At 31.3% G+C, this 102,893-nt stretch overlaps 9 protein-coding genes and 1 long non-coding RNA gene across 11 annotated transcripts; 5 read left to right on the forward strand and 5 right to left on the reverse strand.

The window, feature by feature from the left end:
• Positions 1-6,432: 6,432 nt before the first annotated feature.
• On the forward strand, positions 6,433-10,956 carry LOC126674607 (protein trichome birefringence-like 38). The gene is made up of 5 exons (XM_050369084.2): positions 6,433-6,918; positions 7,095-7,266; positions 9,598-9,773; positions 9,868-10,026; positions 10,318-10,956. The coding sequence occupies exons 1-5, from the start codon at positions 6,617-6,619 to the stop codon at positions 10,604-10,606; spliced, it is 1,098 nt and encodes a 365-aa protein (XP_050225041.1). The 5' UTR covers positions 6,433-6,616; the 3' UTR covers positions 10,607-10,956.
• A 233-nt stretch (positions 10,957-11,189) lies between these two features.
• LOC126674608 (uncharacterized) lies at positions 11,190-13,600 on the reverse strand. 2 transcript variants are annotated; one of them, XR_007639576.2, is made up of 6 exons: positions 13,268-13,600; positions 13,113-13,189; positions 12,509-12,620; positions 12,233-12,409; positions 11,407-11,529; positions 11,190-11,307 (listed from the first exon to the last, which is right to left on the reverse strand). XR_007639576.2 is itself a non-coding variant. In XM_050369085.2 (5 exons), the coding sequence occupies exons 1-4, from the start codon at positions 13,534-13,536 to the stop codon at positions 12,280-12,282; spliced, it is 588 nt and encodes a 195-aa protein (XP_050225042.1). In that variant the 5' UTR covers positions 13,537-13,600; the 3' UTR covers positions 11,190-11,529; positions 12,233-12,279. The 2 variants fall into 2 exon arrangements, 1 of the variants encoding a protein (XP_050225042.1); XM_050369085.2 differs by having other exon boundaries at positions 11,190-11,529.
• A 579-nt stretch (positions 13,601-14,179) lies between these two features.
• On the reverse strand, positions 14,180-18,751 carry LOC126674606 (protein CHUP1, chloroplastic). Its single transcript, XM_050369083.2, has 6 exons — positions 17,340-18,751; positions 16,763-16,894; positions 16,317-16,498; positions 16,106-16,217; positions 14,524-14,658; positions 14,180-14,435 (listed from the first exon to the last, which is right to left on the reverse strand). The coding sequence occupies exons 1-6, from the start codon at positions 18,438-18,440 to the stop codon at positions 14,304-14,306; spliced, it is 1,794 nt and encodes a 597-aa protein (XP_050225040.1). The 5' UTR covers positions 18,441-18,751; the 3' UTR covers positions 14,180-14,303.
• Positions 18,752-32,421: 13,670 nt separating this feature from the next.
• On the forward strand, positions 32,422-35,564 carry LOC126673891 (phospholipase A1-IIgamma-like). Its single transcript, XM_050368203.2, has 2 exons — positions 32,422-33,227; positions 34,759-35,564. The coding sequence occupies exons 1-2, from the start codon at positions 32,577-32,579 to the stop codon at positions 35,371-35,373; spliced, it is 1,266 nt and encodes a 421-aa protein (XP_050224160.1). The 5' UTR covers positions 32,422-32,576; the 3' UTR covers positions 35,374-35,564.
• Positions 35,565-36,863: 1,299 nt separating this feature from the next.
• Positions 36,864-39,358, forward strand: LOC126673893 (uncharacterized). The gene is made up of 3 exons (XM_050368205.2): positions 36,864-38,298; positions 38,387-38,456; positions 38,671-39,358. The coding sequence occupies exons 2-3, from the start codon at positions 38,399-38,401 to the stop codon at positions 39,270-39,272; spliced, it is 660 nt and encodes a 219-aa protein (XP_050224162.1). The 5' UTR covers positions 36,864-38,298; positions 38,387-38,398; the 3' UTR covers positions 39,273-39,358.
• A 506-nt stretch (positions 39,359-39,864) lies between these two features.
• Positions 39,865-40,440, reverse strand: LOC126672193 (E3 ubiquitin-protein ligase SINA-like 10). The gene has a single exon (XM_050366139.1). It carries the CDS (start codon positions 40,438-40,440, stop codon positions 39,865-39,867), a length of 576 nt encoding a protein of 191 aa, XP_050222096.1.
• A 4,772-nt stretch (positions 40,441-45,212) lies between these two features.
• Positions 45,213-46,189, reverse strand: LOC126672194 (uncharacterized). Its single transcript, XM_050366140.2, has 2 exons — positions 45,588-46,189; positions 45,213-45,500 (listed from the first exon to the last, which is right to left on the reverse strand). Exons 1-2 carry the CDS (start codon positions 45,993-45,995, stop codon positions 45,213-45,215), a joined length of 696 nt encoding a protein of 231 aa, XP_050222097.2. The 5' UTR covers positions 45,996-46,189.
• Positions 46,190-49,102: 2,913 nt separating this feature from the next.
• On the reverse strand, positions 49,103-49,834 carry LOC126672195 (uncharacterized). Its single transcript, XR_008790290.1, has 3 exons — positions 49,659-49,834; positions 49,429-49,563; positions 49,103-49,174 (listed from the first exon to the last, which is right to left on the reverse strand). It is a non-coding gene; the product is annotated as an uncharacterized LOC126672195 (long non-coding RNA).
• A 4,296-nt stretch (positions 49,835-54,130) lies between these two features.
• On the forward strand, positions 54,131-56,073 carry LOC126673892 (phospholipase A1-IIgamma-like). The gene is made up of 2 exons (XM_050368204.1): positions 54,131-54,760; positions 55,095-56,073. Exons 1-2 carry the CDS (start codon positions 54,152-54,154, stop codon positions 55,713-55,715), a joined length of 1,230 nt encoding a protein of 409 aa, XP_050224161.1. The 5' UTR covers positions 54,131-54,151; the 3' UTR covers positions 55,716-56,073.
• Positions 56,074-73,651: 17,578 nt separating this feature from the next.
• LOC126672196 (phospholipase A1-IIgamma-like) lies at positions 73,652-75,200 on the forward strand. Its single transcript, XM_050366143.1, has 3 exons — positions 73,652-73,891; positions 74,083-74,394; positions 74,523-75,200. The coding sequence occupies exons 1-3, from the start codon at positions 73,652-73,654 to the stop codon at positions 75,198-75,200; spliced, it is 1,230 nt and encodes a 409-aa protein (XP_050222100.1).
• The last annotated feature ends 27,693 nt before the right edge of the window (positions 75,201-102,893 follow it).

A 102,893-nucleotide genomic window follows, 5' to 3' on the forward strand; every position in this document is an offset into this window, starting at 1 on the left:
AGGAGGAGCAGCGGGCTCTTCCTCCATGGAGGAGGAGCAGATCGCTGCTCCTCCTTCTGCTCCTCCTCTACATGGAGGAGAAGCAGATCGTGGGCTCCTCTTTCGGACGAAGAGTCGGAATTATTTTTATTATAAATTATTTATTTTTATGGTTTTATATTTAAAGAATTATTAATAATTAATATAAATTTAATAATTAATATAAATTTAATAATTAATATAAATTTAATTTTGTAAAAGAAGGTATTTTTGTACTATTAAAAATATTATAGTCTAATTAGAATATAAGTTAAAAAATAAAGGACTATTTTAAACTTTATTTTAAATGAAAAAAGTTCGATTTAGTGCTTTAGGGTAGAGATGAAAATGAAAAATTAAAAAAAAGGTACAAATGAACTTTTTATTAGGTCGGGGTATAAACGAAATAATGTTATAAGGTGGGAGTTTTTTTTAAGTAGTTAGGCCTTTTTTCATTTAAATCACGCAGTTTAAATTTTGTCATTTTCATACACGAACTAACACTTTTTTTTAAATTCATACACGTAGCTGAGTGTCACGGCTTTATTAGTATAGTTTATTTAGGTGGTGGTCATTTTACACCAATAAATGATTGTCACCTCCGTGCCGTGTATAAATTTGAAAAATAAATGATAGTTCGTGTATAAAAATGACAAAATTTAAATTATGTTAATTAAAATGAAAAAATATGTAAAGTTTATAATTTTTTTTAACATTAACCCGATAAGATAACTATCATTTTACATTTTAAAATCATTGTTTCAACTAATTTAAATTGATCACTCGTTAGGACTACAAAAACTCTCTTATAAATCATTTAAAGCTATTCTATTTAATTTTTTTTATTAAAAAATAATCATTTAAAAATTATCTTTTGATTTTTTAAATAATTTATTAATACTTAAATTTGAAAATTATCCGAAAATAGGATAAGAAAGTCGCATTTCGTAACTGCTGAAAATCTTGAAGGAACCCATATTTTTGTAACGTTTTCATCTGTTTTGTTCTGCTTACTTCTCAATCACTTCTTCTTCTTCCATCTTCCAATACCTTTCTGTTTTCGGTAAATAATAACGTGCCACAAAAACCACTACTCATACAAAAATTATAATTAATAGAATATTGTAAAATTAACTTGTACAGTTGTATGCACATATTATAAAATATTATCAATTGTATATTTCAATTTATGCATATAGTGAAGGGTGGAACGGGGATAGGTTTTACAGCCGTTTTGTTTACTCACGTTCTCTTTATTTTTTAATAAATTAACTTTATAAAATTAAATTAACTTTATAAAATTAAGTTAATTTTTTTTAATTTTTTTTTTGATGACGAGGACTCACTCTACTGAGCCGAAACTCAATATTATTGTCAAATCCAGGGATATGGACCGCCCGCAAGCCCACATACCTGGTAAATCCGGGCTATAATGGCTAGCAACCCAGCCTCCACCACTTCATATTAATAAAGGGCGTAGCAGGGGTTCGAACCCACGAGCTTTGACGGCCAGATGGCAAATCCCGGAATATGGACCGCCCGCAAGCCCACATACCTGATAAATCCGGGCTATAATGGCCAGCAATCCAGCCTCAACCATTCCATATTAAGAAAGGGCGTAGCCGGGGTTCGAAACCACGACCTTTGGCGCCCAGATGGCTGAGGTTTAGACCACTAGATCAAACCCGTGCGGGCAATTTATTTTAAAATTATTATAACTTGGAATATATATATTTTTGAAATAATTATAACTTGGAATTTAAACCTATGTACATTACTTTGCTAAAGGATAGTAATTACTTACAACGAGTGAAATATTTGGTTCATGGTTTACTACATTGAAAAGTATACTATTAATTTTCAGGTCTAATAGTGAAAAGAATTAAACCTTTACGATTTTTATAATTTAAAGCAAATTTTTTAATTTTTATAATAATAGTCAAATTGCATTTTTTTGAATTAATAGTCAAATTGGCAACCAAACTTGCAAAAAAAATTTAAATTTGGCTATTATTGGAAAAAAAAAATGCAATTTGGTTATTATTTAAAAAATCAAAAGATTTGATTTAAATTTCACCGAGTTGAAAGGGTTTAATTTTTTTCGCCATTTAACCTAATTTTCATGTATATATATATATATTTAATTCTTATGAAATAAAATTACTCTGAAGAGTTTTTTACTGTTAATTTTATATACTCGTGTCGTGGTCCTTTTTTTATATGAAATATCGTTGTTTTAACTTGCATGAGACAATGATGTTTTATATATAATTCCGTTCAAAAAGAATTACAAATATACAAAATTAACACGACGAAGACTCTTTAAAATCGAAAAATTTAATAAGGATTAAATAAATTAAAAACTACTAATATAATACATGACCTTTGGATTGATTTAACCTTAATAAAAGTATACGTAGACAAGTTGGTTAGGGGTACTTCTTTTTTTCTTTCTCAAAGGCTAAAATGGGTTACTTCTTTTTGAATACACCTATTTCATATCTAGATTATATTTTAATGACAACGATTGGTGTTTTAAACTTTTAATGCATGCAAACTTACAAAAATTCGTGGGTCTTGACTTTGAGTTTTGCAATATTTTTTTAGACTCTAATATTCTAAACCTTAGGTTTATGATCAATTTAGCTTCTACACTTATCATCTTTTTCATGGCACGATATAATTAGTTTAATTATTTGATTGATTACCAGCTTCTTCTTCTTGGCTGATCTATAGTACCTAACGATGACTTGTCATTGAATTTGAATTATATAACGACCTTTTAACCACCTTCTGTTTTGTTAATTTGTTTAAATTATGCTTAATGCCAAACTTAGTAGGATCATTTAATTTGTTGTCGTAACATGTATATTAATTGCTGCCTTTTTAGATTCTTTTAATGTCAATTTTATATTATTCTGCCAAAATATGATTGCCTTTAATTTTATTTTTGACTATGCTTGCATATTATGAACTGCATTCTTCTATTTCCTATTATTGTCACATTTTATATTAGCTTAATGGTGCAAAACATATTTTTTTCGATTTTGTTTTTAAAATTGTCTAAACCTTTTAAAGTTATAATTCCATTTTAATGACCAATTTACTAAAATTCTATTCAAATTTTTAAAATTAAATTAATTGTGTATACGTAGTAATTGAATATGTAATTTAAAAAAATAAAAAGAAGAACTTTAAAAATATTACATCGTCGATTTTAAAAAAATGAACGGATTTACAATAAATTGATTAAATTATGACGAATCTACAATTTTTAAAAGATTCAGATATATTTTTAATAATTTAATGGTTTTGCTTTTCAGCACAGACCATTAAGGTTTTTTCATTTCATATGTTCTATTTTAAAAATGTTGCTATATTTTATAGTCACATTTAGAAGAAAAAAATACACATTTATACTTATTTATTTATTATATAAGAAATGATCGTGTTATTGCCTTGTTCAAAACAGTAATAATTAATTTGAACAAATAATAAAGAGTCACTTTTAAGTTAAAATTAATACTATAAAAATAAAAGCAAAATATTTAAAATGAGATATTTAGAAGAGAAAAGGACTCTTTTAGATGAAGAAAGCATAATATAATGGTTCTACCACAACAAATTATTGCTGTTTCTTATTTTATTATTGCTCATAAGTTTTCTATATTTGATATGAATCGAACGATCGATCAATGAAGTCAAAGTAGTTTGTCTTGATGTTATGCATGTGATTTTGTAATTGTCTTCATTGTAAATTTGTAATATGTGACGTGTAAATTAATCAGGACAAATGATTACTGATTAGCAGTATCAATGTGATTACAGTTGTAGGGTAAATATATATAAATTTCATCCGATTAAAAATATTACTTCTCTTTCGATCTAGTAATTGAATCTACTTTTCTTTTTAAACGTCATGTTTTCGTTAATACTACTTAATTAATAATTAATAATTTTATTTTTATATCCTATCCTTTACAATCAACAGTTTTATTAGAACAAATGTAAAAAATGTGGTACATTAAATATAATTTGAGAATATATATAAAAAAAAGTACTTTATTAGATATAAACAATGTGCACCGGGAGTATCCATAAAACATTGACTGTAAGATATATTTCATTGTAGAAAAGTAAAGAAAATAATCCCCACTGCTTAATTTCAAAAGGTAGCAATCATAGACAATTTTCTTAATTCCTGGCCAGAATATGAACTTTGAATTATTTTAAATTAATCAATTATATATTTCATCTACAGTCGACCCTCTAATAGTTAATATTCTATAAATTAATAATTCTAATAATTAATAGAAAATTGAGAGAACCAACTTCGTTCCACGTCGGATAATTAATAATTCTATTATTTAATAATTAATAAAATTTAAAATATATTCTACATGAATATTAATTATTAGAGAGATTTTTTTAAAGAAATATATAGCAATTGATGATTTATTTGAGGCAATACTAATCTTAATTCATAAAATGTAAATTAAAATACCATCAAATTATGATTTTTTTATTCTTTTGAGAAATTTTAAAAGAAGTTATTAGATAAACAAATTAAAGTAAGTAAAGTATCTCTAGTATTAAAAATATTAAAAATTATTTTACTTTATAAATATAACTTCTTAATAATTATTTTTTAGTTTGATATCAATTGATATTTCTTAAATTGAATATAAAATTATTTCTTTTAAATTGAGTGATTGTAAAGTGTATTTAGTTAGTTTTTTTATAATATAATATTAATATTAGGCCTATTAATGTACATGCTTTAAAATATATTTTATAATTTTTTTTTTCTATAAATTCAATAAATTAATACTTCTAATAATTAATAAATTTTTGATCCACCATGTGTATTAATTATCAGAGAGTCGACTGTATATCATTTTAATGTACTCAGTCTAAAGTTCAAAATTAGCCAGTGAACTACATATCAATTTAGCAGCACAAATTATACTACATCTTATAAAAATAAATAAAATTTAATTTACATTAAAATTAAAAAATAATGTTTAAAATAATTATTTTCAGGTAATTGTTTATTCTACTTTGACTTTAAATATTTAGATATAATCAACATCGTTAATTGTATATTAAAATAATAATTATTCTTAAAATTAACAATTTTTAAAAAAAATTAATGATTATTAATAATAATTAACAAAAATAATTGAAACAGTTGAGACTAATAAAAGATAAAAATTAATATTTCAATTTAGTTATTTATATTAAGTAAGAAATTTATTTATATATATAGAAAAATAAAATATTGTATTTGAAGAGCATGTGAAATTACAGAAAACATGATTGATAATGCCCGTGACATGGAAGACCAATAGAATGTAAAGAGCTTTTCAAGAAATCTCCCTTTCTTCTCTTCTCTGAGATAGAATTTCAACTCCCACCACGCTCCTCCATATCTCAATTATCCATCCAACATTTCCCAACTCATGTAACATAGTCTCGTTTTCTTCAATATTTTATCATGGTTTATGTTTAATTTTATATTTATTGATGATTTTCTAATTATTTGATTTATTATGAAGGATATGTTTAAATAGTTTAAAATTTTGAAAGACCAAAGAGTTTATCGGTATAGTCGGATGAGATTCAAATTAAGACACCCGTACCAACAAACTTCGTCCTTTGTTGTGCGCTAAGATGAGTTGTTAACGGAATTTCAGCTTAATTTTTTTTTTTCGATTATTATCTTTGATTTGTATTTTTTTTATTGTTTTTTATTTTATTAAAGTATGTGAAAGGCCATAATCTTCTTCATTAATGAGTTAATCTATGGTTAAAAAAAGAGAAGTATATCATAATGAACAGTTTTGGTATCTCTTAATTTAAGAGTCTATTCAATGGCCTCTCAATTTCAATTCCGTTAAATATTAGCCCCCTCTGTTAATTTTAACATTTACGTTCAAACAATTTGATACCCCACCTTTAATTTTTTGAATGGTTTGATTCCTCAATTTTAATTTTATTAAACAATTTGGTACCTTATTTTTAAACAATTTGGTATCAGTTTTACTTCAGTTGAATGATTTATCCTCAAATAAACGGAAGAGTCTCTCAGTTAACGAAATTAAAACCGAGAAACCATTAAATAGACTTTTGAAATAAGAGGTATTAAACTGTTAATTAATTGTGGTACACCTCATGAATTTCAATGTAATTTGCTCAATGATAAACAAATTTTTATTTATAAATAATCTAATTTAAATGGTTAAATAATACATTTATTTCCATTAATTATAATAAAATATATTAAAGAAAGAAAATAAATTGAATTATTATCTAATTATTAACAACTATGATACCAACAAATAATTTATTTTAATGTTTATATCTATCCTAAACAATGTAGAGTATTATATAAAAGGATACAAATTCTAAAAATAAGCAGTCTTCTTGCTCTTGTTATAGTTTCACAAAACCATGTGAACCCACCTAGCTAGCTCCTGCCCCCACCACCACCACTATTTCACCACCACCACCACCACCACCTCTCCTTCACTATATATAAACATAATTTTCAACAACTCTGCTCATTCACCTCACTTCAATTCAATTCCATTCCCAAATGGCTTTTAAATTCCATCTTCTTCTTCTTCTTCCCATCATCTTCCAACTTCTGTTAACCCTGCAACTAACCAAAGCTCAACACCACTACAACAATGTCACCAGATTATTAAGAGGCAGAAAACAAGTGAGCAGCACTTGTAATTTATTCCAAGGCAAATGGGTCACTGATTCTTCTTATCCATTCTATGATTACTCAGTCTGCCCCTTCATTGACCCGGAATTTAACTGCCTTAAATATGGTCGACCCGATACTCAGTTTCTCAAATACTCCTGGCAACCCGATTCCTGCAACATTCCCAGGTATAATATTATTAATGAGTCGAAAACTAAGCGCTTCTGCAGGAAATTTGAACTTACGACCTAGCAGAATACTGTCCAGCGTTTATACCAGTTGAGCTGTAAGCTCGTTGGTAAAAGTAATGTTGTTTGTTTAAGTTTAATGGTTTTTTGCTTTGTTTTGTTTGGATGTTGTGAAGGTTTAATGGAGTGGATTTTTTGAGGAGATGGAGAGGGAAGAAGATAATGTTTGTGGGTGACTCACTGAGTTTGAACATGTGGGAATCGTTGTCCTGCATGATACATGCGTCGGTGCCAAATCCTAAGATCAGTTTTGTGAATAAAGATTCTGTGCATTCTGTGACATTTGAGGTCAGTTTTTTTTAATTATTTTAATGTTTTTTTTTCCTTTTTAGTGATCTTTGAGTTGCAAAATTGGAATTGGAAATTGAGTTCTTAATCAGTGCTATTTCTCTGTCTGTTTGCATTTTGTTTTTATTTGAATATTTTGATATGCATGGTTCAATTATTCGGTTGTTCTGCTTTTTAGAAAGGGTATTATTGCCTTTTTTTCAAATTTGTATTTTTTTTTCTGCTTTTGCCTGTTTTATTAACCACCCTTGTTTTGGCAAAATTGTTGCTTAGACAGCACTTCAGAAAAAATCTGTATCTTTTTAGTTTAGGGTATGTAAACAGGGTTTTTTAAGAACCGGACCTGATGGTTGAACCGGTCCGACCATAAATCGAAAGCTAATCCGTTGTGGTTCCTCTTTAAAGGTAGAAATGTGGCTCAAGTCAACTACTTAGAACAAACAAATAAACCTAATGAACCGATGAGCCGTTGAGCTTATGAACCTTATTGAACCATAAAAATCGATATATATATATATATATATATATATATATATATATATATATATATATATATATATATATATATATATATATATATATATATATATTTCATAACTTTTATTATAATTCATTTATTTTTTCTATAAATGAGGTCTAGTTTATATATATATATATATATTCAGAGTTTAGATATAATACATATAAGCTATGATTAAAAAAAATCAAACATTTGCGGGTGCAGTTTATTTTAAGTTTCTAATCAAACTTTTCAGAAACGGCAAGTTTAGCACATATTTCATTTTTAATTATTAGAAATTGAATTTTTTTACTTAAGATAATTCAAGTAAAAGAATTTTCCTCAGCTACTGTAATAGATAGACCCACAATCTTGAGACAATCTAGTGGCAGAGACGTTTCCTTTTTGCAGCTTGCCAATCAGAAAATCTTAAATAAATAAATAACAACTTTAAAAGCAGTGAAAGCAGGCAGCCAATTTAATAGTGTCGTTCCCTTCTTTTAATTCTATTCTATCAACACAACTAAATAATTCTTAAATTGCAAAAATAAATTTTACTTTCCATTCAAATCTAATCTTCTTTTGCTGCTTTTTAGCTGAAACTGTAATCATTTATTGGACCTCCCAATAATAAATTATTAGAATGAAGTTAATAATAACTCTATCAAAATTTAACTTCCATATCAACAACTACCCGTAGGAGTGGTTATTCGGTCAGTTAAATAAAACTAATCGATTTAATTGATTTATTTTGATTAAATTCGGCTAATTTAATTGGGTTACAATTAAAAGGTGTAAAATTTTGATTACTACTTTTTATTCATATTTAATTATTACTCTTTGTTTTTTATCGCATTAATAAGTATTAGTTAAAATTGACAATTAGATCAATTTCGTTAAATTATCGGGTTTTCTACCGAGCCGACTGTTTGATCACTCCTAACTCTTCAACATGAACATGTATGCTAAAGTCTTTATCACTGTCTCAAATAAGCTAACATGCAGATTACAACTACAGTTTATTTTTTAAACAGAGATTAGAAGAATGTACTATTAGTAGTAGGTGATGCATAGTTAAGGGAAAAAGTGTGAGTTATAGACAGTTTTATTGGACAACTGTGCCAGCCTGTGGTGTTGGATGTGCGGCTACGAGAGCCTATGAAATAAAATTTCATGCATGTTTCATAAGTATTATTAGTAGGGCTAAATGCAAATAAAATCATAAGCTTTTCGTTTTTGCGATTTCACGTATAAGTTTCATTTATTTTTTGCAATTTAAATCGCCGATTGAACATACTATCAATCAATGCTGAGGTGAACGACGTACCCATCCGACCATGCCGTTTATTTAGATTCCGGCGTTCCCCGATTGATCGGATTTTCAATCGGTGATTTGAATTATAAATAATAAAAATTATACTTTAGATTTCAAAAAAGTTCATATTGCAATTACAAGTTTAGATAACAACTTTATAATTTTAGTTGTATTTAAGCTGTATTAATATATTCTATAGCATATTAAACCATATGACTGATTATTGGAATTAATGAGTTTTATTCTTCACGTGAGTACTTAATGCAACAAGCCCCCACTTCAACAGAAACTGATCCAATTTGTGGCTCATGTCCTGTGATGCCTTTTCTGAACTGTCCTGTGATGCTTGTGAACCCTCAGATCAGACATCATAAACCAACAAGCTTGATCCTCAGTTTAAATTTAATTGTGATTAACAAGCTATAACAGCATTTCTGATTTCAGAATTTTTCGTTTTTATATTTCTATTTCCGTGTTACGTAGTTAACAAGTGGTGCTAATGGTTATGACGATGCAGGACTATGGAGTAACTGTGTCAATGTATCGGACACCATATTTAGTCGACATAGTTAGAGAAAGCGTTGGAAGAGTGTTGAGGCTGGATTCTATACAGGGAGGTAATGCATGGAAAGGGATGGATATGCTCATCTTCAATTCCTGGCACTGGTGGACTCACACCGGAAAATCTCAACCGTGAGTTTCCTTTTTCTTTCAATGCCTACCAGCTTTATATCTCACTATCGATTAAGTTCGACGAAAATAATCTCTTGTGACGGGTATGATGCAGATGGGACTATATCAGGACCGGAGACGCTTTGTACAAGGATATGAATCGGTTAGAGGCTTTTTACAGAGGGATGTCCACATGGGCTAAATGGGTTGACCTCAATGTTGATCCTACCAAAACTAAAGTTTTTTACCAAGGGATTTCTCCCACCCACTATGAGTAAGTCATATATATACTTGCATTTAAACGTGTGCAAAAATCAAACCAAACCAAATCGTCAAATTCGAAAAAAAAAACTAAGTTTTTTTACTCGGTTCGGTTTTGGATACTTAAAAATTCATTTAAGTTTGAATGCAAACCGAACAGAAATAACCAAACCGAACCAAAATATCAGCTGAACAGACTATTTCAGTTTGGTTTGATTTTTTTTTTTAAATACATTTTGGTTCATTTTGACCCGCATGGTGAATAAATTAAATATAGAACTCACAAATGTACTATGAACAACAGAGGAAGGGAGTGGAATCAACCAGCCAAGAATTGCAACGGAGAAGCAGAGCCACTTTCCGGGTCTACATATCCAGGCGGCACACCTCCAGCGGTTGCTGTGATAAACAAGGTGCTAAGTACAATAAAGAAACCAGTTTATCTACTAGACATAACAACACTCTCACAGTTAAGAAAAGACGCCCATCCGTCTACTTATGGTGACGGTTCAGGCACAGACTGTAGCCACTGGTGCCTTCCTGGATTGCCTGATACTTGGAACCAACTCTTATATGCAGCTCTTGTTATGTGAAGGTCAAGATAAAAGAATTTAGCATAGTTTTGTCATTTCTCACAATTGTATATTTTTGAAAATGCGCAAATTTGTGAATTTAATCCTGTAGGTTGATAATAAGGGAGTAGAATTCAATTGCAAAGCAATTGATCTTCTTGATCATAACTTAGATCGATGAACCATAGGGGGAGGAGCAGATTGATTTGGTGTGATTACGCGAGGAATGTAAACACTTGTTGGGGACTAAACTTAGGCTCGTTCAATTGATCATTGGATTTGTGTTAATATGTGATTGATCTTTACAAATGGTGCATTGTAATACTTTTACATTCAAGTTTAAAGGATATTTCAAAGTTTTTATTCTTAAAGCCATAGTAACATTAATTCAAAGAGCCCTATGATTGATTTATATCGTGAGCCATGAAAAATCTGGATTGCACAAACTAAAGCAAACACAATGCAAACAACTGTTCCGAATCCATTTTAAGTGCAATTTCATTTGCATCAATAGATCCCACATTCCTTAGCAATTTTAAAGAAATCAATGCACAGAAGTGGACAACTATATACACAAGTATCATGAAAGTGCATAGAGAATATGTATAGCAAATCGAAAGAAATGTATATTAGGAAAATAAGAGATAAGTTCACAGAACATACTATAAAGTGCTATTCATTGAAAGTGAAAATTCTCCAAAGTCGCCGACTTTGAAAGTTTTCTGGAAAAAAAAATTAGCCAGCTTAGATGATAATTAAGAACTAAATACTAACCTCAGAAAGCGCTGAAGAGAGAACAAGTTTTAATGAGAAACTAGTACCCAACATAAACGGCAGCATTGACTATGTAACAGTCTTCATTCTTATCTCCCATTTCCTCAACATATACACTGTTTGAGCATATCAATCCACCATCCACAACTTCAACATTTAGAATCTCTCCACTGCAATGTTAAGAGAAGCAGGAGAAAAAAAAAATCAATTGCAAAGCAATTGCTCTTCTTGATCATAATAATGGCTTTAGATTGATGAACGGATAGGGGGCGGTTATGTGAGTAATGTAAACACTCACTGAGGATTAAACTTAGGCTCGTTTGAATGATCATTGAATTTGTGTTGATATGTGATTCTTTTTACAAATGGTGCATTGTAATACTTTTGCATTCAAATTCAAAGGATATTTCAAAGTCTTTATTCTTAAATCCTACTCCATAGTAACATTAATTCAAAGAGCCCTATGATTGATTTATATCGTAAGCCATGAACAATCTCGATCACATAACTCAAGGAAACACAAGCAAAATGTGTTTGATAAAAAAACTTCCAATGCAAACAACTGTCAGAATCCATTTTTAAGTGCAATCTCATTTACATCAATAGATTCCGCATTCCTCTTTAGCAATTTTAAAGAAATCAATGGACAAATATATACACGTAACACAAGTATTTTGAAAGTGCGTAGAAAACATCTGTAGCAAATCGAGAGAAATATATGTTTGGAAAATAAGAGAGATTAATTCACAGAACATACTACAAACCGCTATTCATTGAAAGTGAAAACTCACTTAAGTCATGAGTCTGGAAAGTTTTCAGAAAAAAGAAAAGATAATTTACAGCAAGCTTAGATGAAAAGAACCAAAAACTAACCTCAAAAAGCACAGAAGAGAGAACAAGGATTAATGGGATATGGGAAACTAATAGCCAACGTAAACGGCAGCGTTGACTATGTAACAGTCTTCATTCTTATCTCCCATTTCCTCAACATATACACCGCTTGAGCATATTAATCCACCATCCACAACTTCAACATTTAAAATCTCTCCACTACAATGTTAAGAGAAGCAAGAGAGATTTTAAGTATAAGTTTCGCACATCAAGTCCAAATCAAGAATAATTGAAAGAAACTCCAGTGATAATGCTTACTAAGGAAAGACGGACTTGACCCTTTCAATATCCAAGGATGACTGGAGAGAATGTGGAACTCCTAATTTGATTTGAAGTTTCATTTCGCCAAATGAAACACCTGGTATGGACCCTGTGTCAAGTTCACTTTGTTATAGCGAGTCAAGTAACTGTCAAGACATACGCATGAAATGCAAATGAACCCCCTAATCGAGAATGATATAGTTCCGCTGTGGTTACTTCAGGACTCGGAATTACAACATAAGTCTGGATATCTAAGGAACGTAACAAAGTTAAAACTTATGGCAAGTAAAATATCGAAAAATGAAAAAGCTCTGATGGCAAAAAAAAGAGTATATAACTTCATGCCCTAGAACATTTTCAAAACCATTATGCTTAGCCTAAGTACCATTCATTCAATTAACATTTTCCATTTCGGAAATATGTCAAAAACTAGCGTTTCAGACGCGAAACTTCATTTTTAACATAGAAACCTTAAAATAAAACCGTTTCACCATATGTCCGTATCCCAATGTCCCGTTTTGCCATATCCGTATCCTTACTACATACTAGTACCTAACTAAAATTAACCAGAAACATACAAATGAAAATAAATGATATATACCTCTACGAAATGCAGGGATAGAATTGGAAGAAATGGCATCTTTGCAAGCCCTCATAGCCGCAGCTGTAATATTTTGCCTAAAACAGATAATTTAATTGGCATCAATGAAATTCACCAAAAAGATGATTAAAAAAGAATATGAACTAACAACGTACCCGTGTTGATCATAACCAACACCCATCTCCACAAACAAGAGCTTCATGGGTCCAGAATTATCAGCTGAAGCTTCAACTTTCTCGGGTTCCATGGCGATTGGTTTTGTAATTGCTTTGATTTTTAGGTGGCGTGAAAATCGAGGTGGCTGTTGAGGGGATGAATTTGGGTTTGTTGAAGATGATTGATAAAGTTTAGGAATGCCCAGATTTGGAAAGTGATGCTCAGTAATGGAAGTGTGTAGTGGCAATTTTGTGAAGGACGCAGCCATGTTGTTTGGCAGCTAGAGTAAGCAGATTCTAGTCAGCTCTTTTCCTTTAGAACGGTACTTTTTTTTGGGCGACTAATTAAATTTAAGTATCTTCCTCATTAATTAATTATAATCAAAGTTTTTAATTATTTTCATTAAAAAAATTATCTTTATTAGTATATTTTAATTTCTAATCTTTGGCGTGCTTCTTTGGAATAGCCTAATAAGAACTGTGCTATATTTGGTAAGTGTACTAACCCTGCTGATAAACTGATGGAATCAGCTCTTAAATTTGAACTTTTAAGTATGTGGGGGAGTTTTGTTCTGCCGGCAGCTTCGGGAGATATTCATGTTTGGCGTATGCGCAGCTGAGGAATTAAACCCCGGGCGTCGTTTTCGAGATTATGCCCTCCTTGTTGAGAGGGCTAAAAGGTTGCTGCTGCGACGGATAACATATGGATTCTCCAAGAAGAGTGGTATACGTATACTACATCAATGTGGACGCTATATTTGATAACAGAATAACGGGTTTTAGCACATGCTATTCTGGAATAGGATTGTTCAAGCAGCAGAATAAAGAAAGTATGACAGGATGATGGAGGTTAGTGAGGGGGGAAGCTAGTGCTATCAGGAACGGTATCGTAACTCATTTGAAAGGCAACAGTAAGAGAAAAGAATGGATTAATGAATAAATCCTCATAGGCCGCGGGAATTGTATTAACAAACATAGTATTCTATCTTTACAACAAAAAAAAGGGCATCAGTTCTGAAGCTGAGTTTGCTACAGATTAACAAGGTGTGGTAGACCTGCATACTAATTTCTGTTGCTGCTGGTTTTGGCATTGTATATGGCATGATCGCGCTTTATCTCTTAGCTCTTGGAACGCTCTCATTGTCTCCACGTCAAATCCTCCGGCAAACTGATTACAAAATTGTATTTATAAATTAGCTTCAAAATTATCACAACTTTTTCTACCGTAAATGACCAGAAAACGAGTTGGTTCTCACCTGGTGTACTCGGAAGGCAAATCGAACACCTTGTACTATCAACTCTTCTTCTTCAGGTCCGCCACCGACACTTTCGAGCTCGGCAGATACTCTTTTCATATACTTCATTGCTAGTTTTCCAGAACACAACTTTATCTGCAGCCATAAGCACGTACGACAACAACACTTTAGCTTTCGACACAAACCACCCATCATCCAACAATACGTTCTCACAAAATTTCAACTCTAATACATAAAATGATATCTAAAATATTTTTTAAACCAAACCAAACTAGTTGATCGGTTGATTTTTTGATTCGGTTCGGTTTGTAATGGAGAATCTTCACTTAAAGTTAAAAAAGATGTAGACAAGGCAATACAAAATTATAGATCTGGGAATTCACATGTGAACAAGCAGGCGTGGGCATAGAAATTTAGGCATTACTTAACCTGCCTTTTGTTTTCTAGCAACCACTATTCTTTCTAGAGTAAAATATAGTGGATTGTCTCCAAAGCAAAATTTTAGTTGGCCTACCCATGCAAGATTTACAAGACCCAAAACCAAGAAATGGGACCATTTTTATGTTAATATATCTCTAGGTTATGACAAAGTGGGATTACACTTTACATCAAAATGTCAACACATGAAACAAATATTGTCCATTTTCGTGATTACCCAACAGCTAGTATCTGTTGCCGTGTTTTATAAGAACTGAACCAGACTAACTGGGAACCAAAGGTCAGTCCGGTTGGATTCATACGGTTAAACCACTTTGAATCAGAAGCACTGCAAAAATAAAAATCATTGATTTTGTTTAACTGTAAAAGAATGTATGCTTGTTTCTAACCCAGGTAGCACGGAAACGGAAACGGAAAACGGGAACGATACGAAACGGACACGGGAAAACGAAAGTTTTTCAAAATGAAGGACACGAAACGTGGGGGAAACGTGCAAATAAAAAAAATATAGGGATATATTTTTAAAAATATTATCTAAATATTTATGATAATTAATTCATTTTAATATACTAAATATTTAAAATTTTATAAATATATAAAAAAATATAATATAATTCAACACAAATAAGTATATTTGATGTATTGTGGGTAATGCGAATGTAAAATTATGTGTAACTAGTTAGACTTTTTTATTTGTGGGTAATAATTTTAATATTTTTTATATTTTTTTTAATTTTTATTATTTACAGAAACGGCCCAAAATGGGTGTCCAAGAGTTTCCAGTTTCCGAAACGGGAAACGCAACTTTGTCGAAGTTTCCGTGCTTCTTAGTTCTAACTAAAGTAGAGTGTGATTCATTTGCTAATTTTTAATCCATTTCAATTCTTTTCTAAAATTTTAGAAATACGGTTCAACCTCGTAACTCAAAGAAACTGCAAGAATCGGAAATTATTGAACCGGTTTAAGTTTAAAAACTGCATTTTTAATCTTTTTCGATTCTTCTCTTATTCAAAAAATACGGTTCAACCTCTTGTAACTTTAAAAAAACTTCAAGAATCAAAATTATTGAACCGATTTTGAGTAAAAACTGTTTGCTGCTTGATTAACTAATTAGATTGCAAAAGGTTGGAACAAGTGACATTACCTGGCTTACAATTCCTGTGTCAAGCATCCAATCTATCGGAATTTGAAATCCCCTGTATTTGTTTATAGCGGATTCTCGCATTCTTGATAGATTATAAACACCATGCTCTAATCTGTAATAATCATACAAATCACTAGATTAAGTATCTGTTGCACACGTAGAACACACATTTCAAAATCACAAATTATATAGTACTAATTGAAAATAGTACTTTTCAAGCAGAGTCTGCATTTTCTTGAGAGCAGCACTACATGGCTGTCGGACATTGTCTCGAAATGATGAGGCTTCCGATTCTAACTTCTTGAGATCACAATAGCTAAATGCAGCTTCTCGTAAAGCATCCGCCTTCTGCTCCGGCCAATCGAAGTGCTTAAGCACGGCTCTTTCATCCACCTGAACAAAACCAATTCGTTCAATATTACACGGCTGATCTCATCTCTAAAATGATTAACTATTCGTTGCATAAAATAGAAACATTTAAAATAAAAACGCTGCGAAATGACATTTTCTACAAAATTAGATTAAAACATAGTTTAAGATGTATTTTTGCAAACGAAAAATGAAATACTGAAATGTAATACTCGGATAAGTTTCTAAGCGACATAGCTGATTAAGAATAAATAGTATATAAATTAAGAACAATTCAAGTTGTCATACCAGATAAGATAACTCATCGTCGAGCCATTTAACAAACGGTACCACATCTTCGATATCCGTAAAGACACCATCCTCTATTTCTTTGATCAAATATCTTATAAAATCACCTTGAGTTTCCACATCTGTTTTTATCTGTAAAAACATAAACAATTTAGCACATTTTGATTATTAACTAATTAGAAAATTAAACAAAGAGATTAAAAAATTACTAACAATTAAAACTATTTTACAGCATCAGTTAATTAGATAAATAAACAAAAATTAACCTCGAGCCCTGAAAGAACACTATACACTATCCAATTTGGTTCAAATTGAACACAATTTACGCCTTCTTTAAAGTTTAAAGTAATATTTTAATTTAAAGGGCCAATATCGAATCCAGACACTGTCTTATCTTACAAGAAACAATAAAATCCAAAACTAAAAAGGAGTGTCTGTAGGGGCAGCGTTAAAGCCGCTAGACTTGTCACCTATCAACTCATCACTACAAGAACAAAAAACAACGACAGTGGCAAATTCCGTAAATATAACTAAAAATAAACACTTGAAAAAAAATTAACCGCTGACCGGAACTTACCGCTAACAAATGCGCCGATCTGTTCTCAATTTCTCCTATCATATCACGAGCATTGTTGTTTGCCGGTAAAGCATCCGAGCCTCCGGCACCGGAGTCCCTCCGTGAGTCTCTCCGCATTAACGAGTGGTAAAACTCTACGACCTCCGGCACTCTCCTCACCTTCGTTGCTACTAATCTTGTTCCCTTCAGCGGAGGAGGCGGCGGCGGAGGCACAGGAGCAGTCTTCTTTACCACTGCCGCTGGCCGTGGAGGAGGTGGAGGTGGAGGAGGAGCTGAAACGGATTGATCAGAAGTACAACTAACTGAAGTTGAAGAGGAAACGGAGTTTAACGATGATGACCGTTTAGGAGGTGGTTTAGGAACCCTAGGGACTCGGGATCTTAACAGAGTTGACTCAGTGAGTTCCTCCGAGTTAGACCGTGAATGACTCGGTTTCTCTACAACAATCTCCGCCTCTTTATTTAAACTTACAGAAGAATTTACATTAATGTCTGAATTATTACCACATTTCACCGTTTTTTTCAAATTTTTAATTAAACTAGACTTTGTAGTAACCTCCATTAAACCTTGAAACCTCTGCGAAGACGAAACTAAAAACTCTTCATGTTCTCTATCCGACGCCGTTTTCTTCATCTCCAAAATCTCATCCTCCAATGCCTTAATTTTCCTCTCATTTTCTCGTTTCTCTTCGTCAAATTTCACTCTCAGCCTCTCATTCTCACTCTCTAAACTCTCCACTCGTCTCGCCGCCGCTTCCACCTCCGCATTTTTCGCCAATATCTCGTTCTCCAGTACCGGAACAATGGCGGCGCTTTCTTTCAACAACTTAAACTCAAGCAGCTCAGTTTTTAACCTAGACTCTCTGTCACGAAGCACTTCAACGAGCTTTAAGAGCTCCGTAACATCAGGAGGACGTGGCTGCACTTGAGCGGAGGAGCGTGGGAAGTAAACGCCAAATGACCGTGAAAACACCGCTTTTTGAGAGGACACCTTGCCGCTATTCGGTGACGGAACCGGCGGTTTCGGCGGAGTCGTTATGGTTTTGGTATTTGCCGGCGATTTTTGTAAGCCCATTGCTATTCTTACTTTACCTGCTACCATAGTGATTAATTTTTGTTAGGTTGGGCTTATAATAATTTTTGAAGTGATGATAAGTAGAGATGAAGTGAAGTGAAGCATGTACAAAAATGTCGTTGTCTGTAATGTGGTGTATGAGAGTTGGAGTTAGTGTAAGAATTAAGGGAGATAAAGGGAAAAGGATAAAGAAAAAAGGCAAAGGAAAAATTTGAGTTTGAGAGTGTAAGGGAGGGAACTGAACTGAGTTGAGGAAAAACAGTGAGTCATTGTCTAAATTAAACCAAACTGAACGGAGTAATTAAACGAAAAAATGAACTGAACAGAAAGGGCAGGGCACGAGAATCTATGAACGGTCTTCTTTTCATTGGATCCAGTTTGAAAATTGACAAAGGATTAATAAAGAATAACTAATTACTACTCCCTCCGGTCCCGTAAAGATAGAAAAAACACCCATTTTATAAGAATTAAGAAAATAGTTATTTATAGGTAACTTGTGATAATTTGTCTAAATTATCCTTTGTAATCAATTAGTTATGTACATTTTCCAAATTCACTTTACTAATTATAGCACTTATAACTCATTTATTTATCTTTTCAAAATATGCATTTAATGTTTTATGATAATCATGTAGGGGTATTTTGATAATTTTTGATTTAACTAATTCCACTTTTTCTATTTTTATGGGACAAAAAAAGGTGGTACTTTTTCTATCTTTACAGGACGGAGGGAGTAGTATTTAAGAGTATAAATTATTTTAATCTTCTTACAATTTTTTTTTTGATAATTGGGGAAGGAAAACGCTTATGGGAAGATTTGAACCCACGACTTTGGTATTTACTGCTCAAAACTTATACCATTTGAGCTCGTTGGTTTAATCTTCTTACAATGGCTTAATTACTTAAAAACCATCCATCTTGAACTTTTTTTTTCGTTTATACCATGATCTAGGAAAAAATTCATTTATACCCTGACGTATGTGTTTATGTTTCATCTCTACCCCGAGACACTAAATTAACCTCTTTTCATTTAAAAAAAAGTTTAAAATGATCCTTCATTTAGAGAAAAATTCATTTATAATTAAATTTTAATTAGCTTAGGTTAAAAATGAAGAACTATTTTAAATTTTTTTCTTAATAAAAAGAGATTAATTTAGTGTCTCGGGGTAGAGGTGAAACATAAATACATATGTCAGGATATAAATGAATTTTTTCCTAGGTCATGGTATAAACGAAAAAGAAGTTCAAAGTGGGTGGTTTTTAAGTAATTAAACTCTTACAATAGTTGAATCTTAAAAAAGTAAATATGTTGAATGTTTTGAATTAATATTTTATGATTCCCAACAATTATTACATTGTATTATTACACTATAGGTATTTTGTATGTCTGATTCTAATTAAAATGATTGTCTTTGCATATAGTATCATTTAACAAAAAATTAAAAAATATTTTATATTCTCATATTATATTAAAAGAATTTTATATTTTTAATTTTTCAAAAGCCTTAACTACACTTAGAAAGTAAAACTTTCCAAAAATTAGTACTCTTTTTATTTTTTTTTACTGTCCATTTAACTAAAATTATAAATTATTAAAAAATATTTTATATGTTTTAAATTATAAATATAAAAATTAATATAGGCCTGCTATATAATCCATTAGTTAATAAATCTTTGATTCATTATATGAATAAATTTAGCTTTGTAAATTGAATCATACATTTAGAATAGTGATTTAATAGGAAAACAATATAGAAGACACTTTCTCATGTCCGTAATATTTGTTGCTTTTGAAAAAAAAAATAGTTAATAATATTTGTCATTTAAATTATAAGCGAGCATTTATTATTATTTTTCAAATTTATCTTTATTAATATATAATTTAGTGAGATTAAGAAGAGTAATCAAACATAATATAGTAATAATTAATATGGACAAATTTGTAAAAATGTATCTAAATTTAGACGCATTTATTATCATTAGTTTAAAGTGATAATGTAGACCAAATTGATAAATTAAATATTTAAAAATGCTAAAGTATAAATATTATGGACAAACATATTTGTCTATATGAACAATTAAAAAAAATTGTTTATTTAGTTTATTTTTTATATTTACAAATATACGATAATAGTTTAGTCTTATAAAATAACATAAGAATCGTATATATTCATTTTTCTTCCTCAATTTGGCATACTATATTATTAATTAAGAATAAATTTATAATTATGGATAATAACACTCACAAGCTGGTTAATTTGACTCATTCTTTTTGTCAAGATTACAATTATAACAGGAGCAATCAGGGGCTGAGGTATCAATAAATCAACGTATCATTTGTAACTCTAGAGGTAAAATGAGGCAAACGCTTATTTTGTAGATACTTTTGTTTAATATATCAAGGCCAAATGTCGTAAAAAAACTAAACCTTTCATAAATATTTCACAAAAGTCCTGACTTTTTAATTTTGTCGATTTTGGCCAAAAACAAATTATTTGGTTTCAATTGTAGCCAACTCTCAATTTGATTTCAATTTGCCTATGTGACGCCTATGTGGCATGTCAAATATTGAAAGGTCAGGAATTTTGTGAAACCAAATAATTCATTTTTGGCCAAAATCGATAAAATTGAAAGGTCAGGACTTTTGTGAAACCAAATAATCAGTTTTTGGCCAAAATCGACAAAATTAAAAGGTCAGGACTTTTGTGAAATTTTTGTGAAAGGTTTGGCCTTTTTATAACATTTGGCCATATATCAATGATGGGGGTGTTCTTAAAGAAAACTATAACTTGAGCTTTTATTTTTTTATGTTAAGTTGAAGAGGTAAAATAAATTTTTTATTGATTGTTGTCATAATATATACAAAAATTTATTCTTTTATTTGGTTCATTTTGTATATCCTACAAAATGGAGTCTAGTTTGTAGTGATTAAGAATAGAAAAACTAGAAAGCGGGAACAATTAATAGTCGCACAAATTCAACATTCAAAAATAAAAATTATTAATAATGATTAAATTAAACATAAATCAAGTCGTGGTTTCAAATCATATTCAATGTAGCCGTTTTAAATTTGTGGCTAAAATTTTACCTCTTATAAAACGAAAAATTCCTAAGTAAACTTAGTTTACCACGTTATCTGTGGCTAACCTATCATATTATGAAATGTCATTACAATAGTGGTACTATCGTAATATTACAATTCAAATGTGTAAAAAATAAAAAATAAAGATTGATCTATTTAAAAATTTCTCCTCACAAAAGACTTATATAACTCGATTGAGAATTATATAAAAAGCTTAAAAGTGTCATCACACAATTAGAATCAGTTTAAAACATCTTACAATTAAACTAAACAAAAAAATTTAATTTATCTTCAAATTATTTAAATTAGACAGTAATTGTTATTTGAACAAAAGGTCAACGCGCCATTTGAACTTGTAATACGAGGTTATTAAACCTAATTTATATTTATTTGAGTAACTAATCCAAAACTCTTTATTTTTAGGTAAAATTATCCCATAATTGTATTTTTAAAATGCGCAAAATAAAAATCGGAAGTGAAGGATGTAAAAAAAAATTAGAAAATTCTCTAATTGATACGATAAAATTATCCTAAATTTATTTTTTCTAATAAAAATACAAATTATCAAAAAATTTGACCCAAAAATAAAAACTTTTGAAGTTAATTATTTATAAAATACAAATCGGAGCTAAATAACACCGTATCACAAATTTAGAGATGTGTTGACCTTTTATCGTTATTTATACATGTCCAGTTGGTGTTATAACAGTAATTTGCTATATTCTCATGAATAGAAGTAGTCTTAAATCTTAACAATGCCTTTAAGATTTTCGTCGTCTTACTCATTCAATTCGAAAGTAAACCTGTTAATTCTGATGTAAATGGGTTTGCGTCATAGACGTGTCAACCCGTTTATAACACGATTAATTTCGGGTCTAAATGAGTTATACACGCCTAACCCGTTTAAATCCGTTTAAACACGATTAACTATTTTTAATTAAATATTATTTATTTTTATAATTGAAATGTTATTAAATTTTTAATTTTAATTAAATTTTTTATATTATATATAATTAAAATAGTATTTATCTCAAAATATAGTAATAATTCTTTTAGTATTATATTAAATAAATTAAAAAAAGTAGTTAAATAATTAAACGGGTTTAAGTGTATCGTTTTAAACGGGTTGATCCATAACACGTTTAAATAAACGTGTTTATACGTGTCGTGTCGTGTAACCCGTATAATATCTGTGTCGTGTTTGAATTTTGTATATCAAACCCGATTAATAATCGTGTCGTGTTCGTGTTTAACCTAATCGTGTTCGTGTCTAAACGGGTTTGACCCGTTGACACGAATTGCCAGGTCCATCTGAAAGTACCATATATATATATCAAAGTACCATTCTTTTGGGAGGCGGGCCGGGACTAGAGTCGCCGGACTGCTGCTAATAATAGCACGGACGACTGATTGATTGATTGAGTGGCGCGTGAGATATATGCGCGTAAGAATTATGTGGAGAATCAGTTTTTAAAGCTACTGAGCTGATGGGGAATAGTAACAAGAGTGCAACCAAACTGATTCTGCCAACTGCCAACAGTCAAAATAAATTCATAAATTAGAAACCCCATTCTAACGGTCGGCTTTAAAAGAAGTCCACTTCTATATGTCATTTTAGGGATAAGATCCAAATTGGCCCCTCAACTTTTATATTTGAAATTTCATACTTTGTATTCCCAATTGCAACTCGATTAAATAGGCTAAATTGAGCCAAAATTTTAATAAACACTGAAAGGTGTGTTGGATAACAAAATCACACTACTTGAAAACAGTCAAGATCCAAATATAAGTATCATTATAAATGTTAAGGAAAATGAAAATGGTTAAAAGTATTAACTTTTACATTTTTGTTAATGTTATAGAAAGACAATTTTAATAATAACACACATAAAATCTAATTTTATTTCTATGGAACTGATAAAACACGATGAATCACGAAATAATTGAATTAGCAATTTTATAGCAATTCTTTTTAATTATCTATAGTTTGCTTAAATATATAATTATGCTATTAATAGTATCTTAATTTCTTTGTTAAGTGATTGTATTTGTTTTTTTATTGATACATAATGTGTATTGCAAACGTCGAGAATTCGATTTATTCTTGTTGCAAAAGTTGAGGGTTCAGTTTGGACCATTATAAACACATCAGTGTCTTATTTTTAAGTTAAGTTTTAACTAGAAACAAAAGTAATGAGTTCAATCTGAATTTTTTATAAAGATCCAGGGTCCAATTTGAACTATATCTCTATCATTTTATTCAGAGACAGATCTAGGAAGAGTGTATGGTAGCCTGGTAGGCAATTGCATAATTTTGAGTCCCTTTTAAAGAATGTGAATATAGAATTGACAAATATAATTTTTCCATCTTAAAATATATAGTTTGTCCACCTTAAAATTTATATTTTGTCAATTTTGTTCATTTTATAAACCTCCAATACAATTTTGTCCACTTAAGAAAAAATTATAAATCCACCACTGATTATATTCTTCCGAATTTTGACTTAAGAAAACGTTTGACTTTTTCTTAAATAAAATAAGTAATTGGCTATGATTAAAATTCATTTATTAAAATTAGCACAGATTGATGTTTTTGATAAGTTGTGATATAAATAAAATATCTAAAAACTGAAATATTTCTAGGTGATTAAGCCTTTTGTGAATGGTTGCAATTCACTTTCGTTGTCTATCTAGTAGCTGAATAAGAATAAGAGCACAACGCAAAGGTTGTGCCACGTTATTCGTGTAACGAACCAATAAAACGTTTGTAATATTAGGATATTTAATAATAAAAAATAAACAATAACTGAATATCCCACTACCGCAAATGTTTGTCGACATATTATAAAAATGAAGTGGCACAACCATACGTTATGTGAATCGATGCTCGCTGAATATCGGGGTTATCACATGGTAAGAGAAGCAAAATGTGGGAAAAATTCCTGGAGGCAAGGAAGAGAACATGAATGAAATAAATAGAGAAGGGAGCGGTAGTACTGTGAAAACAAAGCATGAAAGGAATGGAACAAGAGGTGAGCTTAAATGTGGAAATTAATGGATGTGTGTGTGGTCCTTTTACTAAATTATATATACTAACCCTAATAATTGATCATAGCCAACGAAGCATCACTTATTGTATGCACTATTCTTTCCCTTTCATTTGGACAATTCTCCATTTCACTGGTAATTGTGATGCCTAAGTTGTGACATGATAATATTCAGATTATGACCCTTGTTTCTTCTTGCTTATGAATTTGGATCATACTAACAATCAAATTTCACTTTACTTTTCTCTACATCCTTTTCACAATGATTTGATCAAGTGTTTAAGTGATTTTAAAGTGTCATTAGGTTGATTGTTGGAAAATTTTCATCAAAAATATCTGAACTTTCTTCTCCTTTTCAGTGCATCACCTAAATTTAATTTTGTGATTTAAAATATATTTCTTGACAATTTTTCTAGTTAAAATGAGTTTATTTAGCATTAATGTGAACGTAATACACCAGACATATGATTTTTTTAATCCTACTACAACCATAAAATACAATGTGATTCCACGTGGCGCCACATTCGACATGACACATGTATAATGTAACGCCTCATAGAACCATCATTTGCCTCTAAAATGCATCCATATAAAGTCCGATGTGGCACCCTGTGAAACCATCATATGATATATGCTTTAACATAACTAAACCATATAAATTTATTTTAAATATTTCATGAATTTAAATTTTATAGGAATCAAAATCAAAAAAGGAAGTTTCCAATATTGATGGCAATTTTGTTAACAAAAGGTATTTTATGGTTATAATTCTAATTCGGATTTCATGTAAATTGAAATTTAGATTCACCATTAGGACAAATTGAACTTTAGTTTCACAAATTAATTTTGAGTAAATTTAGATTTTTTTTTATGAATAAAACTTGATTCGTAAATTAATCTCTAAACTATACCATTTTATTTTATAACACCTTTTAGTTATATATTTTTATTATCACACATCTAGATTTTTGTTTTTTTAACAATTTAACTTTTCAAATAGGTAAAATTATGTGTTAAGCCATAGGAAAATAATATAGTTAAGAAGTGCTACAGAATAAAGTGGATAACTTTTGGGTTAGAAGTGAAGTAATTAATTGTTAAGAGGTTAAATTGACATAAAATGAAAATTTAGATGTACATAGATAAATTTTATTGTTAAAGGGCGCAATAGAATACGATGATATCGTTTAAAAGATAAAACATGCATTACAATTACATGAGCATGCATTGTAAAAATTATTTTACAGTTGCGTTTTGCAAGCCTTATATTTCCGGAAATTTCTAAAGTTTTTTAACTTCGATAAATTCTATTATTTAATAATACTTCTATATGTTCTTAATATGTAATTAAAAGTTTAATTTTTTTTATAGAATGCATTTATTTGAAATCACATTAATGCCAGTAAAAAGAAATTACAAACATAGAACATAAATACAAAGTATATAAATTCTTAGGTAACTCAAAGCAAACACCCCATATATACTTTAATGCAGGAAAGGCTTGAGGGAGTTGGTAAAATGGTAGGGTCTTGAACAAGTATAAAACCTAAATGGGAGTCAAATAATTGATCATTAATTCTCAATTTTTTTTAAAAATATTTAAAATCAGGACAATGTATAAGGTATGTTAGATTAGCCCCAACCTGAAGAACAGCAGCAAGAAGAGTACAAAAGAGAAGAGTCAGTATACTTTTTCACAAATCTAGTAAATGTTTTGTCTGCTTTATGGACAGATTATAGAGATATATATATAGATGTGCCCAAACCTTTCTTGTGCAATTTGATTCTCTAGCCAGCGACTATTCAAATCTATTGCTCTCTAAATAATGTAATGGACGGGTACATAATAATCAATTAAATTTTGTCTCACAGTGGGTATATTTGGTTGTTGGCTCTCGAGTTTTTCCCGTTACACTGTAACTTAACTAGCAACACCTTTTTTTTGAAACTCCATTTTTTTCAAAATTGATAAGGTTTCGACTATCAAAGTCTCAATTGTTAGATGTTAATTGTATAGGTGGACTTTCAAGATGCACTTGTAGACGTCTCAACGCTTAACTATCAAGGCTAAGCCATAACTAGCAAAGTCTGATTTGGCTAGGCGAATTAGATGATTCCGAATTAAAAATCAAAGAAAGATCACTGTTCAAGGGCTGATTCGACTAGGCAAATTCGATATCATCCCGAATAAAAGGTTTGAGAAATAATTCACGAGTTGGAATCAAATTCTAAATGAAGTTAAGTTAAGTGGTGGAGCCACTTATGGGGCGGGCGCACGGTTGAAGTTGGATGGAGATGTAAATTTTTTACAAAAAAATTTCTGATTCTGAATCCCGCTTTGGCGCGTATGAAAAAATCACCGATTAGAACTTTTTCCCCTTACAATTCATCTCCCTAATTAAATTTTCTGACTACGCCACTGGTTGGACTGGTTTGGTTAAGCGGAACAAGATGCCTCTAGGAGTCGGCGTTGAATTTTAAATGTATTTGAGCGGTTCAAATGGAAGAATATTAAATTTAAAGGAGAGACCGTTGAATATCAAATGTGATGCAAATTCTACACTGAAAAATCTAATATAATAGAATGAAAAACATATGAATTTTAAAAAACTGAATAATCTATTTGGATTGTATATACTATTTTTTTCATAATTGAGGAGGGGAAATGCTTGGGGAGGAATAAAACTCACAACCTAGCAATTTGCTGCCCAGTGCTTATACCATTTGAGTTGTATATAATATTTATATATGTAGTAGTTTTATTTCTGTGCTCATAATTGGATTAGCCTATATAATACTTATTCTGGTTCCTACATGAGTAATCAAAAAAGAAAAAAAAAACTCATCTTCTTTTATTTATCGTTTAGGAGTCATGTAAACAGATTTTAGGAAAGTGATTCAGATAGCTCAGTTGGTTAGAGCAAAATACTGAAATTTTTTGTGTCAAGGTACAAATCCACTACTAAGCAGGCAAAGTATTCGTGATGTGAATAAAATACAATCTATTTATATAAATACTTAAATATCTAATTAATTCTAAATCTTTTAATTGTAAAAATGAATTATTCTTAATTGCAATGAAATTTAACTATAGTGAATGTATATATTATTTAAACTGTTTTAAGATGCAATGTTTATTATGTGAACTTTGCTTTTTGCAAATATATTTGGCACAATCCTTTTTCCTTTTCAAATAAGCATAATCCCTTTTAGTAAATCACAATTAATTGTAATGATTTTTACATTTTTGCATTCTATTTTTAACAATAAAATTTAATCAAATTTACGAATCAGATTAGTGGGTGAATTAGAAGATGAGATATTAAATCATGCAAGGAACCAGGTGAGCACATGCAAAGGCAAGTGACAGAAGAGCATTGGGCTTGACGGTGAAAATAGTAGTGGGCTCAAGCAACAGGCCCATAAAAGTTGCTTTTTTACTCCCTGTCACAATACAATTCTGAGTTTAAGACAATGATACATAAATGATATATATATATTCATCGTTTTGTCTTGCCTTTGTCTAAACAATGTAATAAGACAGATATTATTATTAATGGTCCATGGGAATTAAATTTGGAGACAGTACCAAATAGGTCCCATTTTAGTATCTATTTCTTTGGGTATAGAATGTCTGGTTCTCTTTGTAATTTGGATCAGTTTGGGTAATGTTTTTTTCTCTTTCATTATATTTGTTCTTATGTTTGGGGGCATTATGGTCTTGTAATTTCGGTGTGCAAGTATGAAAAAACTGGAAATGAGTTGAGTTGTGAGATTTCAGATATTGTGGACTGGGCCTCAACAAGATAGAATACAACAAGGGCCCATTAAATTTGCTCTTACATTTGTGCCATTATGGTCTCCTAATTTTCTGTGTCCAAGTATGTAAGGAATTGGAAATGAGTTGGGTTGTGAGCCTGTGATGTATATTTCAGATATTGTGGACTGGGCCTCAACGAGAATACCCATAAAGGATCTAGCGTAGGTTTTGTTTGAGGAAATTTTACTCCTGATGCTTCTTCTGTTTTTATTTTATTTTTCAAAATGTTTGTTTTGATTTTTTTTAAAGAAATTAATATTTATTTAATTTTTATTTACAAGAATTATGCCTTTTCAAAAATTTATCAAGACCTCATTTGGTTCATAAATGTACACTTTTCGGAAAGTATACTTTCCGGAAAGTTAATTGCTGAGAGAGTTAGTGTGAATAAAATGAATATTTTTTTACTTGGTTTACCTGCAAACTTTCCGGAAAGTTGTATTTCAATTTTAATTATTTTAAATTTAAAAATAATATTATCCTTAATAACTAACTAGATTAATTAAATATAGAGAGATAATTGTCTTTTTCATCAAGCTAATTAGAAAAGTTCTATTTACCTAGATTTGGTTAGGAAAGTCACTTGCCTATTTAAAGGGAAGTCAAAGTACTAATTTTTATGGAAGTAAAACACATAGTTGAATCAAGTAAAAATATCTTGCCACTTCACAAAAAGTAAAACTTTCTTTTACACTTATCCCCAATCAAACGATGCTCAAAAATATATGTTTGTAAAAAAAACATAATTTTATAAAAAGAAAAAGACAATTTTTTTATAAATAGTCTCATAAATAAAGTATTTTGTAAAACATCTTTTGGCTTTCTAAATTGCTACAATTAAACTCATCAATAGACCTATAAATTTTAGGTCTAATAGTGTCAAAAAGATAATTTTTTTTTTGAAAATTTATCCAAACATTTTAAATATTATAAATTTATTCCAATTTAATAAATTCGCTGACAATCTATCTAATTTTCAGAATTAATTTAATTTTATATACTTAACAATGACAATTGAAAAAAAAGTAGCTAATTGAAATGTCATATGATCTAGACAAATCAATTTTCAAAATATCATATCGATTTTAAAAAATTGAATAGATATTCAATGAATTAATCACATTGAAATTAATTATTAACTTTTTAGAGGTTTTGATGTAAGTATTTTTAAAGAGTAAAAAATGTTCGGTGTTTTAGTACCATTAGGCCTGATTTTTATTATATCTCCTTAATTTTAGTTCCTCCCAACATCGATTTATGCACTTGATTCGTAATTTTTTTATTAATTCTTATTTTGTATTAATAGTGTGTTTGATGTCACCTTAAAACTTTGTTTTAGGATAAAAGGACATGTGATTATAAGTTTTAGTGTTTTGTATCAAATTTAGAGAATTTTTTAGGTATACTCAGTCTATCACGTCATATGTGAACTAGTCTATCAAATTATGACACGTTATTAAAATAGTGGCACTATCGTAATTTATTTATAACTTTTTACACTTTTAAATAGTAATATTATAGTGCCTTTATTTTAATGACGTGTCATAATATAATAAATTTATTTTACGAATGATGTGGTGTACTGAATTTATTTAAAAATTTCTCTCAAATTTATAGTTTGGTAGTCAATTTTACCTTTCCTCAATAAGAAATACCATGAAAATGACTTTCCAACAAAGTATGAACTTTTAAGAAGAAGAAGAAGAAAGGAATGTAAATTCCGACATATACATAAAAGGTAGTTTTTCTTTTTCCAAAATGTGAGCCAATCTCAAAACATCAGCAAAGTATCAAAATTAACAATACTTTAATTTCCTTAATTTTGAAAGCAACCTCAACTACTTCTATAAGTCCACTTTTAGGTAACTTTAAGGCAAAGGCTTCTCCGAGATTTATGTGTTACAGCCCAAAAAAAGGGAAAATAAAAATCTTCAAGCCAAGAATACAGGCATTGAAAGATCCATGACACCTCTTTATTGGCTCCAACACCATTTCAATTTTTTTTTTTATTATGATCATGAGGTGTATTGAACGAATTTCAATTATAAAACGACATCTTTAAACTTTTCACATTCAAACTACTCGAGCTGAGTAGATCTCTTACGGGAGGAGGAAAAGCTCTAAACCCAAGTTTTAAACGGCTCCATATATGAATAAAATTTAAAATTTTTATTAAATTTGGAGAGTGCTTTACCAGTTTACCTACGCCTTAAGATTTCAATCATGTATTTTTCAATATTTCATCATTAAACAGAAAAAATAATTGCACACATGTTCTTAAGCTTCAAGATGAGACCATCTCTCTAAACAACTTCCTCTCTACTTCATCTCTTAAAGGGTGGGAGGAGGTGATTTTCCGATCTCAATCGGAAATCGCCTCCTCTCCGCCCATAAAAGTTTAATCTTTTATAAACTTAAGCCTTATTTCAATAAATTTATCCGTTTAATAGCTTTTTCGGTATGGATTTTAGTGTTTTTTTGCTTGAAAGTTTATGTTTTTATGTTTTTATGGTGTGTGTTTTTAGATCTATCAAGAATCTCAAGTGATTGTTCAAGCTTCATAGTCAATTTTTTGTAGATCTAAATTTTTTGGATGGGTATTGTTCTAACTTTTTAGAACTTCATTGAAGATGAGGATCGGAAATACTTAGCTTCAACGGATCAAGCGGTTTGCCGGTCAAATCGGAAGGACAAATCGAAGACCCGCTCCAACGGAACTTCACTCTTAAGTTCTTGTTCGGTCCTTTTATGCGGAATCGATGTTTAGATTTGCTTAATTTCGATTTATTTTTTGCTTGTATCTTGGGTTGTTTGTTAGTATTTTAGATCAAAATTGAAAGATCATATATTAACTTTGTTATATGACTTTCCAATGTAATTTACTCTTCATCAATGAATTCTATCTTTGGAAAAAAAAAAAAAAAAAAAGATGAGACCATCATCATGTTGCTTGTATTGTTTAAATAACAATTAGAAAAATATGGAAATATTTACAAATTTCCATGCACGACCTCATCTCGGGATTATCTTTTAGAAAAATAAAGATTGTGAATGGTCTTATCGTGTATGATAATTATGGATGAAGTCATGAAGAACACATATGATACGTATAACATAAGTTTACAGTTGTGATTTGTGAATTATTCATGTCAATTATGATCACATTGACATGCATAATTTTAATAGTTTGATATGTCTATTTTATAAATTTTGATATTTATACCTAAGAAGCAAACAAAAAAGATAAATAGTCTAATTAACAAAAAAAAATAGAATACAATTAGCATCTTATGTTATTTTTAGGGTTAACCTCCAAAACCATCTTATATTCTTTAATTGTTTCGTTTATGGTCCAAAATTTTAAATTTGTTAATTTAGCGCATTTTTAAATTTTTAGTTTGAATTGTTGCCATTTGTTCAAATTGTAAAGAAAGAAAATTAAAAATGCCTTTGATATTGTTCTAATTTATTTTTCTTACCATCAATGATTTCAAATATGAAGGACATATTTAAATCTTTTACCACTCCAATTTAAAAAAAATATCTATAATAAAAATTAAAAATTGAGAGAAAATTTGATGATTTTAAAACTTTGGGCCATAATCAAAAAAAAGTCAAAAAGGTGATGTATTTTTAATGATTCTCTTATAAAATTTTAATACAGTTTTGTCCACCTTATAAAAAAATTACGAGTCCACCACGATACAATTGACGGATTAAATTATCAAATAGATACAATTAGTTTACCCATTTTTTTTTATAATTTCACAAAGATGGATATAAAATAATTTTTTTAAATAAACATAATTATATTATTAATTATATACTAATATTATAATTTATCAAACTTATAAAATCGATAATTGCCTATGATATGCTCAATGATATCAACCCTCTATAAATAAAGATCATCTGATCTCTAAGCTAAAATATCTATTGACAAAGCCACCGACATCACAAAAGTTTATGATTACATCCATAATTTCCATCAACTCACAAAAATAAAAAATAAAACTATTTCCTTATCATATCATATTGGGTAATTATATTCGTGTGGACAACAAAATAAGATAAGAAGTTTACAAATAAAAGGCAAAGTCAACAAATAAATGCTCTAGAGTCTAGATCTCTCTACTTATTCATATCTATAAAATCCAACTAGTATTACCCCATAACATTTCTCAAATCACCACCCAATTATCTATACAAAATCCATGCAAAGGCAACGCTTCTGTAAAATGTGGTTCAGCCGGAAGAAGAATAGAATGATGAGCACCACGACGGACCCGACTATGGCGAAAAAATGGAGTCTATTAAGCGGCGAAAATCACTGGAACGGACTATTAGATCCTCTCGACATTGATCTTCGTCGTTACATTATTCATTACGGAGAAATGGCGCAAGCTACTTACGACGCTTTTAATACCCAAAAAGCTTCAAAATTCGCAGGATCGAGCCTCTACGCAAAGGAAAATTTCTTCTCGAACGTCGGTTTGAGTAATGGAAAACCGTACAAGTACGAGGTGACGAAATTTTTGTATGCAACCTCACAAATTCAGCTTCCGGAGGCGTTTATTATCACGTCTTTGTCGAGGGAGGCATGGAGTAAGGAGTCGAACTGGATGGGGTACGTTGCGGTGGCTACTGATGAGGGGGCGGCGGCGTTGGGGCGGCGGGATATTGTGATTGCTTGGAGAGGTACGGTGCAGACTTTGGAATGGGTTAATGATTTTGAGTTTACTTTAGTTTCGGCTCCGAAGGTTTTTGGTGAGTCTAGTGATTGTAAAGTGCATCAAGGTTGGTATTCGGTCTATACTTCTGATGATTCGAGATCACCCTACAACAATAACAGTGCGAGAGATCAGGTAATAATTTAATAAAGTTCTTATGATTATTGCTTATATGAGTGATTTATATGATCTATGAATTATTTGTTACACCTTCTTTGAGACAAACTTATGATGCAAGTCTAATTTGGAGAATTCATAAAAAAAAAGAGAGAGCCTAATTTGGAGAATAGAATAATATATAAATTTAGGGTTAAAAGCACAAAATGGTACTAAAACTTTATAAAATTTAATTTTGTACCAAAACTTTAATTCATATTAACATGATACTAAAAGTTTAATTTTCATATCAGACTTTTAGGATATGATCGATATTGCTAACAAATGAAGTAGATTCTAAAAATATGTTGTCTTAACTTATTTTGATATGAAATAATTTAAAATATATAAACTTAAAATTTAAAATTGGAAACTTTAAAGTCTAAACCCCTAAGTTTAGTTTCAAAATAACCAAACTCTTTTAACTTTTAAAAATGATTTTTTCTTTATATTTGATCAAATTAAATATTATCTTCGATGTTCAGTTTAAAGTTGACTCTGTTAAAAGAGTTTAGTTGTTAGAATGAAAAATTAATATAATTGAACTTATACTTTCACAAAATATAATTTATATAATTATGAAAATAAAATTAATTTTTAAAATTATTTTATAAAATCATAATTTTGAGCTAGCAATTAAAACTTGAATTGGGTAAGATCTGGTCCAAATTAGAAGATCAAGTAATACTCAAGCTATGTGCATTAAAGAACATTATGGTCTGAATTGAATATTTTCTGGATATATTCCATTATTTCTGATAAGACACATGTCATATTTCAGAAAATAATTTTATAATGAGTTGCCAGTTTTCCCCATATGAATGGTCCGCGTATACTGGTTAGCATTAATTGTTCTTGTATTCCTTCATTAAATGATTCATTAATTTAAAACACCATTTAACAATATTTTGACAGTTACTCCCTAGATTAGAATTTAGAAGGATTACATAAGCATCACTGTAGTACTATTAAATTTTAAGGTCCCTAAAATTTTATTGTTATTTCATTTTAATTAGGGAATTTTTATTTATTGCAATTAATTAGACAGTACTGAACTTAAAATTATAAACAACATGATGTTCCTGTGTGATGTCAGGTCAGACCACATTGAATTAACATGGCAATCAAATTTTAGCATGTCATCTAGCTATTAAACAAATTGCCGTTACTTAATTAATTAATCTTTATTTTTTCATACAGCTAACTATTATCGTTTTGCTTTTTACATTTTTGATGACTAAATTTTTATTTTTATATCAACATGAAATTACTATAAAAATTCAGATAAAAAAATTACTTATGTATAGCTAGCAATAAAAATCAGTGTAGAACAATTTTTAGCAATTGATTGATGTAAAAACAAAAAATTTGAATTATTGTAGCAACTACCAAAACAAAAATTTGAAAAAGCACTAACCCCATATTTCATCTTACCCTCAATTATAAATTTTATATTTTCTCACTGTCATTAAATTGTATATCAATTTGTGACCGTTTTTTTCTTTTTAAGGTTCTTAATGAAGTAAGGAGACTTGTGGAACAGTATAAGAACGAAGAAATAAGCATAACAGTATGCGGACATAGTCTCGGAGCTGCCGTAGCAACATTAAACGCAGTCGATATAGTAACAAACGGATTCAACAAATCCAAATCCTTACCAAACAAACCCTGTCTTGTCACCGCCATCGTTTTCGCCAGCCCTCGAGTTGGCGACGCAGCTTTCAAGAAGGCGTTTTCCGGGCACCAAGATCTTCGAGCTTTACGTGTCCGTAATCTCCCCGATATCGTCCCTAATTATCCATTCATAGGGTATTCAGATGCAGGAGAAGAGCTGATAATTGACACTACAAAATCCAAGTACCTGAAAAGCCCTGGAAATGCGTCGAGTTGGCATAATTTTGAGGGCTACCTGCATGGAGTAGCGGGAACTCAAGGGTCTAAAGGAGGGTTTAATTTAGAGGTTAACCGTGATATTGCTCTTGTTAATAAGACTTTAGATAGTTTGAAAAATGAATATCTGATTCCTGTTTCGTGGCGGGTTCAGAAGAATAAGGGTATGGTTCAACAGCTTGATGGGTCTTGGAAGTTGATGGATCATGAACAAGATGTTCCTGATCCGGCTTGAAATGATTTATTTGGGGATTTGATGGGTTAGTTATTATAGTTGTTTAAGATATTGTTTGTTTTCTAGTAGTCTTTGTTATGTGCTAAATGGACGTTGTTTATGGTGATTAATTAGGCCGATGTCCGTGTCTTGCGCGGGTGAAATTATATAATTTAATATTTTTATAATTATTTTTAAATTTTAACTTTTTAGTTTTGCGTAACTTTTTTTCCTAGAGATTTATTCAATTGAACAAATGTATTGATTGGTAAAAATAAAAAATTTCAGTTGAATTTATTTATTTAATGTAATTAAAAATCTAAAATTAAATAAAATTTATTGATTCGTTTATTACTTCTATAACTTTTATTAACTTAAATTATATTCCATTCGTCTTAAAATAATAGTCGTATTCTGAAAAATACACATATTAAAAAGGCCAAACCCATATTCAAGTCCCTCTACTCTTCACTTTTTTTTTCATCGGGTTCCTATTCCTTAATTTGACGTTTATAGGTCACTTGAACTTTAATTTCGTTGTTGTTATACCCTTAGACGGGTGAAATATGGAGAGTGTGCTACACTCTCCGTTAAATCACAAACTCCGTTAAATATGACGTGTCCAAATAAAATAAAATAAATATTACTAAAATTTAAGGACAAAATAATACTTTTTTCAAAATAAAATAAATTGATATCGGAAAAAAATAATAAATGACCGGCCACCACTTTCCTCCATTAATGGAGGAGAGGTCTGTCCTCCATTAATGGAGGAAACCTCTGTTTCCTCCATTAATGGAGGAAACCTCCGTTTCCTCCATTAATAGAGGAAATCTGTTCGTTTCCTCCAAATGGAGGAAACGAGATCTGCGTTTCCTTAATGGAGGAGATGAGCTCGTCTCCTCCATTGAGGAAACGAGCATGTTTCCTCCATTAATGGAGGAAACGAGCATGTTTTCTCCATTAATAGAGGAAACCTCCATTTCCTCTATTAATGGAGGAGAGACCTGCTGGCCTCTTCTCCATTAATGGAGAAGAGAAAGGTCACCATTTTTCAGTGGTGGCGGAGAATTTTTTTTTGATTTTTTTTATATTAAAAAAATTGATATTTTATTAAATTAAAATTAAATTTCAAAATAAATTGGGATTTTAAAATTTATATGGGTGTAGGTCGGAGTGGGAGAGGGAGAAGACAATAGCGGAACTAAAATTACGGATTAAATTTTATTTTAAAATAAAAATTAAATTTTGAAATAAATTAAAATTTATAAATCAATTTTAATTATTAAATTAATTTTAATTAGTTAATACTACACTATTAATTATTGGTAAATATATGAATTTAATCATATAATTAATTAATTTAAAAAAATTGGTTTAATTTTAGTTGTAGACTAAGTACAAGAATTTTAAAGTATTGTAGACTAGATATAAGGATTTTAAGATATTTTTTACTTTATTTAAAAGTTAAAATGTTATGGCTTTTTATTTCACACTCTCAATAACGGAGAGTGTGGCACACTCTCCAAATTCCATTCATAAAAGGGTATAATAATAACGAAACTGAAGTTCAAAGGACCCGTAAACGTCAAATTGAAATAGAGGGACTTATTGAAAAAAAAAGTGAAGAGTAGAGGGACCTGAGGATGAGTTTGGCCTATTATAAAGGCTTATTTTCATTCGTCGTCTTAGATTTTTGGACTTTTTATCACCGACGTCCCTAAACTTCATTTTCGGCCTGTAAACCCCCTGATCTTTAATTTGACGATCACAAAAGTCCGTTTGTCCAAAAATGACTAAAATACCCCTAAAACAAATAATTCAAAAAAAAAAAAACAAATCCAATTCTATCCAACCCAACATAATCAAACCTAAAACCATAACCAAACCTAAAGTTAACCCATCCACCCGCCGCTCCACCTACCACCGTTACCTCTCCCAACCATCACTGTTATCTCACCCACTGCCGCACCACCCATCTGTTGAAACCCACCCTCCGGAAGCCACCCATCTGCTGAAACCACCTTCTGGCAGCCATCCATCTGCTGAAACCCACCCTCTGGCAGCCATCCATCTGCTGAAACCCACCCTCCGGCAGCCACACACCTCCACTCCACCCACCGCTGGGACCCACCCAATTCTCTTTGGTCTGAGAAGATGAACCCATGTTGAACACGGATTGTGGTGGATATTGGAATACCGGAGGTGGTTTTTGGGGGTGCGTGGCAGCAAACGGGTGGGTGTCGATTATAGGTTTGGTTAGGTAATTTTAAATTTGGTTAGTTGGTTTTAAAGTTGGTTAGGTAGTTTATAGGTTTTATTAGGTGGTTTTAGGTTTGATTATGTTGGGTTTGATTAGATTGTAATTTTTTTTGAATTATTTATTTTAGGGGTATTTTAGTCATTTTTTGAACAAAAGAACTTTTGTGATCGTCAAATCAAAGATTAGGGGTTTATAGGCCGAGGCTAATAATCATGGACGGTCCTCGACCTTTGCACTAAGCTTCCCTAAACCCCCTCACCTTTCAAAAGCTTCACTAAACCCCCTGACCTTTATGGCGGCGCCATTCATGGCCCTTCTGAAAAAAAAAAACACAAAATCGCGGCGCCGCCAACGATTTAATCGTTTGCATGCGTTTTCCTCGCCACCTGTCGACCCACGCGACCTGTCCTCTGTCAGTGGCAACGGTTCCTCCCTCTGACATGCCGGTTGACTTTTCAAATTTTAAAATCAAAAAAAAAAATTAACCGCCTGAGTTAATTTTCTCTCTCTTTTTTCACCTTCTGACATACTCTTTCTTCTTCATTATATTTGTTTTTGAAATCAGTCTTTTTCTATTTCCCATCTCCTCTGACCTAGACGTTTGTCATCGTCGTTTGGTCTCTCTTCATTTTGTCTCGTTCTGTAGTTCGCCTGCGTTGCATTTCGAGGAAGAACAAATCCGGGTATGAAAAAAAATGGTTGATCAATTCTTATAGAGTTACTGTCATGTGCACACATTTTTGGTATTGATATCTTTATATGGTAAAACAGGCTAAGAAGATAATGGGAAAAGAAAAGATCTTCTTCGGCAGTGATGAGACGAAAGGGAAGAAACGGCCAGGTTCGAATTTTAATTTTGGTGTTTTGGGTAATTTTGTTGGTTTTTGGGTATGTGTTTTTGGGTACTTGAAATTGTGATTTTAGGTTTATTGTAAATTTTTAGGTTTATGGGTATGTTTTTTTGGGGGAGTTATTCTCAAGTTGGTTGTAAAATTTGTTGATTTGTTTTGCATAATGTCTGTGAATGAATGTCTCTATATTGTTTGTTTGAACAGCCCGTACTGTGGAAGTGGATTCTGAGATCCTGGAAATTGTTCTGCACTATGATGGAGAATTTGGAGAAGGTGGTTATTTGTGGGGCGAGGTGTGTGCAAGATGTTTTGACATTTCCCAACTGTCACTGAATAGACTTGATTTGTGGGCCAAAAAATTTGGAGTGAAGGGGCTGGTTATGTATTATTGGAGGCAGCCAGAGTTGGACTATCATCGAGGGATAAAACCTCTTGAACATGATAGAGATGTTGAGGAGATGGCAAGGGCTGGACTAAAAGAAGGTGTGGTTGATGTCTACGTTAGGTACTTAACCTCTGATGATGTGCATAATTTGGTGCCTGAGAGTGGACCCAAGTTAGAATTGAAAGAAATTGAAGAAGATGGTCCATTTGAGCCAGTTGAAGATGGTCTAGTGGAGGCAGTTGAAGATGCTGCAGGAGTTGAAGAAGATCCAGGTGATGAAATATTGTTGCTAGAGTGGTACGGCACTGAAGATGAGGGCCAAGTAGAAGCCTTGGAAGTGGAGATTGCTGCTGCTGAAGGCCCATCTGATGTGGCTGAAGGTCCAGAAGAAGGGTGCAACAAAAAACAGAAGAACAAATAAAAACGGAAGAACAAATAAATGTAGCGTTGTTTTGTATTTCCGGATATGTTGTTATTTTATTTTAAAACACTTATATGTTTTTTATATCTGCTATTTCATAATTTAGCATTGTTTATTATTTCCCGATATTATGTTATTTTATTGAGAGACACTTATATGTTGGAAATTTGATAAATTTAATTTTAGAAAAACGAAATATGCATGGTTCATGCATGACCACTGTCTTTCATTCTTATACTTTTGTTCACATAAGGTCCCTGACATTTTAAAATGGATTGAGCAGTGGACCCTGATATTTGTTACTCTGGACAAAAAAATGTACATAAAACATATAAAACATACATTACTTACATTACTTACAGAACATGTAAACTATAATTCATAAAGACATATAAACAAGCATAAAAGTAAGAATAATAATTCGCTTCATTAAATATTCAAACATTTCAGAACGTTTAGAAAAAAATTACATTAACATCCATCTTCACTAAAATTAACCCTGAACAAGAACAAAAACAAGAACAAAAATATCCATATTCACCAAAATTAACCAAAATAAACATAAACAATGCTACATAAACCAGTCATCCTCTTAAGCAAGCTCCGGTGCGCGATAAACACAAAACTCCATCTTGATCAATCCGTCAGCAAAAAATTCGTGGTCACTATCAAGAAGGAACCCTGAAAAAGAACGATAGTAATTGCCGGTGCCTTGAATGTTCTGGGTAGTACTGTGAAACTTGTGACTTGAGTTGGCATTCACTTCAATTTCATAGGGGCAGCATCCAGCTGCTAACGGTCCAAGACAACAGATTGTAAGAATATTCCGATAAGAACACGTTGTGTTGTTCAGAACAAACACAATGTCTGTGTTTTCCTCTTGGAGAATAAAGAAATTATCATTCAGCCGAACAGAAACAGGGAATTTACGACCAAAAACAAACGGCTTCACAAAATCTTTATGCATCACTTTACAGTGAGCATAAATCATTTCAGAGGTTCCCTTGACATTGCAAACTTCAATGGGGCATGAGCACTCTATGAAAGAACAGAACTTTTCGTGGTTGATCTTATCGGGGTACCTAACAGTTGTTGGGCATCCATAATTCTTGAACGAGCAACAAACTCTCAAAGAGTCAGCAACATCTTCAAGAATCCGGTTCCTCATTCTTCTGATAGACAGGGTGCAAGAATGGCACTTCTGAGTCTTCTCCGAGCATGAGTTGCATGTTGCATGCCCATTTTCACACTAAATATAATTACAGAAAAAATACAATTATTAAACAATACAATTACAGAAATAAATAACAGTAAATGGTAAAGATAAATAAATGGGTAAAAACCTGAATAATTGGAGTTGTTAAGGGTTCACAGCATATTGGGCAATCCATGAGTTCCATATTAAGTGAAGACACAACAATATTATCGGACATCTTCTGGTTATTTTGAGAATAAGAACAATTTGTGTACTCTGAAATGGTTGAATCAGTTGCTGTGGTTGCCTATTTAAATAAGTTACCATCATGACTCTTCAATTTCTTTACATGCCCTTTCTGGATGTAATTAATTAGTGGTTGTAGTTAACGAATAGGCTGCATTGGAACAATACAAGTGATGGAACGGGTGTAATGAAAGGGTTTCTTGGAAAACCCATTGCTAATCTTTGCCATTAAGTTTTCATTTTTTTGGCGGTTTATTTCTCTGTGAAGTCTAATATAGCCCTTGACATTTCGACCAATTATGAAAGACAACACCTGAACTTATATTTAATTATGAAAGACAGCACCTGCACTTAAATTTTATAATCAACGACAGTACTGTAATTTAAATTTTTGAATCACACAAAGTTTTCCCAACAAGCAAATTAAATGAGTTTAAGATAATACAAAAAATTATTGGAACGCAGTTTACTAACAACACTGCACAAACACAAGCCATTGTCACTTAATAGAAAATGCATCATTTTTTCTTCAAACAAGCAACGGATAAACTGCAACCGGCAACTGCAAATGCCACAAAAAAACCAAGCTTCATGTTCTTGTTTTTCCTCTCCATGTCTGAGCACTTGACTTCCATCAGCTTGATGTGTTCCTTCAGAGTGTTTATCTCCATAAGTTGCAGACCACTATCCTGGATCATAAGCACATTTTCTTCGTGGTACATCTCAATGGACTCATTCAATCCCGCGAAGGCCTCATTAAGTTGCTCCAGTTCGTCAGTTTTAGCTGCCACCTGAGTATGGGCATGAACTAGTTCCAGTAGAGCTTTGTTGCGTTCTTCAGTCATGCCATTAAGCTCACTTTTCAAATTCCTGACCATCGTCATCTGATAGGCCATGTCGTTATCCACCCACGCAAAAAAATCGCATTGATTCTGTGTAGTGTAGGTCAAACGACAGTTAAATGGCAACAAAGGAAGATTAAGTTTTAAAAAAATACTTACATTTCTCTTCGAAATGCCGTAAAATCTAAAATACTTACATTTCTCTTCGAACAGCCGTAAAATCTCCGTCCTGGATTTCGTTCGGTAGAGGAAATCTGCATACGGCATGGAATTCCACAGTCGCACACAACTTGTTTAGCTTGTCCTTCCATTGTCGTTGTGTCTTGGGAGTGGAGATCTATGGGAAGGCTGGTAAGAAAAAAAATGAGACGAGGGTTTTCAGAAAGGGGTTGAGTGTTCAGTTGAATAATGTGTTGCACCTTCATTTATGCAGGGTTCAGATTTGCTTTTTGTTGTCAGGTGTGACAGATGTCCCTTTTTTAATTACCAACGAACCTTTATTGTTTTAATTATCAAGGTTAAGTACGTTAAGTGATATTTCATTAAAAGTTGAAGTACCGTGGTTGATCCTGAAATAAAAGAATGAGGACCGTGGCCGATATTTAAAACATAGGATAAGCACCTTAGGTGATTATATAAAAGGTTGACCTTATGGTTGCTAAAAAACAATAGACAAACATAAACTGTTATAAACTGTTATAGACGTGACACCTTTCCATTTGTGTCGATTTTAGGGTTCGTTCTCGTGTCGATCTCCTAATTATGGCCGAAGGATTTTCAGAAGAGGATTATGTAGATGGATTCCCTGTGTGCAATGTTCCTAAATGCAAATGCGGATTGCAGGCGAAGGTCATGGTGTCTTGGACTGAAAAGAATCCTGGGAGGCGATTCTTTCGATGTCCAAATGCTAAGGTTAGTTGTATGAAATTCTTCTTCTTGTGTAAAACGGCAATTTTTTGGGTTTCTGATTTGGGTCATTTGGATTTTAGGGTTTGTAAAACGGTAATTTTAGGGGTTTCTGATTTGGGTCATTTGGATATTAGGGTTTGTAAAACGGTAATTTTAGGGTTTCTGATTTGGGTCATTTGGATATTAGGGTTTGTAATTTTAAGGGTTTCTGACTCGATTCATTGTGATTTTAGGGATTTCTGATTCGATTCGTGTGGATTTTATTAGTTTTAGAGATTGTGTTGATTCAATGTGTTTGTATTTTTTATATGACATTTTCTAAAGCCAACTGTTGTGTATAGATGCGGGTGAATCGATGCCCCTTCTTCATGTGGTATGACGAGGAATATGCTCCTCACCTGAAGCACATGTTGTATAATATGAAGAAATCAAATGGAGAGCTACAGAAAGAAGGGGAAAAGCTCAGAGGAGATGTATTCGAGCTGAAGCATTTGATTGACAGAGCAAGTATAATTGATGCAATTGAAGTGGAGGACGAGCTTATTAAAGCTGCTAACAAAATTGAGGGGATGGAGCTGGAGCTAACAGACTTGTATGCTGCAAATAGGGGACTGCAGATGGAGATTAGAGAATTGAAGAATGAACTCACAGCTGCTCGGATTAGAGAAAAAAATAGGGGAACTGAATGCTTATAAAGCATTTGTGAAACTTGTCTTATTGCCAGTGTACTTATTATCTTATGAACTTTTTAGAATGGTTGTTTGTAAGCTTATGTGCTTGTTGGAGAATGACTGTTTTAACCATATTATTATGTAATTGATCGTTTTATTATGTAGCTTGTTGAGAATAAACCCAACTTGTAATAGAGTGGACCTAAGTCCGAGTTATCGTACCCACAAGGAGTGAATTCAAGAGTGATGATTGATGAGAGTGATTTTAGTTGCTATTCAATTCGTTTAGCAAACATGAATATGGTTTTCAAAGTATCAAAAGTCTAAAGGTAAACAACTACTAAACTTGCAATTAAACTAAATTAAACAAGATTGAACAATAAGGATTCAACTAAGGGTAAAAACGCTTGGAGGTTGCTAGTCATGCCAAAGTCATATCTAGGTAGTTTGGGTCAAGGTGATGGGAACTTAGGTCGGGTCAAGCTATTCTACGGAACCAATTCCGCTCTCTCGAGCCGGAAGTGAAAGAGTCAAAACTTGATTAACAATTCCGAAATCTAATCCACTCTCGTGCTCATAGATTTCGATAGAGTTAATCGAGCCAACTAATCAAGCAAACTCCACAACCAAGATAGCCCTAGATTATGCTAATGCATCTAGGTCTAAAGCATGTACTCCCCTAGGTATAGTCTAATTAGTTAACTCTCGTCCTCCTAATTAAACCACATAGCAAAGAATAAGAGGCCAACCTGTTCTAAGCATTAAGCTCAAGAAGCACAACAACCAACATCACCCATAAAACCTAACCCTAATCACCTATTTAATCAAACATGGCAATCATAACAACCACCAAACAAGGGGTTTAGCTACTAATCATCATCATGGCAAAACTAATTAAGCAATAATGAAGATTAGGCATAGAGTAAAGATTAAGTACCTTGGAGTAATAAATGAACCTTAAACACATGAACAAGATAATAAAGCTTCAATTAAAAGACTAATACTTGTATTTAATAAGTTTCCCAATATAGCAAAATCTGGAAATTAGTTTGAAGAACACCAAGAACTATGAAGATCCTTTACTACTTTTAGTAAGAACAATAAGAACAATGATTTAAAGCTAGAGAGAAAGTGTTGCTACAATAATGAGATGTCTAACAATTCTCTACAAAATCATGACATAACCTAAAATAGAGATAAAAGGGTTTTTATATGTTTACAAAAGAGGAAAGAAAAACATTCACTCAAGGAGTGTTTGGCCCAAAGAAGCAAAGAGAATCAAGCCTTTTTGTGTTTGAAATCAGAAATTCCCCTTTTTCCAAGCCTAAGCTCGAACCAAGACACTTAGAATGGAGGAGTGTCTCGGTTTGAAACACTATAATCTGCCTCCAGGCACATTTGTCTCGAATCGAGACACATATCACACTTTGGTGTCTTGGTTCGAGACACCCTTTGCTCTGCAGAACCGCGATCTTCGTAACTTCATAACTTAGTGTAGAAATGTTCGATTGAGTCGATTCTTGAACCGTTGGAAAGCTTAGGACGTCTACTTTAACTTTCATGAAGAACACAAATTCATTTGAGGCTTCTAGCCGGTTCCAATTTTCCAATTAGTGCAGCGGGGTCGGATTTTCAGACTTGCAAATGAGCTTTCGCCTCTTTTCCGTCGACTTTTCCATCTTTTGTACCAAAATGCTTCCGCAATACTCTCAAGTACCTGAAATACTAAAACATATAATAAGTCACTCGGAATACCATAAAACCATGATAAATCGTAATAAAAGCATGCGGAAACGGCACTCTAAATAGGAGTAAAATACTGCTATCATAGCTCAACTTTTCTGGTGTTAATTTGGATTCTGAAGTCTTTAGTTGAGTACTTTTATATTAAGAATTTTCATGTCTGTACACTGATTCATGAATTAATTACATAACATTTCTAAGTTTCATAACATAACATTCCTAAAACTACCAAAACATTGTGGCTCAAAACATTCAAAAGTATGGTTCAAAATACTGCCTATGTGCACCACAATAATAATTAACAAAATAACTACCACTAATCCATGTTCCAGCACTACGTTTTTTTGGATCTCTTCCTCAGGATGTTCATGTATCTAGAGGGAACATCTTTAGCTCTCCGCTTCCCTTTTCCTTTTTCAGCTTGCGTCGGGATAGGTTGGGACGGAGCTCCATCTTCAACACTGCTCCGTTGGCTGTTGAAGGCATTCTCTTCTGCATCACCTGGGTGGTTCTGGTCTGGTTGGCCTTGGTCAGCAACCGGAGGTTCCGCCGGAACTGCTTGATCCACAAATGGAAAGGTGTCACGTCTACTCGGTGACCTATGAACGACTTGACTTGTACCCTGCCATGGAAAGACACAGACTCAAAAAAAATTTAATGGAATAATAAACCAAAAAACTAAAAACAAGAAAACCACACATTCACTAACATCCATCATCCAGCGGAGGGTGACTGGAGAGTCATGAAGCACAGGTTCTCGTTCAGCAGACTGACCACCAGGCTCTCTTTCAGCAGACTGACCACCAGGCACTCTTTCAGCTGACGGACCACCGACCTCATGAGTTGACTGACCCCCACTCCTCTTTAGGCAACCCCTCTTATTGTGTCCAAATTGATCACATAAACTGCACGTCATTCTCATATTTCCTTTCCTTGGCAACTTTTCCCTACCTGCAGCGGCTTCCTTGGCTTTTTCAACCCTTTGTTTCTCTAGTTCCTCCGCCTCTTTTTTCCTGGCCGTTGGTATTCTGCCCCTCTTCTTCTTATGTACTGGGGATGGTGGGAGTATGATATTGAATGGCTCAGGGTCTGTTTCCCACATGTCTGGCCCATTCATAGGGTTGATTACATAGCTGTATACCTTCTGATACGTAGCTACACAGTAGCAATCATCCACAAACTCTTCAGGCCGTTGATTATTTCCATATATGCATGGTGTAGCGTGCGAACATGGGATTCCACTAAGCTGCCACCTTCGACATGTGCATGTTCTGTTAGCCAAATCAACCACGAACTGGCCCCCTGGGCCCTCTACCTACCACTGAGGGCTACCACCAGGATCTGCGGTGAACTTCCAACCATAATCAATGATTTTGGCCAGCTTCTTTTTGATCTTTGGGCACAGCTCACCCTCCATGTTTCCCCCAAAATTCTGCTTGTCATTAATCCTCTTCATAAGCTGCGTCCTTATCATTTCGAACATTGTCAACACTGGCTTCTCTCTTGCAGCAAGTATGTACTTGTTGAATGCTTCAGCCAGGTTGTTTAGGAGGATATCACATTTGACTTCCTCTTTGAACAGCGCTCTACACCAGTGTTTCCTGTCCCTCTCTTTGATCCATTGGTAGCCAGCGTCATGTTTGTCTTCCAGAGCTTTCATTGCTCTATCCATGGCTGCTTTGTATGTTGCTGTTCCAATGTTCCAGATGAAGGGCTTCATGTGTTGCGTGTGAAACGTGCTCCTGAAATTGGCCCACAAATGCCTCCAGCAAAATCGATGCTCTGAATATGGGAACAACTCCTTCACAGCATTCAACAAACCCTGCACAAGCGCACAAAATATAATCACCCATGCAATCAATAACACACCCTATAGTTTGTACATTATTCACCAAAGGACCCTGATCTTAATGTAAAAAATCTAATACATCACATTAATCAAGATAACTACAATCAACTAAGATTGTTCAACCATGGATTGTACCTTTTGTTTATCGGACATGAAAACAGCGGCATTCGTAAGGTGCAGATCAGCTGATAGTAGCCCAATAAACCACATCCAGGTGTCTGTGTTCTCCGTTTTAACCCAGGCATATGCTAAGGGGTACATACAGTCGTTTGGATCAATCCCTGTTGCAGAAAGAAGTTGACCCCCGTATTTACCCTTCAACCAGCACCCATCCAGACAGACAATCTGTCTCATCCCATTCACGAAGGCCTGCTTCAACCCATCAAAACATACATACATTCCCTGGAACTTCCCCCTTGCTTCTTTAAACTCCACCGTGCTGCCTGGGTTGGTTCTCAAAACCTCCCTCTTATAATCATACAGCTTCTCATATTGCCGGTCTTCATCACCCTCCAATTTGTCCAATGCTTCCCTTCTTGCTCTTCTTGCTTGCTGAATGCTTATTGATTGTTTTAGGTCCGTCTGAATCTTCTTCACAAACACTTCAGAATTATATTCAGGATCGTTTCTAAATTCTTCTAAGTACTTGTCGGCGAGGACTGCACTAGTCAGGTGGAAGTTTTTGCTCACTTTAGGACATGTATGGCGCAGATCAAGGGTCTTCACTCGGAATGTGTTGTCATTGGGATCTTTGAGGTGCAGCTTTGAGGCAAACACGTAGAACTTACATTTGCTCTTTGAGTAGCACTTTGCCCTCACCCTTGTTATCTCATTTACAGGGAAGTGCAGTTGGTACCTGTGGTGTATCCCCCACTCACGGCAGGCCTTCTTAAACTGCTCCCTGACAGTGAACAACATCCCAATAGAGAAAGTTGGACCCTCATGGTCGTGGTCTTCATCAAACACATTAAAATCCTCCCCCCCTCTTCTTCTGAATCTGAAATAGATCTATTACCATCAGACTCTACGTACTCTGAATCACCACCCACAGTGTCCTGGTGAATTGTTCTGTCAACACCACCCGACTCAAATTGGGCTTTACCTTTGGGTCTCCCACCAGCCCTGTTCTGCAAAGCACCAATATTCTCTTCGTTCTTTTCATTCTGTTCATTCTCTTCAGGCAACTGACCGTTTGACCTCAACTCGGTAGTCAAATCTTCATCACCATTCAAGATGTCATAATCAGGATCCACAATGTACTCATCTAGATCATCATCCCAATCTTCAACCCATTCATGTGAATGATGAAGCTCTTCTTCAGTGGGCATCGGTGGTTGGTCTTCACTTTGCCTTTGCGGTAGTTCCCTGTTCTGGTCCTCAAATAAACCCTCAAAAGGGGGCTGATGTTGGGTCTGGAAGAAATTGTCGAAGTCCACATCTTGAGTTTGTTGAGTAGGACCCTTATCATGCAGCCCCTCTCCCTCATCCATGTGCGGCCCATCGTCAGCCCCCAAATCCTGAGCTTCCTCATGTGGCCCCTGAATTGGAACTTCTTCCTCTTGTGGCCCATGCTGTTCACCAGCCCCAGCCTCAACCCCATTCACTTGCCAATCTTCAGCAGCCCCAGCCCAAGCCTCAGTCCCATCCATAGCCCCATCCATAGCCTCAGCCTCAGCCCCATCCTCAGCCCCAGCCTCAGCCCCAGCCTCAGCCCCATTCAGTTGGCAATCTTCAGCAGCCCCATCCCCCTTATCATGGCAATCTTCATCAGCCATCTGAACGCTTGCCTCTTCATTTTCCCGCTCACCAGCAACCTCATCATTCCCAGTGTCAGTTTGTCCTAAATAATCTGCCCCTTCATTCCCCTGAGCCTGCGTATCTCCCTGGACCATAGAAGCCCCTTCACTTACATATTCACTTACATATGGACTCAACCATGACGCCCCACTTTCTGAAGGACCTTCACCCACAGCCTTGGTACCCAGTGGTTTACTCCCACCAGCCTTGGTAGCCAATGGTTTACTCCTTACTTTTTTCACGGGAGTGGGATACACATAAGCTAAATCTTTGGGGTTTGGTATCTCCTCAATTACAACATGTGGGGGCGAGGGGGGGCGGAGGGACTAAAGACTCAATGTCTTTAACGGTCAGTTTCCTAACATAGACATCCACTTCTCCATCCCTCTTCCCAGCACTTGCCATTTCCATAACATCATCTTCGTGATTTATCGGTCTAATCCAATCATGAAATTCCTTGTCTTTTTCTTTCCAATAATAATCAACTAAGCCCTCAACTTTTTCTCTTTTCACCCATCTATCTAATTTCTTCATAGTCATACCAGACACGGAATAAATGCCGGTGAACACTTCCCCATCATGGTAACCCCATTCCCCCAATGCCCCATTAATGTGAAGGTTGATTTGAAAAAATTCAAAACCTGGTGACACTGCAAACAGACAAATATTTAAACACACCAACAACCATCAAGCAACACAAAAAGAATAGTAAATGCCAACCAACAGAAACGTGAAAACAATAAACAACTCGTACAAAGATTAAACAAATCAAACCAACTAGTGGTCCTACAGCAGTAAACAAACATAAAGCAACTTGTAGTCCTATGTCCAAAAGCAATAAACAAATCAAAGCATAGAATAACAAACATTTACAGAAACCAAAGTACTATGTGGTCCTACATACCTTCCACCACTTCGTCACTATCGCTCTCATCCATTAAACCCCATCCAGCAGTTCCAGGTGGTCCCGTTCGTTCTCTTTCCTTTGATTTTCCTTTTCCTTTCTTTCTCATTTTTGTAATTCTTTCACTATAAAAACCTGTGACACAGAGAGCGTAAATACACCACGTTAATCAAACCCTAAACCACATGAACCAGATAACAAGAGTAAAAATCAAAATCAATCTTTCTCACTCTAAATTTATGTTTTGTTCCTTCGTTATTTTTTCTTCTTCACAATGCAAAAACACAGAAAGCACGGAAGATGAACAGGCAATCGAAGAAACAATGGCGGTGTGAAAATGAGAGTTTCAGAAGAAAAAAGGGAAGAGAAGGAAGAAAGAGTATGTCAGAAAGAAGATGAAAGAGAGATAAAAGTTATCGAGCGGTTAATTTTTTTTTTTGATTTTAAAATTTGAAAAGTCAACCAGCATGTCAGAGGGAGGAACTGTTGCTACTGACAGAGGACAGGTCACGTGGGTCGACAGGTGGCGAGGAAAACGCATGCAAACGATTAAATCTTTGGCGGCGCCGCGATTCTGTGTTTTTTTTCCAGAAGGGCCGTGAATGGCGCCGCCATAAAGGTCAGGGGGTTTAGTGAAGCTTTTGAAAGGTGAGGGGGTTTAGGGAAGCTTAGTGCAAAGGTCGAGGACCGTCCATGATTATTAGCCATAGGCCGAAAATGAAGTTTAGGGATGTCAGTGATAAAAAGTCCAAAAGTCAGGGACGACGAATGAAAATAACCTATTAAGAAATATAAGTATTATAGTTATAATGGCATAATTTTTCAATTTTATCTATAAATATGATTAAATGTGACTTTATAAAAAAATTTAATTATTAAATGATGATTAAAAAGTACAAAATTAAATTAATGATAGTCAAATCAATAATTTATAGCCATTTTTATTGTTAAAAAAATCAACAAAGAAATTTTCAAGTATTTCATATAATATACTGCATTTTCTCAAATATTTCATTTGATATTAAATAAAAAAATGTCATGAAAAGGATAATATGAGAAGAAATATAACAAAAAGATAAATAGGACTATTATTTTGAATGGATAAAAGTGGAAAAAGAGACTATAATTTTAGGACAGAGGGAGTATAATTTATTAATATAAGTAAAATTTTATAATGTTATACAAAATAAATTTAATGAAGATTTAAAAATAAATAAAATTTATTGATTTGTTTCAAAGAAAAAGTAATTTATTTTTATAACTTATATTAACTTCATATTACTTAATAAATTAGTATAAGTGAAATTTTACAATTTTTAATACAATAAATTAAATGATTAAACATAAAAAATTCACATCAATAACTTATAAAAATTATTGATAACTAAAACTGTTCAAGTTTTACAAGTTATATATATATATATATATATATATATATATATATATATATATATAAAAGGTTAATTATATATAAAATCACTTTATTTACATGTTTTTTTTATTTTAATCACATTTTTTAAAAACTGTCAAATACAATCACAACCTTTCATTTTTTTTGCAAATCTATCACGAATGTGAAAATTCGGTGCATATTTGTTGACTCGACAACCGGAATGAATAAGAAAAGAGTAAGATGAAAGTAGTTTGTGTTTTAATTAGTACATTAATCAGATTAAGACATTTATTTGGGAGGAAAAAGACACCGAATTTTCTCATCGGTGATAGATTTGCAAAAAAATGAAAGGTGATGATTTTATTTGACACTTTTTAAAGGACGTGATTAAAATAAAAGACGTGTAAAGGTGGTGATTTTATATGAAATTTACTTTATATATAATACCTTGTGTTTATACCAAAATTAAAATAGCCCAAGATTCTAGAGTAAGTCTCAGGAGATAGAAGCTCAGAATCAATTGGCCAAAAGTTCATAATTAATTGGCCAGAAGCTTACACACAATTTGCTTGAAATCCAAAATCTTAGAAGTTTAGGATCTCATATTGTAGCATGTGCTAACAATTGTATCAAAGCGACATTTTTTTGTAGAAGTGGAGAAAGTGATTTTCAATAGAAGTGGAAAAATGGAAAGTGAACGTGAGCAGTTAAGAAGCAGTTTAATCATCTGAGTATTTCTGCAGAAACTCTATAAATAGAAGAAGAAGGCAACGATTATAACCCTCAGCCAAAATTAACAAAAACATAGAAACTCTCAGGAAAATTCAACGTCAAAAGCTTTGGTTTTATGAAATCACTTATACCACAATTATATTTTTCTTGCTTTTCAATATTATTTCAATCGCAATTTTAATTCCAGTACGAGTTTTTATTTTCAATTACATAAGCTTTCTTTCAATTTTTAAACGCCTTCAGGAGATTTTTTTAAGGAATTTGTAAAATTTTATGTCCTTTGAAAATCATTCACAATCGCTTGATTATTTTTCAAAATCTTATTTTGAGGTATAACTCTCTAACACGCTCACACAATCAAAGGCACCAACTGTTTTCTAAAAAATACAGGAAAAAATTGGCACGCCCAGTGAGATTATCAGAAAGATGGCTCCAAGGACTCGCAGTATTTTGGGGAAAATGTATCCGACTCTCAAGAGGAAGACAATGCGCCAACAGCAACGGCCAGAAGGAATCATTCACACTGCAGTTGATGCCTTTTATTGTCTTCCTCCATGAGGTTAAATGTCCTCTTTCGTGAGGGTATTGTCATTCTTCATGAGATTGTTTTTTTTCCTTTATAAGATATGCGGGGTCATTAATAAAAGCGCTTGTCATCTAATTTGAAGAAGATCAACTTCGAAACAGCTTTTAAATTCAATGATTATAATACGTGGTTGGTATTATTTATTTATATGTGAATTTATTACTCATTGCAATATTTATTATTTTACAGATATAACAACACATAAATACTATAGTAGGATGTCTGCAGCATAAAAAAATTGGATCGTTAGAGACAAACTGCAGATTTATATTAGTTGCCATTCGCTTATCATTGTTCTCTGTAGGGGGTGAGCATCGGTCGGTTTGGTTGGATTTTTTTTGTTTTTGATTTGGAAAATTTCCAAACCGAACCGAACTGAACTTTTAGTTTGGAGGTGAAAAACCGAACCGAACCAAACCAAAAATTTTGGTTCGGTACGGTTCGGTTAAAACCGAATTTCACTATTTTTATTTTTAATTTTTTTTTATATTAAAATCATTTGAAATATTAAATAATTAGAGTCTAATAAACTTTCATATATGTTTAAATAACAATTATTAACTCATATATCAACAATAATTAAGATTTAAAGACAAAAAACATATAAATATAAGTATATATGTATATATATTTTATATTAAATTAAGTTCGGTTAATTCGGTTTTTCGGTCGGTTCGGTTTTCAAAACACCCAAACCAAACCGAACACCGAACACCAAACTTTACCTAAAGTAGAAACTGAATCAAACAGTTTTCACCGAAAAACCGAACCAAACAACGAAGTTCGGTTCGGGTTTTTGGTTTGGTTCGGTTCTTGCTCACCCCTAGTTCTCGGTGTTAAGCGGATGTGTAATTGCATGATTCATGAAGTGGATAAAACATCCGTATATTCTTTTTAATTAATAAGGTTTACAAGTATATTGTGTATTTTTTTCTCCATCTTAACAAATATTCCAGTTCTGTCGAAAAAATATTTATGTAAGTTTGACTTATTTGAATTGTTTTAACCTGACATGGAGAACATGTATAATAATTTATCATATTTGGCGTATATAATATGATGCCACGTCAATGGCAACGACGAGCTAATGCATGGCAACGACGACGACAAACTGAAGGCGGTGGTGGCGGCAACTAACTGAGGACAGCTGTGACGGAGAACCGAGGGCAGTAGTGGCGGTAAGCTGATTAGGCGGTGACAAGCTTTACAAAGTGAAGATTAATGGTGGTAGCAGATAATGCAGGAAGAGAAAAAAAATTAGAGTTTGAAAGAAATAAAAGATATGGCAAAATTAACAGAGTATTTTTATAAATATTTTGTCTTTTTATAAAATAGGGTGTAAATTTACCTATTTTAAACAACAAAGTGATTACGAGATCTTTGAACTACTTTGATTGAAAGAACATCAATAACATAATTTTGTCAACAACGATTCAAATCTTTACTCCATAAATATATTTATGAAAAAAATAATGAAATGTACTAAAGATAAATAACACCCACATAGAAAAAATAGAATTTCACAAAGAAAAACAAAAAAATAATTTAATTTATATTTATTGAATACAAATACTAAATACTAAATACTAAATTAATGAAAGAAAATGGTCCATTGCAGATTAATAAAATTGATAGGTGATGGTCAAGTTAAATTTTTTTGATTAGAAATAAGAAGAAAGAAAAAGAGAGAGAGGAGGTGACGGTTAGGATTTTAAAATGATGAATTTCAATCGTATACATATTTTTAAATTCCATAAAATGCATAAAAATAAAAAACAAAAATATTTCCTTATCGGATCTTGTAATGCTATAATCGTGTGGACAACGAAGTGCCAGAAGAAGTTTAAATTTTGAAGGCAATGTAAATCAAATATTGCAATATCCACTTTATATTTATAAAATCCAAGTAGTGCTACCCCATAACATTTTTCAAGCACAATCAAATCTATATAATATCCATGCAAAGGTAACGGTTCTGCAGATCAATGTGGTTAAGCAAGAATAACAACAATATGATGAACACCACCAGCGACACTGTTAATAGCAGCATAGCTGAAAAATGGAGTGTTTTAAGCGGCGAAAATCACTGGAAAGGATTATTAGATCCTCTCGACATTGATCTTCGTCGTTACATTATTCATTACGGCGAAATGGCGCAAGCTACTTACGACGCTTTCAATACTCAGAAAGCTTCAAAATTCGCAGGAGCCAGTCTTTACGCAAAGGGAAATTTCTTTGCTAATGTCGGTTTGAGTAATGGAAATCCGTACAAGTACGAGGTGACGAAATTTTTGTATGCAACTTCACGCATTCATCTTCCGGAGGCGTTTATGATCACGTCTTTATCGAGGGAGGCGTGGAGTAAGGAGTCGAATTGGATGGGGTACGTTGCGGTGGCTACTGATGAGGCCGCGGCGGCTTTGGGGCGGCGAGATATTGTGATTGCTTGGAGAGGTACGGTGCAAACTTTGGAATGGGTTAATAATTTTCAGTTTATTTTAGATTCTGCTCCGAAGGTTTTTGGTGAGTCTAGTGATTGTAAGGTGCATCAAGGTTGGTACTCTATCTATACTTCTGATGATTCGAGATCACCATACAATAGCAAAAGTGCTCGAGATCAGGTAATAGTAATAATATTTGATTAATACCAATCGAGTTATAACTCAAAGATATAAACTTAGTAATATTTTGTTAAGGTCGTAAATTCAGTTTCTTCCACAAGCGCTCATCAAATTAGTTAAATATATTTTTAAAATATCTTACACTTGGGTCTCGTGTCAATCATCATTTTAAAGTGAATATTTTCTACGGATGATCACTATATAAACTTAATTTGATATAAAAAATTTAAAATAGTTTAATCTAAATTTAAAATAGAATTAATTATTTGAACTTCAAAAAATTAATTATAGATTAAACTGTTTATTAATTTATGATAACTTTTTCCTATTTAAGGTTCTTAATGAAGTAAGGAGACTTGTGGAACTATACCAGAACGAAGAAATAAGCATAACAGTATGTGGCCACAGTCTCGGAGCTGCAATAGCAACACTAAACGCAGTCGACATAGTAGAAAATGGATTCAACAAATCCAAATCTTTACCAAACAAACCTTGTCCCGTCACCGCCATCGTCTTCGCCAGCCCTCGGGTTGGCGATGCAGATTTCGAAAAGGCTTTTTCCGGGCACCAAGATCTTCGAGCTTTACGCGTCCGAAATCTACTCGACATTGTCCCTAATTATCCATTCATAGGGTATTCTGATGTAGGAGAAGAGCTGATAATTGATACTACGAAATCTAAGTACCTGAAAAGCCCTGGAAATGTGTCGAGCTGGCATAATTTGGAGTGCTATTTGCATGGAGTAGCGGGAACTCAAGGCCTTGGGTTTATAGGAGGGTTTAGTTTAGAGGTTAATCGTGATATTGCTCTTGTTAATAAAACTTCAGATGTTTTGAAAAATGAGTATCTTGTTCCTGCTTCGTGGCGGGTTCAGAAGAATAAGGGTATGGTGCAACAGCTTGATGGGTCTTGGAAGTTGATGGATCATGAAGAAGATGTTCCTGATCCAGCTTGAAATAAATAGTTTGGATGATTGATTTTTATAATTATTTCTGATATTGTTTGTTTTCTAGTCTCTTTGCATGGGTGAATCAAGTCCACCACGCAGAATTATGAACCATCCATTTAATACGTCATACATGACGTGATTATTTACATGAGCAAATAAATGAAAGACACAATTATTTAATGTGTTTTATTTAGAATTAATATGCCTTTCATTGATTGACTCATGTAAATAATCACGCTACATGTCACGTATTAAATGAATAGTTCATAATTCTATGTGGTGGATTTGGTTCACTTAAGAATATTTTGTTTGCATGTGCTAAAGGTTGATTATTTTGATTAATGTGCCATTTTGTTTCATTTTATTTGTCATTTTTTTATATTTTTCATGTAAATATTATTAATATATAATTATTTTTACGCTAAAGATGAAGGGATAGAATCTATCCGGATAGAACCAGTAATACTAGAGTTAATGACTATGTAAAAGACTAATATATCCTTTTGAATCATCATTTATAAGTACTCCTTGATTTTACGTGTTCCAACATACTCCAACTACATAGCTTTAATTACATAACTTTAATGTCATAAATAGTAACTTTAATGATTGTCATTTATATACTAAATTGGCTTTTACAAACGTACATACTATTCAAATTACTATTTCTTAATGATTATCAAATATATTAAACTGGATATTTTATAATATTAACAATAATATTTAATTTATAAATGCAATTTTTTTAAATACAAATTTCATACTTTTTATATTTTTCTGTAAACTCAATAAATTGATAATTTTATTTATTTATCATGTATATTAATTTTCCACTCCATAAATTTTTAATAATATTTTACAATTAAAATCCTAACAACTTCTATGTTGGTTTTCAATAATTTTAGAATAAATAAATTAATTAATTTAAACACTTTTAAATTTGATTTTCCAAATTCTATCTTATTTATATCTCTTATATTTTATCCAAATGAACCGAGTTCGAACTTGATTTTATGTACTTCAATTTAAATGAATCGAACATGAACATAGTAGTGTTCGGATCGTTTACTTTCATGAACAGCTCGATTAGTTGTTCGTGAACATGCTCATGAACAAGCTCGAAAAAGAGTTTGTGAACAAGCTCAAATAAGAGTTAGTGACTAAGTTCGTTTAGAAACTCAATTAGGAGTTAACGAACTAACTCATATTTAAATTAATTTATATAAATAACTTCTATAATTTCAAAATTACATGATTTAACAAAACTACGTAGTTTTGATATGAGAAACTTATAACCTAATAGCTTTGGACAATGAGTTGTTTTATTTGTCTATAAATTTTATATTGCCTATATTTTTGTTATTTATGCTGGGATAATCTTTTATTGGATTTATCGGTTATAGTTTAGTATGTGTTTGGAAAATATCATTATTAGATATTGTTCTTTTATAATTTATTTAACTAATATTTGTGTTCGTTTAACGGATAAACGAGCCGAGCTCGTGTTCATTCGTTTAGTCGCTAAATAAATGGGCTTGCGATCGAGTTTGTTTAGTACTTATCGAGCTCGTTCACGAGCTTGTTCATGAGCGAACTCGTTTAGTACTTATCGAGCTCGTTCATTGAGCACGTTTACAAGCTTGTTCGTTTAATGGCTAAGTGAATGAACACGAGCTGAACATGTATAATAGTAATTGTATTTTTAATGTTTAGTAAACCCGATGCACAATATTTTAAAAGCCGAATTAGTGGCGGAACCAGTAAAGCCATCAGTTCAACCGGACGGGTGAACTTGTTTAAAAAGTTATAAAAAATATATTTTTGAACACTAGTAATACTATTTTTTTAGTTTAGAGAGTGGATCATTTTGCTTACTGCATTATAAAACAGCAATGCTATTTGTACAGAATCTATCCGGATAAAAACTTTTTTCTCTATTTTCAGTTAAGATTAATTATTCTTTTAACTTTTTTACATGAATTCTAGATCTCAAATATAACTCAAATTAATTTAATTTATGTGTTTTATATTCTCTACAACTTATCTTTTGTAACTATTTTTTTGACTACTTTTAAAATTAAATCTCAATTGTCTCCTTATGAAGCTTGTTTTATCAAAATGAGATTAATACATTGTTTTTTTTAATTTATAACAACCTCAATTTTTTTACAATTTTATTAAATATATTATATATTTAAATTTAATAAAATTAATTAATTGAGACACTAATATAAGCCGGTTTAACGGCCGACTCATGAAAATTAAAGTTGGCCGTTAAGTCAGCTCAAGATCTTAAATTAGTAAGACTAATGACAGAGCCGGTTTGATAGCCGGCTCTTAATTAAAAATCAATTGAATAACCAAATTTTTATTTAGGCTGGTTTAATAGCGGATTTGTAATGTTATGGCCGATTAAAATATATGAATATAAAATTACATAATTTAAAATAAAACAAAAAAATGATAGCAATTCAGTAATTAATTACAATCGAACAAGATTTGTTCATTATTTGCTTTCTACCATTACAAAGAAAACAATGGAGTACTAAAATATCTCCACTGTCAACAAAAATATCGCCACTATCAAAACTAGTGTTGGTTCATTATTCGGCCTATTAAAGAGTCATCATTTATGAGGAACTTTTGTCATTTACCAAGACAATTTGTCTTTTCCAGTACAAATACCTATAAGGATAAAAAAGTAAAACCCAATCACTCGCTACTAATAAAAATTACTTTTATACCACTCTATACGGATAAAGCTATCCATTTACCACTATTCTTATTTTTATTGTTTTTACCATTAATGAGTGTGATATATCAATTAATGAGTAAAATTAGTGTTGTGAATTTTTCTTATTTATATCATATTCTCAAGATAAAGAATAAAGGATATAAACAAATTGTATCAATAGACAGTGTCTTCTAGTTTATCACGAATTAAGGAGAAGAATAATAGAAATTTCATGGATTAAAAATATCAAATGATTACAATGCGTTATAGTAAATTCAACACGTGTCACTCATGAGTTGATTTTAATTTAACGGACATTGATGATTGTATTATTTTGTCCAGAATAAAATTTTTCTACAACCTTGGTTGTAGAAAACTCCTACAACCATTGACATGTCATTCATTGATTGACTTTTTAAATACATTTAATATATCTACAAAGTTATAACTTTAGTTCCTATATTTTATTGGAAGTTATTTTAATTATTTAGAGTGATTTTTTTTATTTTTCCAAATAATATTCAATAAACTATAGTTCTTATTAAGATTTTAGCATGAATGAAACATTAAATTAATAAAAATTAACTCATATATTAATAATAATATAGTTTAAATTTTAATTTACTATTATAACAATTATTTAGAATCATATGAGTAGTTTTTAGTAGCCTATTGATATTTCATACATTTTGTAAAAATAAACTATTAGTAGCCTAACTTATAAAAACTATTATTTCATACATATTGATAATAGTTTGTAAAAATAATAGTTTTTAGTAGCCTAACTTATAAAAAATGTAGGAAATAAAAATGTAACTATGTAAGTATATTAGATGTATTAAAAAAGGCCAATCAACAAGTGTCATATCAATGGTCGTAGGAGTTTCTTACAACCTTAGTTGTAGGAATTTTTTATTCTTTTGTCTATAATACTCTAACTGAATCCTGACTGTGTACTCTTTTTAACTAACTGCTCTATTATCTAATTAACTTTACAAACTGAAATAACAGACTCATGCCTTTGTTCTGTTGTAGTCGAATTTGCTAAATTCTTGAATTCTTCAATATAATTTAATTACCCCCCCCCCTCCTCTCAAGCTGGAGAGTATACATTATGTATGCCTAACTTGTTGATGAAATTTAGAAAGACAGGATGATAAAGGCTTTGTGAATAAGTCAGCAAGTTGCTGATCAGAAGCTACTGGAAATAGAAATAGTAATACAGCTTGTATTTGTTGTCTCACAATATGACAATCAATTTTGTATATTATTCTCTCATGAAATAATGGATTATGAGCCAGAAAACATGCTGATTGATTATCACAATATACTAGGGCTAGTGATGAATTTTGAATCTGCAATTCTTGAATTCATTGAATTTCACAACTTAAATTTGCTAAAGCCCTGTACTCTGCTTCAGTAATGGATTAAAAAACAATTAGCTTGTTTTTTAATCTTCCAAAAAACCAAGGAATCTCCAATGAATACATAAAAACATGTAATTGACCTTCTTGTATCCGGACATGTTGCCCAATCAGAATCTGAAAAAACCTTTATTTTCAAATTATCATTTGCTTAGAAAAATATTTTTTGTCCAAGAGATTTCTTTAGGTATCTTAGTACTCTAGAAATAGCTGCATAATGTTTCTCAATTGGAGAATCCAAGATCTGAGACAATTGTTTTATCACAAAGGATATGTCAGGCCTTGTACTGCAAATATAAATTAACTTCCCAACCAATCTTCTATATGCTTTGTTGTTTGAATAAGGAGGACTGTTATCTTTTACTAATTTTGTATCAGTACCCATTAAAGTTGAAATTGGTTTACAACCAAGATATCATGTTTCTGTTAATATATTTAGGACATATTTCCTTTGACGCAAAATTATACCAGCTTTAGTTCTTGCCAACTTCTAAACCTAAGAAATTGTTTAAGTTTCCAAGGTCGTTAAACTTAAAAGTATCATCCAAATTAATACTTCTTGATTTTATTTATCTCTTTTATGTCATTTCCTGTCAAAATGACATCATCTACATATACCAAAAGAGCTGTGAATGATTCATTATCCTTCATAAATAATAATAAATCTGTTGTAGATTGAACATAACCTTGAGAGATCAATGCATTAGTTAACTTCAAATTCCAGTGTTTGCTTGCTTGTTTTAGTTCATATAAGCTCTCTATAAGTTTGCAAACCAGATTATGATCACATGATAAATCTTGAGGAACTTGCATATATACATCTTCATATAAATCTCCATGCAAAAATTTTTAATGTCTAGTTGTTGTAAATACCACCTTTTTGAAGCTGTTATAGTTAGTAAAATTCAAATACTTGACATTTTATCAACAAGTGAAAAGGTTTCTAAGTAATCTATTCTATTTTTTTAGCATAGCCCTTTGCTACTAACCTAGTCTTATATCTTTCTATTGTACCATTATTATTATATTTTATTTTAAACATCCACTTACAACCTATTGGTACTTTATTTGCAAGCAATTCTGTTAACAATCATGTTTGATTATGTTGTAGAGCATTTAATACTACCTTCATAGCCTTTTTCCAACATTCACTCTCAAATAGCCTCATTATATGATATTGGTTCTTTATTAGAATCAATTGTGTAATAAAAACTTTGTGATAGTGTAATACCCCGTAATTTATAAGCCACGTGTAAAGCTTTTATTAGCTGGGAATACGTAAATTAAATTTAAGCGTAAATTTAATTTATAAGTATCCCTAAAATTATATCGTAATAATAGGAGTTTAAAATTTAAATCAAGGATTTAAATTTTAATAAAGAGATATGAACGAGACTAATTGAATAAGAAATACGACTGGAGTCGTAAGATAAAAATATATTAATAATTAATATATTAATATACCACTCTAATTGGAGAGTTTAATATTTCGGATAAAACCCCGAAATTAAAATGTCGAAACTCGGAAGTCTCGACGAGTTATTAACGAATATAAGTTAAGATATATATATATAAATATAAATATATATATAATAATAAATTAAAAAAAAAGAGAAAGATAAGAAGATGTGAGGCGGTTAGAAGTGGAGGCTAAGTAAGGAAAAATATTTCCTTTAGTCCTTGGATTCTTTACTTTAATTAGTTTTAGTTATAAACTAATTAAGTATTATTCGTTAGTCCAAATTAAAATAAAATAATATATAAGTCCCGAGCGAATAATTTTGGTGTCATTATTCGCGAAATAATTTGACGAAGCTATCGTCAAAGTTTCATAGAATTTGGACGTAGAAAGTTTAATCAAGTGGGACTGATTTTGACCTAATAAATCTTCTGAGATTTATTGAAAATAAAATATAAGTCGGATGAGAATAAAAATTATATTTTTATTCTTATTTTATTTTATTAGATTTTTGGGTAAAGTTTCACGAAATTCGAAAGTCGTTTCCGTTTAAGTTACGGACGACTATTTAAGAATTTGAGTTAAAGTGATAAGTTAACCATTATTATATATATATCAATTCACTTGATATGAAATGAACAGAAAGTTCATTTGCTTCATTTCAGAAGCAAAGGAGAGCTACTTGCTCTCTCCAGAGGTGACGAAGGTTAGGGTTTCGGCCCTAATCGACCGTTTCTCGATTCTAACCCCGTTTCTTCGACGATTACTCAAGTAATCGAGGTATTAATTCCGTATTAAACGTTTATTTTAATATATTTCGATATATTTCGAATATATATACGTTTATAAACGGTTACCGTATCGAATCGAACGTATACTTATTATTTTTACGTTCTGAATGTGAATATGGATATATTGGATTGTGTATACGTGTTAGGAGCGGAAAAATGAGGTTGAATCACGTCGGAATGCCCCGGGAATCGAGTTTCCCCGGGGCTGTGCACGTTGGTGCACGGACGTGCACATATGGTGCACGAACGTGCACCAATCTGGAGGTGCACGAACGTGCACCAAGGTGCACGAACGTGCACTATCCAGGGTGCACGACCGTGCACAATGGTGCACGATCGTGCACTAGCCAGGGGTGCACGAACGTGCACCCAAGGTGCACGGACGTGCACCAGGCCGACGCCAAAGGGGAAAAATTCCTTTGGGGCTTTTTGCCTTATCCGTTTGACGTAGTTTCGTCGAACTAAAACGTTTAAAAATGATAACTTCTTTTGAAGAAAGTGAAAAGAGTTTTTAAACCTAAGCTAAAGACTTTTAAAATATGATTTTAAAAGTAAAGTTAAACGTTTAAAAAGGACTTTAAAATAGTTAAAGTCGACGTTTAACCGGTTTAAAAGATTTAGCAAACGATGTTGCTAAATAATTAGTAGTCGACTGTGAATGGCTTTGGCAATCAAGTCGATGCTAGTAAATGATTTTAATTAGGTATTGTTATACCTAAAATGACTTCTAGAGTGAAGTCTAAACGTTTTCTTAAGGTGAAAACGATTCAAATGGTTTTTTAAAAAGAAAAGGACCATACGTGCTATGTGTTATATGTTAGATTAAACCTAGGTTTCAGGACCTAGATGTTTATACCAGAAATGAGTATTGATGTATTGTCTTGTGTGATTTGTATGTTTGATCCGACTAGCTGTCCAGCAGTCAGACCAGGACTCCAGGGAGTGTGTCACACACACGGCGGTGCTAAGTAGTTACTTAGCAGTACTGTGAGTTTACGTGTTTACTTTTGAATATCAGTATTCAACTGTTTTAAATCCATAATCGCAATAGTATAAACTAGCCAAGAGAGGTCCATTGGAACGAGCTACCTATTGGGCGGCAATAGGGTTGCGTGATCACCAACACCGATTTCTAGATGCACTTCTGTCGAGGTATAGAGGTATGCATGTCGTGTAAGTCATTGGGAAAGTAGATGCCCTGACTTCACGGGTAAACCCTGAGACGGCAGTAATACAGTTACGGTCGCGGAATAAGCCGCGAAGGCAGTTTCTGATTACGGTCCAGGTACCAGAGATACAGAATTGGACGGCAGTGATTCGGTTCACGGTCTTTATTCTGTTGTCCATAAGCTCGAGATGAATGTGTCTGTTAGGAAAATCGTGGACTAGGGTTTCATATGGATCGACGTAATTGGTCATATTTTATATATAACTGTTTTATATATATTATGCGATTTTGGTATTTATCTGTAAACTGTTTACTCACTCAGAAATATTTATATTTCTGACCCCGTTGTTGTTATCCCATTTTTCAGGAAACGAGCTTTGTGGTCAGTCGAGCTTCCACATCGCTTCTTCAGGAAAGCTCTTCTTTGGTAATGTACATAGGATTTTGTACTCTTAGTATGCTGCAATAGTATAAGTGTAATGTGCCAGCAGCCGTGCCACTAGTCCTTTGTTTAGTTACTCTGATAGGATCTAGTGCACGCGTGTATACCTTCTGGGTGACTGCTTAGTGGCATATTGTATCTAGTTACCGAGTCGGCCTCGTGTGTTTTTGTGAGGGTCAAAAACAGTATGTTTTATATTCGCCGGCTATGTGTAACCGGTCCGCTGTGTATTTTAATATGTTTAATACCACCGCTGCGAGACGCAAAGGTGTTCGCATTATTTTATTAAACATATTAACGGTGGCGTGTGGTCTGGAACAGGGATGCCTATGTGTTAAGGCAAGCGAAAGATAAGTCCCTGGTTTCCAGCAATCACCACGCCAGGTTTTCAGAAGGAAGCGAGGGTTGAGATAACGAGGTTATCCAACCAGTACTTCTAAAACCAGATTTTGCCTATATGTGTGTTTTCAGAAATGTGTTTGGTTAAAAGAGAAAAGTTTTAACGGTATTTTCTGAAAACGGATCGTACGCGAGGTGCGATCTTTTAATAATATTTGCGAAAAATTTCTAGAGGTTCTAGGCTTGCTACGGGTTTCGGAACAACCATTCCCATTCCCTAGCGCCGGTCGTGACTTGGATTAGGGTGGAATTCGGGTCGTGACAAAGTTGGTATCAGAGCAACGTTTTAAGTACTCGACCATCCAAAGTACTGTTGCTGATACTGTTAAGTAAGATGTATTAAGAATTGTGAGGATTTCTAGTAGACTATTGCAGCAACATAGGATTCGAGTCATGTCTTTGATCAGTTTTCAGTTGTTGAAAACATTCAGCTATAAGTAGCAGCCCGTATACCTGTGTAGTGTATATGTGATGTTTGATCAGGAACATATGAGATGTTCTTGTGTTTGAAACGTGATACTAACGAGGGAACATATGAGATGTTCCTATGTTCGAGACGCTCTATTAGAGTAGTACGCAATGGTCAGATCAATTGACCAGTATTCAAGGAAGTTGATTCTGTTCGAATACAGAACAAGGCGAAGATTCCAGAAGAATCGTTTGTTCGAGAAAATAGTTAGATTTTCTCTGAACTATATGTGTGATTGCTATGTGTTTTATTTTATATGTGTTTATAAGGTGTTATCTATTATATGAAAATGTATTTTTCTATAACTGTTATATCGGCTACTTGCGTTATGGCCACATGTGTTTCAGCATGTCTGGGCCTAGTCGAGCTCAGCCGTATATCGTGCCTGATAATCCATTAGAGGCTGAAGATTTTGCTTCAGTTGATGAGATGGATACGGACGATGATGTTATCGAATTAGAGGATCTGGATAGATCAATAGGAGACATAGATTTTATTGATGACAGTTATGATTCAGTGTCTGAATATACTGTTATATCAGCCTATATAAGGTTTAGGCTGGGGGAGGATTTAGAAAAGATAAACTATCTAAGGATAGTTCAACAAAGGATGAGTCATTCCCCATGCCAAAGGGGGGAGAATGTGTATGCTAATGAGGAGAAAGAGGAACAAAGTTTGAATAGAGTGAGACGCTATGTGAGAATGTTCACGAGGAAGGTAAAGGAACGCTTATACGCCGATACGGACGAGGAAAAAGGTCCGATGATTCGAGAGGCACTACTGCCTCAACAATCATCCTCAGGTAACATTTAGATATGTGTCTTATGTTTAAGTTAAGTACATTTATGTGTTTTAGTACTAGAAAACATAAAGTACAGATAGAGAATATCCTTAAACAAGAATACACATACAAATGAACAATATATGTTAATAAACATCCTGACGATGAATAATAACATAAAAGGTAAATGTTAAATAAAGAATGATAAATCCTAATGTGAGGATTAGGAAAACCTTGAAATGGCACAGAGAAGTAGTTTGAAAGAAACTTATTAAAGTTTTGTTTTACAGTTGAACGTATAATTGTGCTCAGATGCATTAAAGGTGCATGTTGCGAAAATCACTATAGAAGAAGCATACCTGAATTTTATATATATATATGATATATATTACATAAAATGATTTGATTAGGGCATGCATCATATATATTGATATATCAGAATATCAATGAAAAGTGAATTGAAATAGCAACTCCTTGGGGATGAGAGATGTCATCACCCTGAAGCACAATTGTATGAAAAAGTTTTGAACCGTGAATTTGAGAATTCACAATTTGTTTGAAAAGTGAGATTTAAAAAGGCCTGCAGGCAGGACAAATTATAATTGTCTCAGATGAGATAAATTATATTTGTCTACCAAATTGATTTGAAATTGTTGAGCGTCAGTGTATGCGAGACAAAACTGTAATTGTTCAAACGAAAACTCTGTGATAGTGACAAGGTAGATGAAAAAAAAAAAAGGATAAAGAATAACAGTTTTTGTTATAAAGACAAATAAGAAAGACCTAGATTCTAATGTTTCATTCCGAGACATTAGAGATTAATGAAAGTACAGGAAGAGTAGAGTGAGTGAGAATCTATATTCTTACTCAGGTGTAGACTGGCATAAGTCTAGTGATGAACTTTTATGGTAAATAAAAGTTCGAGGGTAGACAATAGAAGATTGTCACGATTAAGATAAGAGAGTAGGATCTAATTAAACACAACTCGATTAGTTTGACTTCAAGTAACTATATGTGAACAAAGTCATACGCATGTGTTTAATTAAAAAGGATATGAGATTGTTCTTACAGACAGAGCAGATGTCAGTAAAGGACATGTCTCTTGAATCCATACGAGTGGTTAGATAAAACTAAAAATTCATAAGTCTGAGAAGAGTAAACCTCAGCACTTAAACAATAAACCACAACGAAAAGTCTAAAAGAAAGATAGTAAAGGAAGTGTGAGTATTCTCAGAACCGAGTAGATATACTACTAGTTCTGACATGAATAAAGAGGACCAATGAATCTGTTAACGACTAACGAAGTTGTTAAGTCATGTTGACAGATATTCATTAATGACAATGATTAACAAATCATCAAACGAATAAATAATATACTTAAAAAGTATATCAAACCTTAAACCAACACTAGATAAAGATGTTATCAAGGTGCAAATGAGATGGAGATAGCGAATTGAGGAATAAATTTCAGATGTTGTCTGAAAGCTAACAAGGTGTAGTAAAACCCTAATAACTTATGATCGAGCCGTTAGATCGATTTGATATTGGGATATGATAATCCCATGACGGTTATCTAAGTTTTAACCGTTGCGATTGTCGAACGGAGAGGTAAACAATGCTCGATGATGAAGATATTGTCGTGGAACTTGCACGAAATTTTGGCGGTAAGCCAAAAGTGCAAGTGACAATGATGAGAAGTGTAAACTTTAATTAACTTGGAATTATCAACATAAGCTCCATATATGTATGTAAATGAATTTGAAAACTGTGATGAGACAGTAGTTTAAAAAGATGAAAATTCCAAGAACCGAGCCTTATGACTATGAGGTCTAGGCTGTCTGGTAACGGAATATACATGTAGTGTTCATGTACATTGAATGTCGGGCCAGAAATGTGTAAAGTATGGCCTATTAAAAGTGGAAAAATGTTTAATAAACATTTTGTTTTCAAAATGAAATATTTTGAAAACGGAGCTTAAGTTGATAGTCAGTTAATTAAACACGATAGTAACAGCTATAGTACAGTTATGATAACTGTTAGCTGTGAACAAGGAGAATATGTATGTAAGAAAGAGGTTAAGGATTACAATTAACCTTGGATATACCGAAAACTAGTAGCAGGAGTATAGTTTTGCGGTGACTGTGAACAAGTTGGGAAGGTGTTTCATGGGAGATGATTAGGTTATAACCTACTCTTACACCCATACGACCACATCATTAGCGAGAGAAACCCAGTAACTCAATCTGTAACAGGAAGTTACTATAGATTGATGAGGAGATAAAAGACATTCTATACAAGATATAGAATCATGAGAAAAGTATATGATGAGTAGTCTGTTTGTGGAACAAGAGTTCAGACAGATGAAGAGGGTAAGGTTAGAGATTAAAATACTTAACCAACATTACCCTAAAACGAGTAAAAGATATGAAAATTTTATAATAAGATTAAAAATCTTAATTATAAAAGGTACAATAAAATGTACAACCAATAATAAATAATGAACTAGAAAGTTCAAAAGAGTAAAGAAAAAGTGAATTCAAAGGTGATATCATAAAACTTAGTAATAAGTTGATATCACAGAGGTGAGTTCAAAGTTTGTACTGTCTATAAAGAAGTACAACGAAAAGAAAAAAATAATAAGATGTATAAAGAATACAAGTATGGCTAGTAGCCAACTTCAAGGATGATTTCGGAAACCGAAAAGAGGTCGGATTAAGTTCGACTCTTCACGAAAGTTGTAGTTTGAATGTCAAATTATATGAATATGAAATAATATTTGGAAAAGACTGGTTTAAATGCTCGGTTCATTGGCTTCAATAACAGCCATGACGGCAGTTTCGCAGTCTTTTAAAATTAGCTCAAAGAGCCAACTTTGAGATCAATTTCCGATACCTTCGAGAAAGAATCTTAACTCGAAGTCTAAACGGAAGTTGTAGAAAACATTACCGACTATAGAAGCACCAAATTTAATTGGTAAACGGACGCTTCGGGATAAGCGATCCGGGTAGCCAAAGTAGGCCCAAAAAGAAGTAACATAAGGGAATAATTCGAGGTTAATGAATACCAAGACTTCTGATAACAGAAGTCAAGGTTATAAGTTAGGAACCTATAAGTAAAAGTACAGTGAGATGAGATGTAAAGCGATTGGGAGATATGAGCTGCAATTAGAGAAGAACTGCAAGTTTTAGATAACCAGTGTTCGTATACTAATAGAGGAAAGTATACGCTCTATAAGGACAAGTAAAGTAGAGATGGAAAAGTTGATAGACAAAAGGTAGTTAGTGAGCTATGCACAGTTGTTCTATAGTCGCCATCAGTTATGCTATAGTCGTCAATAGTTGTGCCATAGTCGACAGCAGTTATGCCACAGACGACGACAATAATGTTTTTGCTGTAGAAAGTATAGAACATGAAATGGAAGAGTATTCTTTGGTTGTATAAGTAAAAGAAAAAGTATATGTAAATTCGAGGACGAATTTATATAAGGGGGAGAGAATGTAATACCCCGTAATTTATAAGCCACGTGTAAAGCTTTTATTAGCTGGGAATACGTAAATTAAATTTAAGCGTAAATTTAATTTATAAGTATCCCTAAAATTATATCGTAATAATAGGAGTTTAAAATTTAAATCAAGGATTTAAATTTTAATAAAGAGATATGAACGAAACTAATTGAATAAAAAATACGACTGGAGTCGTAAGATAAAAATATATTAATAATTAATATATTAATATACCATTCTAATTGGAGAGTTTAATATTTCGGATAAAACCCCGAAATTAAAATGTCGAAACTCGGAAGTCTCGACGAGTTATTAACGAATATAAGTTAAGATATATATATATAAATATAAATATATATATAATAATAAATTAAAAAAAAAGAGAAAGATAAGAAGATGTGAGGCGGTTAGAAGTGGAGGCTAAGTAAGGAAAAATATTTCCTTTAGTCCTTGGATTCTTTACTTTAATTAGTTTTAGTTATAAACTAATTAAGTATTATTCGTTAGTCCAAATTAAAATAAAATAATATATAAGTCCCGAGCGAATAATTTTGGTGTCATTATTCGCGAAATAATTTGACGAAGCTATCGTCAAAGTTTCATAGAATTTGGACGTAGAAAGTTTAATCAAGTGGGACTGATTTTGACCTAATAAATCTTCTGAGATTTATTGAAAATAAAATATAAGTCGGATGAGAATAAAAATTATATTTTTATTCTTATTTTATTTTATTAGATTTTTGGGTAAAGTTTCACGAAATTCGAAAGTCGTTTCCGTTTAAGTTACGGACGACTATTTAAGAATTTGAGTTAAAGTGATAAGTTAACCATTATTATATATATATCAATTCACTTGATATGAAATGAACAGAAAGTTCATTTGCTTCATTTCAGAAGCAAAGGAGAGCTACTTGCTCTCTCCAGAGGTGACGAAGGTTAGGGTTTCGGCCCTAATCGACCGTTTCTCGATTCTAACCCCGTTTCTTCGACGATTACTCAAGTAATCGAGGTATTAATTCCGTATTAAACGTTTATTTTAATATATTTCGATATATTTCGAATATATATACGTTTATAAACGGTTACCGTATCGAATCGAACGTATACTTATTATTTTTACGTTCTGAATGTGAATATGGATATATTGGATTGTGTATACGTGTTAGGAGCGGAAAAATGAGGTTGAATCACGTCGGAATGCCCCGGGAATCGAGTTTCCCCGGGGCTGTGCACGTTGGTGCACGGACGTGCACATATGGTGCACGAACGTGCACCAATCTGGAGGTGCACGAACGTGCACTATCCAGGGTGCACGACCGTGCACAATGGTGCACGATCGTGCACTAGCCAGGGGTGCACGAACGTGCACCCAAGGTGCACGGACGTGCACCAGGCCGACGCCAAAGGGGAAAAATTCCTTTGGGGCTTTTTGCCTTATCCGTTTGACGTAGTTTCGTCGAACTAAAACGTTTAAAAATGATAACTTCTTTTGAAGAAAGTGAAAAGAGTTTTTAAACCTAAGCTAAAGACTTTTAAAATATGATTTTAAAAGTAAAGTTAAACGTTTAAAAAGGACTTTAAAATAGTTAAAGTCGACGTTTAACCGGTTTAAAAGATTTAGCAAACGATGTTGCTAAATAATTAGTAGTCGACTGTGAATGGCTTTGGCAATCAAGTCGATGCTAGTAAATGATTTTAATTAGGTATTGTTATACCTAAAATGACTTCTAGAGTGAAGTCTAAACGTTTTCTTAAGGTGAAAACGATTCAAATGGTTTTTAAAAAGAAAAGGACCATACGTGCTATGTGTTATATGTTAGATTAAACCTAGGTTTCAGGACCTAGATGTTTATACCAGAAATGAGTATTGATGTATTGTCTTGTGTGATTTGTATGTTTGATCCGACTAGCTGTCCAGCAGTCAGACCAGGACTCCAGGGAGTGTGTCACACACACGGCGGTGCTAAGTAGTTACTTAGCAGTACTGTGAGTTTACGTGTTTACTTTTGAATATCAGTATTCAACTGTTTTAAATCCATAATCGCAATAGTATAAACTAGCCAAGAGAGGTCCATTGGAACGAGCTACCTATTGGGCGGCAATAGGGTTGCGTGATCACCAACACCGATTTCTAGATGCACTTCTGTCGAGGTATAGAGGTATGCATGTCGTGTAAGTCATTGGGAAAGTAGATGCCCTGACTTCACGGGTAAACCCTGAGACGGCAGTAATACAGTTACGGTCGCGGAATAAGCCGCGAAGGCAGTTTCTGATTACGGTCCAGGTACCAGAGATACAGAATTGGACGGCAGTGATTCGGTTCACGGTCTTTATTCTGTTGTCCATAAGCTCGAGATGAATGTGTCTGTTAGGAAAATCGTGGACTAGGGTTTCATATGGATCGACGTAATTGGTCATATTTTATATATAACTGTTTTATATATATTATGCGATTTTGGTATTTATCTGTAAACTGTTTACTCACTCAGAAATATTTATATTTCTGACCCCGTTGTTGTTATCCCATTTTTCAGGAAACGAGCTTTGTGGTCAGTCGAGCTTCCACATCGCTTCTTCAGGAAAGCTCTTCTTTGGTAATGTACATAGGATTTTGTACTCTTAGTATGCTGCAATAGTATAAGTGTAATGTGCCAGCAGCCGTGCCACTAGTCCTTTGTTTAGTTACTCTGATAGGATCTAGTGCACGCGTGTATACCTTCTGGGTGACTGCTTAGTGGCATATTGTATCTAGTTACCGAGTCGGCCTCGTGTGTTTTTGTGAGGGTCAAAAACAGTATGTTTTATATTCGCCGGCTATGTGTAACCGGTCCGCTGTGTATTTTAATATGTTTAATACCACCGCTGCGAGACGCAAAGGTGTCCGCATTATTTTATTAAACATATTAACGGTGGCGTGTGGTCTGGAACAGGGATGCCTATGTGTTAAGGCAAGCGAAAGATAAGTCCCTGGTTTCCAGCAATCACCACGCCAGGTTTTCAGAAGGAAGCGAGGGTTGAGATAACGAGGTTATCCAACCAGTACTTCTAAAACCAGATTTTGCCTATATGTGTGTTTTCAGAAATGTGTTTGGTTAAAAGAGAAAAGTTTTAACGGTATTTTCTGAAAACGGATCGTACGCGAGGTGCGATCTTTTAATAATATTTGCGAAAAATTTCTAGAGGTTCTAGGCTTGCTACGGGTTTCGGAACAACCATTCCCATTCCCTAGCGCCGGTCGTGACTTGGATTAGGGTGGAATTCGGGTCGTGACAGATAGGAACTTAGATTATCATATAACCTTAGAAAGCAGATGAGATGTTCTAACAACATATGTTTTAGGCAATTGAAAAATATAGTCTTTTAAAAAGGTTATAAGCTAATTTGTAAGATGAAGTTAAATTACCATAACCATTAATTTTAAAATTGATTTGTTCACAAAATTAATTTATATGCTAATTGTCCATTGTTTACAAGTTAAGGGGACAAATTGCTACTTAAGGTCAATTAATAATATAATATTTTACAATTTTTTCTCTGCTGTTTTTACCATACCCCTATATATTTAATATAGCTACTTACTCTTGTTTGCTTATATTTTTCAATAGATAACAATAAATATTAGTTCATTAGTGAGTTTTAAAATAAGATAATATTAGAAAAAATAATTTTAAGGTGTGTTATTTAATTATTAGAAATTGACAAGCAATTTGGGACAAAAAATATAAAGAAAGTGGAAATTTTATTAGGATGGAGGAATTTTTTTTAAATGCCAAAATAACAATTAATTGAATGGAATTAATTTAAATATTGATAAGATTGAAGGTTAGGAAGAGATTATTGTAAAATTAATCACAAAACAATCAAATATACAAAACTGTAGTCGCTCAACAGTTTGGTTAAAATTTTAGGTGGTACCAAATCTTTCACTCACGTATCAATTTGGTACCATATTTTTGTTTTGAATTTATATAGTATTTAATTTATGTTTATTCAGGCGATAATACTTTATAAATTTAAATTATTACTCATGACGTGTCAATCAGAGAGATAATATTTTCTATATAGTCAATCTAAATTGCCACATGAGATTAATGATCATATACAAGGGAAATATTTAAAACCAAATTGATAAAAATAAATAAATAAATATATAGTACCTTCAAGATTTTTATGAATTTGACATTTGGCAATTGAGGTGGACGTATAAATGAAGAATATTCTCACTCCAATTGCAAATTCAGAAATAACTGGTCTGAATTTATAAAGTACCGTTGCAGAAATTAAAAAAAAAAAAGAGATATTATTAAAAATAAGATACTTAGTTGATGTAAAATTTAAAGATTTGGTACCAACCATGCTTTTAACCATCAACAGTTTGTAAAACTCAAAATGAAGTCAGTAGACCAACGGAGTTGGTTCAAGTGGTAAGCGGTTTGATATCGCTCAAGTAAGATTTGGTTCGAGTCTTATGAATTAAGAAAATCCACTGACAGACTCACCCACCATGCAAGGTGCGTGACGTGGGTCGGATCCGAATTAGTCATGACGAAGTCCTGGAAACAGAATGGGGGAAAAAAATGAAGTCACTAGGAATTCAAAACCAGTTTGATTATGAATTAGCATGTATTTGGATCTATTTCACATGTCTTCTGTACTATACCTTGCTAAAATCAAAATCTGTTGTATACAATTTCAAATTGGTTTCAACAGAAATTTCAATATTTATATGTTACTTCATCAGAGAACAAGAACACACAATCAAATTAATTAAGATGGCAGATATAGCAGCACACTGGAAAATTCTGAGCGGAGAAAACAATTGGGAAGGTCTTCTAAAACCAATCGATGATAATCTCCGGCGGTATCTTATTCACTACGGCGAACTTACTAGAGCTCTGTCGGATTCTTTCAACGATGTCAAGGCATCCAATGCATACGGTCTTTGCCGATATCCGCCAAAAGAATTATTTGGTCGTGTCGGTCTGCAATTTGGGAATCCGTTCAAGTACCAGGTGAGCAGAGACATACCTAAGAAGAGCGTATGGTGGGCAATGCTCACCTTATAATTTTCAATCCTTTAAAAAAAATTATTATAGAATTTTTTTACCACTTTGAAATTTATATTTTATTAATTTTTTTATCTTATAAACTTCTAGTATAGTTTTGCCTGCTCTGTATAAAATTTCTGAGTTCGTCACTGCAGGTGAGTGACTACATATATGCGAGAACGGAAATTAAAATCGATGATTACATACACCCTGGAATGTGTACATATATTGGGTTTGTTGCTGTGAGTAGTGACGAAGGGAAGCGTGTTTTAGGGAGACGAGATATTGTGGTTTGCTGGAGAGGAACAACTTCATTAACTGAACTGCTGGAAGATTTTGAGGTTTCTCAAGTCTCGGCTGCTGATATTTTTCCGAATTCGAAAGCTAAGGTTCACCATGGATTTCATAGTATCTACACAACCAACGATCAGAAATCAAAATACACCAAGGCTAGTGCAAGAGAGCAGGTAATTATTAGGGTTAATGTCATAAAAAATAACAGAATAACTTTTAATATGTATCAAAGTGAAATATAGTGAAAAGCTTCGGTATAACTTTTAGGCTTTTAACCCTAAATGTGTTCATACGTATGTAGGCTCTAGCAGCCGTAAGGAGACTTGTGGACAAGTACTACGAAGCTGATCCCAACGAGGTAATGAGCATCACAGTAGTAGGACACAGCTTGGGCGGATCTCTAGCAACCTTGAACGCAATGGACATCGCCGCTAATAAATATAACAAGCCAACTAAAGCAAACACTGAACTTCCCGTTACGGCATTTGTCTTTGCCGCTCTCCGTGTCGGAAACGAAGCTTTTCTAGAAATATTCTCTGGATTGACAAAACTTCATCTTTTAGGCGTGAAAAACGCATTTGATATCGTTCCTGAATTTCCCCCGAAGTACACAATTTTCCACCGCTACGAAGATGTTGGCATTCAGCTCAAGATCGACACGAAAGGCTCACCGTTTATCAAAGTATCTCACACATATATTAATAAGCATTTGCATGCTCATGATTTCAATCTCTATCTGCATGGAATTGCAGGTTATCAAGGGAAGGGTAAAGCTTTTAAGTTGGTGGTTAATCTTGATATATCACTTCTTAATAAATATACTGATATTTTACTGAATGTTCATAATGTGCCACCTAAATGGTGGAGTAATGTTATGAATAAAGGTATGGTTCAAAGGGACGATGGATCTTGGAAGCTTCAGGATTATTTTCCTGATCCTCCAAGATATGAGGTTTCTAAGAATGTCTCTGGTCAGTAATTGTGGGATTTATTTCATGTGAGAATAAATAAATATGCATCAAAATAAATGTGTACTTTTTGCAATGTTTAGATTTTAATTTTATATATGTATTAATAAAAAAGTTTGATGGTGCCAAAAATCAATTTTTCTGGACGTTTTTCTTTAAATTGTGGATTTTAACTAATCACATATAGTCGTAGTTTCTTTATTTCGCTCCACTAATTGTTATAATGATAAAAACTTATTAATTAAAAAAAATTAAAATATAGGGGTTTAATAAACTCTAATTAATTTCGGCTTAACTATTTAAAAAACCCCACTTTATAATATTTTTTTCGTTTATATCATGACCTAGGAAAAAGTTCATTTGTACCCTTTTTTGATTTTTCGTTTTCAACTCTACCCTAAAACACTAAATTGAACTTTTTTTATTTAGAAAAAGCTTAAAATAATCCTTCATTTTTTAATTTATTTGTATTTTTTCAAATAGAAAAAAGATGATATAACCCTTCTATTTAATTATTTTTAATTTTTTCATCCTTTAATTAATTAAATTGTCAAAAAATAAAATTTTGGGGTACATTTGAAAACAAAAAATCAAAAAAAGGGTACAGATGAACTTATTCCTAAATCAGGGTATAAACGAAAAATTATTTCAAGGTGGGAGTTTTTTAAGTAATTAGGCCAACTAATTTCTAAGGATCATATAATATAAAATATGACACAAGGACCTTAAAATGAATTTTGTTTATATTTTTTAAACAATTCTTCCTTTATATTTGTATTAATTATATTTAATGCCGCCAATCAATTTTTTTTGCTTACCCCATCTGATTTTCAGGGCTTTGACTTGACTAATTCGGATCCGACCCGTGTCGCGCACCTGGCATGGTGGGTGAGTCTGCTAGTGGAAATTTTCTGCATTCACTATAAAAAATTTGGCTTGTTGGGACGAACGAAATTTATCACGTTAAGCCCAAAATTTGTCACAACAACGTTATTGTGACTACATTATGACAAATTTTGTTGGTCACAAGAAACAAGTCACAATAAGTCCATTTTATAGTTTGTCACCATAAATTTTCTATTGTGATAAAATTGTCCCACATTCATATTTATTGTGACGAAAATGTATATCACAAGTAATCAAATCTTGTCAAAATTTATCGTAATATACATCGACTTTTAGTGACAAAACGCTAATAATATTTATCACAATTCATATAAATTTGTCACTACATACACCGAGTTATTAGTGACAAAAAGATTATACAGTGACAAAACCATATTTATCACTACATACGCCGAGTTATTAGTGACAAAAAGATTGTAAAGTGACAAAAATATTTATCACAAGTAATCTATCATAAATTGACGAAATCAATTGCCATATTAAATAATTAGCTGTGATAAATTTAATTTATCACAACAAGTAATTTAACATAATGTGGCGAGAGTAATTGTCATTATAATTAGTTAGTTGTGATAAATTTAATTTATCACAAGAAGTAATTTAATATAACGTGACGAAATTAATTGTCATTATAATTAGTTAGTTGTGATAAATTTAATTTATCACAAAACGAAATTTATGATAATGTGACGAAATTAATTGTCATTATAATTTTTCAACGGTGACACATTTAATTTTTCTAAATAAGTAATTTATCATAACGTGACGAAATTAATTGTCATTATAATTCATCAACGGTGACAAATTTAATTTATCACAACAAGTAATTTATCATAACGTGACGAAATTAATTGTCATTATATTATTTTCATTTTTATCGATACTAAAATAATTGAATACGGTAATTTGTTACTAAAATCAATGAATAAAAAACAAAATCAATTCAAATATTACATAAAATTATCAATGAATAAGTCTTTAATAATACTAAAATAACAGATCGTATGCAAACATGTAAACTATTATTTATAAAGAAAAGAAACTAAATTAAGCCTAACTTTTAATATAGCAGACGTCCATCTTCTTTCATTCCAACAATTTCCATCTGTAAGAAAAAAAAATACATTTATTATATACACTTTTATTTTCAAACTGACATAATTAAGTGAATAATTTTAAAATTATAAAGAAAAATTAAAATTGTAACGAATTAAAAAAATTCGAATGTTATCTTAATGTGTGCATGTTCATCAAAATGTTCATATAGGTTCTTTCAATCGTTTATCTTTACATCCTTGGGTGGATGTTTTTCAGCTTACACACGAGTAGAGAACATCTTATAGTGTAAGTGACAATGATATTTGAAGTTTTTAAATCGTCTAGCCATCATTCCATATACTACTTCTCTTGCATGTGGATCACTTAAATCAATCTCAAATTCACCCTATCAATAAACAAACATATGAATAGTCACATATTATAAGAATATAATTAATTGAAATAACAAGTATGATATAAAGTTCGTTTCCCTCCTATTTTAATATTGTTTCCCTCCTACTAAATTTGTTTTTCACTTTTCCTTATTTGATTTGCCAAAATCTTGACAAATCAAATAAGTTTGAGATATATTCTGAAAATCTTATTGCATAAAATTTGTTTGTTACTCGAGCTAGTCCAGAAACTCGACGAGTTTATATATTTCATCGAATATATGTTCTACTGAACTCGTAATAACTCGACCATTCTCTTTTAAAAGAGGATCTAAGAAGTACAACAGTTTATCTTATGTTAGTTTGCTTTTTATTTCCAAATTGATATGTATTTTTAAAAAAAAATATTTATATACAGTTTTTTTAAAGTTATAGTGAGTGAATATAAACTACATGTCAACCATATGTCAACTTTAGAAAACAAAAAATAAACACAAAATAGAGAAATATGTAAAAAATACAAAACTTTACCTCATATTAGTTTGCTTCTCTATAAAATTTTATATGTAATTCTTATGCTATTTTAAAATTTCATTTAGATGAACTCTCTTAAAAAGTTATGGTGACATAATGTGAACCTTATGTCTACCTTATGTCAACCTTATGAAATACAAAATAAACACAAAATAGAGAAACAAACACGAATTGCAGAAAAATATATGGTAAAGAAAAACACAAAAAACAATCTTTCCATTCCGGCAAAAGCATTAAAACACATTTTGTTTTGGGAAGAAGACCTAAGAAATACTACAGTTTATCTCATGTTAGTTTTCTTCTCTATTCAAATTGATATGTATGTCTTATACGATTTTTAAATTTTGTTAAGATGCAGTTTTTAAAAGTTTTTGTGACCGAATATAAACCTTATGTCAACCGTATGTCAACCTTATGAAACACAAAATAAACACAACGTAGAGAGATAAAAACGAATTGCATAAAATATATGGTAAAGAATAACTTGAAAACAATATTTTCATTCTAGAAAAAGCATTGAAACACAATTCCATTAGCTAATTATATCAATTATCTAAGCAAAATAAATGAACCACAAAATAAAGAATCAATTCAACCTAACCTTCATCAACATTTGTTGGTTCAGAGGACATGGTTTCAGTTTCTCCAACCGTATTAACTTCAGCAGCCACTGGTCCTTGAGTTGTTGAATAACAAGTATGGTGAGAATTGTTTATAATTGTTTCTATGATATTTTGATAAGAAAGAAGAAATCACTTTATTTTGTCATTCAACAACGTGATTTCTGCAATTATGGTTAATGCCAATGAGTTTTTCTTTTAGAGGGAACTTTCATTAATTAAAAAATTAAATAAGGACATAATTATTTTTGTTTCCCTCTCTCTTTTTTCGTTTCCCTCCTATTTTAATATTGTTTCCCTCCTACTAAATTCGTTTTTCACTTTTCCTGATTTGATTTGCCAAAAGCTTGGCAAATCAAATCAGTTTGAGACATATTATGAAAATCTTGTTGCAAATTTTTTTATTTAGATGCAGTTTTTTAAAAGTTTTTGTGACCGAATATGAACCTTATATATATCAACCGTATGTCAACCTTATGAAACACAAAATAAACACAACATAGAGAGATAAAAACGAATTGCATAAAATATATGGTAAAGAATAACTTGAAAACAATATTTTCATTCCAGAAAAAGCATTGAAACACAGTTCCATTAGCTAATTATATCAATTCTCTAAGCAAAATAAATGAAACACCTAACCTTCATCAACATTTATTAGTTCAGAGGACATGGTTTCAGTTTCTCCAACCGTATTAACTTCGGCAGCCACTGGTCCTTGAGTTGTTGAATAACAAGTATGGTGAGAATTATTTATAATTGTTTTTATGATATTTTGATAAAAAAGAAGAAATCACTTTATTTTGTCATTTAACAACGTGATTCCTGCAATTACGGTTAATGCCAATGAGTTTTCCTTTTAGAGGGAACTTTCATTAATTAAAAAAATTAAATAAGGACATAATTATTTTCGTTTCCCTCTCTCTTTTTTCGTTTCCCTCCTATTTTAATATTGTTTCCCTCCTACTAAATTCGTTTTTCACTTTTCCTAATTTGATTTGCCAAAATCTTGGCAAATCAAATCAGTTTGAGATATATTATGAAAATTTTTTTGCAGAAAATTTTATTTAGATGCAGTTTTTTAAAAGTTTTTGTGACCGAATATGAAACTTATGTCAACTGTATGTCAACCTTATGAAACACAAAATAAACACAACATAGAGAGATAAAAACGAATTGCATAAAATATATGGTAAAGAATAACTTGAAAACAATATTTTCATTTCAGAAAAAGCATTCAAACATAATTCCATTAGCTAATTATATCAATTCTCTAAGCAAAATAAATGAAACACAAAATAAAGAATCAATTCAACCTAACCTTCATCAACATTTGTTGGTTCAGAGGACATGGTTTCAGTTTCTCCAACCGTATTAACTTCGGCAGCCACTGGTCCTTGAGTTGTTGAATAACAAGTATGGTGAAAATTGTTTATAATTGTTTTTATGATATTTTGATAAAAAAGAAGAAATCACTTTATTTTGTCATTTAACAACGTGATTCCTGCAATTATGGTTAATGCCAATGAATTTTTCTTTTAGAGGGAACTTTCATTAATCAAAAAATTAAATAAGAACATAATTATTTTCGTTTCCCTCCTATTTTAATATTGTTTCCCTCCTACTAAATTCGTTTTTCACTTTTCCTAATTTGATTTGCCAAAATCTTGTCAAATCAAATCAGTTTGAGATATATTCTGAAAATCTTGTTGCAGAAATTTTTATTTAGATGCAGTTTTTTAAAAAAATTGTGACCGAATATGAATCTTATGTCAACCGTATGTTAACCTTATGAAACACAAAATAAACACAACATAGAAAGATAAAAACGAATTGCATAAAATATATGATAATGAATAACTTGGAAACAATATTTTCATTTCAGAAAAAGCATTGAAACACTTTTGAGGTAATATATGCCTTTTGTAAATAAATGGGAATAAATAAGAAATTTTTCCACTTTTGTCTATTCTTATAATTTATTTTAATGTTTTTAATTAATATAATTTGAATTTTTATAATAGGTAAATTTATTCGGTTGAATATGATTTTACTCGCATAACCATTATTGAAATTGTATTTTAGGGTTTAGCGCTTAGAATTTAGGGTTTAGGGTTTTGGGTTATGATTAGTGTTAGGGTTAGTAAAAACAACATTTAGCAATATTTAATTTTTTTCCGCTACAAAAGTAAAATAACATTTAATTTATTTATTATAAAATTAGGAAAATTCAAAAAAACCTTAAATTAACACTATATTAATATAAAAATAAATTTGATTACAATAGGTAAAAATGATTATTTTTTTATTATGTAATTTGTTATTATTTATATAACTATAAAATAATTCTTGCTAGAAAATAATTGCAAAGTCTATACTAATGTGTGTAAAAGACTGTTAATACATTGTTTGTACGTAGGTCGTACACGGTCCGTTAAAAATTACGGAAAAATAACAAAGCTAACTTATTGTAACGGTTTTTGTAGGGTTTGATCATCGATAAGTTTATTTTTATAATTTTTGATAAAAATTATAAGAACTTAAAATATATGTTACATGTGCCTCAAATTACATTGCATGACGTGCCTCAACTTACGTGAGATGTGTCCAAATGTCAATGGAGTTAAGTTATTAGTAAAAAATCGTAAAGTCTATACTAATGTAAAAAATCGTTAATACATTGTTTGTACGTAGGTCATACACGGCCCGTTAAAACATATGGCAAAAATACAGTTTAGCTCCTTGAATTGCCAAAAACGCAATTCGATCCCTAAACTCATAATGTTTGCTAATTTGCCCCAAAACTAAAATGAAACTTGAAAATTAAACACAATAGTCAGAATCAATTTATCAAATATCCCTTAGATCTTTAAATTGCCCAAATCACACTGAATTTAATAAATACAAACTACAATCAAACCACAATCATAATCAACAACAATAATTGTTTAAAACAGTCATAAATGCGTATTCGGTGCAAAAATTAAAGTAATCATTTCAAACAGACCTTAGGGTGCAAAAATTATTTATTTTAATGTTTTTAATTAGTAAAATTATACCAAAACAATTAAATTCTCAAAAGTTTATATTATTGATTTAATATTTTTTCCTTAAAAAAATACCTCAATTGAAAATATTATTTTATTTTCAACACCCTTTTTATTTGTCATTCCTATTTTATCCCTATCTAAGGTATTTGTGTCTTAGTGTGTTTCTAATGCACCATATTATTTACCTCCTTTTCTTTTTCATGTAGCGGGAAATAATGGGTATTTCAAAATTTTACAATTGATTTCCTTCCTAATCAAACTCTTTTTTTTCTTCCTAATCGACCTAATTTTTTTTCTGACCTTGATCCATGGTGATTTCACGCGGTGCCACTGATAAACTCTAATTTTTGAACGACTATCCATGGGGTATTAACGTATTCAAGTACACGTTTGATTCTTTGTCGAAAATAGTTGTTCTTAGTCCGTGATCTCTTAGTATTGAAGACAACATTTACCAGTATCGCCTTCAAGGTTTCCCATATGCACTGGTATGTTGGTTCTACGAGTGTTGTCCGGCGGTGGAAAATGTCTTTGCTCAGCTAGTGAACAAAGCTGCTATCCCGCGGATTCTGAGGTGGCAAGCATTCGTTCCTACAGAATACATTAATGTTGACAGGGATTTATTTGTTGAGATTTCATCCTATGAGGTTTGTATGTTTTAAATTTTCAATTTTTCAAATTTAATCTACCATTTGCTCTGTTTTCATATATGGTTTTCACAAACAATTAAGAGAAACGAGGAGGGTTATTGTCCGGCATTCGATAAATTGAAGGACTGTGAATCAACGTCAAACACTTCGGATTTAACTGTTATGAAAGAGAAGCTGGAAATTTTGATGGCTGCTCAAAAGACGATGAAGGATGATATAATGGATTTGAAACGTTTATTCACTTTCAAATGTTCCAAATTTTTGAAAGTTGTCAATTCGTTGAATGCATAGCTAACTCTCATTGGTGATTCTAAAACGATAATTTGTTTTGATTTATGTATTTTGTACTTATCACTTAAAGTTTAATTAAATATAATTTATGTTATTTCATATTATGTTATTGCAACTTGATATGAACCTAATATGAACTCCATATATGTATTAGGTTGAAATTGCAATGCTTAAATTCGATGTCATGCTTAAAAGTCGACGAGTTACATCCTTACCTCGAGTTTTTTTATCTCTGTTGAAGCACAAACTCGATGTAAGTCTTAATACTCGACGAAATGGAAGCATAACCTCGAGTTTTTGTTTTCATTGAGATAACAAACTCGAGAATAGGAGATAATTCGTCGAGTTTAAAGCCCTACCTCGAGTTTGTACGAATCAGTTGAAAATTTAAATTATCAATTGAAAAAATAAGCAATTTGAATGTGAAATTCATCATACATTAATAAATTTAATCTTTTTTCTTAAGTTAAAAAAATACTTGGAAAAATAAGAAACAACAAACACAGAATCGATGAAAGTGCGGCGGCGGGAGAAGTACAACAAAGGAATTGATGCGGTAGTGTGGTGTCAATATTCAGCAAAAAAAGTTTTTCTCTAATAAAGAGTGCTTTGATAAAATAAGAAGTTAACCTAATTTGGATATTTGAATCTTAATTGTCACATATCTTTTTTATCAAAATAAAATATAATTTCATGACCCATTGAATCTTGTTATCATTAATTTTTTTTTCAATTGCATAGTGACATAACATTTATTAATCATAATATCATTTAACTTCACTTAATTGCTGGAAAAATAAATTATTCACAATATTTTTACATATTATGATAAAATTTATTTTATCATAATAAATGTATTTTTAATATAAAGTGACAAAATATTTTTTGTCAAAACCCTTTGTCACAACAACCATAATTAATTTTTATAGTGACAAAAATATTTGACACAATATTTAATTATCACATTATTATTTAATTTTAATTAATTGCTGCAAAATAAAATTTATCACCACTGTATTTAAACATTATGCTAAAATTTATTTTATCATTATAACTGTATATATTTTTTTCTTTACCATTTATTTTCTGCAATTCATTTTTCTTTCTCTATTTTGTGTGTATTTTGTCTTTCATAAGGTTGACATATGGTCGACATAAGGTTCATTTATAGTCATTATAACTTTATTTTTAAAATATAGGCACAAAATATTTATTTTGGCAAAATACTTTGTCACAAAAATATATTTACTTTTCTTATAGTGACAAATAAATTTGACACAATAAACTATAGTGGAAAGATTTTTAATAAATTATTCTTTACCATATATTTTCTGCAATTCGTTTTTCTTTTTCTATTTTGTGTTTATTTTGTGTTTCATAAGGTTAACATAAGGTTTACATAAGGTTTATTTTTTGTCATTGTAACTGTATTTTTAAAATACGGGCACAAAACATTTGTTTTGGCAAAATACTTTCTCATAAAAACATATTTACTTTTTTTTAGTGACAAATAAATTTGACACAATAAACAGAAGTGGAAAGAGTTTTTTTTCGAATTATTCTTTAACATATATTTTCTGCATTTCCTTTTTCATTCTCTATTTTGTGTTTATTTTCTGTTTCATAAGGCTGACATAAGGTTCATATTCTGTCATTATAACTGTGTTTTTTAAAAACAGGAACAAAACATTTGTTTTGGCAAAATACTTTGTCACAAAAACATATTTACTTTTTTTGCAGTAACAAATAAATTTGACACAATATTAATTTATTATAATATCATTTAATTTCACTTAATTGCTGCAAAAATAAATTTGTCACAATATTTTTATAAATTATGATAAAATTTATTTTATCATCACAACTTTATTTCTAATATACAATAACAAAATGTGTTTTTTTGGCAATATACTTTGTCACAATAAACATAATTAATATTTATAATGGCAAAATATATCTAATTGCTGCAAAATAAAATTTGTCACCACTTTTTCAAATATTTTGATAAAATTTATTTTGTCATAAAAAAAATATTTTAAATTAGGGAGACAAAACATTTTTTTGTCAAAATAGTTAGTCACAACAAACATAATTAATTTTTACAGTGACAAAAATGGTTGACACAATATGTATTTGTCACAATATCATTTTATTGAACTCTCATTGTGACAAAATATTCTTTTTTGTCACAATTAACCTATTTATTATGAAAAAATATGATTTGTCACATATTTTTTTGTCACAACAAGCCAAATTTTTTGTAGTGATTTATAAGTCTCGAACCGGAGACCTTACTTAAGTGATATCAAACCGCTTACCATTTGAACCAACTTTCATTGGAAATGCCGCCAATCAATTTAAAAGATCTTTTATGGACACAGTGAGCCTTATATTACAATTCCATATTAATTAGTTATCACACTCCAATTTAAGGCCTCCTATTATTGAACCCCTTGATCTTTAAAATCGGCCGCTAAATTCTCTAAACTTTACCTAATTATCAACTAAACTCTTTTTGGCATACATTGACCAAAACACCCTTCAAATCTATAAGCAAATACAAACAAATCAGATAAGTTCAATCTAACCAAACCTAAAATCACCCAACCAACCAAATCAAACATAATCCAATCAAATCAAACAAAATCTAATTAAACCTAAATTCATTCAAAAATTAAATAAATAATTATTTTTCAGTTTTAAAAAATTAAATATTAATTATTTTTTAATATTAAAAATTTAAATAATTTTTTTTAAAATTGATCCGGTGAACAGACCCACCGTGTTGGGTCTGTTAATAGAGCCAACCACGATGGATCTGCTCTCTGTAGCAGACGTAGACCCACTGCCGGTGGGTCTGCTACAAAGAGCAGACCCACCCCAAATAGCAGACCCACCAGGGTGGGTCTGCTATAAAGAGTAGACCCACCGCCACCAGCGTGGTACATTTGCTCTTTGTCTATTCTTCGGTGAGCAAAGCCACCACGGCGGGTCTACCAGATCAATTTAAAAAAATCAAATAAAAATCATATATTTATTAGCATTAAAAATAATTATTTATTTAAAATTTTAAAATTAAAAGATATATATTTAATATTTGGATAAATTTTTTTCCGGCGATAGGCGGTGGTGGCCGGAAAACTGGCAGCGGCAGGTGGCGGTTTCCAGTTGAGTAGTCTGATATAATTGGATGGATTTGTTGATTTAGGTATGATTTGATTGGATGGATGGATTATAATTGATTTGACCAAAAAAAGTTATTTTTAATAAGAATCGATATTTAATTTAAATTTATTTATATAAATTTTTGATAAATTTACGATATACTTAATAGACTATTTAATTATAGCTACTATAATATAAATAAGATATTTTTAATATAATTTATTAATAATTAGAGTATTTCAAAATTATTTAAATGATATATTATAGTAGGTATAATTTTTTCTAAATAATAAAAAATATTAAAACAGCCATCTAGCTGTCAGCAAAAAATTACAAAATAAATTTTTTTTAATAGCAGTTGTTGAAGGTCAAAAAAATTTCAAAAAACTTTTAAAAATATTTCATGAAATACTAAAGTCAAATTTCAATTGAAAAGTTAATAGCTAAAAACTCCACCGAAAACTGAATCAAACATCCCCGTAAAATGAAATTTGTAAAGATATCAACCTATAATGATAGTTTTTTTTTATTATATGTGTATTGCTTCGACAATTTAGAGACAATCAAGTTCAATGATGATTTTTGATATATAGTAATGTTTTAACCAGCTTAAAGCTTTTATTGAGGATAAATTTTTCAGCTAGACCTATAACAAAATATTCTACAATTATCTCGCTTATTGGTGATATAAAAATACCATTCACATTAATTTTTAAGATAAATTCCATTTGCATTAATTACATTATCATTTTGGAAATAAATCGAGCAACGATCGCCATCATTTTCACAAAAACATTTAAAAAAATTTATACAGACTAATTTGACTTATGAATTTGCTTACAAGTTACAAAGCAATATTCTATGGTTGCCTGGTTGGTCTTGATCTTGAATTTTGCTACGTAAGGATTCAAATCAGGCTTGGCCTATCTTTCTCTGCAGGTCAATACATTATTAAATGGAAATAAACTTACAGAAGCTACGTCTATCAAATCAATATACCACATTTTACTTCCATTTTAGCTATTTGGTAAAATAGTTTTTATTTCAATATCTTATTCTAATGGCTTAATCATACAAAAAATTCCAATTTTATTGAATGTTTTCAGCCAAAATTTTCAAAATCGTTATTTTTATTTTATTTTTCAATTTTTAGTTTAAATTATAGTCATTTGTTGATTGGAGCGATTTTTTTTTAAATATATGTCATTCCTGAGAAATTTTTAGGTAGACTCAGTTTACCACGTTATCGGTGCACTACCCTATCAAATTATGACACGTCATTAAAATAGTGGTACTATCGTAATTTTATTTATTAATTTTTTACACTTTTGGATAGAAATATTACGACAATGCCAATATTTTAATGACGTGTCATAATGTAATGGATTTAGTCCATAAATGACGTGGTGAACTGAGTCTACCTAAATTTTTTTCTTCCTTTGTATTGTTTTATATCGTTGCAATTTGGCTTTTTATCATCAATAACTTCAAACATAATTAAAGCAATATAGAAAGTATATTTAAACTTTTTTTCACTCTAATTTAAACAAATGGCTAAAATTAAAAATAAGTTAAATTGAAGATTTTGAAAGCTTGAGCTATAAAAAGTAAAAAAGATAGAGTATTTTTAAAAGTGTATTTGGAAAAACAAATTTTAACGTTTCAACTTTATAGAGATTTAATCTCAAACTTCAAAACATTACAAAACAAATCCTAACGTTCCCTATTTTTGCATTTTGTAACCCCAATTAATTTTCCAGCAATTTTGTCATATTTTTTAGCTACAAATTGCAAAAACGTGAAAGTTTATAATTTGATTTGTAGTGTTTTTAAAACGTTGGAATTTAATATACTAATATATGTGTCTAACATGACTGCGTTGTATGTAAAAACTTGTTGGAAAATGGTTTGGGCTAAAAAATGCAAAAAAATAAAAAGTTTAAAAATTTATTTTGTAACGTTTTAAATATTGGAATTAAATGTCTATAAAATTGAAACGTTAAAATTTGCTTTGCCAAAATTCCTTATTTTAAATGATTAAGCCCATTGTAGTGAATACTTATTACTTAATTATAATCATGTTTCAACTTTATTTTTTAATCATTATTTTATTTTATTTATTGAATAATAAATTATTTCAATGATGATTATGGTTGATTTTTTTATTGCAATAAATTGATAAAATAAAATGACATTTTATTTTTTAAATAGTCAATTCCAAAAATGAATGAATATGAACATTGTGTGGTAGCAATTTTATCTACAGTACTCTATTCTTCCATGGAAGTGTATTAAACTAATAGTGCTTTAATTATGGAATGCAGCTTGGAATATGGAGTACACACCAACTTGAACCTTAATTAATAAAACTTACATTCATACATCAATGGCCGAAGGTACAAAAAAAACCTCGAGTTTTTCTCAAAAGTACATATCAGCCCTTTTATTTTTTTTGGACACAATTAAGCCCCCGTGTTTTTAAACTTGAACAATTAAACCCTTATTATTTTGAAATCCAACAAATAAACCCTTTTAATTTACTTTTGGGACAGTTAACCCCTCAAATTTTTGGTAAGTATTTTAAATATTAAAATTATTTTTGAACTTTTTTCCTATATGATTATGAGAGACATGTCAGCCATTAACAAATGTTTCTAATGATGTTGGATGAAAGGGGTTATTTGTTCTATTTGAAAACAAAGAGGGCTTAATTATACCCCAAAAAAATAAAAGGGCTGATTTGTACTTTTGCAAAAACTACGAGGGTTTTTTTGTACCTTTTGCCTACATCAATTATGGACTGCATTTTCCATTTTTCTAACTAAATGTTCATATGATGTGAAAGAAGTTTCATTCTATATTTTTTTTAGGTAAAATAATTTTATATATTCATAATTAAAACTGAAACGATAAAAATATCATTTAAAATTAATTTAAACAGTCTTCTTTGTCAATTTATAAGCTTTATTACTTTTATTCGAGAAGTAAAACAAAAATTAAAGGATCTAATTAATATAAATAAAGTATATTTTAGTTCTATAACTTATTTTTACGATAAATAAATTCATATTCAAAGATGAAATTATAAAATTTTAAGAAATTTCATATGTTATTTTATATAAACAATTTTATATAATTATTTAAATAAATTTATTATATTAAAATCTCATTAATGTACCAATTTATCATAAAAAAAATAACATAAACTATTAATATTGTATCTTATTTTTATTAATTAGTCTCTTCTATTCTTTGATTGATTCTTGAATGTAATAGTCAGAACTTGTAAAATTGATGGACTTATCGTAATTATTTTTTAGAAATATTACTATCAATTTACTCATATTTATGAATAGATTAAATCAATTTGCCTTGTTTTCATGCCTATATATGATAGAAAACAAAATTGACCATAGAACATATAAAGAAGTGATTAGAAGGATGGATCTGAGAAGAACTGCAAATTTATTTTATTGATGAGATGCTTTTAGTTAGCAAGTTGAAGAAAGACTTGATTAGAGATCAAAGTCAATCTAACAAGCAATTCTTTTTTGAATTATAATCTAAGTCAATTCTACACTAATGATCTGTCCATTTTTAGATAGTTAGCATTTTGGCATTATTATTTTAGATTCATTAAATTTGTTTATTATCAATTTGTGTTTTGTTTACTACCATAATTGAAATTTGAAAGTTCTTATCAGATTAATTTCTTCATTCTCGTAAGATATGATAGGTACGTAGTCGCTATAATCATATTAATTATGAATACTCTTACCTTGATGTATTTGCTTCTTCTTTTTTCAATTATTTGAATTTTTTTTCTTTAATTTTGGAAAAATTACATTAGTGATGTATGAACAATTTAAATTTTCTATTTAAATATCTGAACTTTTAATTCTTATAAGGCCTACATTAATATAGTCAAAAGTATTTAGTTTTTATAAAAATAATAGTATTTAGTGTCGATTTATAATTTGGATCTTTAATTAATGGTTTAATGAAGAATTTAGTCAAAAAATATATATTAAATTGATAGATTTGAAAAAAAAAAGTTATGGTTTTGTATGGCAACTTTTTAAGGTCGTGATTAAAATGAAATTTCGTTTAAAGGTCGTGACTTTTTTATGGAATTAACCCTTTAGTATACCTTTTAAAAGTTGAACCCTAGTAAAAGTTCAGATATTCAAATAGGACATTTTAAAAAATTCAGATACTACTAGTATAAGTTTTCCTTTAACTTTTAAGGGTGTCATCTAGATTAAAAAAAATTATGTTTCAAAGTACTAGTATATCTTTTGAAGAGATTGTAATTTTCATTTATCTAAAAGAGTGATGTAAAGTCTTGCATTTGCGGAGAATTTAATTGTGGAAGTGGGTTCTTCCTTTGAAAAAAAGAAAATATGGAAGTGGCTTCTATAAAATCTTACTTCACTTCATTTCTTCCACTATCATTAATTTATTTAAAATTTAAATACTGTGTAGTTTTAAAATGAATCATAAACTGAGAAAATTAATCTCAAAGTTTTTCACATATAGCATAATCTATATTTGTTTTGTATGAATATTAAGAGATATGATCTTTTGCTTTGGATTCCATTTACGTTTTAATTATTTTATTCAATTTTAATATTAGTCAATTAAGTGAAAAGATTTAATTAAAAAAAAGTAAAGCTTAATTCAATTTCAAAATTTATATTTTTATTATGTATAAATAAAATTATATTATCATAAAATTTAATGATTTAATAGTTTTTATTTTTAATGTTTATTTTTTAAGAAAAAAGATAATTATTTTATTTTTCTGATACACTGAGCCGATTTTTAAAAAAAAATTGAAATTTTTAGACGATTAAGCCTTATTAATATTATGTCATTTAAATTATTTTATTAGCAGTTTTTTTTTTAATAATTTGGAGAGTGCAAAGCGCTTGTGGGAGCAATTGAACCTACGACCTAGCAGTTTGCTGCTTAGCGATTATATCATTTGAGTTATAGCTCATTGATGATTTTATTAGCATTTCATAATACATACTATTATTAAACTTAGACCCATGGTTTTCAAAACCGGACCGGACTGGCCGATTCAACCGGTTTAGCCGGGAACCGGAGGTCACTCCGGTCCGATTACACCTTAAAATCCGGAAATCCAGTCGGACCTGTTTGGACCGTTAAAAACCGCCTAATACCGGGAACCACGAAACCGGTTGAACCATAAAACCCGTCCGGTTGGATTTATTCTAACAGTATAATCCATCAAAAAGAAGAAAATTTCAAATCATACCCATAACTTCAAATCTGATCATGTATAAATATGTGTTGCAGTTACTCAGGAGCAAAAACAAAACTAGCTTTTAATATGAGATGAAGATGGCCATAGATGTGTATAAAATTATCAAACATTGAACAAAATCAAACTAATGAACTATGAAATAGCACTGTAGATTTTGGAGGAATAGCACTGCAACTTTACTGAGAAATACTTGTGTGAACCAAGTTCATCACGTAGGATTATGAACTATCCATTCATCGAGGGACACGTGTTAACAATAAATGTGATAACCAATCATTAATTATTACATTTATTGATCATATTTTAACTATAATTAATATGGTATTTAATGATTGTCTATCACATTTATTATTGACACGTGTCACTGGATAGTTCATAATCCTACGTGACGAACTTGGTTCACACAAGAATTTCTCCAACTTTAGAGGAAGCGCCGCCGATGCTTGTAAAAGTAAAACATAAAAGATAAAACACTAATAAATTTCATTTTATGAAGTATATAAGGGCTGATGCATGATATACAATACGGAGCCCACCATATTCAATAAAAGCGTAAAGTATAATATCTCCTTGGCAATTTATTTCTTACATATACACAATTATGTTTATATTTTTTTTAAAGGTTCAACCGGTGGTTGAACCGGTTGGACCTTGAACCAGCGGCCATACCAGTTTTGTCAACGGTCCGGATTTTAAAACATTGCTTAGACCTATATTATTATTCATTTGTAGTTACAAAGTTAAGTCAATTCTTCACTAATGATCTGTCTATTTTTAGATAGTTGGCAACTTGCCATTACTAATTTAGATTCATTAAATCTTTTATAATCAATTTGTGTTTTGTTTACCACAATAATTATAATTTGAACGTTCTTATAATATTTATTTCTTCATTCTTATAAGATGTGATAGGTAGTCGTTAATATCATATATTAAATATGTATACTCTTATCTTGTATTTTTTTCAATTATTCTAACGATATGAGACTCATTTATTTAACTTTTAATGGTGTGATTAAAATATGTAAAAAATGTCAATTATTAAATCTAATGATAGTATTTGTTAAGATTAATCTAATGCCTATCTAAAGAGGGATTTTAATTGTGGAAGTGGCTCCCATTAAGTCTTACTCCACTTCATTTTCTTCAAGTCTTTATCGGATAAAAATTTCCTCCTTAAAATTCTATTTCGTAGAATTTAAATTCATTCATTAAATAAAATCTATAAAAATTAAAGAAAAAACAAATTATGTGTGCAACTGATAATTTTCTCTTAGTAACAAATTTCCATCATAATTTTCTTTTATTGTAATGACAAATTAGGGTCTACATTTCATGCATTTTTTGGAATCTGAAACAATATTATCCAATAACTAATTTTTGTTTAAATTTATAGTGGGTTACAGAATAATATACATGTAATTAATTATTGATTTTGTTAAAACAATTAACTTAAGCTTAATTAGTTTATTTATACTCCCTCTGGTCGGTAATATTTGTCAAATTTGATTTTGACACAAAACTAAAAAAAAATTAATATGTTTTAATTTGTAAACAATTTTACTAACTTAACTCTATTGAAATTTGTTTACATTTATGAATACTATTTTTATTTGATTTTTATAGTTTTCAATAAATTAATGAGAGATAAACATGAAAAAATAGCAATTAATGCTCTCTTGATATTTTAAAGTGACAAATATTATGGACCAAAACGATTTCTCAAATACGACAAATATTATGAACCGGAGGGAGTAATAAAACTCTTATTTTTATTTTATTATCAATGGCGTTCTTGGAGCCTCTGTTCCAATGATTGACTGCCCTAAGTGATAAGAATTTTTGTTGTAACATTGATATCAATTGTCGAATTTTCGGTATCAATTGTCGTGACTGGATTGATATGCGCAGCAGAATCGAAAACATTTGATAGGTATTTATTATGGATTTGATCAACAAACAGTAATATAGCAAAATAAAGAAATTACACAAGAAATTTACGTGGTTCAGCATTAAAGCGTACATCCACGAGTAAAAGAGTCGAGTCATCCACTAATTATCAAAATGAGTACAAAATTGATGGAGAATCACCAAATAGAGAACATCGCTAATAAATATGCACTTAGAAGAAAACCCCACAAAGTATTTAACTCTTTACAACAAATAACACAAAAGGGTTAGGATTAATTTATATTTCTCACATCATACACCCACTAGTTTTTCCTTATGCACATCAATGTCTACATTGTGTGTAACTGTGTTCAATTTTTGGTGTACTCGGTGAACAAGATAGTGTATTTATATGAGTAAATAATTTATATAATATTAGGATTATGAGTTTTGATTCTAATTGAATTATACTTTCTAATTAGCTAATGATAATAAATTTATCATTCTTTCAAATACATCACTAATTAAAATTTTAATATAAATTGAAAATAGAATTCTAGGGATATTTTACAAATTTTACTAGAGAGCACCAACTTATTTTCCACTTCTCCAATTTCTTTACCACTTTTATTTCTAAAATTTACTATTATTACAAAGAAACACCTAGAACCTACATTAACCTACACTAAATTGGCTTATAATCTTTTATACATATATATATTTTATCAGTGATATGTTATACATGAGTATCAAAAATTAGTTGAAACAATATTTAAAAAAAATCCACCAACAGAAGACAGGGTCGAACCCCTAATCTTCCGAGAAATGTATGGCGAGGAGTGTAGCCACTGGCATGGGCTACACCCTCATGTACATAATGTTATATATACTTGTGTGAGTGAAAGCAAAACAAATAATAAGTGTGCGCATTAGTGAGTAAGTGACGTGAGAGTATGTAGAACTGAAGCAATTAGTAAGTGGAGTTTGTTGTAAAATTTTCTCTTAATATCAATAAATTTATTTGATTCATTTTAGTCTTTATACTTTCCTACAACTCGTATCAGAGCAAGACAATTACAAACCCATTCAAGCAAAGATCAAGCAAGCGATTTATGATCGTGTTATGTTGAAATGCTGCAAACACACAGGTAGAGACTATGCGAAGTATTGCTCAGGAACCAGGTGTTCTTGGTTAATTTGAGAAATAACTAAATTAATGGTGGTCATTTCGACTTCAATAAGTACTCTTGAAAAACTCAATGATAGTAATTATAGTATGGAGTACCTCCGACAAGTCAAGATGATCTTAAAAATTTGAAGGTCAGTTCCGATAAATCTATGTACACTTTATTAATATCGGTGGAGGACGACCTGCTGCAACATATTAAGAACGCCAAAACACCTAAAGAGGCATGATCACTCTTGCTGGAGTATACGCTCGGAAAAATGATGTCAAGCTCCAACAACTCGAGAACGAGTTACTATTATATCGCAACGAGATTCAATGGTGAGTCAATACTTCTCTAAAGTAGAATCTTTATGCCAAGAGATTTTAATGTTGGATCCTGAAAATAATTTACAGAAACACGAATGAGGAGAATTGTCACTTATGGGCTACTTTCAGAGTTCAATGCTCTTGTGACTACAACTCGTGGATGGTCAAAGAAATCAACTTTGGATAAATTAGAAAGTATCTTGGCATAAAGAGGAGTTAGACATGAAAAATGTCTAAAATCTCAATTAAAGAAGAGGAGAGAGCCCTCTTTAGTAGTAAAAACAATTAGGGATCCATAAGCTGTAAGATCAAAAAGAGGAGGAAAGCCAATGCAAGAAGATCGACATAAACAACAAAAAGAAAGGAGATGTAAGCAATTTCCCCTCAACAACAAATCAACAATGGTCAAGGTGAGGAAAAAAATGAAACGAGAGGTCCGAACTTGAATGAAATCTTCTAATATCAACAGTTGTGGCAATAGACGTGTCACTCATTTATTCATTAAAAATGACTTACATCTCAGCAAATTGTAACAATGAATGAGTGTCATGTCAGCACCGTGTATGAATTGGAAAAAAAATAAAAGTTGGTGTATTTTTATGAGAAGTTTTAAAGAACGTGATTAAATTGAGAAAACATGTAAAGTTGCTGAATTTTTATAACATTATACATACTTTTTATTGTAAAAAGGTCACTAAATTATGTTTTTTTTCGTAATTTCGGCTTGCCACGTAAGCAAAAATATTGCGTTTTTACGTGAAAATGGTAAGTTTTATATGAGTGAATTATATTGTAATAAAAGTTAAAATTTAGTGATCATATTATAAGAAAAAATTGTTTAGTGATTTTTTTATAATTTGAAAAAGGTTTGGTTACCTATAAAGTTTAATATCCACAATACAAACGATGAGTGAGTGCATCAATGAGTAAGTGGTGTGAGATTGTCTACAAATAAAGCAATTAGTAAGTCGGGTTTGTTGTAAAATTTTCTCCCAATATCAAAAAATTCACTTAATTCCTCATACTTTTCTTCAATTTTTCTTCTTCTTTTCACAACTAAAATAATGATAAAAAATGCTATTTAACTATCATTTTTTTACCATCTTCAACGTCGCTCCTTACTTGATATTATTTTACTCGTCCAATCTTTCTCTAAAAATATATATTTAAAAAGTCAACTTTTAATTTATCCACTGTTTTATTAGCATGTCCGATGGGTTAGAAAAAGACGATAGGTTAAAAAGAAGGTTTATATTAGGGGTGGGCAAAAAAACCGGACAAACCGATTAACCGAACCGAAACCGGAAATCCGAACCGGAAAATGTGGTTAACCGGTCCAACGGTTTAAGTTTAGGTTTTGATTTTTAGTTTTCATGGTTAATGGTTTAGGTTTAGGTTTTGGATTTCTAAAAACCGTGGTTAATCGGTTAACCGGTTTATATATATATTCATATATTTTTAATAATTAATAAGATATATTTTATGATCTGTAAAATAATATGGATTTTATAATATACACAATAAAATCTAATTATAAAAATATATTGACATATATTTTATTTAGGAATATTTATATATTTTAGAAGAATTTATATATGAAAATATTTTAAAAGAAATTTTTTTTCCTTATTAAAATATTTACTTAACAGAAATAGGAATATTTAAGTATATAAATAGTAGAAAGTGGACGTGAACAACACCACAAACAATTCAAAAAATACAAACCTAACTTTAATATTACTCATAAATTATTTATAAATAATAATAGTTTTAAATATTTGAATTGACTTAACTATTCATAAGATAGTTTAGATTTATATTTTTAATATAATTTGAATTTTTACGGTTTTTTTTGGATGCTAAAAAATCAAATAGAATTAAAATTTTATCTTTTTTGTCTTTAATTTTTCTAATGGTTAGAGCATCCCCAATGGTATTCTCTATTTTAGAGAGCATATTTTATAAAATAGAGAGCATCTTGCATATAAAGAGCATATTTTTTAATTTTACTACAATAGACTCTCTAAATATAACGTTTTATTCAATAAATATTAATTTATTTAATTATTATATTTATTTTTTTATTGTAATTTTTATTTCTATAATTTTTTATATTAAAATAAAATCAAAACACATATTTTTAAAAATAAAAAGATAGTCTATATATTTTGAATTTGAAATTTTATTGAAAAGATAAGAAGTAGAGAGTGAATTTGACTCTCCACATGTGGAGAGCCAAACTCACTCTCTTCTTTAAATTTAAATTATGGAGAGTCCATTGGACTTTAAATTTTGCATGAAACTCTCTAAATTAAAGAGTTTGATATATTTAGAGAGTGCATTGGAGATGCTCTTATATGGTTAAAAACCGTAAAACCGAACCGTTTTTTATGGTTAACCGATTTACCGGTTAACCGTTTAAAATTTTAGGTTTAGGTTTTTAATTTTAAAAACCGTATTACAATGGACCGGTTTACAAATTGCCCTCATAGACCGGTTAACCGGTCCATGCCCACCCCTAGTTTATATAGCATTACTCAATGATAATTATCACGGTCTATTTAGTGGAATTGCTGGCAAGCCTTATTTATAAATACACACACGCGCATGCACGCACGCACGCGCGCGCGCGCGCGCGCGCGCACACACACACACATATATATATATATATATATATATATATATATATATGAAGTGAAATATAAAAATACAAAGTTCCATAGTGTTACGTTTTACTCCCTCTGTTTTTTAAATTGTCCATTTAGTCAAATGAAGTTGTTTATAATTATTTGTCCCTTTAAAATTATAAGATGACTTTAGCAATTATCTTCCAAATTTATTCTTCCTAATAAATGACTCTATGAGTGAATTTACAAAGTATTTATTAATTATTCCTTCCGTTTTTTTTTTATCTATCCGTTTAGCCGAAATTGTACATATTAAGAAAGTGAGCTTTTCGTCTTAAATTATATGAGTAAATATTAATATAACCCTATTATATAATAAATACTTTGTAAATTGAGTCCTATAGAGAGAGATAAATTTAGAAGATAATAACTAATGTTATCTTGAATTTTAAATGGACAGATAATTTTAGACAAATCTATTTGATTAAATAGACAACTAATAAAATTGGCGAGATGGATGGGTGTTGCTTGGTGAGTGGCTGGTGGGGAGCTTCTGACGACAAGGTTCTGACGGCTTGCAGAGGCTGGAGGCGAGCTGCAGACGACGTGGTTTGGGGAGAAGAGCGCTTGGAGGGAGAGTGTGATGATGGTTATGGTGGAGCTGAAGCAAGGTGGAGGTGCTAAATGTAAAAAATGAAAGTGTGCCAGCGGTGATAGGTGAAGAAGATGAAATAGGATTAGAAAAGTTAATTTAAAAGATGATTGTAAAAAGTATAAAAATGGTCCTTATATTTTTTAGTTGTGTTAAATAAAGAAACTAATTTAAGATAAAAACAGTACCGTTTTGATGACTAGGAACTATCTAGTGCCACATAAGCAAATTGAAGCCGGAATTTTAACCGGTGTTATTATTGCAAAAATTGGATACTTCATGTATTTTTATGCCAAAAATAAAAGTTTGTGTTAAATACCAAAAACACGCGAAAGTTCGTGATTTTTGGAGCATTTAAGCCTAAAAACAAAGGGAGTAGTAAATTTATATTAGTATTTATTCCTATAATTTAAGTTAAAAAATCTATTTTTAATATATATAATTTTGGTGAAATGGATAATTAAAAAAAACAGAGGGAATTATAAATAAATGATTTAGAAAATATTAGTAGTAGAAACAGTGACGAAGCCAGACCCAAAATTGAGGTAGGGCACAAATTTAATTAAAAAAATTTAAAATATCAATACCACAAAAAATATGATGAAAATGTTTAATTATTAATTCCTTTACTATAAAATAAAATAACAAAAAACGCATTACAAAATTAAAGAATCATTATTTTTTAATTAGAGGCAATTGTATCCTATGAATTTTCATCTTTCAAAATTATTAACATATTCTAATCGTTAGTATTTTTAAAGTTTTTCTTTATATACAACATATGGAACTGGTAATGTCAATGCCAACCGAATAAGTAGATAGATTAAAGAAAGTAAAAGGTATTTTTCTGTCTTAACCATTATTTTAGCAAGACTACTAATATCACCACGATCCCCAAAATTGCTTGTATTTCTAATATCGAAAATATAAATTTGAATACGATCTCTAAAATTAGATAAAAAAAAATTTAACGGAAGGTAAATTGTTGAGTTAATGCATATCATGTGTATTTATAGATATTATGTTCACTGAATTTGATTTTTTTTTTAAGAAATTAAGATTTTTTAATAGAAAAATCTTAAATTTTTTAGAATTAGAATCTAATTTTGATAGGAACTGTGCAACTTGAGAAAACATTTAAGTTAATTAATATTAATGAGTAGACTTTACTATAAATCTGGCTTTTTATACACTTTCCAACTAACTCAAATTGCACATTAATATATGCTATGCAGTAATATTTAATTTGATGAATTTTTTTTTATCAGATACAACATTCCAACCAAGTATTAAACTGTACATTGTTTATTAACTCTAATGCGCAAAATTAATCAGGAAAGCATAGTTAAGTTAACTCGAAAGTTTGGCTTATTTAGTATAGGTAATTTTTTTTTAAGTGTGAGGTAGGGCCCAGGCACTGCCTGGCCCTACCTTACATCCGTCAGTGAGTAGAAAACTATTGTTTTGTCAGGAAGATAGATAAAACGAATTTACCTATTCATAATTTTAATATGTTGACCAAATAAACTATAGTTTTTCTATCTAGTTAGTTTAATACATCATCTTTTAATTTGTTTAAATAATTCTCACGATTTATTTGTAGTTGATGTGATACATGGTTGTATGCACCACGTAGAATGAATATTGTATATCTAGGCGAACAATATTGAGATATATCAGTTTAAAGTGAATTTTAAATATAAACAGAGACCGAAAAATAATGAAACAAACTGATAAAATTTAAAATTTGTGATAAATTTAGTAGAATTATTAAAATTGTGATGGATAATTAATTTATTTTGGCAAAAAAGTATTGGTCAGAATTATTGTAAGACCCACTTGAGTATCCACTCGAGTCAAAGTCTAAAGGCAGACATAGAAGTTGCGGCTAATGACATTTCCACTAAGCGTGTTTCTTCATTCACGAAGGAGAATTGAATCACTGGGTAATAAAGTTCAATGTTTTAATTATCATTGAGTCCTCGTAATTTTGTACATATCCATTATCTCAAAAAGAATAAAGGCTAATCACCTCAAAAACTATCGACCTTTCATTTTTTTTTCAATAACACCCTGACCTTTTAATTTCGTCAATTGCACCCTATTTCGTATTTTTACGTTTCAATAGCACCCTAAAGTATTAAATTGAACTATTTTCATTTGGATAAAGTTCAAAATGAATCCTTCATATTTTTTAAAAACTCTAAATATCATATGATGTTTAACATTATATGTACAAACCCTCTTCTCTATAATAAAAAAAATTAAACTAATAACAAAAAATAAATAAATCTGTTCGAACGCCGCCGCTCTCCGTCACCACCTCCGTTCAAACGCCGCTCTCCGTCACCGGTCTTCCATGGAAGACGAGTTGCGCGTCTTCCATGGAAGACCTCCCTTTGGGGAAGACGAGCTGGTCTTCCCCAAAGGAAGACCAGCAGCTGGTCTTCCCGGCCATGGAAGACCAGCAACCAGCAGCTGGTCTTCCATGGCCTGTTGAAGACCAGCAGCTATGCTGGTCTTCAACGGGAAGACCAGCAGATCTGCTGGTCTTCAACGGCGAGAAGACCAGCAGATCTGCTGCTCTTCCATGGCCGGAAGACCAGCAGCTGGTCTTTCACGGCGAGAAGACCAGCAGATCTGCTGGTCTTCCACGGCCAGAAGACCAGCAGATCTGCTGGTCTTGGTCTTCCGGCCATGGAAGACCAGCTGGTCTTCCATGGCCGGAAGGAGGCCAGCTGCTGGTCCCGGAAGCGGCGGTGGGTGGTCGCGGATTCAGAAGCAGCAGCGGGTCGAGCAGAAAAGATGTCGGGGAAGATAATTTTTTTTTAATTTTGAATTAATGGAGAAGATGGTTTATTTGAACATATTTTAAGTTAAGGGACTTGTTAAAATTTAGCCAAGTAGAAAATAGTATAAAATGATCCTTAGATTTGGTTATTTTATAAAATTTAATCCTTATAATCATGAAATCATCTATTTTTTTTAATTTAGGGTGCTATTGAAATGTAAAAATACGAAATAGGGTGCAATTGACGAAATTGCAAGGTCAGGGTGTTATTGAAAAAAAAATGAAAGGTCGGTAGTTTTTGAGGTGATTAGCCAAGAATAAAAGAAAACAAAGTACATATCCATTCCATTATGGCCAAACCCATCCTTAAGTCCTCGTAATTTTGTCTTTGTACGTGGTCATATTTTTAATTTTATTTAGTTTCTGTATTTAATTATAGGCCTAATCACTCAAAAAACCCTCACCTTTAATTTTTTTTTCAATTCCATCCCGACGTTGAAAATTTGTCAATTTTACCCACTTTTGAATTTTCCGTTTTCAATTGTACCCCAATTTTTTAATTTTTATTAATTTTTTTAACTTAAATGATGAAATCATTCAATTAACTAAGTTTAAACATGAAATTAAATTCTTTTTTATTTAAAAAAGTACAAATAAGTATTTTATTTTTAAAAACTAACTAAAACCCATAATCATATTAACACTAACTTAAATTCTTAATTAATTTAACTAAATTTAAATAAATTTTAAAAACGTACAATTAATATATGCTAGACATGGAGAATGTTTTAAACAACTTTCCAAACGAAAAAGACGTTAATTTAATTTTTCAGGGTACAATTGAAACACAAAAATGCAAAATAGAGTAAAATTGACAAATTTTCAACGTCAGGGTATGATTGAAAAGGGGCTAAAAGGTCGGGGTTTTTTTAAGACATTAGACCTTAATTATATGTTATAAATTTTAATTTTTTTAGATGAAAAAAATGCGTTAAACTCGCTGTTAAATATTCGTGAGATTGGATTTAAATATCCAACTCAATACGTTGATAAAATAAACTATTTAACGTCAAATTTAAAAAAACAATTAAATAAATATATAAGTATTATAGTCTAGACTCTCTAAAGAGTTAAACAAATTTGAAAAATGACTGGATAAATAAATATTTTAAACTATAGTCCTTCTATTTTTTTATTGTGAAACCTTCTGCTTGTCCTCTCTTAGTAAGTCAGTCCCAGTGTTGGACCTTGTCAAAGTTAAAATTTTAATCATTTAACGGTAGATGAGCCGCACACTCACAATTTCCGTTTATAAAAGGCACTTTAAATTAAAAAAAAATAGTACAAGTATCTATTGAATAACAAAGTTTAAAGAGTGATCATATAATTAAAATGTTATGTGATCAATTAATTGGTATTTAATGATTGGTTATTACGTTTATTATTTTCATGTGTCACACGAGTGGATGGTTCACAATTCTACATGAAGAACTTGAATCACACAAATTGTTGTAACATTGATACCGATTATTGAATATTTGGTACCAATTGCCATGACCGGTTCATGACCGGATTGATATGCACAGCAGAATCAAAACAATTCGGCTGTATTAAATTATGAACTTGATCAACAAACAATATATAGCAAAATAAATAAATAACACAAGAGATTTATGTGGTTCGACATTAAAGCGTACATCCACGGGCGAAATAATCGAGTCATCCACTAATCATTAAAAGGAGTACAAAGGTGGAGAATTACCGAATAGAGAACACTCTAGTAAATATATGCTTTTAAATAAAAAAAACCCACAAAATGTTTAACTATTTACAAGAAATAACTCAAAAACAGAGGCGTAGCTACATGTTGTCTAAGAGGAGCATTTGCCCCTTTTATTTTTTTTAAGTTACAAATTTATGAAGTAATTTTTTTTAAAATTTGTTATGTTATTTAGATAATTATTAAATATTGACCTCCTTGATTTCAGTAAGTTTTAAATTTTATATATTATATGAAAAAATATTTTGCCTTTCTCAATTTTGATTTTTGGCTACGCTCCTGTCCAATAGAATTACCATTAATTTATATATATTTCTCACATCGCACACACTTTGTTTTGCCTTATTCACATCAATGTCATACGTTGTGTGTTTGGTTTTTATGTACTCTAAAATGTGAACAAATTAGTGTATCATATGGATGAAATAATCTATATAGCATGCATTAAGAGTATTATTCTAATTGGATATTTGATTTCTTGATTAGCCAATAATAATAAAATTATCATTCTCATATACTTCACTAATTAA

This window comes from Mercurialis annua, linkage group LG3 (genome assembly GCF_937616625.2).
Source record: "Mercurialis annua linkage group LG3, ddMerAnnu1.2, whole genome shotgun sequence".
Classification (NCBI taxonomy): domain Eukaryota; kingdom Viridiplantae; phylum Streptophyta; class Magnoliopsida; order Malpighiales; family Euphorbiaceae; genus Mercurialis; species Mercurialis annua.

Bases quoted from the DNA above. Each gene is read 5' to 3' on its own strand.
- LOC126674607 (XM_050369084.2), top strand. From the start codon at position 6,617: ATGGCTTTTAAATTCCATCTTCTTCTTCTTCTTCCCATCATCTTCCAA. The intron at 6,919-7,094 runs GTATAATATTAT...GATGTTGTGAAG, and splicing joins GATTCCTGCAACATTCCCAG to GTTTAATGGAGTGGATTTTT. The intron at 7,267-9,597 runs GTCAGTTTTTTT...ATGACGATGCAG, and splicing joins TGCATTCTGTGACATTTGAG to GACTATGGAGTAACTGTGTC.
- LOC126674608 (XM_050369085.2), bottom strand. From the start codon at position 13,536: ATGGCTGCGTCCTTCACAAAATTGCCACTACACACTTCCATTACTGAG. The intron at 13,190-13,267 runs GTACGTTGTTAG...TATCTGTTTTAG, and splicing joins GTTGGTTATGATCAACACGG to GCAAAATATTACAGCTGCGG. The intron at 12,621-13,112 runs GTATATATCATT...AACTTGACACAG, and splicing joins TATCCCTGCATTTCGTAGAG to GGTCCATACCAGGTGTTTCA.
- LOC126674606 (XM_050369083.2), bottom strand. From the start codon at position 18,440: ATGGTAGCAGGTAAAGTAAGAATAGCAATGGGCTTACAAAAATCGCCG. The intron at 16,499-16,762 runs GTATGACAACTT...GGTTTTGTTCAG, and splicing joins ACGATGAGTTATCTTATCTG to GTGGATGAAAGAGCCGTGCT. The intron at 16,218-16,316 runs GTACTATTTTCA...TGATTATTACAG, and splicing joins ATGCAGACTCTGCTTGAAAA to ATTAGAGCATGGTGTTTATA.
- LOC126673891 (XM_050368203.2), top strand. From the start codon at position 32,577: ATGCAAAGGCAACGCTTCTGTAAAATGTGGTTCAGCCGGAAGAAGAAT. The intron at 33,228-34,758 runs GTAATAATTTAA...TTTCTTTTTAAG, and splicing joins ATAACAGTGCGAGAGATCAG to GTTCTTAATGAAGTAAGGAG.
- LOC126673893 (XM_050368205.2), top strand. From the start codon at position 38,399: ATGGGAAAAGAAAAGATCTTCTTCGGCAGTGATGAGACGAAAGGGAAG. The intron at 38,457-38,670 runs GTTCGAATTTTA...TTGTTTGAACAG, and splicing joins GAAAGGGAAGAAACGGCCAG to CCCGTACTGTGGAAGTGGAT.
- LOC126672193 (XM_050366139.1), bottom strand. From the start codon at position 40,440: ATGAGGAACCGGATTCTTGAAGATGTTGCTGACTCTTTGAGAGTTTGT.
- LOC126672194 (XM_050366140.2), bottom strand. From the start codon at position 45,995: ATGAATGGGCCAGACATGTGGGAAACAGACCCTGAGCCATTCAATATC. The intron at 45,501-45,587 runs GTTAGTGAATGT...TTTCCATGGCAG, and splicing joins CCCTCCGCTGGATGATGGAT to GGTACAAGTCAAGTCGTTCA.
- LOC126673892 (XM_050368204.1), top strand. From the start codon at position 54,152: ATGATGAACACCACCAGCGACACTGTTAATAGCAGCATAGCTGAAAAA. The intron at 54,761-55,094 runs GTAATAGTAATA...TTCCTATTTAAG, and splicing joins GCAAAAGTGCTCGAGATCAG to GTTCTTAATGAAGTAAGGAG.
- LOC126672196 (XM_050366143.1), top strand. From the start codon at position 73,652: ATGGCAGATATAGCAGCACACTGGAAAATTCTGAGCGGAGAAAACAAT. The intron at 73,892-74,082 runs GTGAGCAGAGAC...TCGTCACTGCAG, and splicing joins GGAATCCGTTCAAGTACCAG to GTGAGTGACTACATATATGC. The intron at 74,395-74,522 runs GTAATTATTAGG...ATACGTATGTAG, and splicing joins AGGCTAGTGCAAGAGAGCAG to GCTCTAGCAGCCGTAAGGAG.